Below are 144,179 nucleotides of genomic sequence, written 5' to 3' on the forward strand. Positions count from 1 at the left end.
TAAAAGGATTCTACATGTTGCATACATTGAGCTCTAGGAGCTCTGGGGGCTTGGGGTACTTCTTGGAGCGACATGTGACCACAGGGCGACTCACCATCCCCTAGTGGTGCACTATGTACATGGTAAGAGGTTCAACCTTTTCCCTGCGGTACCCCATGGCGACTGTGGAACAAGATGATTCGTTTTTCTGTGGGCCAGGATGATTCGTTCTCTGTGGCGACTGTGCAATAGGATGATTCGTTCTCCGTGGCGACTATGGAACAGGATGATTCGTTCTCCTGTGAGCCAGGATGATTCTTTCTTCATGGCCACTGTCGAACAAGATGATTCGTTCTCCTGTGGGCCAAGATGATTCGTTCTCCATAGCGACTGTGGAACAGGATGATTCGTTCTCCTGTGGCCCAGGATGATTCGTTCTTTGTGGTGACTGTGGAACAGGATGATTCATTCTCCCGTAGGCCAGGATGATTCATTCTCCATGGCGACTTTGGAACAGGATGATTTGTTTTCCTGTGGTCCAGGATGATTCGTTCTCCGTGGCATCCACTGATAAGATGATTCGTTCTCCTGTCGAGGCATCCTTACCCATGCAATCTGGGACTCATGGGAAGTACCTATCATCTGATCAATGAGTAGGGAAATGAGTGTTGGCATTATGAGACAAGGGTTGTCCTTGATGGCAAATCACACAGATGACAGATCATAGTGCAGCAGGTCAGTAGCAAGGAATTGATGATCAGACTACAAGAATGAAGAGAGAAAAGTATATACGCAGGTTCACTAATGCAAAGCCGCGTATACACGCGGGTTATACATTCCAAAGACGGGTATGCATATACACGCACTTTCACGCAAGGAAAAGCGCGTACATGTGGGAGAACTTATTTTTGGACCGTGATATTTAGTCCTTGGTACTTGAACCTATGGTTTTGGACCATGGTATCTCGTCAGAAGTGTTGATCCCAAGTATTGGGTCCATGGTATTGATTTGTTATGGTTTTGGACTATGGTATTGAGTAAGGCGTAAGACTATAAAAGGAGAAGAAGATCATTAGGCAAGGGGATGGAAAAAGTCTTGAATATCTGATGAAGAATGAGATCCAATATGCAGGTTATGGGTTTATGATGCATTACTTGATCTAAGCTAAGGAGGAATCTCAACAGTTGATGGAGAACAAGATCTAAGGATAGATCGGGATCTAATGGCTTGTAATGAATCATCTCTACACGGTTTGATCTTGTTTAGTCTAGATCTGTATACTGATGCATGTAATGTTTTGTAAAGGTTATGATTTGGGTATGACTGATGTCTGGAATAGCTGCAAAGCTCTGAGTTAATATTTGCAGATGTGTACGCGGGTTAGCTTTGGTAAAAGCGCGTATGTACGCGGGTTTGGTTCATCGTAGTAGCGTATACATTATGAAGTATGATATTTGAAGTTGCAGTTGGGTCTGATTGTTATTGCAGAGTTCTATTGTCTGCTCTGTGTTCTGGTGACTGTGTTGTTGATAGGGTTTTAGTGTTTCAGTGATTCAGAGATTGATGATGCTAGTATTGATTGATTTTGTGCTTCAATGATATTGATGGGTCCAGTATGAAAATTGGATGAAACGTGGCCTTCAGATTATTGTGTTGTGCTTCAAGAGTATCCAGTCTGAAAATGTATGAAACGTGGTACCTGGAGGAAGAAAGAGAAGGTGGTAGCCTTCTGTAGGTCGGCACCTACGTACTAGTACATCAGCTAGTACAAGAGCAAAGGGGGTGGTAGCTCCCTTCCAGTAGCAGCTGGAGAACGAGTAAAGGTTGGAGCATTTCAGTACGCTGTCACCTACGTACTAGTAAATGGATCGGCTAGTACAAGAGCAAAGGGGGTTGTAGCTCCCTTCCAGGAGAGTCTGGAGAACGAGAGAAGGTTGTAGCCTTCTGCAGGTAGAAGCTTGTGTACTGGTATAAGACTGCACCAGTACAAAATATTGTAAAATGAAGTTTCTTATTAAAAGAAGATAGAGACGACTTGCAGCAGGTGGTTTTCACCCACATTGGGTTTCCACCTTATATCATGGTGTTCATGTGTGGTTCTTGTGTGTGATGATCTATTTTTTTTTTACTGCACTCGCTTACTGTTCATATGGTTAATTAAGTTAAACATTTAATGGATTAACTGAATCATAAGTATTCTGGATATATGCTAGTTGCATTAGACACAGTTGCGTATACACGCAGGTTCTATTAACTGAAGTAGCGTATATGTATCTAAGTATGGAGGTGAAAAAGTTTTATTGATTTCATAATACTGATTCACCCCCCTCTCAGTATTATTTCCAACAATTAATATCGAAGCAGGTCCTTTGGTTGAAGCTTGATCGCTTGAAGGAAATCCGTAGAACAATGGGAAAGAAGCTCAAGAAGAAAGCACCTAAGAAGAAGAAGACATCTCAGAAAGACTATGAGAGTGGGAGGATTGATTGGGGAATATGTGGAAGAAGCACTTCAGATTCAGAATGAAGATGAACAAGAACTATCAGGTATGAATTTGTTATCCTCTGGTGATACAGTTATCTATCCATTTGAAGATGATGAAAGTGATAACGAAACAACTGAATTTGATCTTATGGGTGAGCAAGAAAGATATAAAATAGAGGCAGAATTTAAAAGGCTTACAGACAAAATTAAAGATCAACAAGATTTGTTGAATAAAAGCGAAGGTGCCTTCAAAGAAGAATCTACCAAACTAAAAGCGCAACTAGAGGAAGGAAACAAAGTAAGGAACTTATTCAAGGAAAAATGTCAAAAATTGCAGGATGAAGTAACATCATTAAGAAATGAAGTAAATGAAAAGAGCACAACAATCAAGAAACTCAGAGAAAGATCCAGTTACTATGAAAGTCTTGAAGCTACGATCCTCTCGCTAAAGAAAGATCTTGAAGAATCAAAGAAGCATAATAAAGAACTACTCCAAGCTCATGAAAAACAAGAAAATGAAGTTCTTGATCTAAGACATCTGTTGGAAGAGGGAAGAAATATTGAAGAAGCAGTATCTTGAAAAGGAAGAGCAACATCAGGTTGAGGTAAATATTCTAAAAGATAAATTAGAAGAAAAAGATAAGCTCTTACGATTTCAAGATAGTACTAAGATCTTGGATGATATTCTTAGTAGTCAAAGGTCTCCTGCTATCAAAGCTGGTCTTGGTTTTCATGAATCTGTTGAAGAAGAATCTAGTTCACAAAGTAAGACAAGGGAATGTAATGCAAAATCTGAATTCTCAACAAGGAGATGAGAGGTCAAACCCATCAACAGCCAAGGAAAGAAATTCTTCAAAGAAAATCTTTTACTCCTCCAATGAATAATGTTGAATGTTATGTGTGTCATAATCATGGACATGTTACAGCTAGATGCAAAAGTGGAATGGTTCAAGACCATCATAGAAAAATAACATCACATTCCGGCTACTTTAAGGGATATTGTTTTTTTTGCAATATGTTTGGTCACAAAGCTATTGATTGCTACAGAAGGAATATGAAACATATGAGATGTTATGCATGTAACAAGCTTGGAAATATATCAAAAGAATGTAGGAACAAGGTACATGCACCACACCAAAAGGAGAAAACATCATCACACTTGAAGATATGAAAGAAGAAGGAAGTACAGTCAGAAAGATGTGGCACAGCACCATATACAGACATAATAGTCTCAGGGGCGCTGAACGTATAAAACTTCAGTGTCATAAATCTCACACACAAGTTTCATAAAGGGAAGTGGTTTTCACCCACATTAGGTTTCCACCTTATATCATGGTGTTCATGTGTGCTTCTTGTGTGTGATGATCTATTTTTTTTTACTGCACCTGCTTACTGTTCATATGGTTAATTAAGTTCAACATTTAATGAATTAATTGAATCATAAGTATTTTGGATATATGCTAGTTGCATTAGACACAGTTGCGTATACACGCGGGTTCTATTAACTGAAGTAGCGTATATGTATCTAAGTATGGAAATGAAAAAGTTTTATTGATTTGATAATACTGATTCACCCCCCCTCTCAGTATTATTTCCAACAATGAGGATAGGAACCATAGTAGTTCTATCGATGGACACGTCGTTGAGTTGTCGTTGTATCTACCGTACTCCCTATGCTAGGACGACCTCCATTGATCTAAGATCAATGAAACTGACTTCGGGTCAGTAAGAGTGATGTGACACACTCCCTTTAGATGACACTGACTTCGATCAATAGAGAATGGTAAGAGACATTCTCAATCAATTCTTCTTCTTCATGGTTGAGCATAACAGCGCAGATCAGAGTAGCGTAGAGTAGTGCAGGGCACTGATGGCAGAGAGGGAGTGTTAAAATTGGATCAGCGGATGGAGTTCTCCCTAGTTGAGAGGGAGTGTTAAAATTGGAAACTAAGGACAAACTCCATGTGGGTCATCTTATTTATGGTCGCTGATATTTTTCTTGGATCCATCTCATCGAGAGGTGTAAGATTGATCTAAAGATCATCCGATTCCGATAAGTATTCATGGAGTTATGAATTTATTTGTGTTATAAGACAATTTGTTGAGATCGGCTAGCAACCAAATAAACCCCACATGTGCTCAACGTTTTAGTATAAATAGAGGTGGCCTTCAAGTCATTTCAACACACACTTGGGATTTCAACACACACTTTGGGTTTTAGTAGAAGGAGAGATCCTAAGGGATAATGTTGCCCTGATCTAGAGGGCAGAAAGTCAGAACTGTCGAAACTGCCAGAAAAGCCGAAACTGTCGGAAAAACCGAAACTGTCGGAAAATCCGGAATTGTCGAAAAAGCCAGAAAAGTCGAAACTACCGGAAATGCCAGAAAAGTAGGAGCTGTCGGAACTGCCGGAAAAGTCGGAACTACCGAAAAAGTCGGAACTGCCAGAAAAGTTTGAAAAGTCGAAACTGTCGAAAAAGCTGAAACTGCTAAAACTACTGAAAAAGTCGGAACTGCGAGAAAAGCTGAAAAAAGCCGAAAAATCCGGAAAAATCGGCACTGCCTTAAAAGCCTGAAAACCCGGAAAAGTCGGAAAAGTCGGAACAGTCGGAAAAGCTGGAACTACTGAAATTGCTGGAAAATCTGGAACTGTTGGAAAAACTGGGACTACCGGAAAAGCCGAAAAATTTGGAACAGTCGGAACTGTCGGAACTCCTGGAACCACCGAAACTGTCGGGAACAGCCGGAACTGCCAGAACTGTCGGTAACTGCCAGAACAGCCGGAGCATCTGTCTCCGAAGGAGAGCAACGTGCAAGGGATAGCTAACTAACATTGGGACAGTTGTATGGTACTTAGCAGCAAATACACCAAGTATGCAATGTTACAGCTAACATGCAAGGGACAACTAGCATGCAACAACAAGCATTCTAGGGACAACAAGCAAGAAAGGCGCAGACAACACATAGGTCAAGATGGCAACATGGTGCAGCAATGGCACATAATGCAGTACAGTGATGGGTACAGTCATGATTAATGAAGTGTGATGAGATGCAGCATAGTGATGATGGGTGCAGCATGGTGCAGCGCGGTGAGGTGCAGCATGATGACAAAATGCAGCATAACGATAGGTGAAGGAGTCACCTTGGAGAATCAGTTGAAGCAGCATGTCTTCAACTGATCTCATGTATCATCTTCTTAGAGATGATCTAAGCTCTTATGTAGATAAGTGAAAATTGTTGACTTCTGTTGTAAACGTACTATCTCTCTCTCTCTCTTTGCTGAACTATTGAAGAACATATAAGAAGAATTGATCAAAGGTTCCCCACATTGGGGTTTGTCCCTACCTAGAGCCACATATTGTGGCCTCTTGTCTTGTCTTGTCTTCTGTGATTTATATTTATGTTCTATCTGCAGTTTACTTTAATGCTGATGTGATTGCTGATTTGGAAAAGATATTGAGCTAACTGTGAAAATTGAAATAAATTGCTCTAGCATAGAACATACCTAAAATTAACAACTTAATACATGAACCTTTATTGTAGTTTTTGGTTCTCTTTATTAAAAATATCCCAAAATATACAAAGCACATTAGTTTCTTCAACAAAAATTGAACCCTTCTTCATTCTAAAGTGTTTGTCATTATAGAAAAATTACAAACTAAAAGCGGGTTTCTAGCATTTACTTAATCACAAATTACTAAATATAAAGAGTGGATATCTTATACATGAATACAATACATAATCTCGTAATTATCTATATCTAAAAATATAACAATGTACTAAAATCTCAACTAGAAATTGGGGTCAAAATCATTGATTGATATCTTGCCTATCATCCTAGAACTTGTGCCTCGTCCTCATGCTAAAAATGGTATATGTTTATGTCGCTCCTCCTTTTGAGACTACCTAATCCGCCAGCACTGACCAATCCATTGATACTCGGGATAAGGACCAGGATCTCTGACAAGCTAGTCGTCAACACTTTTACAAAAATCGATACAAAATTGCGCAGACATTGAAACTATCAGCGCTCATCAAAATTGACAGTGCAAATCGTTGACATGCTAGTTATCGGCCTTCAGTCAAAACTCCATCTGAACAGTTGATAATCAAAATTGTGTTGTCAAAATAACTAGCTAAGTGTGCTAGTTGCTTCCAATAGGATGTCAACATTAGTTTTTCTTTGTTTCTTAGTCCTCTAGGCCTCTGTGTTAACTTTTCTCCTTGAGCCTTCAGTCTTCTTGGGTTTCTTTGAGCTTGTGGACTCCTCCCTGTTTATAATTAAGTATTTCTTAAGGGTTTTGTCTACATCAATGACCTCCTTTGCCAACTCAGAGTTTTTCTTCAACTTAACGTTCAATCTTAGTTTATTTCCCAATCTTGTATGAGGCCTTTTTCCACCTCTGAACATTTCAGCTAAGGTGGGTCCCTTATTAGTTTGTGTTTGCTCGGTCTCAGGCTCAATCATTTTTCCCTTGCCCTTCTCTATTTGTTTATTGACTTCTATTTTTGCAGGTACAGGTGAACTGGGAGAAGGTGCATCTTTTGTTTTCCTCAACCTCTCACTCTTCCTTTGTATAAACCTTTGGTAACTCAAGAACTAAAGGAGGAACTAGTTCTACTTTTTGTCAACTCCTGGTTTGCACTGATTAGGTCCCTTGTTCTAGGTTTTGGGGTTGTTTGATTTTCTTTTTGCTTCCTTTCTTTCTGCCCCTTTTTGGTTTTACAGTTTCTTCAAACTCTCCCCAAAATAGAAAAAAGGTTCCCAAGTCCTACCTACCATCCTCAAGTAGCTCTCAATCAATACCTTAATCAAACCTTTATGATATATGAATTGAGAAGAGACACTGGGTCTTGCCCTAACCCTAACAGACATGTATTTCAACTCATCAACAGAAAATAGGGATTGTTCATCCTAACCTGACCTACGGCGTGTGCAAGAAACCAGAAATGGTACAAACTCACCCAGTTGAAGCATCCCTCGCATGTGAAGTAAGACTATGTGATACGCAAAATCCCATGCCATTCATCCTTCAACCAAGACCTCTCGATTTTTGAATGCCAGCACCTATCCCTATACTCGTCCTTCAGGGAAAATGGCACATCAATTCTGGCCAAAACATTACTCTTGAAGCTTCTTTCTCCATCTGCAAGGAGGCCCATGACTTCTACAATTACCTCCTCAGTAACAGGAAAAGAGATTCCCCCAACATTAACTTCTTGACCATCAAAATCCTTTGCAAAAGCCCTGGCAACTCAATCGTGATAACTTGTACAGCGCAAGAAGAATTGTTCCCACCCTGCTTCACCAAAACGTTGATGAATCTTTGGGTAGATTTCAAGCAAGTCAAGTCCTTTAGGCTTGCCTCTGTGTATTTTTCCACTATTTCCCATAGCTTTCAGCATCAAACACTAGCACCGAAAGCAAGAGTGGGATCCGATCAGGGGTTTTCAGGATAACTAACCATTTGTCCTCTTTTGGCGTAAAGCATACAACAAGTTAATCATGCGTTATACGGGTTTTACCATTTGAAGTAAATGATTTCACAACATGGCAACTGGTAAATCATATAACGAACCTGGCAAGCGATTACAAAAAATATTTACATTCAATCATGACTTTTTAATCGAAATCTACCTCTCGACGGCAAAACCCGAAAACCCATCACGTCACATTATCAGTGCTCACTTGATAGATTATTGTTCATTTGCTGACGTGTGATCCATCGGCGAATTATTTTGGACATAAGACGAAATTTGAATTTTTCATCTGGCATTGATACTCCAGTTGTTAGCATTTAACTGGCCATTTTTACAAATATGTGTTTCTACTTTGAATGTTAGCACATTTTTATTTCCAAAACTTACAATAACGATGATATTCTATCTATCAATGATTTAACCCAGTTTTTTACAAATCGGTGTTGACACTAAAACTGTCAGCGCTTTAAAATTATTTTTTACAAATCGACACTGGCACTGAAATTGTCAATGCATTAAAACTATTGACTAACATTGTGATAATGGCATCAACACAACTTCATGTAAATTGGGAAATCCAAATGTTGTATTGTGGGTTGAATTTGTGGTGGAAATCATTGCAAAGGAGATAATGGGTGAGGGTTTGAAATTATGGGTGCCAAATCAGAGGATTGAGAAGAGATTTGAGTGCATGTGCAAGGGTATAGGCAAGAGAGGGTGTGTCAAGGTTAGGTGCAGAGAGGATCAAGAGTAATTGCGTATTGGGAGATATAAGTGCTCATGAGGAGGGTAATCAAATCGATTAGATGCCCAGCAAATGAGACAAACAATGATAATGACATGTGAGGGAGTCACAGTTTAAAAGTATGACTTGGCTTTGTCGCATGCGATGGGGAAAAGCTTGGTTGCAAATCACATTTGCAAAAGTCAATCATACGCCACTAGGCTCTAGAAGTGTGACTTATGCCTTAAGAGGATGAGCTTCATGGTGTAAGTTGCAAATCGCACTTCCAGAGGCTAGGAAGACTAGCACTGCAAGTTTTGTAACTTACGACAAAGGAAGAAAATACAAGTCTTTCAAGGTTTAAGGCAAAGTCTGCAAGGATGAAATGCAATCATAGTTAGGTCAAAGGAGGGATTAAGTCTTAGGAAATCAGGAAAAGGAGCCTGAGGAAATTTCAATGGAGGGGAGTCCAAACTCATTGTTGCCTATGAACTCAAATATGAATGAAGTTGGGTTCATCCTTGCAACAATACATCGACATTGAAGCAGAAATGGATGATGAGGCATATTATAATCTTTTTGACCTAATAGTATCTACTTCTCATTAAGCACTACTCCTAGTGGAAGCAAGCCTCCTAGTCTAATTGCAACCTTATCCCAACCTTGAACATACGAAAGGCACACATAAGTACAGAAACAAAATACCTTTCACCTAGATAAACAAAAAAGGGAGAACAATGTTGCAAGATCCTTTGCAAAATGAATGAATGAAAATGCCATAAGCCCTAATGATGATGATGAAGCAAAACAGGCACACATAGGCAATGTGCTTTATGCACATACAAGCAATTGTAGTTTCAATTATAGCTGAGTTATTTAAGGATTTTGACCAGTTCAAGCCACAAGGATACTCGTTATGACCTTGAAAAGCACGGGGAGGCCCAAAATTTAGATATACATGCTAAAAAATTTGGGTGTTGTTGGAACAGCTACAACACCTTAGAATAAAAAACTGCAAAAAATAAGGATATTTCACCCAAACATGAAATATCACATTAAAAAGTCTTATTTAGCCTGTCATTAACTTTGGCATAATCATTACCATGGAAATATCTTACTCTAAATGTGGCACATATTTACTGCAGTGTAGCACATGTTTTCTGTGAGATTTGCCTCTAGATAGTGTAGCACTTATTTTCTATAAATCTAGATAATCTACCATTTCAATGGCTGTCCAAAGCTAAGAAAAGGGAAGTCTCCTTGATGAAATGGAGTTTACGAGATGCCTTAGTAGTGTATGATTTTCATTTCTTTTCAAAGCTCTAAAATAGACCATGCTGAACATAGCATATGAATGCACATTACTCACAAGACTTGAGATTTTTGTTCGTTTCCAAAAAAGACATAAGACTTCATATTTTTGTTCCTTTCCAAAAAAACAATAAAATAGACCATACAATGCTAAAGTTTAACATAACATAGCAATGCAAACTATTCCAAAATAAACAATAAAATAGACCATACCATGCTGAAGTTTAAACATAACATATGAATGCAAACTACTCAGAAGACTAGATATTTTTGTTCCCTTCCCAAACTAGGGGACGGACTAGCTGTTTTCAAAAAAGATTATAAAATAGACCAGACCGTGCTCAAGCTTAAACATAACATATGAATGCAACCTATTGACAAAACTAGAGAATTTGTTCCTCCCAAACTAGGAGACAGACCAAGATGAACATAACGTGAATAAAAAGAAAAACTACCCATACGACTTGCTTTTATGATTTGACATATAATTGTGTATTTTGGGGTTGAGACTTTCATGGTGTAGTGAAGAGAAATTATGTTGAAATAAGAGTGTCATAATAACATGATTTGATATATAATTGTGTATTTTATTATTGGGATTTTCATGGCCCAGTGAAGAGCAATTACGCTGGAATAATATAATCATAAAATAACTTAGAACGAAAACCTTAACAAGGAATATGTTACTTTGTTTTTTTTAAGATTTCAACACACAATGTACACAAGCACCTCTAAGCCATGTTAGTACTGGGTTCCAAAGGATACTATCACATCAACCCAAGGACTTGCACCTCATAGCAAGCTGGCTTCCAGATTGGCAAGTCTTTTGGTGCATGTAATGCTTCATAAACCATCCTTCTCTCACAATTATTGCCAGCGTGGAATTTATACACTCACATACTCTTCTTTCCAATTTTTTTACATAATAAGATTAAAATAGTATGTTACAATGCACCAATGGTACCAATCTTATAGAGAGAAAGTAGCATGGTACCAATGAGAGAAAGTAGATATGAAGCACTATGAAGAAAGGAAAAAGTAGGATTTTTGTAGCTTATACATGACCTTAATGACCTCCTAAAATTTTAGGATTGCTTTTGAATTAATTATAATTTTCAAGTCAATAAAACAATTCAATGTGGATAAACTTTCTTCGTAGTAATGATAATGCTTGAAACCAGAGAATCTTTTTCAATAAATATTTATATTAAGATACCTTTAATTTTCTTCAATCGTTTTTGGAACAAAAATTTCAAAATTAGATAATGGAAAAATATATTCAAGATTCTCAAAGTTTCAGATAGTACGGCGGCAGACAGATTAGTAAATCTGAATGCTAGTGCCCATGGCAGTATACAAGTTGTTGAAGAACTGGCCCTGACAAATTCTTGAGAATATTAGTCTCAGAGACACAGAATATTAGTCTCAGAGAAAATTTAATTGATCTGATAGTAATGACAAAAATATATCTTCAATTTTGTTATTTGTACCATTAGGTGTGAATATTCTCTATTTGTGTAGGAATTTACAGGGTAAGTTCCTCAGACAGAACACCAAAAGGACACCGCTCACAACCAGATCACAGATCAATACACCAGTATCGTGGTTAAAACCCTCAAAGAGGGAAACAGTCCACGGCCTGCGCCAACGTGGCTACTACAGGCAATTTATTAATCAAAGAATGAAAATTTACATAAGCTTCTCTCATTCACGGATTACTCGAACAATGACCCTCCATGCGCTTTAAATAGAACTCATGGACCAATCGGGTGTCAAGCCACGGATCAAGTGTCGGTAATACCGAGGAGAGAGTGAACCGTCGGATCACTACATATCGTGACCATCGGATTGTAAGTTACAAAATGTACAACGGTAAAGAAACACACTTTACCTAACTCTATACCTAACTCTACACTAGACCAAGTTGAACTTAACTATATCCTAACATCCCCCCTTAAGAACAACTTGGGATAGGATTGAAGGATTTACAAATATGACACAATAGGAGAAGGAAGGAGGCACTAGAGCCTATCCCCCCTTAGTGACAACTTCCTGAACTCCAAGCATATATCGAAGTTTAGTGAACTTCGCCTCTGTGAGAGCCTTTGTAAAGATGTCTGCAACCTGATCATCTGTTGAACAATATTGCACTTCAAGAACATGGTCATGAATGAACTTTCTGATGAAGTGCATGTGTAGTTCAATGTGTTTGCTGCGCTGATGCTGGACTGGATCTTTGCATAGCTGAATGGCACTTTGATTATCACACCAAAGTGTGGTTGGATGTTGCTGCTCAAAGCCAAACTCTGATAGGATCTGACGAAGCCACAAGGCTTCCTTACTAGCTTCCACAGCACCACGATACTCTGCTTCTGCGGACGAAAGAGAAATGGCAGCCTGTTTCTTACAAGCCCATGTAATAGGTCCTGAACCAAGAGTGAAGACATAACCGGCAGTAGACTTCCGATCATCAGGGTCACCAGCCCAATCAGAATCAGTGAAACCAACTAATAGAGGAGCTGCTTTGGCACTGTAATGAATCCCAAACTGTACTGTACCTCAAACATAACGAAGTATTCTTTTAGCTGCTTTCCAATGACTTTCACGGGGGTTTTGCATAAAACGAGCAACAAGGCCAACAGCAAAGGAAAGGTCAGGACGAGTATGGGTTAAATACAAGAGTTTTCCTACAAGTTGACGGTATAAGGTAGCATCAACTTCAGGAGAAGTACAACAGACTGAAAGTTTGACTCCAGACTGAAAGGGAGAAGGGGCTGGCTTACAGTCTTCCATGTGAAAATGACGAAGAATATCACAAGCATACTTGGACTGGGAAAGGAAAATACCCTCCTTGGATTGCAAGACTTGAAGACCGAGAAAATAGTGTAAGTGTCCTAAGTCTGTCATTTCAAATTTCTTTTTAAGGCTGGACTTCACATGGTTTATAAGGTTGGGATCACTACCAGTAAGAATAAGATCATCAACATAAAGAACAAGGATGATAAGAGAGTTTCCCACTTTCTTGGTGTAGACAGTATTGTCAGAATAACACCTAGAAAAGCCAGATTCTAAAAGAAAGCTATCCATTTTGGCATACCAAGCCCAAGGAGCTTGCTTGAGACCATAAAGGGATTTCTTAAGTCGACAAACAAGGCTGGAGTCTGTTTGTATGAAGCCAATGGGTTGTTCCATATAGATTTCTTCCTGCAAGTCCCCATGCAAGAAGGCAGATTTAACATCCATCTGATGGACTTCCCATTTTAAAGAGGCAGCAAGGGAAAGAACAAGGCGGATAGAGTTCATTTTGGCAACAGGAGAGAAGGTTTCAGTGTAGTCAATGCCTTCAACTTGTGAAAAGCCCTTAGCAACAAGACGAGCTTTATGTTTATCAACTTTCCCATCTGGTCCATACTTGGTTCTGTAAACCCATTTACATCTAACAAGTTTGCGTCCCTTTGGTAGAGGAACAAGATCCCATGTATCATTTGCCAACAATGAATGATATTCTTCATTCATAGCTGCTTCCCAATGTGGATGGCCTGAAGCTTCTGCAAAAGTGTCAGGATCATGATTTACTGGAGCTTGAGCCAGTAAAGAAGAGCCTCTTTCAAACTGAGAACGTGTACGTCGCTGATCTGTAGGATCACCGGCAAGATCACCTGCTGCATCCCGAGTAGCACGGACCCATCTTGGAAGTTGAGGATCCTGAGAAGGTGGGGGAGGATTATCATCCTCACTTTCATCATCTGAAGAAGAAATGTTTTCAAAAGTAGAAGAGATAGGAAGAGGTGGCACATCCGCCAGACTAGGCTCGCAGGCCGATTTATTTTCATCAAATTTTACATCTCTTCTAATGATAACATTTTTGGACTTAAATGGAATAAGTCTATAACCTTTTACATCTTCAGAATATCCAACAAAAGTACATTTCTCACTCTTAGGTTCTAAAGCTTTATGCTTTTCATCTGGAATATGGGCCCATGCTTCACTTCCAAAAACACGAAAGTGACTTACATCTGGTTTAATGGAACTCCAAGCTTCTTCTGGAGTGATATTCTCTAGAACCTTAGTAGGAGTGCGATTGATTATATAATTTGCACAATTAATTGCTTCGGCCCAAAAAGTAAGACTGAGTCCTTTAGATTGCAGCATACAATTAGCCATTTCCTTTAAGGTGCGATTTTTCCTTTCAGCTACACCATTTTGTTGTGGAGTGTATGGAACAGTATGTTGCATTTGAATTCCATTTTCGGTGCAAAAGTTGATGAATGTGTTTTTAACATATTCTCCACCATTATCAGTTCTTAGCTTAAGAATTTGATGTCCAGATTGTTTTTCAACAAAGGCTTTGAAGGCCAAAAAAGTGTTAAATACTTCGCTCTTGAGTTTTAATAAGTATACCCAAGTGCGTCTGGAGAAATCATCAATGAAAGTTAAGAAATACTTGCAGCCAGAGAATGAAGCAACAAGGAGTGGACCACATAAATCACTGTGCACAAGCTGTAAAGGGGCTGAGGCGTGCCAAGAGGCACGTTTTTCAAAACTGTCCCGATGATGTTTTCCGAGTACACATCCGGAACAAACACCATCTCTGCAAGATACCATAGGAAGACCTGTCACCATATTTTCTTTACATAGATGCTGAAGGGAGCGATAGTTTAAGTGACCAAATCGCTCATGCCAAAGTTTGCTCACTTCATCATTATGAGCAACAAATACTGAGGAAAGATTTGATGACCCAAAGTTGTGAAACTTATACAACCTTGTGGAATCATCAACAAGACCAGTAGCTAGAATCTGTTTAGGATCTTTTAGATCCTTGATTACAACATCATGAGGTGAAAATTCAACAATTTTACCTTCACCTGAATGAGTTATCTGATATACAGATAGAAGGTTGCAGGATAAGGTTGGAACACATAATACATCATTAAACTGACCATTGTCTAGATGAACAGTTCCAGTCCCTACAACATTAAGAGATCTATCATCACCAACATATATATTTTTGGTGTTACAATCATTTAAAGAAGAAAACATGGCTTGGTTTTTGGCCATGTGATAAGAGGCTCCAGAATCAATGAGCCACTCATGAGAATGAGAAGAAGAAGATACATTTAATGCATAACCAGACTGAGATGATTGACAACGACATGCAGAAAGTGCCATTCCTGAAGATGAAGTTGAAGTTGAAGTTGAAGAATGCTCCACATGGATGTTATGTTTCTTCATTGCGGCTTCCAAGGCTTCCATCTTCTTAAAGCATTTAGATTCTAAGTGGCCATCTCGATTACAAAAGTTACAATGTCTATCAGTCTTCTTCCATTTGTTTTTATTGGTCTTATCATTTTGCTGAAATGATCTTTCATTTTGAGGCTGAGTTGGTTTGGGACCATTCTTTTGAGGATATGACTTCTTAGGATTCTTTGAATTTGGTTGCTGCTGGGCGGCTAACGCTTTCGTGGAAGAGTTTCCAAGATTAAGAAGACCAAGGTGTAAGGGTTTTTCTTGTTCTCTTATTAAAGAATCACAAAAAGAGTCAAAGGAAGGGGCCTTGTAGTCTTTTCCTTGACAAATGAAAGCTTCCCTTGTAGAATGAAAGGTGGAAACAAATACAGAGTAGGCTGGTCCCAACTTAGTAAGGATGGAATAAATAAGGTTACTATCTTCTTTCTTAACCTTAACACCTTCCAAAAGATATCTAAGGGTCTTGAATTTGGACAAGAAATCTTCAATGCCAGAAAAATTATTAGGATCCAATGTAAGCAACTCATTTTCAAGTTGATGGGCTCTAATTTCATTTTTAATCCCAAAAACTTTAGTGAGTTTTTCCAATGCTTCATGAGGAGTCTCAAGCTCTGCAATATGGAATCTAAGATCAGGAGAAATAGACATCCCTATCAAACCACGTGCTTGATCTTGTCTATTTTCCCATTTTGCAGCCTTGTCTTCATCTTTTGGTTTCTTCTCTTGGTCTGTGGCTATTCTGTAGAGACCTTTACTTCTAAGTAAATATTTCATGTAGGCTATCCATTGGAAGTAGTTAGTGTTGTCAAGAATGACTTGGCATGGACTTTCCATTTTTTTTTTTTTAAAACTGAAGCTGAAGATGCTGAAAGTAAGTGTTCCAATGGATAGATCTCGAAAAAATAGGCTGTTTTAAAAATAACAGCTCTGAAAAAGGCTTCCGGATGAAGAAGTTATGGCTTTTTGAAAAAAATTGTTGAAGTTGCCGGCAAAGTGCGCGAATCTGCGGGAATGAAAAAAAATCCGCCCCCACAAAATGGAGACTTGAACCCAAGACCTCTACTCTCTTAAAATAGCTTTGAACCAATTGATCTATACAAAAAATTTGAGAGAGAGAGAGAGGGGGGGGGGCCTTGGTTTGCGTGCTTGCCTTGAGAAAGCTCTTTTTCCCTACAAAACACAAAACCCAACACGAGTATGCAAAGAAAAACGAACCTTGCGGCTCGAAGTTAGCTTTAGCCAAAAAACTAGATATTTTTTTAAAAAAAATCTCAAAGTTAGCTTTAGCCGAAAAACTAAATATTTTTCTCAATGTTTCTGATTTTCCGAGATCACACTAAGGTGCAGGGAAAAGAGCATACGCATGAGAAAAATCCTTCCTTTCTGTTTCTGATTTGCCCAGATCGCACAGAGTCGCAGGGCAAAGAGCATACGCAGAGATGAAAGGTATAGATCCGGTTAAAAAAAAGGGCTAAATAAACCGAAACCGAAATAAGCAGAGAGAAAATAACAGTAAACTGCAAAAACACTGTATACCTCCCGATCTGAAAAATGACGCAGCTAGGGCTATCGGAAACCTTTTCGCGTGAAACGAAAGGGGTTCCTCACTAGAACAGATGCTCCGAACGCAACAGAGCAGTCCTCTCGGCCCGAAAGCAGTCAGAAACAGCATATCTAGGAAACGACAGCCGCATGCAGTTCTACCGGCTTCAGATTTGGATCACCAACGGACGCGGCCCTCAAATAGCTCTGATACCATGTAGGAATTTACAGGGTAAGTTCCTCAGAAAGAACACCAAAAGGACACCGCTCACAACCAGATCACAGATCAATACACCAGTGTTTTTGACGTGGTTAAAACCCTCAAAGAGGGAAACAGTCCACGGCCTGCGCCAACGTGGCTACTACAGGCAATTTATTAATCAAAGAATGAAAATTTACATAAGCTTCTCTCATGCACGGATTACCCGAACAATGACCCTGCATGCGCTTTAAATAGAACTCATGGACCAATCGGGTGTCAAGCCACGGATCAAGTGTCGGTAATACCGAGGAGAGAGTGAACCATCGAATCACTACATATCGTGACCGTCGGATTGTAAGTTACAAAATGTACAACGGTAAAGAAACACACTTTACCTAACTCTATACCTAACTCTACACTAGACCAAGTTGAACTTAACTATATCCCATGTGTCGGAATATCCTAACAATTTGTTATTATCATGTATAGCAATCCAACTTCACATCTGATTCAGAGCTTTCTAGAGTACCAGGTTCAACAGCACATCCGTCATGCAGAGGGGTGCTGTTTTGAAATACTGTGTACCAAGTTATCTTCGGTTTTGCAATGGCCAATTTTATGTGCAGATGAGATTCAATTATAACAGGAATTTGATATTTAAGTTCTCAGACAAGCCAATCTTTTGTAAACAATATAGCATAAGTGACAAGTCTTTGCTATTTCTGTATCTCACGTCTTGTGACGTGTCTTGCTGTGATTACCTGCAATGCATGCCTGACGCAATTATGTTCTACTCTATTTTTCAAGTTAATATAAATTCCTTTCCTTGCACATTAAAAAAAGGCACAAGGCCAAGAAATGCCCATTATGCACTACCGAATGTTATTGAAAAATAAATGTGGCATATTGTAGCAAATGAAATATTTGCACCCTCCGAAATGTCAAAATGTCATTTCAAAAGATTTCCTGCCCCACAAGTTGCATGTATCCTGATTGCAATGTAATGCTGCAAAAGCCATTGACTAAATATTGGCAATTGCCGGTTAAATTAGAAGTTTCAGGACATAAGTATATCTACAAGTCATCTTACAGAATTAATAACTTCATGGTAATTCTAGTAAGCAATATATTCTCATCGGTCAATAATTTATACTTGATAGAACAATTTAAAACTCAAAAGAAAATCAGTATGAAGTGATGTAGCTATTAATGGATTGTGAATATTAGCCACCATACAGACTTTCTAATTGGAACATTTAAGTGACTGGTATTCTTCCCAGAACCTCGAAAATATCATGGTTCCCACCAGGCCTACCTGTCAATTCAAGGTTCCCTACCTGTCATTGCAAGGTTCTGGCAGAAAATCTGCATGGTGCTTAACTTTCGGCATTAATGGACATGTTTTCCTTGGGTGAGTGATGTGTTGGGAAGACATTTGGGATGTAAGATTACATCAAGATTAAACATCAATATCTACGGGGCACTACTTTCAAATGACCATTGATACAGGACCATACCTTGAACTGAGATAGTAGCAAAAGCTAAAAACCCAGATGCCGTCCTGGACACTTAATAGCCCACAGATTCCCAACCTTTCTTCTCCAAAGATAACCGTAAAGCCTGAATAGTCACAAAACCCTTGATATGTTACAATAAAATTACAAATGCAAGAGAAATTTAAAAAACTATAACCATCAGTGATAGCAACTACCACCTTGATTCTCTTTCGGTTGATATCAAAGTCATAGTTTCCTAATCGGGAACCAGATCGATATTCAACAATAGGACGGTTGCCAGGAGGGAACCAAAATTCTACATCATCGACAAACTGCAAATATAACATGATTTGAAGGTTTTTATTAACGGACGAACAGAAATTAAATTCTATTTAAACTCCATATATACTCAATCAAAAGGTAAATTACTACCAAAGGCCATCTTACCCCCAATATAGGGCTTTCATACTCCACACGAATGTAGTCATCAGTCTTTTCTACTATATGCGGTGTAAAGTTATCAGGCTTTATAGATTGAATCTGAACATTAAGATGTCCATATTAAATTTAAAAAATAAAAATAAAACGTGGTATCTATTGTGAAGATAGACACCTAAAACGCAGGCAACACTTCTAACAACAGCTCTGCTTTAGCCTGTATTTTACTATATTTATTCTGACCAAGCCTTCTTTCCTTCATGATTTTTTAAGCAACATAGGAAGAAAAAGAAACAGGTAAGAATCTGCCCACATGTTAGAAGTCACGCGCAGCCTCACAAAAAATATATGCAAGCAAGCACTAGCTAATGTATGTTGCATCTCAATGTCATGCTTCTGAAGTATTTAAATCACTGAATTGCCTAAGCCAATACCACTTCTAGTAGCTCTGACATGGCCTGCTTCTTTGATGCAGGTTTTGTCCTTCCACGTCCATCTTCTGGATTGTAATTCCTACAAAACAGCAGCATGTTGACCATCATTCAAATATTTTAAAAGTTTCCAGGTATAGAAATAGAGTTGGTGGAAAGCTAAAAGGATCCACCAAATTTCCGGGATGGAGGAGCAAGGGAGCAGGGAAATGGACATGGGGGACATAGGGAGCCACCCCAATTTAGGGAAATTCATGGGGATGTGGGGACATCTGGGTTCCATTTCTAAAATTATAAAAATAACAGAAAATTAATAAAATCCCAACAATAACAATTCATCCCATGCAAATTCATTATTGTGCAATGTAAATACTAAATAGTAAACAGTAAAATACTAAATTCAAATTTGTAAATGACATAAACCCAATTCAGATTCAGTTTAGAAATGAAACACTGTATACGTTGATTTCAATTCATCATTCTAGAATATAATTAGTACTAAGCAAAATAGTAGACACTGAAGTCTGGAATAGTAATTTGAAATTACTCAAAGTCAAAAAATTTAAATAGGAAAGTGTGATGAGACAAAGGCTAGTTTGTCATCAACATCTAATCTAGAGTCCAGGCTAAAAATTTAAAATTGATAATTAACAATGGAGAAATAACACTGAAAATAAAATGAGCATCAAGGAGTCAATCCCATTGACTGTCTCTGTACATCCATCTATTGCATGAAGTCATCAAGTCAATCACTGGGAGTATCAGTACCTTGAGTAACCAATGGCACACAAACCAAACCACACTGCAGCTCATCCAGTCCATCCTCCTCATCTATCAATGCACCATCCTCCAATTCCACCTCCCATCATGTCATTGGTCCTGTTGCCACAAAATCTAACAGGCCTTGGAGAGGGGTACCCTAAAAGGCAAGCACTAGACTAAGTGACAAGAATGGGGTGATGGTCCACTATCACAACAGCCAAACCCCCTACTCTTTATGGATTTTCACCAATGGGAGGAGTCTCTATATATAATAAGTCACCTAATAGGTCTTCTAAGCTTAAGGTGCAAGGTGAAAAAGAGGCCTTCAAGGGAAAGGCACAATTTAGGTAAAAGGCACCAAGAGGAAGCAATTCGCTTTCCTTGAAAATGCCAAATTAGGGCAACAAAGACCTAGGGTTTGATTGATAGGTTGAGAATTGGGATGGCCAAAGGTCAAGCTGCCAAGAAAGGGTTTCCTACAATGTATTCCAACAAGGTTAAGGCACATGAAATCCTCAAGAAACCCCCAAGTTGAAGATATAACCAAACTAGGGTTACCTTAGGGAAAACAACTAGGCAAGGGAAGTGCTAAAGAGTTCGAGCGAGAGTTGGAGAGCTGCAGTGGTGACTGGCATCTGTCCATTCAGCGAAGTGCCCGGCATGACTCATGGACAGATTGGAAGAGGGCACACACTTGAGTTTGATGATACTTGGGTGGACTTCTCATGTCCGAGACCAAGAGATAGCCTTGGTGGAACCTTTAGTGGGGGAGCTATGATGGAAGGGACTCGTGATGATGATATGGTTGGGTGACTGAGTTCACTAGACCGGATTTGCAGGCTTGGATGGGGATGACCGATTGTTGTGATGGGACTACTTAGTTGGGCACATGGGCAACTTGTGTCATGGACATCAGGTTGAAGACATGGAGCAGGGCAGTCATATGTAGGGACATTATGCAAGAGCACTTGTAGAGGTGTCACTTATGGACATCCAATGAGGAGTGCCAAAGCAAGGATGTTGTGCGGGTGGATTTGCTGGTGTGACATGGATATGTTTTACTTATGAGCCGATGGAGAGGTTGTGCACTCTTGTACAACAAGGCCATGGACTTGGATGGAATTGTGAGCAGACTATGGAGCATTCCTACTACATGGAGAGTTGAGGCATCTTGCAGAGACCTTTGGGCCGAGACATGTATGCTTGCTGTGATGTTGGTTGGAGACGATTCATGGAGCTCATGATGACATGAGGTTGTGACTTTTGAGGACTTCATATATGGTGGACTTGGAGGATCTGATACATTGAGGAGCTAAGGTTAGGGACTTTGATGCAAGATGGGGTGCATACTTTCGAGTACATGTGTGGGTGTGGCTTGAAAGAGTGACTTGATGTGGAGGATCGATATGAGACACTTTGGAGTAATGGAGTTACGACGATGATGATGCCTTGGTGGCAACACTTGGGCATGGATTCAGCCGAGACTTAACCACTTTTGAGGCATGGGAGCTTATTGATCTATGATCATGGCAGCACATGGACCACATGTTGCAGATGAGACGGAGACTACTTCATGGACCTGGGCATGGCTTGTTTATATGGAGATGGATTCTTGATCGATTTGATGATGTGACAAGATGTTCTGAGAAACGACTAATGATGGCATGAGGATGTGCATTCTCATGATTTGAGGGCGACAGTTGGATTGATCACCCGACTAGTTCAAGCCATGGGGGCTTATAGCGTGTACAGAGGTGTGTTAGCATTATGTTGAAGTATCATGGCAGTAGTTCACACGATGACAACACATGATGAGGTCGACACGATATGTTGCAGTGGGCATGTAGCTTGAGATGGAGGGGCCAGCTTTCCATGATGAGAGCAGCATGTGCAGATTGCGACGAGGTGGTTGATGATCATGGATTGAGGAGACATTCCGATGTATGACATACCGATGGAGTGTATACCTTGGTATGGATATCTTGGTGACAGATGGTTGCCGGGATGAGAGATTGTCAAGGGCGACAATGATTTCAAGTGGGGGAGAATGTGAGGACCACGAGCTGCAGGGCACGCGGATGGGCAAGTTGTAGCCACGATGGAAGTCACGCGAAGTGAGAAAAGACTTGTGCGAAGTGTTTTGGACGAGTTATGTTTACACATGTTTAGGCAGTCCCGGGTGCCCCGCACGATGGGCGGGCCGACGGGTGGACTGGCTGAACGATGGGGCAGCCAACCATGGAGATGGGCAGGCCGACGTGCTGTGGAAAGGGTGAAGCCAACGGGAGGAGCGTGTTATGGCAGGTCAGCTGGGCACATGAACATGGCGTGTGGTGAGTATAAGTATGGACGAGTTGGACTGTGGAGAATCATTCCAACACACGCATTCAATAAGAAGGAGCTCACACTTGGACGAGTTCGGAGTTTGGACAGTTCTGTGGTAGAGCGTGCGGATGAGCCCGCACGACGGGCGGAGCGTGTGGAGGTAACAAGGCAGTGTGCACAAAGGTTGGTCGGGCGAACCGCAGAGGGCGTCCGCTTAACGGTGCGTGTAGCGCCCGGGTAGGCGTGCACGACGGGCAACTGAGTTGGGCGTCTGTGCAGAGCTGCACGACGGGCAACCCGAGTAGGGCGTCCGTGCAGAGCTGCATGACGGGCAACCCGAGTAGGGCGTCCATGCAGAGCTGAACGACAGGCAACCAGGTAGGGCGTCCATGCAAGGTTGAACGAAGGTTGAAACTTCGTGCAGGACGACACAGTGTGAGCGTTAGCCGAATGAAGGGCGGTTGAACCAGAGGTCGTGAATGGGAGTCTGTGTAGGCAGTATTACGTGCGGCCCACCGAACGAAGGGAGGTTGAAACCATGAACGAGAGTTTGGGCGAGTGGCAACACGGGTGCGTGTGCGCCCATCGAACGAAGGAACGGTTGGACTGAACGAGAATGTCGGGCAGGGTAACACAGTTTGGGCGTTTGCTAAACAAACAGTGAACGAGCCGGGTGGAAACGTGCAACGGGTGAACGAAGTGTTGGGCGAGTCGTGTGGCGACCATGCGGAGGTGCCGACGAGCTAGGCAACCAAGTTTGCAAAAGTTGTGAAAAATTGGCTAAGTGTAAATTTGGGGTTTCCTCCAAGATTTAGCTTATGTTATGAAAGTTGAAAATTATATATATATTGATTCAGGCGGACTCATATTGCAGGGAGTTGCCCCTCCCTTTATATTGTTGTGTATTTACATGTGTTAATGTTGTTCTGATGAATGTTAATGGTTTTCATCATGTATAAAGGATAAAACTAATACTTGGTAACGAAAAATAAACTAAGTATGAATGTTAGGCATAGTCCACAGTCATAAGTATTAGTGAAAAGAAATTGGTTAAGTCCGCAGTCATTCGGTATGAAGGATAACCAAATGCTGACAAGGAGGTCACCTCCCGATGAAGAGAAGGATAACATGACTATTGGTTCAACACTATGTTTTGTTGAAGGGAAGTGATGGAGAAGATGTTGATGCCCTATGAAGAAGTTTTAGAAGAAAATGGCTCCATGATGAAGAATTTGAAGTTCATCGATGACATGATGATGCAGAAAAGAGGAGCTCGACAAGAAACTGATGGTACCATGATCTCCACGGAAGAAAAGATAGTTGTTGTTGTAAACAAGTCCCTAGTTAAGAGGGAACCTGGGTATATTTCTTTTATAGGAATGAGTAGATCCTCCCTAGTTGAGAGGGAGAGATAGACACATCATTCTTGTCTTCTTTATGAAGAAAGAATGGAGGATTAGGTAAGCATCTCAGACTAATATCGATACTCTTTAAGGATGAGGTAGGGCATCCAATAGGTAAGAGTAGTCGAATAGGAAATTCGATGAGGATGTGTAAATCCAAGATGGGAATGGTCCTAGAAGGACATACCTTGTGAACATCTGGATGGGGTACGTGCCTTGAGAGACAATGATGAAGGTGTCTATAAAACATTTGTCTCCCCAACATTGTGCTCTAACCTTGTGGAGAGATAGAGTTGTTAGTCAAGGCTTTGCTATGTGACAATGTTGGGTTGATATGATGAGCTACACAGATATAAGTTGAGAAGATAGCTTATGAGACGACTTACCATTCTGACTCTTCTTATGAGAATTCTTCAATATGAGAATGTCCAAATACCTTGTATGTATTATGAATACCTCCCTAGTTAAGAGGGAGTGTTGGAAAATGTAACTAGGTTCGGTCTTCATAATGTCTCATGTAATCATGATTTTATGTATTTGATGTAAAGAGAAAAGAAAGATATTATTGTTATTGTTGGAATTTCTAAATCTAACTATTAGAAACCCTTCATGTACTTTCTGATTATTTATGCCTACTTGTTATGTTTAATTAACAAATTATTTACCATGTAATACTGAAAATAAATACAAGTACATGTTCAACACATTACAGATCATCAACTAAAGGAAAAACAAGCACACAAGTGACACCATTGTTTTTGAACCAATGTCCCCGGAAAAACCCAATGCGAAAAAACCGGTGCAGCTATCTGAGGGTTTTATTATTAAGCAGTTTCGTAATACAATCTGGGTGCCAAACCAGCTCACCCTACAGAAAATGATCTCGGTAGTAGTACCTCTCAGTCTGAGATAGATATTCCGGCTAAAACCCCAGATAAACAATCCCATAGCTCCCAGCTCCTAATCTGCCCCACGAAATCTCCAGCGTCTGCCTCTAGGGACTGCGCCAGCCTCTATGGCCCAGCGTCACCCCAACTTGCCCTGCGTTAGCCTCTGGAGGCACTGCGTTAGCCACGCTGGCTCTCTCTGGGAATGCGCAACTCCTGGTTGCCTTTGCATGGGCCCAGACTGGCTCTACACGGCCTCTAGATGGCTCTGCGTCCCTCTCTCCCAACTTCTGCGCTGATGCTCCCGGCTTACTATTTTTGGAATGTCATATTAGAATTGTTAGAAAAGAAATTTTATTATAGGTGGTTCAAATAGAACTGAAAGATATGATTTCTTCTAGGAGAAATTCATCCCTGAGTTGTCAAATTTTAACATCAAGCATCCATTGAGTGCTTCTAGGGCTATGTCATACAATCAAAGAATTCAAAGAGTCATTGTAAAATGTAAAAGACCCTATTGGGCATCATGTATCAAGTCAAAAGCATTTAATTGAATCAAAATCATGTCTAAAGCCTCTCCAAGATCAAGTTGGCCTAGCCATCAACAAGTCAACCTACAAGAGAGGACAACTCGGCCTCATGATGACAATTCGGTTCTAAGGACAGCCTATATATAAGCCATTGACCTCATTTGTAGAACACACATTCGATGAAACAAGAAACAAGTTTGATCACCAAGGAAAGAAGCCTAATAGCTAGCGAGAAGCGGGGAAACAAACAAAGGAAAAGCGAAGTGTTGAAAGGATTGTTTTAGGGCTGCGTCTTCCCACACGTGCAAGGAAGTTATGGCATCCTACTATTGCAGAAAGACTGAAAATTGCATTCATCCTAAAGGTTAAATTTTAGGCTCAAAACAATCAGATTTTATGGTCGAGTTATCAAGAAAGAAGTAGTTCCCTAAGTGAAGGAATAAAGAGACCTAATCTACCACATTCCACCCACAAGTGTAAGCTAGGGTTTCTGCAAGAAGGCTGAGAATTACAATCAAAAATTGCAAGTTAATATTTGTGGTCAAAGGAGAAGTTTCAGCAAGTTTGAAGCAACTTTGATTAACAAGTGTGAAAATTTCTAAATCTACACATCATAAATCCTACTGCAATCATTGATTTATCATCTCCTACTTGTTTTTAACTTTTTACATTTAACAAGTTATTTAATTATTTAAACACTGATGAAAAACACTATTGCATACTACACTAACATACAGATCATAAACTGAAATAGATATGAGACAAACACACAAGGGACACTGTTATTTTTGGACAAAGGTTCCCAGAAAAACCCAATGTCGGAAAACTGTTGCAGCAGCTCTGAGGGTTTTCTATTATTAACCAATAGTTTTAAATACAACTCTGGATGCCCTCTCGGCTATCCAGTTACAGAGATAAAATATAATGGCAGAAACCTAAGTGAGATTACCTCACTTCACCCGGAAAAATCCCTCCGATCCAGCAACTGAACTGACTATCCCCAGCTACAACTGTGTTGCCCCTTCGCAGTAGCTGTGTGGGCCTACGTGGAGCACTCTGAGACTCTGCGTCAGCTCTATGCTGGCCTCACTGCCTCCTGGAGCTCTGACGTCAGCCTTCTCGGTTGATCCTGCTGCTCCCCGGCTGATTTCGGACTTCTACAGGAGGTCACTGATCCTCTGCACTGGCACTGCGTGGGCCCTCCTGGCCCAGCGTCAGTCCTCCTTGGTCTACGCTGCCTCTGGTGTATCTCTGCCTCTCTCTATTGAGTATTCGAGGTTCCAGAGAAGATCCTCCACCCCAACTATCCCTGCCCCTCTGCTGCAACTCAGATCACCTGTTCGACTTTCTCAGCAAACCTCGCCCCAGAAAAATCGAACTGACTGATCAACTTGGTGTATCTCCAACTAACCCTCAAGCCTCCTCTTATACTTTTCCTATTGATGAATCAACGGTCGAGATTAAGTCCCTAATCAACAGCTAAGATTAAAACAGACTTGATCCTCGTCATTTAGAAGTTTCACACCCATATTCTTATTAATACCCATTAATATTTTTATTTTCCTATGTTTAGACTTCGGAACCCATTAAAAATATTAATTATTTTAATAACTCCTCATCCGGGTGGAATTTCTCCAAATGATTTCTGGGTCTTGGAGATCTCATGTGTTCTAGCCCCTCCACAAAATTTTGCAACTAGAGCTTATCCGATGCTACCCAAAATCAACAATGAGAAGTTCATCAAAGGAGAAGTCGACTTGGTTTTGGAGGGGTCTTTATCAAGGGCCTTAGGTCTTAGAATTCATCATTTGAAGATTCTATAAGAAGAGAATAATTCTTGTGGGTTTTCATCTCAATAAGAGAGGTTTTGGCCCTGGCTAGCAGCGTATATTTTGTGTCCTCGTCTCATTGATATTCATAGTTTGGTAGTTGTTTAATGATAAGAACATAATAATAATCAAGTAAAAGAATAAGCTAACTAAAAGTACATCAAGTTAATTAAAAGAACATCACAAGCAGTGATCAAAGTAAGAGAAATCACCCTCATCTAGTTGTCCTTGATTTCTCAACAGAAATGACCATTGTCTACTTGAACTGTTCTAGACCCTACAACACTAAGAGATTTATCATCACGAACACATTTATTTGGTGTCATAATCATTAAGAGCTAAAAAAATGAATTTATCCTTAGCCATATGATAAGATGTTCCAGAATCAATAAGCAATTCATCAAAAGAAGTAGTGGTTGGATTGAAGGAGAAACCAAAAGCAAAAAGTGCATATCCATGAGAAGAAGTGTTAGAAGAAGAATCAAAATTGATGTTGTGCTTCTTCATTGTTGCTTCCAAGCAAAAAGTGCATGTCCATGAGAAGAAGTGTTAGAAGAAGAATCAAAGTTGACGTTGTTCTTCTTCATTGTTGTTTCCAAGGCCTCCATCTTTTTAAAACATTTGGACTCTAGACGACCATCTTTTCCACAATAGTTGCAATGTATGTTAGTCTTCCTACTCTTTGATTTTGGTCTTGTGAAAATTCCTAGATCTAACAATCTCAGGAATCCTACTGCAACCAACTGAATCTACTTCACCTAGACTGTAAATTACATTACAAGCTTATTTTAGATTTCTTCTTGAAACATTGAAGTAAATTACTGAAGCAGCCTACACCAAATTAAATATGATTCTGAAACATAGAAACTGAGCAAGGAAAATCAAACACATAGGACACTGTTATTTTTGGACAAATGTCCTCGGAAAAACCCAATGCAGGAAAACCGATGTAGCAGTTCTGAGAATTTATTATTATTAAGCAATAGCAAATTTTGAATACATCCTTGAATACCTCATAGGGTTATTTAGTTATAGAGAGAAATATTGGCAGAAAGAATTGTGAGGTTACCTCACACTATCCTTAGAAATCCTAGTTGATCCAGCCCCAAATTGATTGCCTCCCTGGCTTTTCTGGTTGCCTTTGTGTTGCCTCTGCGCAGTGTCTGCATTAGCCCAATGTTGAGCTCTCTAGGGACTGCGTCACTCCTCTAGTTGGTCGATTTGTTGTCCAGGAGATTCGATTTCTACCTCCCGGTCTCACACCTCGGCTCCCGACTTTTGAAACTCGAATTCCCTCTGCAAATTTCGGACTCCTCTTTGGCTTCTGCGTCAGCCCCTCTGGCTCAGTGTTGCCAATGGTGGATTACTCTCTGCCTCTCTCTGTTGATGATTCTCTGGCTGAGAAAATCACTTTCTCTCCAAAAGCTATCCCTACCCCTCTGCTGCAAGAAATCTCCTCAATCGAATTTTCCTCCTGAGAACTTCTCACTTTAGAAAATCACTTTCTTGATCTCTCTTGGTGTGTTTTCCAAATGACCCTCAAGCCCCTTCTTATATCTTCATGTTGGACAACCAATGGCATAGATTAACTCCTAATCAAAGGCTTAGATCGTTTTGACTTGATCTCCATCTTTTTCTAGAAGATTCACCCACAATTAGATTAATACCCATTAATATTTTAATTTCCCTAAGTTTAGAATTTGGAACCCCATTAAAAATATTAATTATTTTAATATAATCGTCTCTGGGTGGAATTTCCCAAAACGGTTTCTGGGTTTTTTGGAATGCATGTGCCCAAGCCTCCTTGCAAAATTTGAGGCCTAGAGCACATCTGATGCTATCCCAAATCAACATGTCCTTTGTCACCATTAGGAGTAGATGTTGGTTGAGAGGGTTTGAAACCCTTATTTTGCTTATTTTTGTGAGGATATCACTTCTTTGGATGTTTGGTTTTATCTTTTTGTCTGGCCATTATATGCTTTGTTAGATGTATCAGCAGTGCTAATCACTCCAATGAATGCATGTGCCCAAGCCTCCCTGCAAAATTTGAGACCTAGAGCACATCCGATGCTACCCCAAATCAACATGTCCTTTGTCACCATTAGGAGTAGATGTTGGTTGAGAGGGTTTGGAACCCTTATTTTGCTTGTTTTTGTGAGGATATCGCTTCTTTGGATGTTTGGTTTTATCTTTTTGTTCGGCCATTATATGCTTTGTTAGATGTATCAGTAGTGCTAATCACTCCAATATACAAGAGCTTGTCTTGTTCTCTAATCGAAGTCACAAAAAGGTTCAAGAGAAGGTTATTTATATAGGCAACCCCCAAAGCTACTCTACTGGCATAAAATGTAGATTCAAAACCTGAATTATGTAGAACCAAGCTTTGAAAGAATAATATATTCAACATTCCTCATCAAAATCAACCTGACATTCATTAAGCAAATGTCTAAGTGTTTTAAACTTAGCTAAGTAATCTTCAATGTAAAAGAAATCATTAGGACTTAAAGTCAAGGTCTAATTTTCAAGTTGATGAGATCTAATAATATTAGCTTCACCAAATCTCTTTTTCAACTTTTCCCAGGCTTGATTCGAATCATTGATTCCTTGAATATGAAATCGAAAATCAAGAGAACTGGAAAGTTTGATTAATCCAGGTGCTTCGTCATTCCTCTTATCCCATTTGGCTTTATTATCAACATTAGTGGAGGTCTTTTCTTGTCCAAAGTCATCTGATACAATCCTTTACTTCTTAGTACATCTGTGTTGATTTGGGGTAGCATCGAATGTGCTCTAGCCATGAAAATTGGTGGAGAGGCTAAAGCACATGAGATCTCCAAGACCCAGAAATGATTTGGGGAAATTCCACCTGGTTAGAGAGATATTAAAATAACTAGTATTTTTAATGGAGTTCCTAAGTCTAAACTTAGGAAAATTAAAATATTAATGGGTATTAATATAAAACTGGGTGAGAATGTTCTAAATGACATGGATCAAACCAAATCTAATCTTAGCCATTGATTAGAGACTTAATCTCGGCCGTTGAAGACTCAACAGAAAAAGTATAAGAGGAGGCTTGAGGGTCAGTTGGAGACACACCAAGATTGATCAGTCAATTCAATTTTTTGGAGCATAGTTCGCTGAGAAAATTCGAACAAGTGATCTGAGTTGGAGCGAGGGGCAGTGAGTACATAGCAAAGAGGCAGAGATAGTGCCAGAGAGCCAGTGCAGTGATTGAGGAGGCTACACAGAGCCAGCAGGAGCCATGTATAGGGACAGAGAGACTGCGTGGGTGATGCAGAGGGCCAGAGAGTTGATGCAGAGAGGCAGAGGGTTGATGCAGGGGGGTCCAGAGCTACGCAGAGGCTAGCAAGGCTGACACAAAGCCTTGGAGAAGCACTGGAAGGATTTTCATGGAGCAGACATGCTGAATATCTACTTCCAAAGAGAGGTATTACTGCCATATAGAAATCTCCATCAGGTGAGCCAGTTTGGTATCCTAGTTGTACTCAAGAAAGTTGCTTAATACTAAAACCCTCAAAACTGTACTAGTTTTCCGAAGTTGGGTTTTCCCGAGGACAATTGTCCAAAAATAACGATGTCCCTTGTGTGTTTGTCTATTATTTCAGTTGATGATTTGTATATGAGTTGAGACTGCATTTGTGTTTATTTTCAGTGTTTATATGGTTAAATAACTTGTTAAGGAATAAACAAGTAGATGAAATAAACCAGATACTGCAGTAGGAATTTCTGATGTGTTAGATTCATAAATTTCAACACATAGTCCATGTGAGATTTCTATGAGAAGTAACAGGTACTAGTGAGCAAAAGTTCACTTGGAATGGCCATATTTAAAAATGTAGATAAAATGGCTTCAAAAGCCGAAACTAGCTACTTAGATGGAAAGCTCTTGAAAAAATAGGTTGTTTCAAAAAATAGGGCATTGAAAATGAACTACAAATGTGAAAGTTATGCCCTTTCAAAAAAAGGCATTAACAATAACAAAGAACCATGTGGCAAGTAGAAGTTGGCCCACGTGATGGATATTTATAAAATAAAATAAAAATATATTTTCTCACTAGCTTTTCCTATAACCTCACTTTTACAAATAGATTACTTTATGTAGTGACCCACTTTTATAAAACAAGTGAGAAGCATTTTTACAATGAAGTTACTTTATAGATGAAGGTTGCATATATATATATATATATATATATATCTTAAAAAAGATTAAAGTTATTTTATATTGATTCACTTTTATATGACAAGTGAAATACACTTTACAATAAAATTATGAAATAACTTAAGTTTGCATGAACTTTTTCAAAAGTAACTTCAAAGAAAGAGATTTGAACTCAAGACCTCTTACTAAAGAAAATAACTTGTAACCAAGGGAGCTAGTGAGAACAAACATTATAGTAATGAAGGAGGGTGGGGGTGTTGTTGTTATTGGAACTTTACCTTGAACTACGTGCTTTCCAGGAATGTGCTCATCCAAAAACAAACAACAATTCGGAAAAAAAAAATCCAAAAATAAACAACAACAGGGTTAGATCTTGGTTAGCTTACCTAGAAAATGCAATTTTTCTCACTATTTTTGAATTGTCAAGATCATACAAAGTGCATGGCAAAGAGTGTTATCACAAAAAATTGATCATCTAGCCATAATGTACTAGATGGATCGAAGTACACCATGTAGGGCCAATTTGCTTTCACTATAAGAAATTACTTAATAAACTACATTTATTAAGTCATTTATAATTAAACCTGTTGACCACTACATGTCAACGACCCATAGCAGTACACCCCCTTTTTTTCGCAAAAGGAATAGCGCATGATCGATGTGTTCGTGTCGTACAACTATCATCATCAGCTTCACTTCCAAGATGTTATGTAAACCCTTTATGCATGTGTATAATGTAAATAATCTCAGCAGACCCGTGTCATGTATGTAATTACCCAGGTAAACCTATTTTTATGGTGGCGATCTACATTCTGGGAGGTTTTTTGTCTCACCAATCCGTTCTCAGATGGTCGGCAAGGTTTTCTTTCAGTCTTACCCCAAAGCCAGAATGAATTTTGTCACTAGGATCTTAGGTGAATCCTAGTGTTCTAGATCGGGTCTATGTAAAAGTGATTTGGGAATAATCCTAACTATTTGGTTAGGTTATTTTATTACAAATTGCTTGGTCTGTTGTATTATATTTGTGTCACAAAAATGGGTACTCTGTGATGGTCTATTACAAATGGGTTTTTCCCCCTTCTGATGTAAAAAAAATATATGAAAATCATGATGTAAAGAGTCTTGAGGGTTGGAAAAATAATTTATCCCCTCATAGGTTAATTAATTAAATTTTCTGGCCAAAAAATTAATTAAAATCCTAAGCCAAAAATTTAATTAATTCTAGGTCTTAGGTAAATTTAAATTCTCCAAGGCAAAATTTGTTTGTCCTTAAAAATTAAATTTTAAGAGGCCCAGGGACTAAGGTAAATTAATTATTTTGACAAATTTTAAACCTTTGATCCCTGGGCTTAAGTCAAAGTCAAAATTTTGGGGAAATTAACTCAAAAATTTAATTTTTGAGTTAATTAAAATGCATTTAATTGAAAAATTCAAATTTCCTCAAATATTTAAATATTTTGACGGATGAGATTAAAAGGAATTTTAATCTTCATCAGCGGTCGAGATTTCTTTGATGAGGATCACTCGAACTAGCCGTTGGAGGATTTATCTTTAAATAAGAAGTCATTTGTCAGTGAATCCATCCGACCTTTCAGTGGTGTGCTTAACGAAAAGCTTTCACATAATTTTTTTCAAATAATAAAGAACGACTTTGGGGTTAAATTTCGTTGGTGTTACTCTTCATGGAAATACTATAAGATGTGTTGTTTTCATACATAAAAAAAATTTAGCCATTGATGATAGTTTCTGAAGAGTAATTTGAGTACAGGTATCTTGCTCAGTCGGTGGGGTTTAAGTGATAATATAAATTTTGAATGTAATAGCAGGTATCTCTATTTATCTTAATTTTATTATCATTTTCTCGCTCTGTTTTAATGGCTAGATTAAGTTTTGCAGATTTTTAAATCCTCAGGTGTTAGAGGCAGTTTTCAGTTGGACCAGCCAACTCCTAATCCGTGTTTTCTGAGAAGCCCAGTAAAATTAATCTCGGGCTTATAAGATTTTTTTTGTTGGTGATGCACGAAGGGTTTCAAGTTAGCGGCTCCTTAAAATTTAAAAATTTAAAATTTTTTGTGTGGGAAATTAATAGATCTAGTTGTTGAGAGCCTTGGATTATCAGATCTGGGAGCAGAGTTGGACTCATACTCCTCAGATCTGATAGATCTACTATTCTTATGCATAGATCTGTAAATTATTTTTGGTTTCCTGACTTGGGATTTTCTGGATTTTAGTTTTTTATCATTGTACATATAGTTTGGGTGTTTTCTTGTTGTTGTGCAGCTACAGATCTAAGATGGAAATTTGTGTAGAGTCCAAATCTAGGCCCTGGAAGTTAAGATCTGGATCTTTGGGTTTATCAACATAATTTTGCAGGGATATTATTCAATTTTATTACAGTCCAGGGGTTTAAAATTCTTAGATCTAAAAATTTTCATGAGGGTTTCAAGGCTAAATCTGAAGCATAAAAAATATGTTAACGTGGAATTCGATTTTCTGGGTTTATTTTAGGTTTCTTGAGGCTACTGTTGGATGCCTAGAAATTCTCCCTAGGTTCTTCCTTTATTTCTTCTTACTGCAAAAATTTCAAAAAAAAAAAATTAGGGAAGGCTCACAGCGTTTTTCTGTTGCCTGCATTCTCCATTAAATCTGCAAACCTTCTACTCTATTCGCTGCTCCACTTCCCATCTCTCTTGTCCACAAACCCACGGCCTCTCCTCTTTACCTGCATTTCTCACCATGTCCATAACCCTCAGTCGTCTCTCTTCCCTCTGCGTGTTACCAAGCCAGCCCTCTCACAGCCTTACCCAAGCTCTCTCTTCCATTTGCTGCAGCAAACCCTCTTCGACCTGCATCATTGTTTCTCCTCTGCGTGAGCTCCATTTTCCTTGTGTCCCTCATCCACATCCAAATGTTGTGTCCTCCCCCAAGTTCACGCGTTCACCTTTCGTCCAACCCGCAGCCCTCAAATCCGCGTCCCTTTCCGCTGCCATCCACAGCTCATGTTCTCACGTATACCCATCAAACCTTCGTGTCATTTCCTCCTCTCCAAAGCTCCCTTCAAAGCTGCCTCCCACTCCCTCTCTGTCGCTGCTCCATCTCCATTACCTCTCTGCTACCTGACCTGCATTCACAAAAAGAAACATTTTATTTTTATTTCATTTTTATGTATGTGTTAGGTTAGGTTAGGTCTTAGTTTTATTTAGTTTAGTTAGTTCATTTTTCATTTAATTTTTAATTTGTATATGTGTTAGGGGTTTGGGTTTATGTATCTTTCATTTTTTGAAATTCGACCTTGTCTTGATTTTTTTTATTTTTCATTTGGAATTGTTTTAATTTGATTTTTCGATTTTTATTTGTGTTTTATTTTTTTTATTTTTTTATTTTAATTTATGGTTTTAATTTCTTTTATTTTTTTATTTTCATTTGAAAAGCATTATATATATATATATATATATATATATATTCTAAAAATTGAAAATGAAACAAATTAAAAGTGTATTTGCGCTTTCACATTAAATATTTTTATTGTGGCCTATGGCCCATTAAAAATTTATTTTATTGACCCTTTGATTTTTTATTTTTTTTCTGTGTGGTTCACGGGGCACCAGAGGTGGGCCGCTACGTCCACGTAGATAATCGGGGCAGCTCCACCCGAAGGGAACTGCCGTTCGGCCAGATCAGGCCTAACCCCGAGGGCGTCGAGGAGATTTGACCCCGTGACCTCCCAAACCGGGAGAGTACTATCAACGGGAACTCGACCATTTGAGCTATCCCTCGGGGCTTTTTTGACCCTTTGATTTGTTTTACTTATTTTTCACATTTAAGAAATTGCCTAAGGAATAATTAAAATACTAATTTAAAGTTCCTTAGTGTTTTTGGTGTTATGTGCAAAATCCTAAATTTTCGTGGTTTCTCTATTGTCAAGGTGTATTAAATGTTTAAAAATCATATTGACTGTCGAAGAAAGATTATTTTGCTATATTATCCTGTATGCTAAAGTTTTGGGCGTTTACATTGATCATTCATGATTGTCATTATTCGTCACATATACAAATTACTTGGGATATCTTGTTTCTTCTCAATCTGTGGTTAATTGAATATAAAGCACTGGTCTATAAGCATTTGTTTCATCTTGTGGTTGTGTCTTATTTATATTAATTGTCTAATTTATCCATCTCAATTGACCAAGCCTTGCTTTAAATTTATCAGGGTGTCCATCTTCAAGTCTCCTAGAGCCTATGTTTCACAGGCTATTCTCATTCATTCACCTTAGAAATTACCCCCCTTGACTTGTCTAGGAGAGAGTCTAAACAGAGTAAAGATTAGAGTGACAACCCTTACTCTGAGCGTTGTCGCGGTGCCTAGACACTTTGTGCAACAACAAAACCCATTAAGAATAATTAAATAAATCACTATTTATTTAATTATCTTCTAGGAATAATTAATTAAACCATTGTTTAATTAATATTCCTAGTCACATTTGACCCAATTATAAGAACTAAATAGATAAATCATTAATTATCTTATTTTTCTCTAGGAATAATTAATTAATCACTAATTAGTTATGATTCATTGTCAAATTTGACCAAATCCCTTAGGAATAATTAAATAAATCATTATTTGTTTATTATTCCTTAACCATATTTCTTGAGATGATAAAGAAATGATTTATTTATTTATTATTTCTAAATAAAAGTTTAAATACTTGTTCCCTCTAACCAAATATAATAAAATATTCCAAATGGTTAATTCTAAAATGGGATTAATAATATTTTATTATTGCTCATTATTCGAGAATGACCTAATATTTTTTTATAGATAGAAGGGTTTTTCATTCATTTTTCACTTTCAATTATTTTCATTGGTCCACTCACTGTTGCAGCTTTGATTATTATCACTGTCACACACCATCTTCTTTTTCTTGAGTTCTCATTGAGCTCAAACATTTCATTTGTTGGGTTTTACACATTATAGCAGAGAGAAACTCTACAAAAGTTGAATACATTGAGGATAGCCAAGGACCCATCCCATAGAAGGGGACCGGTAGCATTATTTTTTCCCTTCACAGGTGTTGTTTAATAAAATATATTCTTTATATATCTAGTTTCCATTGGATTATTAGAGTTACTTGCGCTTATTTGATTTTGTTGTTTAACTAGTTTTGTTGCATAGATCAGGGCTTTGCCAAGTTTTGTTTATATCATTTGTTGTAGATCCACACTGTTTAATAGCCATTTCTATTGTTAGGGTTGTTTGTCATCCACAACCTAAAGTAGTTTTTTTTCGTACACATTCAAGAAGAATTCTACATAACAAAGAGCATACATAGTCAAGAAAACACTTTCCACTATGTTTCTGATTTCCCAAGATTGCAAAAAGCACAAGGCAAAGAGGATACACAGAAGAGAATGTAGAAAATCGGGAATATAAACAAAAAAACAAAATATGAACTCTATAAATAAATAAATAAATCAAAAGACCATATTTGGACTGTATACCTCCAGATCTAATGAGAAATGTTGTATCCCGGGCAAATAGACACCTTTTCGGATGAAATGAAAGGCATTCTTAGCTTAAAACAGCTTTTCAACGCAATGGAACAGTCTATCTAGCCAAAATGGTACAGAAACAGTTGATGTCAAAAATGTGGCAACACAAGCTTCAAGATCGCAATCACCAACAAGAACAGTTCTTCAAACGAACTATGATACCATGTTCGGGTAAACAAGGTAATCCATACAAGACGAACACCTTCAATAACAACTCACACAACTAGATCAACGATCACAACACCAATATTTTATGTGGTTAAAACCCTCTAAGAGGGGATAGTCCACAACCCCAGCCAACACAACCACCCGAGGCAATTTAATTAATGCAAATATATATATATATATATAGATATATTACATAAAAGAGCTCTCACAATCGATCATCAGCCATGACTCTCCATGCCCTTTAAATAGAGATCATGGACCAATCTAGTGTTAAGCCATTAATCAATAGTCATTAGTATCAAGGATAATATGAGTCGTCAGATCACTCTGTATAGAACATATCGTGACAGTGGGATTACAATGCAACTAATGCTTACTAAAGAAACACACTTTTACCTAATAGACACATTAAAACGAGTTGAATATAACTAACTCCTAAGTGTCTAAATATCTTAACATTTGGCAGTGGAATCATCAGTTCAAGATGCAGAGGCTTAACCAAGGAACTATCACACAAATGTCTAGCCCATCTTGTTGTCCCATGTCACTGATAGAATGGTAATCCCATTGCCAGCAGCCATTCATTAGAAAATTGGATCATCTTACAGCCCAAACATCTCAATAATGGCAAGTTGTGGCATCTTCAAAGTTATCGTTTTAAAAAATGACCAGAATGAACCAGAAACCAGTCAAACCGGTCGGTTCATTAGGCAACTGGGTCGAACAGGGAAAAAACCCGGTTTAAGGGCTGACTTCGCTAGAAAATCACAAAAATCAGTCAAACCTGCTGGTTTATGACGAAACCAGTTGGTTTATAGTCAAACCAACCGGTTTTGTCATAAACCGGTCGGTTCATTGCCAACGCTGCGGCGGACGATGACAGACCGACACAGACTCTTTTTGGAAGCTTCCTAGGTGTTTTGGAGGGAAAGTAAGGGTTGTTTCCCTCCAAAAACACCCTCTCCAAGCCTTTAAAAGGAGCTCACCCCCCTCATTTGCCTCACACATCTCGTTTGTATTTTTTGTGAGTTTCATTGGGAGCTTGAAGAGTGTTGAATTTTTGTTGGAGTAGTGGAACAACAGAGAGTTTGAGCTAAGTAGTAGCCACCATGCCTCCAAAATCCAAGGATACTGCATGGATTCATTGTTATATGATTGATGGCAAAATGATCTGCAAATATTGCCAAAAATATATTGAAGGAGGGGGTATTAACAAGTTCAAACTTCAAGCAACACTAGGCTAGGATAAGAGGCCATGTAAAGCCATGTGGAGCACCAAATGAAGTAATAGGGCATATTAGGGCAGAATACCTTCAAAAGTTTGAGACTCAAGTCACTGAACCAACAAAGAAGTTTGTGACTCAAGCAATTGCAAAGTTTGGGAGTCGAGACTCAACCAAGTTCGATCATGATGAGAAGTTTCACCTTTCAAAGTTTCGAGTGATAATGTTGATTACTAATATCATATATGTAGGCTTGTAGTAGGCCAGTGGCCCCATAGCTTGTAGGCTTTGTTTTTGGACTCTAGAGGCCATTTAGAGCCTCATTGATTATATAATTTCTTGTTGATATGTATTGCACTTGGTGCCATTTTGATATTTTCACCTTTACATGGTATATATATGAGCAAACTTTGCATATTTTGTATCTATTGGTTTTAAATCTTCAAAACAGTTTTTTTCTTTAAAATTAATTATTTCATGTGTTTTTTTGAAACCGGTTCATTGAGATCTAACCAGTCCCGATTTGACCGGTTCCAGTTTGAAGCCCATTTATTAGGTGGACCGGTCCGGTCACCGGTTCCAGTTTATAAAACTATGGTTAGAACCACTATATCCATGCTAGAGGCTTACCACAAGCCAAAACCATGCTAAGTATTGGTTGTTCACTTATCAGTTTACGCTTGTAGGTAAGTCATGTCATATTTAACCAGGTATTTGTAGTTGTAAAGGTATTGATGCTAAATGCTTCATTTGCAACCTTTTCATCGAAGAAGGATATCCAAAATGGAAATGCTATGAAGATAGATGGAAAACATTTCTTAGATGTTTTTCAACAATTTCCTACATGGAAACGCTCTTTCCCTACCATTTTGCTTTCTTTAGTTTGCTACTGAAATGTGGGTTGGCCACATGACTTGAAAAACAAATACTTTGATATTTCATTTATATGGTTTGCATCTACATTTGCAGAGTGGAACTCATCATATGATATGTTCTTGGAGGACATTTCAACTATATCGCAAGTATATAACACAAAACCTATATAGGATTGTTCCAGAAATAAATAACAATACATTTGGAGCTAAAAAAGGAATCAAATTGCCTTAAATATGTTCCAATTCTAATACCCTTAACTTACAGATACATATTCAGAGTACAGACACAATGAGAAGCAATGCCAGTTTGAAAGGAAAAGAAGTGTGTAGAAGGTATATCAAATAACACTGATAGCTTTTATTTCTCATGTAGAAAATAGCGGTTACCATGTGTTCAACCCAGCTACCTTTCACATCAGAATTCTGTGAAACAAAGACTACAAAATGTGAAATCTCTGTATGAAAAGAGAATGAGCAGAATGCTCACTCTTACACTAGTACGCAGCACCTCAAGCTTCTGTATACTATACATAAATACACCTATAATCATAATAAACAATATTATATAACTGCAGGTCACATGTCTAAATGCATATGTATTCAAAATGCCACCATTCAACATATACACAATGTCACATGCTATAGTAATCTCTCGTGTTCTCATTCGAAAGTTAATTCTATCTGCATGGATTCCTTTCTGGTATACTATTATTTTGGATATTCAGTTGACAAACCAGTTTATTCATTACATGCAGTCAGTAAAAAGTCATACATTCTTGTTTTTGACTTGTACATGTTTCTAGATTGAATTTTCCCTTTCAAATTGTGGGACTGAAAATAAATAAAAGAATAAGCACTTCTTGAATATATTGAAATGCATACCAAGGTGGAACATAATGACTAAGATCATTCAGTTCTTCAGCGGTTGTGATACAATTTGAAGTCGCTGGGCATAATGCCAAAGATGGGGGATTCTTCTGTACACCAAGGTACTTGGGCTTTGTCCCACTGCCACAACACATAAGTAAAGCATGCTGAGCATCCTACCATCCATACATCAGTTTTCAATCCTGTCCACTAGTTATTTTTATAGGTTGCAAAAGACAAGCACCCAAGGCATAATCCACAAAATTATGTATATTCAGCAGCACCTGAAGTGGAAGATAGCTGCTAAGATGGCAATTTCACTGCTCCGCAAAATAACCTGCCTACAATTCCATCAAGCATTAAAAATCTTCAGCTTTATTACGGCATTTGTTATAAATAGATTAAAAAAATAATGCTGACAAGCCATCTCATAAAACATTAACAAAAAAATAAGAGCTACACCTTCTCGCAACCTTGGAAGAGTTATTTGAACACTCTTCTGAAGATTCCATTGCCCTTATAGACACATTGTGTGAATCTTTTTGCTGGCAAACAACAGAGCACAGAATGGGCATGCGTCTTAAACTGAAACAGTTCTCATCCTTTAACTGTAAAGGAAGTGTCCAAGAGCGCCTGATCAAGAAAAGTGGAAACCAAAAAGATAAGAATTTCATTATTCACCAACTAATGCAGTCTCATTGTCTCAATAAAAATTTCATGCAAAGTAGTAACAGGAAGATATTAAAGTAACATATCACTCTTATCAATCAATTCAGCAAATGTAATTTTGCTTAAGTTTGCGGCACAGAAACTTTCCTTCTGAAAATAATAAAGACATAAGACAAAACAGAAATTTGGTGCATAAAGGGGGGATGAATTGGTATAAGACAATTTTTATTTATTTAAACATTCATGAACCATAAAAAAACAATCACATATGAGATCTATCAGCTGCAGAACATGGAACACAAGATTTATGAGGAAACTCTTTCTGGAGAATGTTGATTTGGGGTAGCATCGGATGTGCTCTAAAGCCTCAAATTTTGTAGGGAGGCTTGGGCACATGTATTCCAAATAACCCAAAAAGATTTTTGGGAAGTTCCACCCAGAAGTGATTTGATTAAAATAATTAATATTTTTAATGGGGTTCCTAAGTCTAAACTCAGGAAAATTAAAATATTAATGGGTATTAATCTAATCATGGGTGAAACTTATAGAAAAAGACACGGATCAAGCCAAACGATCTGAGCCTTTGATTATGATTTAAGAAGATATAAGAAGGGGTTTGAGGGACATTTGGAAAATATACTAAGAGATCAAGGAAATCAATTTTTCTAAAATGAGAAGTTCTTGGGAGGGAAAATCGATTGAGGTGATTTCTTGCAGCAGAGGGGCAGTGAGAATCCGAGAGAAGGAATTTCCGGAGAGTACGAGGCAGAGGGAGAACAAAAAGACATCCAGAGGAAGGCTGACACTAGCCTACACAGTGTTGACGCAAAGGCAGCGCAACCCTTGAGGGGAAGTCGAGTTTCTTGCTGAGGGAAGTTGAAATTCAGTTGTCGGAAGCCAGGGTATGAGTCTAGGAGGCAAAAGGTCTATTTCTCAGCCAACAGAGGATCCAAAGGAGAGACAAGGTAATACCCAAGAGGGGTGACGTAGTGCTGCGCAGAGGCCACGCAGAGCCTCCAGAGCAAAAGGATCAGTCATTGATTATCCAGTGACAAGGTAAGATCATTTCACCAGTCTTTTGTTCAGCATTCTCTCTGTATCAGAGTGCTAGTTGAGCATCCTAGAATTGTACTCGGAATTTCTCCTGCATAATAATAAAACCCTCAGAGTTACTGCACCATTTTTCCCACATTGGGTTTTTCCAGGGACTTTTAAATAACGGTGTCCTATGCGTTTGTATTTCCTTGCTCGGTTTCTATGTTTCAGAATCATAATTAATTTGGTGTAGGCTGCTTCAGTAATTTACTTCAATGTTTCATGAAGAAATCTGAAATAAGCTTGTAATGTAACTCACAATCTAGGTGAAGTAGATTCAGTTGGTTGCAGTAGGATTCATGAGATTGTTAGATCTAGGAATTTTCACATGGTATTTGAGTTGTTGATGTGAAACACAGAAGAGCAGATCTAGCACTAAACCAAGGGCCAACTTGCTGCAGCAAGCAAAAGTTCGAATCCCCTGAGGGATAGCGCAGTTCTAGCCAGGAGGGCTATATTTTCGTGGGTGTTTCTGTGAGTGAGCCGATAGAGAGGTAAGATTGTCGGATCAAAAACTTGCCAAGTCAGAGGGAGCTACACAGAGCCACGCAGAGCTAGAGGGATGTCATTTCTGCAAGCTGATCGATGCGCAGAAAAGTCGTCAAAAGAAAGAAGTTGATCGCATAGTGAGGGAATACTTCCTCAATGATTTCTTGCCGAGGAAATCAATATTTATCATTGGTTGAGCAACAGAGGAGCAGCAACTTACCAGCTCCATCATGGAGTGCATAAGGCAGCCTAGGAATTACGCAGTAGGGAGAAAGAGGGAGTTGTTCGACATTTTTCGGATGATATGGCAACCAATGGCTTGAGGGATCAAGACAGGTTGGACGGGGCTTCCAACTACGTCATCTAGAAGGCTAGAATGTATTTCCTTCTAGATGAGAATGCCCTCAAGACGTATGTTGATAATGTGGTAGCTAAACCTGCGGATGCAGATACTCTAAAGAAGTACAAGGCTAAGATGTCAAGGACCAAGAGGATGATCCTGGATGGAGTCAAGGATCACGTGGTATGCCACGTTGCTAGCAGAGCAACTGCTAAGGAGATGTGGGATGCCTTGGCCACTTTGTATTAGGGATCTTCGACCAACAGAAGATGTACTTGGAACAGAAGTTGAGATATGCACATATGCAAAAGGGAGAACGTGTGGATCCATTCCTCACGAAACTAAAGGAGACACGTGATGAGTTGTCAGCTGCGAAGCACACTCAGGATTCGGAGTTAGTGAGACTGGCTGTAAATTCTGTCTCGAATGAATGGCAAGTCTTTGTCCAGAGTATCCTGGGCAGAGCAGCATTGCCAAATTGGGACGAAATGTGGGCAGCTCTGAAACAAGAAGAGCTTAGGAGAGACCTGCTCAAGGTCAAACTTGACGGGAGCAACAATAGCAGTGGGTCGAATCCCAAAGTAGAGGAGGAGGATAACGCAGCCCTTGCATCAAAGGGACAACAGGAGCAACAAAGACAAAAGAAAGACGTCTCCAAGATGAAATGTTTCAGATGTGGCAAGATGGGCCACTATGCATCCCAGTGTCCTTTGAAGAAAAAGGGCAAGGATGAGAACCATGATCCTAAGGGTGCAGCCGCAAAGATTGAACAAGAGGAGTTCGCCATGACAACGAAGATGCCTCCAGGAGGTAGGTGGGCTGATATAGAACTGTAGTTCGATACAACTACAGATGGGCAGGATCCTTGAGGAGCCCACCTCTTGGATCATCACCTTGCTGCGAGAGCCCATGATCAGTAGTAGCAAGATGGAGGAGTTTTCAGTTGGTGCCATGGAGTGTTGATTCGACAGATGAAGTAGTTAGTAGCGCGAGAATGTGAGCAGCGCAGAGCAGAGAGGCAGCAGTGAGTGGAGGCACAGTGCAGAGCTTCAACATTGCAGTGGCTTCAGAGAACGGAGTAGGACTAGCAGTAGTAAGGATTTCAACACCGAGGTGTATCCACTAGATACTTGTCCAGTTTTGGGTGTTTTCAGTTGCTTCTCTCAGCAACTGAGTTGCAGTACAGATGCAGTGTTAGCAGTGGCAGTGCTAGCAGCATAGCAGATGCAGCGTTTGAGAGGGAGTTGCAATACAGATGTAGCATTGGCAATGGCAGTGTCAAAGGCAGCAGTACAGTAGCAGCAGCAGCGCAATAATTGGTGGACAGCATGTCAGACATCAGCAACGCAAAGAACGATGCTTCAAAGTCAGAGCAATATGCAGTAGCAGTGTATTGCTAGAGCACATTCCTTGATAAGAGGGAATTTTGATTTGGGTAGCATTGGATGTGCTCTAAAGCCTCAAATTTTGCAAGGAGGCTTGGGCACGTGTATTCCAAAAAACCCAGAAAGTGCTTTTGGAAATTCCACCCAGAAGTGATTTTACTAAAATAATTAATATTTTTAATGGGGTTCCTAACTCTAAACTTAGGAAAATTAAAATATTAATGGGTATTAATCTAATCATGGGTGAAACTTCTAGAAATGACACGGATCAAGCCAAAACAATCTAAGCCTTTGATTATGATTTAATCTAGGTCATTGGTTGTCCAACACGAAGATATAAGAAGGGGCTTGAGGGACATTTGGAAAATACACTGAGAGATCAAGGAAATCGATTTTTCTTAAGTGAGAAGTTCTCAGGAGGGAAAATCAATTGAGGGGATTTCTTGTAGTAGAGGGGCAGTGAGAATCCGGGAGAAGGAATTACCGAAGATTGCAGAGGGAGAACAGAAAGACATCCAGAGGAAGGTTGACACTATCCCACGCAGTACTGAGGCAAAGGCAGCGCAATCCTTGGGGGGAAGTCGAGTTTCCTGCTGAGGGAAGTCAAAATTCAATTGTTGGAAGCTAAGGTGTGAGTCTGGGAGGCAAAAGGTGGATTTCTCAGCCAGCAAAGGATCCAGAGGAGAGGCAGAGTAATACTCAGGGGGGTGACACAGTTCTGTGCAGAGGCCACGCAGAGGGTGACGCAAAGCCTCCAGATCAAAAGGATCAGTCACCGATTCTCCAGTGACAGGGTGAGATCATTTCACTAGTCTTTTGTTCAGTGTTCTCTATGTATCGGATTGCTAGTTGAGCATCCTTGAATTGTACTCAGGATTTCTCCTGCATAATAAAAAAACGCTCAGAGACGCTGCACCGGTTTTCCCGCATTGGGTTTTTCCAAGGACTTTTGTCCAAAAATAGCGGTGTCCTATGTGTTTGTATTTCCTTGCTCAATTTCTATGTTTCAGAATCGTATTTAATTTGGTGTAGGCTGCTTCAATAATTTACTTCAATGTTTCATGAAGAAATCTAAAATAAGCTTGTAATGTAACTTACAATCTAGGTGAAGTAGATTCAGTTGGTTGCAGTAGGATTCTTGAGATTGCTAGATCTAGGAATTTTCACAGAGAAAACCAAAAAACTTCTTTTTATAATTCTTTCTAGGCACCAACCCACTGGAGACATCGATCCCCACTGCTGCAAATATTCGTAGGCACTGTGATGCAAAATTTGGGAGGTCCAAAGCTCTTAGGGTTAGCTCATTTGGTCGAGTCCCCATTGTTAAAGCACCTTTGCTAGTGAGAAGTCACAAGTTCAATTCTCTCAACACCCTTGGGGTTAGGCTCTGTGGTTGAGCCGACAGGAAGTGATCCCTTCGGGTGGATCTGCCTAGTACAAATATTTCATGGATGTAATGGTCACCATTCTCCAGGGTCCATGAAACACATAGAACAAATTTTTAAATAAACAAAACAAAAAAATCTAGGAGGCTCAATGAAAAGTCTCACTGGATGGGGGCAGACTTAATGGCAACAAGAGAAAGGGTTTCCATGTTGGAAATATTGGGAGGAAGGGTGAAACAGTATTTCAGGAAATATTTTCAGTTTCATTCACCATTCAATTATATATGCATCATCAAAAAACAAGTCATAGACATCATACACAAGAACATAGATCACACAGAGTTTTTTAAGGTGGAAACCCATAAAGGAATAAAACCACCATAATTATTCTTCTCTTCTTAAACGTTTCTTTACATATGTTCACTAGCACCAACCAATAGGAAGCACCCACTCCCTTGCAATGTTTCATTGGCACCCATTAGTAGGATGCACCCACTCCCTTCATTGTTTCGCTGGCACCCACCAGCAAGAAGCACTGACTCCCTTCTCTAATTCACTAGCACCCACCAGCAAGAAGCACCCACTCCCTTCTCTATTTCGCTGGCACCCACCAACAAAAAGCACCCACTCCCTTTGATTAGTTTGCTAACACCAACCAACTGGAGGCACTGACACCCAAAACATCGTGGACCTCCCCTTCATCCATCTTCAAATGGGATCCACTCCCTGTAACTTCAAAATTAACAATCGATTTTTCTCAGCTCAACAACACGTTCACTCCTCTGTCATCAACAACACATCATCAGTAACAACATATTTGTTATTAGTAAGCTTTGGACAATAAAGATCGCAACCTATCTTGTATCAGTAATATTCCAATTCTCAAACCCTGGCAGAAGCAATGAACCAATTTTGAACCTCAACTAACAGCTCGAATACAATCTTCATTGGCAAGTAATCTCCCTGTAATAGGCCTTTGCAACACAAACTCTAGATTTCAAACATAACCTCTGACTTATGGACAATGGAGAGCTCAATATAAACATACACCTACAACCTTTGCAGCAATAATACTCAAACCCTTTATCAGATTACAATTATGATCATCAACAACAAATTACTTCAATCATTAACAATTTCATCAGGTCAGTAGCTCCAAACCCTAGCAACAACAATAATCCAATCTGACTCCAAATAGCAGTCCACATGGTATTCATCAACATAATAATATATTTTGTCAGCGATAATGTACAACTTTCTTAACACAATAGTAGCACAGCATCAGGAATCATCATACCAAACAGCTGAAAAACGAACCCTGGACAACAAATAGCTCAACAAGTAATTCAATCAACCAGCAACACAAACCCTAGATTTCTTGAACTTTTGGGCAATCAATCAAGCATCAGTGACTACACCCTCAAACAGCGATGGTTACAAATCAACACCAACAACTCTAACCCTGGATTTCAACCCACAAATTTTGATAAGTCATAAGCCTTGGTAACATAGACAAACCATACTACATACTTTGAAGCACTAATCTCTTTATTATAGTCATTGAGCAACTCCGGTTATGTCAGTGGCCATTCCTTCGACAAGGATCTGATTTATGATACTGATGATGATGTTGATAGCAGCCTTGTCTTGACTTATATTCCATGTCATCAAGAAGAGATGATCCTTGATATTTTTTAGCCATCCTTGGACCATAGTCTTGAGAGTGATGGGCCTATGTTGGTTGCCCCTTTTCAGTATGATCCTTGTAATGAACAACCTAGTTATTGTGATCCTCCATACTAGCCATCTCCTCATCCCTCCCATTGTATCCCTAAGGACACCATGGAGCATTGCATCACTAATGAGGCTTTTGAGGAGTGCTTGAGCTTGATTGTTCACTTCTTTATATTCAAACTTGAGGGAATGATTCAATGGTGTGGGTATGATTCCCCTTTTTCCCTTGCATCCATGACTCCTATTTATAAAGTGTGGTCCTCTTGTCCTCCCTCCTCCCACCTTTGTGGTCTTGCATATGAATGTCATGATTATTATCTTTGTCCTTGGATTTATCTCATAATTAATGGGTAGGAAGTAAAGTGTTGATATGATGATATGTTGGTTACATTGGATGTATGATTATACTTAGCTCATATATTGTATAACATTGTTGCATCGTAGTGTAGGTGCATTAGATATTCCTTTTTGCATAACTAACATCATCTTATCATTTTCCCATGATAGATTAGATTGCATGTAGATTAGAATTGCAGTTAGTATAGATTTACTTTCCTATATGGATTATTTCTTTCATGAGAAATACCCTATGCCCAGTGCACATGCTCCCAAACAGTTGCATTGTAGTGTGTAGGTTCTAGGTCTACGACCCCAAGAGATTGTTGAAATTCTCATGAACTCCACATTTTAGTACATAGATTATTTTCTCTACGGTGAGTTCATGTCCCAATTGGAGCCAGATGTTACCCAGCAAAAGTGAGTGACCCCTAGGAGAAATTTGAGAAATTTTCTCCTATTCATCTCTTCCAGCCAACAGCCAGCAGCCCCTAAAAGCCACCTTGTGGTCGATGTGACGTGACACTCATATCACCACCACCTACATCAGTCACACGTCTCCTCACCCATTTGTCAAGAGCACATGTTGGGAGGTGGGCTTCTAATCAAAAGGTACTTTATCCATTTTGCAATTGGGTGCTTATGCTTGTTTGTACTTGGGCGTTTTGGCATGGTTTATGGGTAACTTGGAAGAAAGAAGGGTCTTGGTCGTGATCTTGTTCCATCACTTTAAATGGGGGGTTAATTTTCAATCCTAGTCCAATAGGACCTACCCTAATGGTAAATGGCTTTATGAAGGGGTACCACTTGAGAAGCCATGATTGAGAGAGTGTGGCCCCATCTCTCCCTTTTCCATACTACCACTTTCCACATGCATCACTCCCCTCCGCTCATTATAACCTATTTTCACATATTTCCCATCCAGATCCACGTTTTTCCGTTGGGTCCACAAGTAGTTAGCCCCCCTCCCCTTGTCCACACTTTGGGTCGGGCCTACAACATTGCCCTGGAATTTGATGTAGCTAAAAAGAAAGTTGAAAGCATAATTTGGCCACTTAAAACAGGAAATGTACCATAAAATGCAAAAGATGGTCGGGACTCGGAACATAAAACTTTAGCACGTGGGCAAAAGCCAAACATGAGCTCTACCCCTTATCATGGCCATCATCCTGGTTCCTAGGGCCCCTATGTAAGCCCCTTAAATCATTAAGGAACCCATGATTATCCAAACCCCTAGTGGGTGATGAACTGCCCAACTTTAAGGGGGTATTTGTAGAAATTTTGAATAATTTAACACATATTCAACAGAGATTATCCTGATCATGTACTATTGCGAAATACATACACAATACATAAGCTCCTCTACGTTGATCATCAATATAGCAGCATCAATAACAATAAAACATCAAGAGCATTCACACATTAACACAGTATGTATCCCGGGAAAACATCTCGCTAAAAACCCCAACTATCTGTATATTAATGATTGAGTCATGTAACATTACACAGCATAATACTTCTCACAAGTATCTCCACCTATGTTACACACAATACAGCTCAGATCTGATCTCCAAATCTCTTCCACTGCTTGCCTGCGTCCACTGCTCAATACCTGCTCAAGAACTGATGAGAATGGCTCACCAAACTCGTTTTTCACCTGCAAAATAGTCACTCACTCTTTGTTGGACGTGAGCACAAGCTATAATGTGGGCAAATACGTGAGCAAACTCATTGGCATACTCAATCCCTTGATTGTGCAAGATCTGGTGCACAACTATAGTCACAACTGATAGCAATCTGATTCTCTACCACCTGTCCCTGTTGAACTGAACATGCAACTGAGTTAACTGATGTATTCATTAGTTGTATTATGAGTTAATAACTTGTGAATTAATTAATAACTAATTCACCCAACTCATCTCTAGTCTATCTGCTAGTTAGACTAAATACAACCAGTTTAACAAAGCTAAACTAAACACAACTCCATCAACTCCACAATCAACTCCACCAAACTCAACTGATTGAGTTCTAACTGAAGTCATGCATGCAACAACTCAACTGACTCATAAGAAAAGCGTATTTCCTTCTGACAGCTACATGTGCCACCTCTGTAGCTCAAACTGAAGTGCTCCAAGAGAATAAGATTAAGTTTATAGTCCAAATATTATTGTGAGATAATAATATTTGACTTTTCTATTTTTGATAGCCAGTCTAAAAATAGACTTTGATCACTCACACTTTCATCAAAAATATAAGTCCATCTATTTTTTCCCAACTTGATCAATCATCCATAAACAGCAACCTGCAATCCATAGACATGATCCATATGTCTAAAAATAGACTTGCGCCAAAAATAGCCTGCGGGCCCACTTAGTGAAGGCGACTCTTTTCACTAAGCTCCATCATCTTGTTGCAATCTCAACAGTATTCACTACTATATCATTCACATCACGCTCTCATTCCCCGGAGCCCCGAGCAATTATAAAAGAAAAATCAATAAAAGGCAAAATGCATAGGAAGAAGGGTGGAAAAACAAAGGTTGGGATAACTCATGTACCATGATTGTTACCTCCTACTTCTATACACCCATGTATGGCCTTCCCTTGCTATAGCTACCCTTGTACCATGGCATGTGGCTTGGAGCCTTCCCTATTACCCCACTCCATTCCATCATTCTTTCATGTGACCCCTGCAATCAAATGGATGTACCATGGCCCTGTCATTCTCGTAGAGGTTGAAACCACCTTATAGGGTCCTTGATTAACCTCCCTCTTGAACCTAGGGACACCTATACATTTTAAAGCCCATTATGGAAAGGCATGCCACTATGAAGTGCCCACTTGGTTCCATAATTTGTAAGCTCAGTTGCTTAATTGCACTGATGAATTGTTGTACTGGAAGGCGAGGAGATGCATTGGATCTTATATAGGATTGCAGATGGGTCTTCATCTTGGGGTTTGGTCTCCCTATACAGGGTCCAAGCCCTCTAGAGGGTCTTAATGGCATTTATAGGGTGAGCGTTGAGAGCCATGGGCCTCCACTATAACAGAGAGCAGATAGCCACACCATGGGATCCCCTAACACTACTTATTGCTTCCTTGTGTACCACTTGTTTGATGATGATGATGCACCTGGACCACCTAGCCCAGTGAGCGACACACTTACACCACACACTTGGCAATTGATCCAAGGCATAGATGGTGTTTTGTCTCTCATAAGGAGACAAGGGAGGGCTTGCATCATTATTCCAGCCCTTACAAATGGAGCACATGCTTGATCAATTCAGTTGGAGACCCATGAGTGTTGATTTCTAGTAGCATCCGATGTGCTCTAAGTCTCAAATTTTGCAAGGAGGTTTGGGCACATGTATTCCAAAGCAGTGTTGATAATATCGCCGATTTTTCGGCGATATTCGTAAATATCGCGCGATTTTCATAAAAACGAAATTTCGGGGAGCAAAAATCGCGATATTTTCTCATCTCGAAAATCTCGCGAGAAATCCGAGATTTCGGCGATATTTCTATAAAAATCGCGCGACGATGGTTAATATCGCCGGCATAGTTTATAAATTAGGTTTTTGTTAACCGTAAGGGCGTCATTTGATTTTCCGTTTCGTGAGCTGGAGAGTCGGACGCTGCGAGTGCGAACAGAGTGCTGAGGGTTTGAAGTTGAACAGTGCGGAGGGTTTACAGCGGCCAGCCTACAGGTATGCACGTCATTCTTTCTTACAGGCCTCAGAAATGTATGTTGGTAATAGGTATCATGCGATGTCTTGGGTTATCTAACAGAGATGCCACTAGTGACTATACAATAATACGATACCACACAAAGCTAACGATGTTAATACATAGTGAGCTAGGGTATATAATATATATGATCCGTTATTTAAATTTTACAACATAGTGAACTTGTCAAGTAATGCGAATATTCAATATACCATATGCAAAAGATTAATCATTAAACAGTCCACCTACATGAATCTTAATAGTACGTATTATATATATATATATATATATATATATGGCCATTTGTTTTGTTCTGTTTGAAAAGTGGGTTCTACAGCACCAAAAAAAATTTGGAATTAGTAACTTGGTGCTGCTGCATATCTCCACAACAAACTCTGATTTTTGCCCAAGAATGTTCTCAGTTTCCAGCACCTATTGTAGAGCCTTTTTCCCATGAAATCACAACTTGGAAGTGAAGGAGAGGCCTTCTTTTATAGCCTTTATCCATAACCCAACAAAATAATAATAAAGTAATGAGCTAGAAGCTTTCTCCATATGGGTTGTTAGCTTGCTTGTGATTGGTGTAGCGGCTAGCCTATTAGGATTGAATAGGTATTATCAATTTATCATTTTGTTTGAGAAGAGTGTTTTGAGATATTGATGTTTTAATTTGTTTATTTCATTTAAACATAAGACAATACGTTTTCTGATTTCTTTGCTTAATAATGATGTTTTCTTCCCTTTCTTTCTGCCCACCATTGTTATATGAAATCACGGTAAAAATTAGTTTTTAAATAGTGATTCTGTTTGATTGAAAATATTTGTGCACACAGAGAAGCGAGGTGCTCTACAACTCAGGTGGAAATAGTTATTTGTGTCCATCTTCATGTGTGTGTGATGCTTAGAAAAGGGCAGCATACAAAGGTCGCTGTGTGTGTGTGTATCTTCTCAATTGGTTTGAACTTTGGTCTACATCCCCAGGGCTGTCATAGATGACCTGCTGATAGCCAGGGGGCAGTGAGGGAAAAGTGGGGGTGCATTACACTTGTACCCCTCACTCAACCTGGAATTTATAACACTGTCACAAATTACAATACAGCAGCCAGCTAACCAGACCTCCAGTGACAGCATGACCTCCTGGGGTCATAACTTATAACTTTATAAGTACTAGAGGAAGCCAATGTTATCCAGTGAGCTTTGGGTAGAGCCCATACGTGTGTGTTTGTGTTTGTATGTGCTGGCACAGATTGTCTTAACCCTGGATTTATGGAGGAGGGATTTGAACCTAGAGCTTTTTGATTGCTGTCAGAGCTTTTCTTCAGAATTTTATAAATTTATATATTAAAAAAACAAGGGTTATATATTACTTAATAAGTTATTAAGTTACTAATTCCAAATTTTTTTGGTGCTGTAGGTTTCCTTTTGAGTTAGCGGCTAACAGCAATACAAAAATACAAATATGCCAAAAAACTTGGACCCATTTTGGGAGTATGGGATCCCTGATGGTGGGACAAATCGTGCATATCTTTCATGCAAATTGTGTGGGGACAAGATGACAGGTGGGGTTACACGACTGAAATACCATCTTGCTAGACTCCCTGGACATGATGTTGGCATTTGTAAAGTTTCTAGTCCGGAGCTTATACGAAAAGCTCTTGAGGCAATTGAAGAAAAGGACAGAAAGAAGGAAGAGGCGGAAAGAAACAAAGCTGAACGTGCAGGTAGATCTTTTGGGATATCTTCTCCTGATTTTGATGTTCAGGGTAGTGGCCCTACTGGCCCTAGTGGGAGGGGCTCCACAACTGGCACACCATCACATGCTAGCGCTACTGCTAGTGTGAATGCGAGGTCATCATTTTTTGTTCCACGAACAGGAGCTGGAGCACAACCTGGCATAAAATCGCTTGTCAAAAAAAAGGAGAAGGAAGAAGCAGATAGAGTCATGGGGAGGTGTATTTATTGGAGCGACTTACCTCTCAGCATCACAAAAACCAATCCATTTTGGCAACCAATGTGTGATGCTATTGCTGTTGTGGGCCCAGGGTACAAAAGTGCCACATATGAGGAGTTGCGGGGGCCAATTCTTCAAGCAGAAAAAGAGGACATCAACTCTAGATTGGCGGAGTTGAAACAGACATGGGAAGTCACTGGATGCACAGTGATGTCTGATGGTTGGACAGATAGGAAGGGTAGGACCCTTCTAAATTTCTTGGTACATTGTCCTAAAGGTACCATGTTTATTAAATCGTTGGATGCATCAGAACATATCAAAGATGCAGCAACGATATGTGAGTTGTTAGATGGGTTCATTCAAGAGATTGGTGTGCAGAATGTGGTGCAAGTCGTAACAGAAAATGCAGCTAATTATGTGTCTGCCGGCAGAATGCTTATGGAGAGGCATCCCACATTGTTCTGGACTCCATGTGCAGCGCATTGTCTTGATTTGTTGCTTGAGGATATGGGGAAACTCTCCTTCATCAAGGAGGCAGTTGATATGGCTAGGAGCATCCCCAAGTTTATTTATAACCATGCTTTTGTTCTTAGCCTTATGAGGAGGTTCACTAGAAACAAGGAGTTGCGGCGTCCTGCCATCACACGTTTTGCCACAACCTTTATTACTCTTCAGTCTTTGCTTCGATGTCAGTACGAGTTGAAGCAAATGTTTGTGTCTAATGATTGGCGTGGTTGTAGATACAGCAGGAGACCTGATGGGAGAGCCATTGAAAAAATGGTGTACTCTGAGACATTTTGGCGTGGAGTAGAAGAAGCATGTGCAGTTAGCGAACCTATAGTAAAGGTTCTTAGATTGGTGGATGGAGAGAAGCCTGCAATGCCTTATTTGTATGAGGGCATGGATAGGGCCAAGGAGGCCATTCGTTCCTATTATGCAGACAAGGGTTCTGCTGGCCTTAATAGGCAGATGATGTTATGGGATGTGATCGATAGTCGGTGGACAGGGATGCTTCATCAACCCATTCATGCAGCAGCACTCTTCCTCAACCCTGCATTTGCATACAAATGCAATTTTCGTTTTGATGGCGAGGTGATGGAAGGGCTCCATTCCTGTATTGAGAGGATGGTACCTGATTCTGAGCTTCGTCGCAAAATCAGCCGCGAGATACATAATTATCAGGATTGTGTTGGCTTATTTGGCTTTGATGATGCCATTAAGGAAAGGGCCCTCTTCATGCCACGTAAGTGACAAGTCATCACTCATTAGAAATTAGAAATTTGAATTTAATTATGTTTTAACTTTTAAGTTTTTGAATTTTTTATTTCATTATTTTGTTGTAGATCTTTGGTGGCGAAGCTATGGTGCAAGGGTACCAAATTTGCAAAATTTGGCTATACGAATCTTGAGTCAAACATGTAGCTCTTCAGGGTGTGAGCGCAATTGGAGTGTATTTGAGAAAATACACGCCAAAAAGCGCAACAGGTATAACTTTGAACTCAAGCCTTCAGTTGAGCAATTACACTTATTGTAATTTTTAATTTTTAATTTATGACCTTCAAGTGTCAAGACTCAAGAGTCAAGAGTCAAGACTCATTACTTTTTTTGACACTCTTACAGGTTGGAGTTCGCACGCCTCAACGATTTGGTGTATGTGCATTACAACATCCGACTTCGAGTGAGGCAAATAGAATCACCAGTGGATCCAGATGCCATTTCCTTAGACAATATTGATGTATTGTCTCCGTGGAGGGTGGAGTCTCAGGAGCCCATATTGGAGGAGTCACCTTCATGGTTGGAGGAGCCAGTGGCAGATGATCCATTAGAGCAGGGGCAGCAAGAGGAGGACTCGGAGTCAGAGGAGCAGCAGCACTTAGAGGAGGAGCAGGAGGAGCTGGAGGAGGACACTGCGGGAGCATCAGCATCAACACCATCTGCTATAGATATAGGAGAGCATAGCTCCATGCCTATCACTCATTATTTGACATTAGGTGCAGAGGCAGTGTCAGGGCCTTCTACTACTAGGGGCAGGCCTGACAAACAGCCCATCATGTTTTCCCGTAAAAGGGGGAGAGGGCAGTAGATAGATAGCTGCTAGTTTTATTTGTTATGCTACATGTAACTCATGATGATGAGATACTTTTATTATTATATGTGATGTTATTTTGTATTGGTTCTCCACATTTGAGTCCTTGAATGGACAATTATCAGGGATTAGCACGATTTGGTATCGCCTTTGATATATCATTTCTATTTGACATCATATATATCAGTGTTTTCTTCATATTTATGTGCCAATGTGTTTAAACTTTATTTCATGTTGTTATTGCTTTATATGTTTAAAAATCTGAAAAAAATGAATATATTATGCATTTTTTATGCTTGCTTTTGTTGTTTAAATTCTGAACATGAAGATGTTGCTTTAAAAATTAAAATAGTTTCTTGAGTGTTTGCTGGGCACTGTATAGTTATACTCATTTAATGCCAATTTTTTGTTTTTTTTGTGCCCTAGGTTTGAATTAGTTCACTACAAATGTCAAATATGCCAAAAGCCTTGGACCCATTTTGGGAGTATGGGGAGGCTGTTGGTGGGGCAAATCAGGCATATATATCATGCAACTTGTGTGGGACCAAGATGTCAGGAGGGATTACACGATTGAAATACCATCTGGCTAAACTCTCTGCATATGATGCAGCAGATGTGATGCCTTGTATGGTTTCTAGTGCAGAGGTTATACAAAAAGCTCGTGAAGCAATTGCTGAACAAGACAGAAAGAAAGCTGCTAGGGAGAGGCCAATGGTCTCAGATAGATAGCTGCTAGTTTTATTTGTTTTGCAACTTTTGCTACATATAAGTTTATAACTCATGATGATGAAATACTTTTAAACTTTTATATATGTGATGTTGTTTTGTTTGAGTCCTTGATTGGACAATTATCACTATCAGGGATCAGCAGGATATGTGATGTTATTTTAATTTTTGTTTGAGTCCTTGATTGGACAATTATCAATTTATCACTATCAGGGATCAGCAGGATTTGGTATCGCCTTTGAAGTTTGATGTATCATTTCTATTTGACATCATATATATCAGTGTTTTCTTCATATTTATGTGCCAATGTGTTTAGTTCATGTTGTTATTGCTTTATATGTTTAGAAATCTGAAAAAAAATGAATATATTATGCATTTTTTATGCTTGCCGATATTTGCCGATATTTTCGCCGATATTTCCGATAAGATATTTTCCGGACCCTCGCCGATATTTTCCCGATACCGATATTATCAACACTGTTCCAAAGAACCCACAAAGCATTTTGGGAAATTCCACCCAGAAACAGTTTTATTAAAATAATCAGTGTTGATAATATCGCCGAAATATCGGCGATATTCGGAAATATCGCGATATTTTCGGCGAGCCGAAATATCGCCGCCAAAATATCGCGATATTTTCCGGTTTTCAAAATCTCGCGCGATTTCCGATATTTCGGCGATATCTCGTAAAATATCGCGCGACGACTGAAAATATCGCCGGCGAGGTTAAAAACTTAAAATCAGTCCGCGCGGCCTGTATAAATTGATGTTTGGGTTTTTTCACGTCATTGTTTTTCTGAGAGCTGGAGCCGGAACGTGGTCGCTGCGAAGGAGGGTTTGGTCGCTGCAAGTGCCAAGAACAAGTATGAATCATGATCTCATCTTCGATATGAGGGTATGAGGGTTTTTACGGTTGATAGACTATTGACCACCAATCAATTTTCTTTATAAAAAATTGGTTGGCATGATTTTCTCTATTTTAATGAGACAACCTTGCAAATAATTGAAGCTTGGGTTGCTTTTCTTTCCGATTTTTCTAGCTGCATAGAAGATTCTAGCTGGTTGATTTATTGTGGATTTCAAATTATGTATATGCTATATATAAAATTAAATCATATCATCAAGGGAATGCCAAGGAAAGCGTATATCACTGTATATATAAATTCTTTTCCACTGTTCTAACTCAACACAGCATATTGCTTCATAACCATTCAATGCTATTATGTTATATCCCTGAACAGTGAAATGTCTACAATGTAAGCATACAGCGAGGCCGAGCACTGATGTTATCACAATTGATAAACCGGGTGCCGCCATGGGACATATGTCATAAACCATTCAGAAAAACTCTTGCGGGTGCCGCCATGGGACATAAACCATTCAGAAAAACAGAGACAGAAATATTATAACTTTTCACTGACCTGGCAAACCTATGTTGACAGTAACATTTCTAAGCCATATTTCAACTTTGATGGAGCATGTCTTTTCATAGTGAATAATGTCTCTTATACGTTTGAGTCATTTGTAAATTTAAACTGTTTTGGAGACTTGTTCATATGAATTTTACCTCCAGTATAACATAATGCCAAAAGTTTTAATTTTAAAGGTAAATTAGTACTTATTGATCAATTAAGAGATTTTTATGATATCTTTCATTTAAGGTTTTGATTTCAGTTATGTACTAATTCAGTTATTAAGGCCATTATCTGTTTCTAATATTTATATAAAAATAAATATTATAGCAAATTATACCACCTATAAAACCTTATAATGAACACAATTACAGGTTGCTAATGCTGCAATCGGAGAGCACAAATATTTAAAAACAAAAGTATATGACACAGTTGGCATGTCTCGATGCCATATTAAACATGTTGCCGCCTTGTGGAAGGTTTTGACTCTTGAGGACTGTTTGACTTTGTGCTGCTTCTTGAAGACCATTCATTGCCAATTATCCCAGGGCCAAGTCTGTTGTCTCTTTAAGCTAAACAAAAAAAGTTCTTTCCTTTTTTTGCTACATTATCAGAAATAAAATTTCTTTCCTCCACTGATCTAAGAGATAAGGATGTTGTTTTGTAAAATGATGTGGTTATTAACTTATTTGTAATTTCGTATTACTTATTAAGTTACTAATTCCAAAAAAAAATTGGTGTTGTAGGTTTCTTTTTGAGTTAGCCCACTACAAAATACAAATATGCCAAAAAACTTGGACCCATTTTGGGAGTATGGGATCCCTGATGGTGGGACAAATCGTGCATATCTTGCATGCAAATTGTGTGGGACCAAGATGACAGGTGGGGTTACACGACTGAAATACCATCTTGCTAGACTCACTGGACATGATGTTGGCATTTGTACAGTTTCTAGTCCGGAACTTATACAAAAAGCTCTTGAGGCAATTGAAGAAAAGGACAAAAAGAAGGAAGAGGCGGAAAGAAACAAAGCTGAACGTGCAGGTAGATCTTTCGGGATATCTTCTGCTGATTTTGATGTTGAGGGTAGTGGCCCTACTGGCCCTAGTGGGAGGGGCTCCACAACTGGCACACCATCACATGCTAGCGCTACTGCTAGTGTGAATGCGAGGTCATCATTTTTTGTTCCACGAACAGGAGCTGGAGCACAACCTGGCATAAAATCGCTTGTTAAAAAAAAGGAGAAGCAAGAAGTAGATAGAGTCATGGGGAGGTGTATTTTTTGGAGCGACTTACCTCTCAGCATCACAAAAACCAATCCATTTTTGCAACCAATGTGTGATGCTATTGCTGTTGTGGGCCCAGGGTACAAAAGTGCCACATATGAGGAGTTGCGGGGGCCAATTCTTCAAGCAGAAAAACATGACATCAACTCTAGATTGGCGGAGTTGAAAAAGACATGGGAAGTCACTGGATGCACAGTGATGTCTGATGGTTGGACAGATAGGAAGGGTAGGACCCTTCTAAATTTCTTGGTACATTTTCCTAAAGGTACCATGTTTATTAAATCGTTGGATGCATCAGAACATATCAAAGATGCAGCAACGATATGTGAGTTGTTAGATGGGTTCATTCGGGAGATTGGTGTGCAGAATGTGGTGCAAGTCATAACAGACAATGCAGCTAATTATGTGTCTGCCGGCAGAATGCTTATGGAGAGGCATCCCACATTGTTTTGGACTCCATGTGCAGCGCATTGTCTTGATTTGTTGCTTGAGGATATGGGGAAACTCTCCTTCATCAAGGAGGCAGTTGATATGGCTAGGAGCATCCCCAAGTTTATTTATAACCATGCTTTTGTTCTTAGCCTTATGAGGAGGTTCACTAGAAACAAGGAGTTGCGGCGTCCTGCCATCACACGTTTTGCCACAACCTTTATTACTCTTCAGTCTTTGCTTCGATGTCAGTTCAAGTTTAAGCAAATGTTTGTGTCTGATGATTGGCGTAATTGTAGATACAGCAGGAGACCTGATGGGAGAGCCATTGCAAAAATGGTGTACTCTGAGACATTTTGGCGTGGAGTACAAGAAGCATGTGCAGTTAGCGAACCTATAGTAAAGGTTCTTAGATTGGTGGATGGAGAGAAGCCTGCAATGCCTTATTTGTATGAGGGCATGGATAGGGCCAAGGAGGCCATTCGTTCCTATTATGCAGACAAGGGTTCTGCTGGCCTTGATAGGCAGATGATGTTATGGGATGTGATCGATAGTCGGTGGACAGGGATGCTTCATCGACCCATTCATGCAGCAGCACTCTTCCTCAACCCTGCATTTTCATACAAATGCAACTTTGATTTTGATGGCGAGGTGATGGAAGGGCTCCATTCCTGTATTCAGAGGATGGTACCTGATTCTGAGCTTCGTAGCAAAATCAAGCGCGAGGTACAGTGTTATCAGGATTGTGTTGGCCTATTTGGCTTTGATGATGCCATTAGGGAAAGGGCCCTCTTCATGCCACGTAAGTGACAAGTCATCACTCATTAGAAATTAGAAATTTGAATTTAATTATGTTTTAACTTTTAACTTTTAAGTTTTTGAATTTTTTATTTCATTATTTTGTTGTAGATATTTGGTGGCGAAGCTATGGTGCAAGGGCACCAAATTTGCAAAAATTGGCTATACGAATCTTGAGTCAAACATGTAGCTCTTCAGGGTGTGAGCGCAATTGGAGTGTATTTGAGAAAATACACGCCAAAAAGCGCAACAAGTATAACTTTGAACTCAAGCCTTCAGTTGAGCAATTACACTTATTGTAATTTTTAATTTTTAATTTATGACGTTCAAGTGTCAAGAGTCAAGAGTCAAGACTCATTACTTTTTTTGACACTCTTACAGGTTGGAGTTCGCACGCCTCAACGATTTGGTGTATGTGCATTACAACATCCGACTTCGAGTGAGGCAAATAGAATCACCAGTGGATCCAGATGCCATTTCCTTAGACAATATTGATGTATTGTCTCCGTGGAGGGTGGAGTCTCAGGAGCCCATATTGGAGGAGTCACCTTCATGGTTAGAGCCAGTGGCAGATGATCCATTAGAGCAGGGGCAACAAGAGGAGGACTCGGAGTCAGAGGAGCAGCAGAACTTAGAGGAGGAGCAGGAGGAGCAGGAGGAGGAGGACACTGCGGGAGCATCAGCATCAACACCATCTGCTATAGATATAGGAGAGCATAGCTCCATGCCTAGCACTCATTATTTGACATTAGGTGCAGAGGCAGTGTCAGGGCCTTCTACTACTAGGGGCAGGCCTGGCAAACAGCCCATCATGTTTTCCCGTAAAAGGGGGAGAGGGCAGTAGATAGATAGCTGCTAGTTTTATTTGTTATGCTACATGTAACTCATGATGATGAGATACTTTTATTATTATATGTGATGTTATTTTGTATTGGTTCTCCACATTTGAGTCCTTGAATGGACAATTATCAGGGATTAGCACGATTTGGTATCGCCTTTGATATATTATTTCTATTTGACATCATATATATCAGTGTTTTCATCATATTTATGTGCCAATGTGTTTATTTCATGTTGTTATTGCTTTATATCTTTAAAAATCTGAAAAAAAATGAATATATTATGCATTTTTTATGCTTGCCGATATTTTCGCCGATATTGCCGATAAGATATTTTCTGGACCCTCGCCGATATTTTCCCGATACCGATATTATCAACACTGAAAATAATTAATTATTTTTAATGGGACCCTAAGTCTAAACTTAGCAAAATAAAATAATTAATGGGTATTAATCTAACTATGGGTGTGACTTCTAGAAGAATACGATGATCAAGCAAAAATGATCTTAGCCATTGATTAGCTTCTAATCTGGGCCATTAAATGTCAACGAGGAGATTATTTAAGGAGGCTTGAGGGTCATTTGGAGAGAGACACAGAGTGGGTTCAGAAGTTCGATTTTCTGAAGCAGAACAGCAGCTGGGAGAATATTTATAGTGAGCTTGTGCAAAGAGGGGCAGAGGGAGTTTTGGTTGGAGGATCTTCTCCGAAGCCAAGAATAATCAACAGAGAGACCCACAGAGGAGGCAGCACAGAGGGCAGAGAGGGTGACACATAGCCAGGGAAGGCTCACGCAGGCCCCACGCAGAGCAGCGCAGAGGTCCGAATTTTCTAAGGGAGCTGACATTTCTAAGTCGGGAGGGCTGGAAAAGGCTTCTGAACGCAGATCGATTCTTAGTTGAGCTGACACAGTGACTTAGAGGTTGACGAAGGGATCACATAGGGGCAATGCAGAAGTAGTTGGGGAACTCGGAGTTCAGTTGCCGGATCAACTGGGACTTGCAGTGTAGAGTGAGGTAATCTCACTAATTTCTTCTGCCGAGTGATATTCTTTGTAATTGGATTGTCGGGAAGACATCCAGAAGTTGTATTCAGAAATACCTCAGCTTAATAATAAAAACCCCCAGATCTGTTGCACCAGTTTTCCCGCATTGGGTTTTTTCAGGGACATTTGTCCAAAAACAACTGTCACTTGTGTGTATTTTTCTCTATTGTTCAGTGTCTTGTTTCGGCATATAATTTATTTGGTGTAGGCTGCAGTGTATGTATTTTGATGTATGTCGTAGGAAACTGCAAATAACTTGTTCATGTAAATCTAACAAGTAGAAGAAATATCATCAATGTTGCAATAGGAATTTCCGGGTTTCAGGAATTTTCACAATGAGGATGTTCTTTGTGCCCCCACAGCCACATGAGAGCACCACAAGTCATTTGCTTGGAGATCAAGGGAGCACCCCCTTCATCACTATTATTGACGCCCTCCTACTCATTATGGTACATGAGGGAATTCATTTGGCCTTCCAATGGCCCTTCTAACTATCTTCATATCATTTCAGCCCTCTTGAGAGGCTAATTATTCATATTATGGAGCTATTTGGTGGGCTTGTCACCAAAAGTATTGTTATTTTGTACATTATTTTATTATAGGGGCATCATTAGGCTAAATTAGGCTATTCGAACCCCTTAAGAGGATTGTATAAATATAAGAGAGATGTTTTCTCTCATGCATCATCACTTGGATTTGATATATATCTTTCTAAAGATTTAGGATCTGCAATTTGTGAAATGATTTGGATGATTAAATGCATTTTGATGTGTGGAATAATTTCGCTATCTCTCTTGGAGCTTCTATTTGCCAAGTTTATGGATGGATATACTCTTTTTGTCATGTAAGTGTTTTTTCATGTGAATTTCATAATGTTTCATGTCTAATGTATGTAATGCTATGTCATGATTTTACTTGTGCCTTAAAAATTAATGTGAATTTATGAAACACTTGTAATCTTGGCTCGTTGCATATGTTATTCATCTAGGCAAGAAGAACAAATTTTCCTAGGGGTATGTTGCACACCTTTTACCTTGAAACTCCATCAAATATTGCATATCGAAGTATAAATGTCTAAAGTTGTTGTGAAGCTCCATCCACAAACAGCATAGTTGCTTCTTTAGGCCTTCTTGAAGAGCGAAGTTCCCAAATATTAATCATTTTGACTCCAATCTTCCCAATAGCCAGGCACTAGTCCTAGATCCTTGTTGATCACATTAACTTAACGAAATATCATTCTTTTGTTCCTCTCTTTTTCGTCCCCCAAGGATAAGGAGATTTTGTAGGGCTTGGTGTGGAATTTTAGGATTCCTTCTGGACGTGCTTCTTCATTTATGTCATCTCTAGGCATCCTCAGTTTTGAATTAATTATGACAATATAATTTCAAATAAATTGATGCCCTAGCTATCACACCAAGAGGGAACTCTTGAAGTTGCTTTGACTTGGGGATTTCTTGAAGGTTTGCTCTTTGTAGTTCATCATTCAAAACCTTTTCAATTAACTATAGGTGATCATTAGATGAGCCTTTACCACGGTATATCTCTCAACCCTTCGTCTCTTATAATATTTCTCTCAAGGGGTTTTTTGTGAAAAGTCACCCTAGCTTCTCCCAAAGCTCCTTTAATTGAATGAGCCATCCTTGCATAACTTTGAACCCTAGTATAAACACATCAATCACAATTGAGGGATCTCGGAAGTTTTGATCTTAGGCATTCATCATTATTGAATATTCCTTAGCCCGAGGTCATCCTTCATAAGTCTTTCTTGGGGAGCCTTTCAGCTTTTCTTTAAGCATTTGAACTATTAATTGAGCCTCTCCTTTGATTAGGCCTTGGAAATTACATTATACCTTGCCATTGATCCTATCATTCAAGTGATTTCCTCCATACCGGGACTCCTCCCATTGGTGGAAGTCTGTAAATAGCAAGGGGCATCAACTGAGGTGATAGTGGCTCCTTGTCCCGTTGTTTCCATTTGGTCTAGTAGTTGTCCATTAGGTACTCCTCCTAGGGACCTTACTAGATTGAGCGGTAACGCTTTTGGCATCGTTGTCAGGGACATGAGACGTGTGTCTTTTTCCCCATACGACAAAATTGACATATCATTCTTGGTGACTCCATTGGAAGAACAAAGCCCCAGTTCTTCACTAAACTTCAAATTCAATGCTTGTAGGGTGAAGCAAGCATCTCTCAAGGCACTTCAAGTTCACCTTGGCGGCTCCATATCGAAAATTTTATGAAGATTTGCATAAATGGATCATTGGAGACCCCTATTTTATATGTTACAAGATGATAACCCTCAGTCCAATGATCATGATAGCCAAGGGGAGTTTTATACCTCTCTTTATGGATCTCTTGGGACCCATAAGTGTTAGGCCCCTATAATACTAGTGATTCCCCCATTACTATTGTCATTGTATCCCTTATTGTTATTATTGTGCCCCTATTGTCCCCATTGATATTAGTATGCCCCATAGAAACCCACTATTGTTATTTTTGTGCCCTTATGTTATTACTGTTATGTTGGCTTGATTATATTGTGACCCCTTAGACTCCTATATATAGAAGGGAGGTTTAATCATTTGTATCATCCAAGAATTGTTCATTTGTGTAATGTAAAGGAGGTTGCCCCCTCGAAGGGGCTTAATTCTAAGGTGTTGATCTATCTTTACTATCATTTTGTGAGCTGGTTCCTAACATTTAGTATTAGAGCTTTGGATTCTAGGGTTTCACTACTCCAAACAGGTCATTGTGGCATTTTCGCTCTAACTTTTTTCTGCGATATTTCAGAAGATAAAAAAAACTCATTTGAGATAAAATCGTTCTGACCTTGGGTCCGAATTTCAGAGCTTTTCTCACTATATTTACAGAGATATAATCTGCGGAAGTTAAGGTTTTTAAAGCCTCCCGAATTACATTCAAAACAAGTGACCTAGAGAAAATCGTCATAACTTTTGTTTGGAGAATCAGATTGAAATTTCGTAAGAAGTTTCATAGAGAGAATGGCCTGTAGCTTTCTGCGTATCAGTTTCAGGTACTAAGGTCGAAACAGTGACACGTGACATGTCGTACAAGTTTGCTCTACTGAACTAGTCTATAATCAGGTCACCGTGGGAGATTTGGCATAACTCTTCCTTGGAGAATCCAATCATGATTAGACTTGTTGGGTTATGACTTTGAAATCATCTACAAAAGCAAAATGTTGTGGCAGATGCACTCTCAAGAAAGGATGAGGATGTGGAAGCATTGTTGTGCGCCATTTCTATTATCCAACCAAATTGGATAAATGAAGCAAGGGAGGAATGGAAGAATGACAAAGAAGTATGGGCACTCATTCGAAAGTTGCAACAAGATCCCAGTACATCTGATACATTTAGCTGGAAAAATGATTCGTTATGGTACAAAGATCGCTTATACCTATGTAAGAATTCCCAACTCAAACAAAATATTCTTATGGAATTGCACACTTCTCCGTTAGGAGGGCACTCAAGATTTTTAAAAACTTACCACCGGGTTAAGAAGGAATTTTTTTGGGATGGCCTTAAATCGGATATTCAAAAGTTTGTGGCGGAATGCTTGGTTTGCCAACAAAATAAAGTTGAAACAATTAAGACCCCGGATCTATTACAACCTTTATCCATTCCAAGCCAACGTTGAGAGGAGGTTTCAATGGATTTTATCACAGGTTTACCCAAGTCCAAAGGAAAGAGTGTCATCATGGTGGTAGTTCACAAACTTACCAAGTATGCACACTTTTGCACATTATCACATCCATTTAAAGCCAGTACAGTTTCTACTGCATTTATGGAAACAATTCAAAAGCTACACGGAAACCCAAAGATTATTGTAAGCGACAGAGATCCCATTTTCACTGGAAATTTTTGGACAGAATTATTTTCTTGTCTCGGTACTCAGTTAGCTCATAGTTCATCTTATCATCCTCAATCTGATGGGGAAACTGAGATAGTAAACAAATGTTTGGAAGGATATCTTCGTTGCTTTGTATCTGATAAACAAACACAATGGGTCAAATGGTTGCCTTTGGCTGAATGGTGGTATAACACTTCCTTCCATACTGCAGCAAACATGACCCCATTTATGGCACTTTATGGACATCATCCACCATCCATCACATCATATTTAAGAGAAAATTCTAAGGCTCATGATCTGATAATCACCCTATGAGTGTTCTCAGTGAAGATTTATTACATAAAGGTAATACAGACTCATATGCTGGTGTGTGTCTATGTTATTTAGGCAACAGATCGATCAGATTGTGAATACACAGACACTTGAAATGGAAAACAGCAGAGAAATACAGTGAGCAACTATAAGAACACAAGAATTTAACAAAGAGTTCACCCTATCGTCCAGGGCTACATCTCCGGTCCAGCTCTCAGTGGTGGCCTTCTTTTATTGTGTCTTAAAGCAGAGAATTACAATAGAGGAGCTCAATATGAGTTTCCTGAAACAGAATTTTGCTTGGCAGGGTGGTTCCTGGGTTCCCCAAGCCACTAGAGTGCACAAACTCTTTTCCTCACCAACTCTTTGACCTCTCTGGACTTTGATGGAAAGAGCCTCGTGTGGTGCTCAGCCCTGACAAATCCTCTCAGGGATGGCTTGAATCCCTCAAGCTCTCTGGTGCTCGACGCTGCCTTTTGTCAGTTTGGCTCTCTGTCTTCTTTCTGCTTCTTTTGATTCACTGTATTTCTTTGCTTTCTCTGTCTTCTTCCCTTTCATCTCCGTCTCCCTCTCGATGTTCGGTGTCTTCTGCTTCGTCTGTACATGGCTTTAAAGCCATTCGACCCCGTGGCTATTCAATTCCCCTTCCACTTCCCATCGGACCGCCTGCTACAGCTACGTTTGGAGTTCCCTATCTCGGGGTCATCATCGGCTCACAGGGAGTGGCCACTTGTCCTCCTGCAACCGTGCCAGCTTGCTTCGTCGGTTCAGTTTTTTCGTTACATCGTGGAGTGAGTCATCTGCCACCTTGGCAGTCAAATCGAACGTCAAATTCTTATAGATCGTGGCTTAATCCCCTGTCAATTCCGGCTTTCCCATCAGGCGTGATCTCAATCGTTAGATGTGGGGCCTCCAGATCCGACGCCATTCGCACATTTCGCATGGTTGACTTGCTCGACCGTTAGCGCACGATAAGCGGCGGTTTCCTCTCTCCTCCGCTTGCCACATGTCGGCTGCTAAGTGGAAACGCTCTGTTTTCGCCAAAACTGCTTACCGCCCAAGGGTGCCCCCGATAAATACCGCCGGTTTTTGGAGCACAGGTCCCGCCTTTGCCTTTAGCCTTTTCCCCCACAGTTTTCCCAACTCTCATGCGACCAAGCGCTCGGGGCCTCTCCTTCTCGAGGGGTTTTGCCTAGCGATGTGCGATTAGCGCTTAGCGCTAAAAACTACCTCCTTTTCCCGATCCGCGCCTCCCAGGGGCTAGTTTCACCTCCTGCGCAGTCTCCATGGGCCTCACTCAACGCGCTTTGACCGAGGTCCTCGTCATTCCACACTGGCTACTAACTGCCACTGTTCAGAGGTGCTTTTGATCACTGCTCTTACTTCTTTGATGTCTGTCCCAATCTGATACAGTCACGATTCTCTCATAATTCTTCATGGATCCAATTCGGATCACGGCCTTCCCACTGAAGAGCTTTTGGACCACCAAAAGTTGGTTTTAAGCATCGACTAAGTGATGGTATTGTTTTCTCACTTGCCCAATCTCAACCCACTTTGCACTGCTCGGCTTTGAACCTTTGAGCCCTACTCTGAGGTACTCAACATCTCCTTTGCGCGTCGTCCTCACCTTCCTGTCCAGCACTGTTTCTTCCTGCAATTCATTAAGATATTCAGGTAGCAGGTCATCAATAGAAGGCAATTGACTCTGCTCTCCAGGGTCCTCAATCATTGAAGGTTCAAACAATCTCAAGCAATCTGCATTTACGACTAAGTAGATGTGCATGTAAGCTGATACATCAAGGCGAAAAGCATTCTCACCAATCTTCTCAAGTATTTTGAAAGGTCCACCTGATAGGCTTTAGCTTTTTACCATCACCTTGCACCCTGTCCTTGCTGATATACAGCCAGACCTAGTCATCAACTTGAAAACTATGCTCCATCCGATGCTTGTCATGCCTAGCCTTGTATTTGGCTTGGCTCTTTTCCACCTGTTCCTGTACTGCCTGGTGGACCTCCTGGATCTGTTCAATGAACCTAGTTGCCCTGTCCACATCACTGTGTCCATCAATTGTGGTATCTTTACCAAAGACAAAATCAAAAGGAGACCTTGGTGTGAAACCAAAACAGGTCTCAAAAGGAGATCTCTGTGTAGAAGAATGTTTTGCTATGTTGTAAGCATGTTGCACATAACACAAATGTTCATCCCAAAGCTTAGGATGTTTGCTGCAATTTCCTCTGAGTAACTGGATCACTGTCCTGTTAACTATTATGTCTGACCATCAGTTTGTGGATGAAAAGCTGTGCTTTTATTTAGTTTGGTGTCCATCAACTCCCACAGACTTGACCAAAACGTCCCCACAAATCGGGTGTCTCGATCAGATATAATGGAAGTGGGTAACCCAAAATGAACCCATACATGTTCAAAGAACAATTTTGCAGTCTGTTCAGTTGTAATCTGTTTATCACAATGTATCAAAATACACATTTTGTTGGACCTATCCACAACAACATATAGATAATCATGATCTTTTCTAGATTTAGGCAGTCCCCCAACAAAATCCATGGAAACACTTTCCCAAGGGTGAGAAGGTACTGGTAATGGAGTGTACAAGCCTAGTTTTCTGTTGTTGGGCTTGCTTTTAGCACACATAGTACACCCTCTTACATATCTAGAAACTGTCTCGTTCATTTTTTGCCAATAGCAAAATCTTTGCAGCTATGCAACTGTATTATTTATCCCAAAGTGACCTGATATCAAAGAAGTGTGTGCTTCCCTAATTATCTTTATTCTCTCAGTTTGTGGGATGCAAAGTTTCCCAAAATAGTATAAGAGTCGGTCCTTTACATGATAATCCAATTCTTCTACTCTTTTGCCTTTACTCAAAGTTGCATATACATCTTTAAAGTCTATATCTTGAGCATATTGTTCAATGTAGCTTTCATGTAGCACAGAATTATGCTTAAGCATAGTAGATGCATTTACAATGGGTCTAGATAACATGTCTGCAACTTTGTTATGTATGCCCTTTTTATATCTGATGACTAAATGAAACTGTTATAGAAAACCCATCCATATGTAATGTCTGGATTGCTGCAACTTAGTTTGGGAGTGTAGATATTGAAGTGGTTGATGATCAGTATGTATTACTGTCTCTTTGCCCATTAAGTAATGTTTCCACTTTTTCACACTCTGAACTAATGCATATAATTCTTTATCATATGTAAGATAGTTAACTACTGCAGGATAAAAAGTCTCAGAATGATAACATATGGGTTTACCGTGCTGTGTCAACACTGCTCCCATGGCATAGTCACTGGCATCAGTTTGGATCTCAAATGGTCTTTGCAGATCAGGCAGTGCTAGCACAGGTGTTGTACTAATCTTTTTTTTCAAAGTGTCGAAGGCTTTCTGATGTTTGCCTCCCCACTAAAACACCTTGTTCAACCCTGTTAAATAATGTAAGGGAGCTACAATTGAGGAAAAGTTAGAAATGAACTTTCTCCAATCTTGTGTTGCTCCTAAGAAGCTTCTCATTTCTGTAGCAGACTTGGGTTTAGGCCAGTTTACGATGATTGCCACTTTAGAGAGATATATCTTCAATTCACCACCCCCTACTATATGACTCAAATAATTTAGAAATGTTTTGCCAAATTCACATTTTGAGAGTTTAACATAAAGTCTTTCTCTTTTCAAAACATCTAGTGTCTGCTTAACATGCTTTAAGTGTTCTTCTCGTGTTCTACTAAAAATCAGAATGTCATTCAGATACACAATAACAAAATCATCAAGAAAAGGTCTGAGTACATCATTCATTAATCTCATGAAAGTAGCAGAAGCATTAGTTAAGCCAAAAGGCATAACCAGCCACTCATACAATCCCTGCTTTGTTTTGAAAGCAGTCTTCCATGCATCTTGTTCTAAAACTCTGACCCGATGGTATCCACTGTGCAAGTCTAGCTTGGTGAAATAAACAGATTCCTTCAATTGATCTAAAAGATCATCTATGCATGGAAGGGGATAACGATTTTTAATCGTTATCTTATTCAGTGCTTGGTAATCAATGCACATTCTCCACGAGCCATCTTTATTTCTCACCAAAACGACTGGTGACCCACATGGTGATGTGCTAGGCCTGATGAACCCCTTCTCGAACAACTCCTGCACCTACTTCCTGATTTCAGCATTCTCTAAAGCTGACAACCTGTACATTCCAATGTTAGGCAATGGAACATCTTGTTGCAAAATAATATCATGTACTATTTCCTTTTTGGGTGGCAGACCTTTCGGTTCTTGAAACAAGATATCATACTCTGAAACAACCTTTTCTATATCAGCTTGGTGTTTAGCATTACAGCCCTCAAATACATTGGTTTTATCAGGTTTCTTTTCCTTTACAACCATCAGTAAAAATCATTTGCATGAACTTATCATTCTTTTCATCTATCCTGAGTTTATGAGAGTATAATTATTCTTGAGCTTATGAGCTCTTACAAAGTATTCGATTCCATCTTTAACAAGTAGATACTTGTTCTCAGCTCTATAGAAAATAGCCTTTCTATCATACAAGTAAGGACTTCCTAAAACAGTTCCACATATATCCAAAGGAATTATATCTAACTCCACCTCATCTACAAATGTTGACCCAAAAGAAAATTTGAGTTTGCACTGTCTAGTCACTTGTAGTTGTGCTTTATCATTCAACCATCCTAATGTGTATGGTTTCTTGTGAGGTGTAGTTGCTAATCTCAATTTCTTTACAATTGCTTCAGAAATTAAATTTACTTGTGAGCCAGTATCAAACAAAGTATCAATTTTTTTATATTTGGAAACAACTCGAATATGGAGAAGCTCATGCCTTTTTCTCTCATTCTCTTCATCAATAACAGATTGAGCAGAAATACTAGTAGATTCTTTAGAATTCTTACCTTTGATACCTGTGGCTGCAATGGTTGTTTCATCTCCCGAGTCTGACCCCAAATCTTTCTGAATAGCTGCAGCAGTCTTCATCTTCTTGCCCTCGAACTTCTTAGGCCTCAGCGCTGGATGCAGAATCCAACAATGCTCATCATCATGCCCATCTTTTTTACAGTGAATGCATGAAGCTTTGCTTTTCTGTGCAGTGTTAGTCTTCCTTTCTTTCCACTTCTGCTTTCTTTTCTCCTTGCTCTTGCTTGCAGTGAGTTGGGATGGTCCCCCAACTTCTGGATTTCCATTCTTTCCTCTAGCTTCTAGATGAGTAGCTTGGACAAATACCTCATCTATACTAGTGGGATTAAACATGAGGATGGTATGCCTCATGTAGCTGTGTAGACCACCAATGTACTTCAACAGAGTTTCTGGTGAGTCTAATGAAATTCCTAGGATCAATGCTCTCTTTCTAAATTCTTGAGTGTACCCTTGCACACTTTGCCCTTTCAACTGCCGAAGAGTTTGCCAACTCATCATGGTTTGTTGCATGTAGGCCAATGGGTAGAACTGTTTTTTTATTGCAGAAACAAATTCATTCTAGATAGAGATAGTCTTACCATGTCTTTTCATATCAGTTTGGGTTCTGCCTTCCCACCAAACCAAGGCAGTGCCTCCTAGGCGTAGGCTTGCCAGCTAAATCTTGCTCTTGTCTGAGTCGATGTTCTGTACTCTGCAATAAACATCAATTTGTCTAATCCAATTGTCCAACTTTTCCACATTTAACTCTCCATCATATATAGGCAAATCAAATTTAACATCTAGTTTAATTAAGAATGCTTTCTTGTTATGCACAGGGTTATTAGGAGGTGTGAGAAAGCTTTCCTCTTTCCCTTTTCCTTTGGAGTGGTCATAGAAGTGAGACTCTTCTTCTTTGTCTTGTTTAGAGCCTGATGAGTCTTCATCCTTATGTTTTCTAAAGTCCCTATACATTTCTAGGAAACTTTCTATGAATTGAGGGTCTAGCCCCACAGAACCTTCTTCTGACATTATCTTCCGAGGATAGACTCTCCCAATTTCAGGATTAGTTTCCACCAACTCTCCTTCTCCTAATTTGAGCTTTGATCTAGTGAGCATTCACAGCTAAACGAACACAAGCTTGTCAATCCTTTACAGCCTAGAGCTCTGATACCACTTGATCTAATAATCACCCTATGAGTGTTCTCAGTGAAGATTTATTACCTAAAGGTATTACAGACTCGTGCTAGTGTGTGTCTATGTTATTTAGGCAACAAATCGATCAGATTACGAATACACAAACACTTGAAATGGAAAACAGCAGAGAAATACAGTAAGCAAATATAAGAACACAAGAATTTAACAAGGAGTTCACCCTATCCTCCAGGGCTACATCTCCGGTCCAACTCTCAGTGGTGGCCTTCTTTTCTTGTGTCTTAAAGCAAAGAATTACAATAGAGGAGCTCAATATGAGTTTCCTGAAACAGAATTTTACTTGGCAGGGTGGTTCCTAGGTTCCCCAAGCCACTAGAGTGCACAAACTCATTTCCTCACCAGCTCCTTGACCTCTCTGGTCTTTGATGGAAAGAGCCCAGTGTGGTGCTCAATCCTAACAAATCCTCTCAGGGATGGCTTGAATCCCTCAAGCTCTCTGGTGCTCGACGTTGCCTTTTTTCAGCTCGGCCCTCTGTCTTCTTTCTACTTCTTTTGCTTCACTGTCTTTCTTCGCTTTCTCTGTCTTCTTCCTTTTCCTCTCCGTCTCCCTCTCGGTGTTCGGTGTCTTCTGCTTCGTCTATACATGGCTTTAAAGCCATTCGATCCCATGGCTGTTCGATTCCCCTTCCACTTCCCATCGGATCGCCTACTACAGCTACGTTTGGAGTTCCCTGTCTCGGCATCATCATCAGCTCACAATGAGTGGCCACTTGTCCTCCTGCAACTGTGCCAGCTTGCTTCGTCGATTCGGTTTTTCCATTACGTCATGGAATGAGTCATCTGCCACCTTGGTGGTCAAATCGGACGTCAAATTCTTATAGATCGTGGCTTAATCCCCTGTCGATTCCGGCTTTCCCATCAGGCGCAATCTCAGCCATTAGATGTGGGGCCTCCAGATCCGACGCCATTCGCACATTTTGCACGGTTGACTTGCTCGACCGTTAGTGCGCGATGAGCGACGGTTTTCTCTCTCCTCCGCTTGCCACGTGTTGGCCACTGAGTGGAATCGCTCCGTTTTCGCCAAAACTGCTTACCGCCCAAGGGTGCCCCCGATAAATACCGTCGGTTTTTGGAGCATGGGTCCTGCCTTTGCCTTTAGCCTTTTCCCCACGGTTTTCCCGGCTCTCATGCGACCGAGTGCTCGAGGCCTCTCCTTCTCGAGGGATTTTGCCCAGCGATGCGCGATTAGCGCTTAAAACTACCTCCTTTTCCCGATTCGGGCCTCCCAGGGGCTAGTTTCGCCTCCTGCGCAGTCTCCATGGGCCTTAGTCAGCGCACTTTGACCGAGGTCCTCATCGTTCCACACTGGCTGCTAACTGCCACTATTCAGAGGTGCTTTTGATCGCTGCTCTTACTTCTTTGATGTTTGTCCCGATCTGATACAGTCACGGTTCTCTGATAATTCTTCATGGATCCAATTCGGATCAGTTCAAACAGTGGAACATCACATCGAACATCAACAACAAGTTCTCCAACTCTTAAAGAATAACCTCACGTTGGTGCAAAATAGAATGAAACAACAGGCATATCAACATCGCAGCGAAAGAAGTTTTGATGTAGGTGACTACGTATTCCTACCGCTACAACCATATAAACAAATGTCCCTCAAGCAAGCTAAGAAGGATAATAAATTATCACCAAAGTTTTATGGTCTGTACAAGGTATTGCAAAAGATTGGTACTATGGCATACAAACTGGAGCTTCCTGCAGCTTCCCGAGTGCACCCAGTTTTCCATGTTTCATGTTTAAATAAGGTTATAGGTGACAAGTTCTCAGTTCAAACAATATTTCCAGAACTTGACGAGGAAGGAAAAATCTTATTGGAACCAGAAACAGTCACAGAAACAAGAACTCGACAGCTACGAAATCAATCAATTTCGGAGTATCTCATCAAGTGGAAGAACTTATCTGCTGAAAATTCCACATGGGAGGATGAGAAATTTATACAAAAGCATTCAAAACTACTCAAGCATTGAGCACAACGCTTTTCGGAAGGAGGGGCATGTTAGGCCCCTATAATACTAGTGATTCCCCCATTACTATTGTCATTGTATCCCTTATTGTTATTATTGTGCCCCTATTGTCCCCATATTGTTATTAGTATGCCCCATAGAAACCCACTATTGTTATTTTTGTGCCTTTATGTTATCACTGTTATGTCGGCTTGATTATATTGTGACCCCTTGGACTCCTATATATAGAAGGGGGGTTTAGTCATTTGTATCATCCAAGAATTGTTCATTTGTGTAATGTAAAGGAGGTTTCCCCCTCGAAGAGGCTGAATTCTAAGGCATTGATCTATCTTTTCTATCTTTTTGTGAGCTGGTTCCTAACAATAAGATTAAGGAGCATTCTCAATGCCCTGAAAGATGGGGTTGTGGTTCTTCCCAAGATACAATGATTGTACTCCACCTTGTTCTTTCCACGATAATCAGGATAATGTGATTGTGGATGTGCCTGAGCAATCTATCTCTTTATGCCATGAGGAGGATACGTCTGAGCTTGCTATTCATAGAAAGACTATGAGCTGAGTCGTTGAATACTCAATATTCTCGTTGCAAGAAAGATCGCACAAGTTGGATTCCTCCTTTCCCTCCTCATCCATGACCCTTGATGCATGGTCCTCAAATGTTCCCGCCCCCCACCCTTACCATTCATCGAGCAAATCTTACAATGGGAAACGTAATGTTTAGGTCCCCTGCCTCATAATGGTTCATAAGGGAAAGTTTTTTTACATTGAATTAGTCATATGTTGGTTGTGTTACCACTCGAACTAGCAGGGGTCCTAAAAGGGGATCCTTCAAGGGCTAATATTAAGCTAAGGGCAACAATGGAGTGATAGCCCACTGTCACCTCGGCTAAGGCTCCCTACTCTTTACAAACTTTCGCCGATGGGAGGAGACCCATTATGATAAGAATCACAAAATGGATGGACCAATGATAGGGCAAGGGGTGATCCTGGAAGACTATTCACAAGAGGGGCTCAAATATGTAGCTTGCTTGTTTTGGAAGACAAGATGGAAGGTTCTCAAGGAAGGGCTTGGGGAGAATATCAAGGGTTAGGTTTTGAGTGTGTGTCTTATAAAGGAAATCCCTAAGCCCTAGAATTCTTGTGGAAACTGTAGAAATTTCTGTTTTCCCACCCCGATTTTCAGTTTCTCCTTATTTCTCCCATGTAGTTAAATGCCCATTCCCATAACCATACATTTAACAGACTGAAAAAAATAAATATTGCTGAAAACACAAATTCTGGAAATTTTTCAGAATGCTGAAAATTGCAGAATTAAAAATCAGCAATCAAAAACAGCCATTAAAACACTGATATTTTTGGTCAACTTGACCCTGGAAAAACCCCCTACAACTCTTGGGGAAAACCAGTTTGAGAGCTCTTCTTTATTTCTGAAAATTGCCTTTTTACAATGAGAATTATTCAGCAAAAAATCAGCAAGCAAATTTACAACTTATCTCCTTTCCCGTGCCTCACAGCAATCTGGAAATTACAGCAAACAGGACAGCAATAAATGTTGTATGGCCTTCGTTTTGTGTGCAGAAAAATCAGCAAACTGCTCCTCGATTTTTGTGTAAAAATCTGTCTTTCACTATGTGCTGAATCAGCTGTACAAATCTGCTCAACTGCTACCTTGGAATGTGTGCCAAGCTGCTGTCTCCTTCTCCTCCCTGCTCAGAAATCTCTCTTGCTCTCTTGCTCTCCTTCTCCCAATCTGCTCATGAAAGAATGAATGACCTTTTCCTCATTTTCCTCCTTTAATATAACTCCAAGTGACTTTTGGGTGATCCAAGTGACTTTTGGGTGATCTCTAAATCCAATGGCTGAAATAGATTTAGATCAATGGCTGAGATTAAATGCTCATTTAAATCTCACTTTCTATTTTTTTAATTCACCCCACTTTAATAAAGACCCACTTAGTCATTTATTTCCAAAGTCACTTTTCCTTTCTAATTTTTCATTTACTTTATAAAAGTTACTTTAAAATTAGACTTAGTAACTTTATCACTTAAAGTCGCTTTTAAATTAGATTTAACTTTATAAAATTATAAAGTCACTTTAGGAGAAAAATTAAATTCTTTTGGACACTTTTCCCTAGGCCAAAGATCAAAGCCTAAGGGAACCACCTGTCCTCCGGTACCAAATTTCAACACTCCCTCTTACCGAGGAAGGTGTTCCTCACCACACCCATCTTGTCTCTGAAGTAGACATGCTTGCCCCGTGGTAAGGCTTTGGTAAGAATATCTGCAACCTGCTCATCAGTGGAAATATACTCAAGTTTCACAACTCCCTTCTGAACATAGTCTCTGATGAAATGATATCTGATCCCGATATGCTTTGACCTGTCATGAAATACTGGATTCTCCGTGAGTTTAATGCAACTCTGATTATCACAGTAAATCACTGAAGGTCTCAATGGCTGACCAAATAAGCCAAACAACATCTTGCGAAGCCAGATGGCCTCACAACTAGCTAGACTGGCTGCCATATACTCTGCTTCCGCTGAACTCAGTGCTACTGACTGCTGCTTCCGGCTGAACCATGACACTACTGCTGAACCCAACCCAAAACAACACCCTGAAGTGCTCTTCCTATCAGAAGCACAACCTGCCCAATCAGAATCAGTGTATCCTGCCAATCTCACTCCATCTCCCTGCCTGTAGTCCAGACCATAATCCACTGTCCCCTGCAAGTACCGCAAAATGTGTTTTGCAGCCACCCAGTGAACCTTCCTAGGTTCACACATAAACTGACTCATCGTGTTGACTGCAAAACAAATATCTGGTCTAGTGTTGACCAAATACATCAAGGAACCAATCAGCTGCCTGTACAATGTGGGATCCACCAACTCGGAATCCGAAGCATGAAGCTTCTTCCAGTTGGTGATCATCGGTGTCGACATGGGTCTACAATCCTCCATGTGGAATCTGCTAAGGATGTCCACAATATACTTCCCCTGCCCCAGGAAGAAATGCCCCTCCTCCTGCCACACCTCCAAACCCAAAAATTAATGCATCAAGCCGATGTCCTTCATCTCAAACTCCGCCGCAAGATCTCTCTTGCAGTGCTCTATGAGTCTCTCTGCACCTGTAATGATCAAGTCATCCACATACAACACCAGAATGAGAGGCTCCTCACCAATCACAATAAAGTAAAGGTTCGGATCTGCCTCACTCTTTGTGAAACCCATCCCCTGCAAGTATGCATCTATCCTGGAGTACCAAGCTCTGGGAGCTTGCTTCAGGCCATAAAGGGCCTTCTTCAATCTGCACACATGGGACTCCTTCCCATGCACCTCAAAGCCCTGTGGCTGCTCAATGTACACCTCCTCCTGTATGAAGCCATTGAGAAATGCGGTCTTCACATCCATCTGGTGGATCTTCCAACCCATCTCTGCTGCTATCGATATAATGGAGCGGATCAAAGTATATCGAGCCATGGGAGCGAAGGTCTCCTCATAATCAACTCCCTCTACCTGGGAGAACCCTCTAGCCACAAACCTTGCTTTGAATTTCTCAATGCCGCCATCTGCAGCATGCTTTACCTTGTAAAGCCATCTAGAAGTAACCACGGATTTGCCCTCAGGCCTCGGCACCACCTCCCAAACATCATTCTTCATGATAGAAGAATACTCCTCCTGCATGGCCTCTCTCCAGACCTGCTGGCTAGCTGCCTCCTCATAGCTAGAAGGCTCAGAGTCAAGGATGCTGGTAACCATCGCCATATAGCTACAAAACCTCTCAGGTGGTCTACTCTCTCTGACCGGCCTCTTCGGCTCAGCAACAGATGTGGCATCTCTCAAGGTGTCCTGAAGCCACTTGGGCTTCCTCTTCCCTGAGCGCACTTCTCCCACCGGAGAATGAAACTCCTCCTCCTCATCATCATCAGTAGCCTGAACTCCTGACTGTCTGTCTTTTGTCCTCGTGCCTGCACCTGAACCTGTAGAAGCTGAGGTACCGTGTGAACTGTCCATCAGTGGACTCCCTAGTGAACTGCTCTGTGAACTGCTCTGCATGCTGCCCGGAGCACCACCCCTTTGGCTCGGCGAGCCACTGCTCACTGATGGACCTGACATCCTCATGGATGTACCTCCGGATCCTCCTGATCCCTGCCCACTGGATCCCTGTGACTGACTCAACTGCTGCTGAGGGTCTGGCTGATCCAGATACTCTAACTCCCGTGACCTCAAGGCCCTGTCCTCCTCGAACTTCACATCCCGTCTGACAACAACTCTCCTCTGTGCAGGAATGTAAATCCGAAAGGCCTTTGAGGTCTCACTGTAGCCCACAAAGATACCCTTCTCTGCGGTGGGCTCTAGTTTGGTCCTCTTCTCCTTGGGTATATAGGAGTATGTTATGCATCCAAAGATATGAAGATGACCAATATCAGGCTTCTTCCGAGAGAAAGCCTCCTCCGGAGTCATGTGCCCCAAGGCACGATGCGGAATCCTGTTCTGCAAGTAAACAGCTGTGTTGCAGGCTTCTGCCCACAAGAACAATGGCAACCCCTGATCATGTAACATGGCTTTGGCAGCCCCTATGATGGATCTGTTCTTCCTCTCTGCAACTCCGTTCTGCTGGGGGTTGTAAGGAATAGTGAACTCCCTCCTAATGCCTGCCTCCGCACAATAGTCAACAAACTCTCCAAGGGTGTACTCTCCTCCATTGTCCGACCTCAAGGACTTGATCTTTCGACCTGTCTGAGTCTCCACAAGAGCTCTGAACTCCTGAAACCGCTTGAAGACCTCACTCTTGGTCTTCAAAAAATAAATCTAGGTCCTCCTAGAGTGATCATCAATGAATAACACATAGTACTCATATCCACTCAAGGAAACATGAGACATCCGACCGCTCACATCGGAATGAATCAAATCAAGTATCCCCGTCGCTTTGTTGTCACTGCTGGGAAAAGGGGATTTGGCAAACTTGCCCATCGCACAACCTCTGCAAGTATCAAAGTGATCAGTACTGAAATCTGGCACACCTGTAGTGATCTCCCGCAATGTCCTCAAGGCTCCATGATACATATGTCCCATCCTGCGGTGCCAAATCTCACACAGCTCAGAACTGCTAGCTCTGCTGTCGGTACTACTGCTCATTGCCAAAAGGGGCTGAAATGCAAACTTGTACACCTTTGCATGGCGTACACCTATCACTCTAGCTGAATCAGCTGGAGTGCCCCTGGGATACATCAACACCTGTCCTCCCCTGAACAGTACCTCATATCCTCTGTCCTCCAAAGCTGAGACGGATATGAGGTTCTTCCTCATCCCTGGCACATAAAGAACCTCTGACACCTTCAAGGGAGGTTTGGACTCCCTCTGAAATGTCACTGTCCCCACCCCGACTTCTCTAACAACTCTGTCATCACCGAGTACTACCTCAATATCAGTGCCACTCTCTGAAAGCTCTGAGAAGTACTCACGGACTCCTGTCATGTGACGTGAAGCCCCACTGTTCACATACCAGATACCTGTAGATGCTCCGCTAATCGAGGGAAAAGCATGCTCCCTCTGAACCTGTGTGGCAGGTGATCCTGCACTAGAGGACTCACACATAGTGAACGCAAACTCTCGGTCAAAACGACCAGCAAAGTCCTCAATCTCTGCTGAAGCTGCCACGTCCTGGTTCTTCCCCTTCTTCTTCTTTTTCTCCGGACACACAACTGCATAGTGTCCCATCTTTTGACAATTCCAACACTTCACCTTGGAATAGTCCTTCTGTGTGTTCCCCTGTTTACCTTTGCCTTTGCCTTTGCCCCCACCACCGCTTGTGGAAGCCTGCTTCTTCCCTTTGCCTTTCTTGCCTCTTGCCACCAGTGCTACGTCCTCATCCTGCTCGACTGGCTTGGCTGCCCCAAGCTGTCCTTTCCTGATCTCTGTCTGAATGCAATCATCCCAAAACCTCTCCCATGTGGGAAGGGTCTCACGTGCACAAACCCCATCAGCAAAGTTCAACCATGAACGGGGGAGGCCATTCACTGCAATCCGCACCAACTCAATGGGTGGAATGGCCTCTCCAATCGCTGCCAACTCATCTCTCACATTAGTAATCTTTGTGAGATATCCAGCTGCACTATCATTACCCATCTTAATGTTCTTCAGCTTCTCCTTCAGGACCATCTTCCGGTTCTCATTGGTACTCTGGTAGAGATTGGACAATGCTGTCCACATCTCATGGGCATTGCTATTTCCTCTCACATGAGGAATGCAATGGTCTTTGATTCCGTCTAGAATCAGCCTCTTACCCTTATTGTTCTTCTTTTTATACTCAGCCAACTGAGTAACATCAGTGGGCACAACAACAGGGTTCTGTGCGGTATGCACCACGATATCCCAGACTTCTGCATCCTCAAAGATACTCTGCATTCTCTGCTTCTAAACGCTGTAATTTGTATGCCCATCCAACCTATCCTCCACCCTCAATCCCAATGACATCCTGCTGTCCTAAAACTGAAAAATAGCACTGTTGTAGTAAAGATAAAACTGTTGTTTATGAAAAAATCAGCTTGCTGGAATTTTCTGAGTGAAAAATTAGCAACTGTAATTTTTCCTTTTGCTGTCCCAAACTGCCCTTCAGCACTCAAGCTCTGATACCATGTAAAAATTTCTGTTTTCCCACCCCGGTTTTCAGTTTCTCCTTATTTCTCCCATGTAGTTAAATGTCCATTCCCATAACCATACATTTAACAGACTGAAAAAAATAAATATTGCTGAAAACACAAATTCTGGAAATTTTTCAAAATGCTGGAAATTGCAGAATTAAAAATCAGCAATCAAAAACAGCCATTAAAACACTGATATTTTTGGTCAACTTGACCCTGGAAAAACCCCCTACAACTCTTGGGGAAAACCAGCTTGAGAGCTCTTCTTTATTTCTGAAAATTGCCTTTTTACAATGAGAATTATTCAGCAAAAAATCAGCAAGCAAATTTACAACTTATCTCCTTTCCCGTGCCTCACAGCAATCTGGAAATTACAGCAAACAGGACAGCAATAAATGTTGTACGGCCTCCGTTTTGTGTGCAGAAAAATCAGCAAACTGCTCCTCGATTTTTGTGCAAAAATCTGTCTTTCACTATGTGCTGAATCAGCTGTACAAATCTGCTCAACTGCTGCCTTGGAATGTGTGCCAAGCTGCTGTCTCCTTCTCCTCCCTGCTCAGAAATCTCTCTTTCTCTCTTGCTCTCCTTCTCCCAATCTGCTCATGAAAGAATGAATGACCTTTTCCTCATTTTCCTCCTTTAATATAACTCCAAGTGACTTTTGGGTGATCCAAGTGACTTTTGGGTGATCTCTAAATCCAATGGCTGAAATAGATTTAGATCAATGGCTGAGATTAAATGCTCATTTAAATCTCACTTTCTATTTTTTTAATTCACCCCACTTTAATAAAGACCCACTTAGTCATTTATTTCCAAAGTCATTTTTCTTTTCTAATTTTTCATTTACTTTATAAAAGTTACTTTAAAATTAGACTTAGTAACTTTATCACTTAAAGTCACTTTTAAATTAGATTTAACTTTATAAAATTATAAAGTCACTTTAGGAGAAAAATTAAATTCTTTTGGACACTTTTCCCTAGGCCAAAGATCAAAGCCTAAGGGAACCACCTGTCCTCCGGTACCAAATTTCAACAGAAACTTGGGTTCCAGGTGATCTTTGAAAAATTAACCTTGATAGTGCATGGAACCACACAAGACCAAATGGACTCGAGCTTAGGTCAAGGGGATAGGATTTAGCAACCAATGATATACTTGACCTAATTAGGAGGGGAAAGGGATCAAGAAATGAATTTTCAATGAAAGGCAATGCAAGGATCCCAATGAGGTTTCTAGCCTAAGGGAAACCAAAGGCAAGAATTTCTCTTCGCGTTAAGGCTTGCGATATCTCAAGATCCCACCGTCGGAATCTCATGAAATTTGGAGGACTTCTTGAGGACACATCAGCACATTTGTGGACGAAAAATCAAAATATTTGGATGGCTAGATTGTGAGATAATTGTTGCCCTAGGTGACCTAGAGGACCAGACCTAGAGAAGAGGAGAGGGGAGAAAGAAAATAGGTTTAAGGTGATCACCTTCTGGTGGACCAGTTCCTAATCCTTTGGGGAGATTTGGAGTCGAGTAATTATGACTATGAACATTGAATTTTCTATGTCAAGGAGGCCTCAAAGACAACTTCGCATAGCATTAGGGCAGTAACAAAAGCACCTTCAAGAACTTTATACTTCGTTTTGCAAGATTAATGGCTTATCAAGATGAATTTCAATGAAGAAGCATCTCTAGCAACATTCATTCATAATACATGGCCCATACATGAAGCATCACTATCTAGAAACTGAATTTCCACAACTTCCCATAAATGGATGCAGTAAATTAGCCCTAGTATTGCGAAATCCCAACAATAATGTATGTGACAAGAATAAAAAAGAAAACATCATTAAATTGTACTTACATGTATTAAGAGTGTATCCAACCATCAAGAATTTGCCAACCAAGAAGCTCCAAGACAAGAGAAACTAATCCAAACATCAAAATTCATTCCATGCTCCAAAATTCGTCTTCCAAGAAGGATGGCGAAATTCCCAAGAGAGGTACAAGTCCAATCCAAGTGATGATGTTAAAATGAATCCTCATCACTTCTATTTATACACCTCTAAAGAGTTTGATTTAGCTAATTAGGCCTACTAAAATAAAATAATGTGCAATATAACTAACTTTTGATGACAAGCCCACCAAACTAGCTCATAAACAAAAGAATAAGCCTCTTAAAAGGTCGAATGATCAATAATACATGTCGTTAAGCCTTCTAAGAAGCCCGATGAAGTCCATAAGTTCCATAATGATGAATAAGACTCCCAAAAGTAGTGGACAAGGGGTTGGCCCCTTATTCTCCAAATAATAAACATGTGGTGCTCCCAATGGGTGTGGAGGCACACAAGTAACCTCATGGGTCTCCAAGTAGGTCGAAGATGCCTATAGACCATTTTTGAGGGCTCAGATGATGGTGTAAGTGATGCCACATCAACATACAAGTCCTGGACCATCTGCCAAATGCATGGTACAACTATGGGGTCGGCTAGGCATGGTGAACTAGGTGCGTCTTCCTCGTCCAATAAGTGAATCTCGAGCAATCTTTGAACACCTCTAGGGATCAATGGGGTGTTGTCCACTGTTGTGGAGGCCCATGGCTCTCTACACACACTCTACATGTGCCAATGTAGCCCTCTAGAGGGTTAGGACCCCGTATAGGCAGACCAAACCCAAAATGGAGACCATGTGCAACCTTGCATAAGATCCAATGCATCCCCTAGCCTTCCAGCACAACAAATCATTTAAAGTAGTCGAATTAAAGGGCTTACAAAACATGGACAATAGGTGGGTACTTCATAATGGCATGCCCTTCCATAGTGGCCTTTTTGAGATGGCCACTACCAGACTACGAGATCAAGATAGGAAGGACGGTGCTTCCAACTATGTCATCTGGGAGGCAAGGATGTCCTTTCTGGATGAATATGGCCTGAAGCCATATATTGATACAGTGGTAGCTATTCCCCAAGATGAAGATCAGTTGAAGGAATACCGAAAGGAGATGGCGAGGGTGAAGAATTGATCCTAGATGGTGTCCGAGATCATGTTATATCACACATAGCAGCCAAGGGAACAGACAAAGGAGATGTGGGATATATAAACATTTCTTAATCGAACAAGTCAGAAATCCTACTGCAGTATACTGATTTGCATTACCTATTTGTGTTCTTCATTTAACAAGTTATTTTCAGAAATATTCGGAAAATATTAATGTAAATACACTGCATCCTACACCACTATACAAATCAAGCACTAAAAAATAAATGAAACAACCACACAAAGGACACACTTATTTTTGGACTAAACGTCCCCGAAAAACCCCAATGCGGGAAAACCGGCGCAGAGGCTCTAAGGGTTTTCTATTATTAAGAAGTTATGAAATACAAATGTTAGTTGCCCTCTCGGCAAACCAGTGACAGAGAAATACAATGGCGGAAAACCTGAGTGAATTTTACCTCACTCCACCCGGCAGATTTTGGTTTGATCCGGTAGCAAAATTGGTTGACCCCTGCTACAACTGTGTTGCCCCTTTGCAGTAACTGTGTGGGCTTGCATGGATCTCTCTGAGGCTCTGCGTCATCACTTCTGCCCACTGCATCAACTTTCCTGGTAGTTCCGGTAGTTCCCTGTTTTTCTGCGTGGAAGGCAGCTCTTCCCTTCTAGCTATGCGTCAAGGCTGTGTGGACCCAGACTGGCCCAGCGTCAACTCTCTCGACTACTGCGCTGCCTCCTTAAGCTTCTCTCAGCCTCTCCCCTGTATTACCGAACTATCACTGCCCCTCAGCTGCAAGATCTCCCTAATCGATTTCCCTCCTGAGAACTTCTCACTTCAGAAAATCGATTTTCTCAATCTCTCTATGTGTATTCTCCAACTGACCCCAAGCCTTCCTTTATACTTTTCCTGTTGAGAAATCAACAGCTACGATTAAATTAGACTTGGTCCTCGTCTTTTAGAAGCTTCTCGCCCGTTGATGCCCGGCCTACTGCCCTCATCCACTGCATTGCTGCAACCTGTATTGATGCCCGTGACACTACCACTATCACTGCTACATGTTGAAATTTCTAAGTATTACCCATTAAAAATTTAATCTGTATTCTCTGGTTTATTTCGCCTACTTGTTTAGTTACTAGCAAGTATATGAGTCAACCTAGTGTCTAGACCAGCCCTCCAAGACAGGTACAATCCTCTTGATGAAGTCAGCCTCAAAATAATATAAAAAGGAGTCATGTCGGCTCATATAGGGTGACACAGTCGTTCACTTTCAGGTCAGGTTAATAGGTGGGTCGAACCACTATATATAGGCGTGAAAATAATCTGCATTACAAGCAAAACAAAATCTCAGACATCTCTGAAGTCTTCGATGGTAATCACAGTGAGTAAGGACAGTCCTAAGACCTCGCAATCTCAGAAGGTCTCTGTTCTTCGGATGGGTAATATAATGAGGATCTTGGTGCAGGCAGAGAACACACTCACTCTCAGCATACTAAACACAGTCTCTGATCTAAGTGATCTCGCAATGCACTCTCGACATGCTATCTAGTCACAGCTACTGTCTCAGCTTATTTGCAATAAAGAAGATCGAGGTAATATACTCTCGGCATACCCTGTCTCGGCATTCTTTCTAAACGCATAATTGTGACTACTGTCTCGACATAATCTCTATCTCGACTTAACTGCGATGAAAAGAATCTTGATGATCTCACAGAAGCATACTCAGTCTTGGTATATTCATGATGAATAGATCTCACAATAACACGCTTTGACACAACATACAATCTGGACGAAGTTATAATCTTGGTCTCTGTTTTATGAAGACATAGTAACAAGTATTGATCATGAAAAGATCTCCGTGCAAGATCTCATTGTTATAGTGATGATTCAAGTGAAGGTATGATCTCAATAAAAGAACAATGAAGATCTCAGTGAAGATGTAACAATGGAGCAGCAATCATGATCTCGTTGTTATAATGAATATCTCAGTGAAGGTGCAGTAATGATGACCTCCATGAAGCAGCAGTGATGATGATGATCTCAGCAATAACGAAGAAGAGGATTGGTGTCTTGGTCTTGGAGTGGCTTACTAGGTCAAGGGTCCAGGTCTTGGTATTCGTCAATTAGAATCTCTATAAGAATAATTTTGTGTGGGTTTTCCTCTCAAAGAGTGAGAGGTTTTAGCCCTGGAAAAGGGCCAAAAAATCTTGTGTTCTCGTCTCTTTTGTTTTTGATAGCCATTTGATGAACTAAGCAAACACACTCTAATAATAAGGAAAGATTGTACTAATAATAAAAGTTGAAAGAACCTCACAAATAGTTATAGAGGCAAGAAGAATCTCATTAACTTCATTGGCCCTAGATTCTTCAACACATGTTGTAAGTGGATATCTATTGTGAACTCTCTATATTGGTGAATCATTGTGAAGAGCATCTTTCTTACACTTGAGCAATTGTATCATGGATATCGCTTGTTTATTGTTGGAATTTGTATCATTGAGCACATATTATTGTTGATGAGATTGTCTGTTACTTCCCATTGTTAAGTACTTGTAGGCATAACTCAAATAATAACTAAGTACTTAAAGGAATCTTAAACAATCTCACATCAAGATCTCTCACTCATAACCTTGCATATCATTCTAATGTTAGTCTTGAATTAATAACTTACCTCTAAGCATAATCTTGGTTGATAGAGATAGTAGGAACACTTTTCTCATCTAGCTTGAGGAGCCTAGCACCTCTTTAGTGGTTAACACGGTGACCTTGCAGTCATCAGAGCCACAGTCTCTGCAGCGCTGGAGGCACTGGGTGGTTAGTACCTAAAGGGAGGTATCGTTAATTAAGCCTTTGTTTGCTTCCCCTTCACCTCTTTCTCACAACCTACTATAGAGACTAGCTTCAAAATAGTTAAGAGAAAGGATACACCTAGAATAAGCATTTAATTAAAAGCAAACAAGATTTTCACATCAACCTAAGTCTTAGGATTTGCATAGCATATAGGATAGTTAAGCATTCAAGCAGCGGTTGTTCATTCGGTCACTGTTGGAAATACTGAGAGGTGGGTAAATCAATATTTCTTTTCAATTGTTACTTTTACCGTTAGATCATTTATATTTAAAACACAAAATGAACAATAAGAATAAATACTTTTATTAATTCCTTTTTCACAATAAATCAAGTACAATGTATATAGAGCTCCAACCCTAGATGAAGACACCGATCTTCAATCTCCCAGGCTCCCACCTGTTGCCAAGCACCAACTTGGACTTTTGTGAGGCTTCAACCTCTAGGGAACTGACCCTATCTTCTTAAGGCATCAACCTTGCGTTTAGAGGCTCCAACCCCTAGGGTAGCAACCCTTCTCTGGTACAAAATCCGATCCTCTAGGGCTCCAACCCTATCTTATCCAAGGACACCAATCTTATATTTGCCAAGCACCAACTTGGACTTTCCAAGGCACTAACCCCAAGGGCTCCAACCCTATAGCTTCACTTTGTCAAGGTATGTTTGGTTGTACTTCACGGCTCCCAAGGTCTTCTTCAATGAGCCCTGTCAGTGTTCAACTATCCATTCACTTAGTCTCCATGTCACATCATCAATGACAACCTTGTTCTTCACGTGAAGGTGTCTCCACTGTTCTTCATGGTACCCACACAAGTTTCTTCAAGCTTACTCCATGAGGGCTATAAGGTCAACAATGTCTCCAATATTATCTCCAAGATCCGCTTCTACAAGGGTCTTCAAGGGTTTTGACAAATCTTCAATGGTATACTAGTAGTTTTCCAACTATGCTTCAACAAAACTTCTTCACAAAGTATTTGCTTTAATATGCTTCAAGTGTGCTCAACAAGATGCCTACACCATATCTTCAAGATGCATCAACCACACTTTTGCTTCCTCAATGCCACATGATCAAAGGCACTTCAAGGATTCCTGCTTCAAAGGATTACTACTGGAATCTTCAAGGATCTTGCCTCAATATGTTTGAACCTTCAATAAAGTCTGCTTCACTGTAGTTCTTTAATAAGGATTGCTTCAATGAATGTTATCTAACTGTGGATAGTAGACCTTTTTAACCCTTGACCGGAACACAGAAAATAAGAAGGTTTGTTCTCTTCACAGGTGACAGGTTGAATTTCAAGGCTAATGTGCTATAACAGGTAGAAGCAACTAATGTCCTGGGCCTCTGCCATAGAGATTGCTCTGAGCTTCCTTTTGCAACTAGGCCGAGCCAGATAATAGATCCAAACTTCTGCAATCAAGACAGAGCCTTCGATACATCTGCAATAGGTCTGAGCTTCCTTGATTTAGTCTTCACCAAAAAGAATAAACTATATGCTTAAACAGACTCTGAGCTTCTGAGCCTTTTCACACTAATCCGAGGTCTGCACAAAACAGGTTTTTCCCTTAGACACAGATCCGAGAAGAGATGTATAGGACTGTTTTTAAGTTTAAGGATCTGTAATGATGACTTTAATCACTGTAAATACCCAAACAGAAATATTCGTTGTCCTTATCTTCAAGAATACTCCTCGCTGTCCTCTGCTTTCCTCCTTACTGTTTCCCGCCGAATTATGAACTTCAGACCAAAAATGATGGCTAAAGAATGAGCTCGAATCCCTAATAAATAGAGGTTTTCACACAGCAAAACAAAAAGAAAAGTCACTAAAGGTAGGCCGACTTGGGTAGGCTAGCACAGGTTGGCTTACTGTCATAAATAAATTTCTTAACTTCAAAAATCCATTTCTCCCAAACCGCTTGGAGTTTCGGGCCAAGTAATAGCTCGTTGGAAAGGCAAAAATGTGCTCTAAAAGATGGTGTAGGTGTCATAATGAAATGTTGCCTCTAAGGTAGTGAAAAAATTATTTTTTTAATGTGACTGGTCATTTATTAGTGCAGAATTTGAGGTAGGGCAGTTAGGCTTCTTCATGGTTTGGCTTCTTGTTAGGCTTCTTCATCATAGGCTTATAATGTCATCAAGATAGTGATATGCCATTAATCATATGCAGCATTGACTTTTCCATGTCATCATAAAGTCTTCCATCATCAAGATCATCTGAGGTAAGAACATCTAAGGTTATGGCTTCATCATCAAGATCATCAAAGGTACATGATTGGTACTTCTTCATTAGTGTCTTGATATCTTCAAGAGTTATGACATCATTTGGCATCTCAAGAATATTTGTCATCCCAACCAATACCATATTGACATCAATGACAACCTAGATTAACAGTTACTTGGTCTTTAATTCATATAAAGCAAGAAATTGACTCCATAAGGTACTGGACCACTGGTCTCACATATAAATCTAATCTAATCTATAAATCTTGCTAAATCAACCAAGTGGCTAGGCCATTCAACAGAGTCTCCCGGACTTGTTGGTTGCCAACAAGTCTTGCATTTCTATCTTCCATGGGGACTACCCCCCATAGCATGTTGTTGGGAGATAGCTAGAACGAAGTGGGCAGGGATCAGAATGACAGTGCCCACCCTGAGTCGTTGCCGCACCGTGCCTGTACAATCCGAGCGGCAACATTTTTTGTCACCATTGTCGGGGATAGATTTTTTTGTCCTTAGTCCTCACGACAATTTCTTAATCCTCCATAACTGATCTCTCATCTTTTCATTTAGCCCATCAAGGGGCACATTTTTTGGCATTGTTTATATCTCTTCATCTTTTTATAGCCTCATCCTTTTTCCTCTCACTAATCCTTTCGTTTTATGTGTCTGCACCTTTAGCACCTGGACATTCTGATTGGTCTCCTGTTTGGGTGGCGACTCCACTTATTCATCCATCTACAGGAGCTTACTCTAGAAGAAATCCTGGTAGCTTGGTTAACCCTATTCCCGATCCTGAAAAGGCTCTAAGAGCTCGGTTAAACAAATTACATTCTAGAGAGCATTTAATCTTTCTCGGACAGGAGGCCCTCCCTGATATCCACTTGCTTTCTTCTAATCCTATAAATCAAGCCTTCATAGATTATTTTAGCCCTTTCATCTTTGCCAATGTTGATCTAAAGATGATCTGAGGTTGTCATTGATGTCAGCCCAAGTAGCACCAGGGGCTACCCTGATCATGCAAGGGAATTTTGACTTGACAACTTACTCTATTTTGAGTCAAGGATCTTCTAGATGGATTCTACTCATCGAGATGTTTCCGTTGATATATGGCACGCCAAGTAATTCTTCACGGTTTGAGAGATATTCATGTTTGAAGTTAGTAACCCTAGTTAGTGGGCTAAAACCCTATGGGGTTGTGACATGGCACTCATAATTGGTTTTGGTCATTGAATAGTCATTAATTAATAATTTTTTAAGCTCCTAAAATTCCTCCAACATTCTCTATAGAAGCCCCTCTCAACTCTATAAAAAGAAATCTCATATATCCTCCAAATGTAGTGATCATGGAATTTTCGCTATAACTTCATTTCTGCAAAGTCTTAGATTCTGAAATGAAAACCCATTTGATTCGCAATCCTGATGAACATCGTGACCAAATTTCAGATCTTGGTTTGCTATATTTTCGGAGATATGATCTATGGAAGTTAGGGTTTTTGCAGGCTCCCGAATTTCATCTCAAAGAAGTGACCTTGGGAAAATCGTCATAACTCTCTCTCTGAGAAGAGGATTGGAATTCTGTAAAAAGTGGCGGATAGTGCACGGACTGTAGTTTTCTGTGTATCAATTTCAAAGCCGAAGGAGGAAACAGTGACACGTGGCACACCGTACAAGTTCACTCTACTGAACTAGTCCATAATTAGGTCATTGTGAGAGATTGGGCATAACTTTGTCTTGAAGAATCCAAATCAGGTCAGACCTATGGCATTGGAAAGAAGACTCAGAGGGCTTCTACAGGATCGAAGATCACATGTTGGGGATCTGAAATCGCAGAGATACATCAGATTAAATATCGTGCTCCTAGAAGGCAAGAAAAACTAGATCAAGTGTTGTCAAGGGGTGCAAAGGACCAGAATTTCTAGGGCAGCAAAGAGCAAGGTGCAGCAAAATGATAAGCAGAGGTAAGCTATAGGTAAGTATCTTTTGTATATGCATGTTCATTTCTTAATTGCATTAGGTTCTTTGTATTATAATTTGTTGCTTTTGTTTAGCACTGACATATGCTCTGCAAGATGAGGTAAGTTTTGCTATTATCGTGTCAGGGGTATTTCCTTGAAGACTTTTTGCAGGTATTATATATTCATCAAGAGAAGATTCAATGCATAATCTAATGTTCTGAAGAGTGAGAAAGGGTAGCTTGACAAGAGCAGCAAGAATTTCACCATATGAAGTCTCCAAGGCCCTAATCCTCCTCAAGAGCACTTCCTTTTGTCTTTTGAATGAATAAAATGAGTCCATATTGCCACTTGCCACTTTATATTTCATGAAATCCTTTTAAAGCATGAATTTAATATTCATCTAAGAGTTTGATTATGTCAACAACCACATGGTATCTTCTCATGCAAAGATCTTTCTTCCAAATGTGAAGAAAAGGCCTCAAACAATATGTACATTGAAAAGTGTAGCTCAAGCAAGGACTTCTTGCACAGGTTCCAAAAAAGCATAAATAAGAGACCTAATCTAAGGTCATCTATCCGCTGTCAAGAGGCCCTATTCATTGTCAAAAAGGAGGCCATAATTCCGTAGCAAGGAAAGGCCACATCTGCCACAAGAGGAAAGGTAGAAGAAGCCCTTAACTGCAGCTAAAGCAAGCCCTAGCCACAACAAGGGGAAGTCTGGACAGCGGGGTCATTTGAGGGCTATTTCAGGGGTCCGTTTAGAGGACATAGTGATTGTTCTTGGAGGTCGAGGCAAAGAGGGTTTGCTGGAGGGTGCAACAACTATTTTAGGGTGACAAGTCCATACGTTGGGCTTGGAACTGCCCTCAAGGAGCAGCGTGGAGGGCAGCATCCTATTTAAGGACAGCCGCAGCAAGAGGAAGCAATTATGGGTTAGCTTGCGAGTTGTTAAGGACTGTGGTTGGTTGCCCTAACCAGTCCAGAATTGCAACAGCCTAATTACCCTAGAACAGTGAGCTAGTGCACATCTTGGAATGAATCTTATATGTGTTGAGTTAGTTTGATGGTTGTAAAGTGTAGCCATAATCCGCAGCAAAGGGAGGGCTGATCAACAATGGAATATAAGCTTTATATACAGTTTGAAGGCAGCCCCAATCCATTGTTAAGAGAGGTCCATTATCAATCTTGTAAAGACTCTTATTCACTACCCAAAGAGACCTAGTTGCAGTCACTTTAACTGCTGTCATAATACCACATTGCTGTAGGTGACAGCATGGCCTAATTGTAGACTATTTGGGCATGTTGGTGTAGACTCTATAACTCAGTGTTGCTGGACATATTATGGGACAACAGCATAGTACATGGGACAGCTGCAATGACACTAGGACAGCTGCAACATGGGACAGCTGCAAGCATGAAGAATCATGGACAGCAGCAGCATGGTAAAGCATGGATAGCAGTAAGCATGGTGCAGTAGTGGCACTATGTACAGCAGTGCTAAACACTGGGATAGCAGCAACATGAGGTCCAACATTGTGATGATGGGTGCAGCATGGTGTAGCACAGTGAGGTGCAGCATGATGATGAGATGCAGCACTATGATAGGTGAAAGAGTCACCTTGGAGAATCAGTTGAAGCAGCACATCTTCAACTGATCTCATGTATCATCATCCTAGGAGATGATCTATGCTCTTATCTAGATAAGTCAAAGCTAAGTTGCAGGAAACGTGGCCCTAGGGGTCGTTTCCCCAGGGGAAACGAAACGAAACGCGTTTCCTCGTACCATACGGCTTGGAAACGCGTTTCCGGCCGTACATGGACCACGTTTCCAAACGCGTTTCCAGGCCGTATGGACCACGTTTCCCCAAAAAAACAGTTGTTTTTTAATTTATTTTTTTTTAATTTGTTTTTAAATTTTTTTAGGGTTTCCAAGATGTTCTAGAAACCTATTCTAAAGTTATAAAAGAGCAGTTTGTCTCATTCTCTCATCACACTATTCAGCAAGTCGTTTCTCTTGGAGACTGGCAGTTGTTTCAGCTAGGGTGTTTTGAGCAGTGAGCAAAGTAAATTTCAGCAGCAGGAGAAAGAGATTTCAGCAGCAAGAGAAAGAGATTTCAGCAGGAGATTTCAGTAGCAGCAGATTTGGCTCAGCTACAACCATATTTCTCTTCTCTTTTCTGGCATTTCGGGGTAGTCTCAGCCACAGATAATTAATTTGGGTAAGCCACATTCATTTTTTTAGTTTTTTCTTACTATTTCTTCAATTTTTCTAGGGTTTAGGCAGCCAAAAATATGAAAAACGTTTTCTATTGATAGATTTGTTTTTTAAATTTATTTTTGCAGCAGATTTGGCTCAGCTACAGCCATATTTCTCCTCTTTTCTGGCATTTTAGGGTAGATTCAGCCACAGAAAATTAATTTGGGTAAGCCACATTCATTTCTTAGTTTTTTCCTTACTATTTCTTTAATTTTTCTAGGGTTTATACAGCCAAAAATATGAAAAACGTTTTTATTATTTATAGATTTGTTTTTTTAATTTATTTTTGCAGCAATGGCTTCCAGCCAAAGTGCAGCTGCAACTTCAAGCCCTAGGGCCAACCCAAGGGCTCAATATTATCCTCTTTGGAGGCATGTGACGAAGCTTCAAAGATGTGGAGGTGGTGGCTCATGGGAATGGCGATGCAATCTTTGCAATCATACGTACAAGGGCTCCTACCCAAGAGTGAAGGCGCATCTATTGCATGGAGGAGGACAGGGGATTTCAGGTTGCACAAAAACATCAGATCCGTTGGTAAGGAGGGCATATCAAAGAGAGCAAGATGAGGCGGATGGTACTAAGAGAAGGCATGATGACCTTACTCAAGCTCCATCTAACATTGAGCCAAGGATTGTAGCTGAAGCAAGAAAGAGGAGAGCTGGTCACACTCAAGAACATGAACAACTAGCACCCAAAAATACCAGAGGCCCAGGGGCATCCCATTCAGTTCAGGATAGCAGAATTGCTAGATTGGTGAATGTGCAAGCAAGAGAAGAAGTTGATTCCAGAGTGGCTAGGTGCATTTATGCATGTGGTATCCCATTCAATGTTGTTCGCTCTCCTTACTGGCAAGATATGATAAGGGCAGTTAACAAAGCTCCTCAAGGGTACAAGGGGCCCAACTATGAGAAAGTCAGAACCCAGCTTCTCAAAAATGAGAAGGAACTTGTGGAGGACATTTTAGCTCCAATTCGTTCTTCTTGGAGTAGCTCTGGGGTTACCATAGTCTCAGATGGTTGGACAGATATGAGGCGCAGACCATTGATAAATATCATTGCCACTTCCTCCAGAGGAGCAATGTTTATCAAGGCAAAAGACTGCTCAGGAGAGGTGAAAGATGCACAGTTCATTGTTGATGTTATTATAAAAGCTATTGAACAAATAGGGCCTAACAGGGTGGTGCAAGTTATCACGGATAATGCACCAGTTTGCAAAGCTGCAGGTTTAATTATTGAGGGGAGGTATGACCACATCTTTTGGACACCATGCATTGTCCATAATCTGAATCTGATCTTAGAGGAGATCGACAATAAAGTTTCCTGGATAAAGGAAGTCACAGGGGAAGCAAGGGAGATTATCAAATTCATCGCCAACCACCACCAGTCTCAGGCCATATTTCGAGAGTACTCCAAATTGGAGTTGTTAAAAGTTGCTGAGACAAGATATGCCTCAAACTTCGTGATGTTGCGCCGCCTTGTTGAGGTTAAGCATGCATTAGTTTCTATGGTGGTGAGTCAACTTTGGATTGAGTGGAGACAAGCAGATTCAGAGCGGGGATCTATGGTGCATAGATTGTGCCTTGATGAGGATTGGTGGAGCAAGGTAGATTTCTTGCTAAAGTTCACAACCCCTGCATTTGAGCTTCTCCGGAGTGCTGACACTGACCAACCTTTCTTGGGAGAGGTATATGATGGCATGGATTCCATGGTTGAGAAAACTATGGAAATCATTTCGCAGGAGTCTCCACAACTTTTGTTTGTTGATGATCATTTTGCTAGTTTGATCAAGAAAATCATTGTTGACAGGTGGAACAATTTCAATACACCATTGCACACTTTAGCACATGCTTTGAACCCCAAATTTTATGATGAGTAGCTTATTGCTAAAAGCAATGGGAAGAGGAAGGCACCCCATAAGGATAGAGAGGTGGCTACTGGGGTGAAAAAAACACTTATGAGAATGTTTCCTTCTCATCTACATAGGGAGGTAAAGGAGGAATTTGCCAGTTTTGCTGCAGGAATAGATGATTATGCAGATATATCAGCTTTGGAGGAGAAAAGCACCATGAATCCAGTTAGGTGGTGGATTTGGCAAATGGTGTACATTTGCAAAGCCTTGCCATTCGTATTCTTTCACAAGTGGCAAGCTCTTCATCAGCAGAAAGGAATTGGAGCACTTATGGTTTTATTCATTCTGTGAAGCGCAATAGGTTGGGCTCACAGAAAGCAGAGGATCTTGTTTATGTGCACTCCAACCTTCGCCTTGCATCTCGTAGGGGTCCAGAATACAACAGTGGTCCTTCTAAAGAATGGGATGTGGATGCAGAAAATCCTGATTTGGATCTCTCTCTTGCTCCCCTGAATATTGAGGACGATTTTGGAAGTGGAATTGGTGCATCATCTTCTTCAGCACCACCATCCACTGTTGAGCATTCTGCTGCTTCTATTTTTGATGAGGATTGTTATGATGAGGATTAGTCTTTTGTGACTTGTCTCTATAGTTCTTGCAGCCTTATAGTCTTTATTGTACTTGCAGCCTCATATACTAATATAAATAAAGGCTGATTTTGGATTTTCCAGTTCCTATATTTTTATTTTCATTATGTGATTGTTCATGACTCATGAGTAAATGTGATGTAAATTTAATCTTAATGTTTAAATGTAATAAATTATAATCATCTAATGTAAATGTATCATTAATGCTTTATGATTGCACATATATATATTAATAATTTTTAAATATTTTTAATATATATATATATATATTCGCGTTTCCCCGTTTCCAAAATTTGGGGAGGTCACGTTTCGTATCACTTCCCGTTTCGGAAACTCGTTTCCGTTTCCCCGTTTCGTGCAACTTAGAGTCAAAGTGTTGACTTCTGTTATAAATGTACTATCTCTCTCTCTGCTGAACTATTGAAGAACATATAAGAAGAATTGGTCAAGGGTTTCCTCACATTGGGGTTTGTCCCTGGCTAGCGCCACATCGTGTCCTCTTGTCTTGGCTTGTCTTTTGCGATTTATATTTATGTTCTATCTATAGTTTACTTTAATGCTAATGTGATTGCTAATCTCGAAAAGATATTGAGCTAACTGTGAAAATTGAAATAAATTTCCCTAGCATAGAACATACCTAAACTTAACATGGTATCAGAGGTGAGGTGAAGGCAATGCCCAAGCAAGAGTGAAAGAGCAATAACCGAAGACAGTTGGGAAAGGGCAAAAGGATCAATGGATTCCTCATCCCTCTTCAAATTCGCCTAGGGTGAAATCAAAGCTGAGAACATTATCAGAATAGCATTGCAGCAGCTTATGACGGCCTACCTAAAGATCACTTCATTGGGAAGTCCGGATCTAAGGGTGGAAAGAAAGGCAGATGACTTGTTCGACCATTATGCGAAGGAGTGTCCGAATGGCAGGGAATCAGGGACACATCACTTGATGATGATAACAATCATTCCAGGGACATCTTCAATGATCAGAAGAATGACAGGTAATGCAGGTCATTAAGGAAATGGCCGACTCTTCAGAGAAAGCAAGGAGCCCCAGGTACGGAGCACCAAATGTTGTTTCTGATAAGATAAAGTTATCTTGTATTAGCCCTCTCCTTCAGATTCTGTGGGAATCTGGCCTATTGATTATAGTGCTTCAAGACACTTCATCGGATAGAAGGGTGCTCGCTCGAATTTGGTAAGAGATGGAAACAGTCGTGGGATTATACTTGGAGTCGATGCCACCTATCCCGAAAGGGTGTAGGAAATGCTACCCCTCAATTGAATGAGGGTACCTCGATTCATTTACAGAATCTCTTTTATGTACCTAATCGCAAGAAAAACCAGGTGTCCATTTCGGCAATGGAAGTCAAAGGTTTCAGGGTGGCATTCATCGATGGAAAGGTACGTATTTGAAAATAGAATTTTCAAAGATGCTTTTTGAGTTCAGGGTTGGCATTTGTATCAAGTTGCAGGATGGTCCATTGGGGACCATGTCAGTTGTCACATCTCATCTATAGCACCTGAGGTCTACTTATTATGGGGCGCTACCCGATGTGAGTTAGATTTTGACAGGGATGCCTGAATTCAAAAGGAGCATGAAGGCACATATCTGAGATGTACCAAAGGAAAATCTTACAAGGGGACCATTCCCCTCATATAGCAGGTCCACGGGTTTGGAACAACCTGAGGGGTTTGAGATTCATGATCGGGAATATCAAGTATGCAGGTGGAAGAAAGTCCTCTATGGCTTGAAACAAAACATCTCGAGCATAGTATGAGAGGATTGATAGCCATCTGATGAAGCTGAGATTCAATAGGAGTGAAGCCAGTCCAAACCTTTGCTTGAAGGTTGTGGATGATAGACCTCTCATACCAGCACCTTCTGAGGACGACCTCTTTCTGACAAGTGCAAACCCTCTCATTTGTAGAAGTAAGAGGGAGTTGGATTCCAGATTTGGAATAGTAAATTGCAAGCCCGTGACTACCTCGAGGATCTTAAATTTCAAAAGTTATTTGGTGATGATGCCAGACCAGATTTAGGAAATGCCTGAGTTTCATAAACTCATTCACATTGATGTTCTTGGTGAACTTCCGTTCGAACATATGTTTTGCAGTTAGCATGATGAACTCATATATGGTTGAGCCTCGCTAGATTGGTGCCAAGAATCTTCTAAGATATCTTTGGGGCACAATCTCTCATAAATTGAGATACACTGCCAGAAATATGAAGTTGCATGATTATTCGAATGTTGACTGGGCAGGCAATGTGGAGCATCGCAAGAGCACTTCTGAGTGTTGGTTCTCTTTGGATTCTACTTCAATATCATGGATGAACAAGAAGCGTAAGTCGGTTGCTATAAGCACCTCTAAGACCGTATACATAACTATGAGTATGATATCGTGTGAAGCTGCCTGGTTATGGAAGCTCTTCAGTGAGTTGTTTGTACACATGACGGATACCACCATGATCTTCTGTGTCAACCGGGGGGGATTAGATTGTTGAGGAATCTCGTATTCGATGATTGCTCCAGTAGATAGACATCAGATACTACCTCATCTAGGATATGGTATGTCGATGAGCAAGGAGGCTCCATCGCATTAAGACTGATGTACAGGTCACAGACATTTTGTCAAAGCCCCGAGGGAAAGGTCAAACCTATGACTTTCCCGAACGACTTGGACTCGTTGAGAGACCTTCTTAAAAGGGTCCTGCATGTTGCATGCATTGAGCTCTTGGCAACTTAGGGGGGCTTGGGGTACTTATTGGAGCAACACATGACCATAGGGCGACTCACCCTCTCCTAAGGGTGCACTGTGTACAGGGTGAATGGCTCAGCCTTACGCTGTGATACCCCGAGGCGACTTAGGAACAGGATGATTAGTTCTCCTGTGGGCCAGGATGATTAGTTCTTCCGTGGCAACTGTGGGACAGGATGATTCGTTCTCTTGTTGAGGCATCCTACCCATGTAGTCTGGGACTCATGGGAAGTACCTCTCATCTGATCAATGAGTATGGAAATGGGGTTAGGGACCATAGTAGTACTATCAATGGACGCATCATTGTATCTACCGTACTCCCTATGCTAGGATGACCTCCATTGATTTGGGATCAATGAAACTGATCTAGGATCAGTGTGAGTGGTTTAAGACACTCTCTTGTGATATTGATATCTAGGATCAATAAAACTAACTTCCGGTCAGTAAGAGTGGTATGACACACTCTCCTCATATGAAACTGACTTCAGGTCAGTAAAGAATGGTATGAGACATTTTCAATCAATTCCTCTTCTTCATGGTTCAGCAAAACAGAGCAGAGCAGAGCAACGCAAGGCACTGATGGCAGAGATAATACAATCGGACATATGGATCATCGGATGGAGTTCTCCCTAGTTGAGAGGGAGTGTTAAAATTGGCAACTAGGGCCAAACTCCATGTGGGTCATCTTATTTATGGCAACTGATACTTTTTTTGGATCCCTCTCATCGAAAGGTGTAGGATTGATATAAAGATCATCCAATTCCGATAACTATTCATAGAGATGAATTTATTTGTGTTATTGGACATATTGTCAAGGTCGGCTAGCAAACAAATAAACCCCACAAGTGCTCAACGTTTTAGTATAAAAGGAGATGACTTGAGATTCATTTCGCACAGTCATCTCTTGTGATCTCTCTCCACTCGTTTGGGTTTAGGTGGAAAGAGAGGTCTAGAGAGGAAAGAGCCCTAGCCGCAGTCCTAAAGGAAGGAGACCTAGCCGCAGATGAAGAGGAGGATCTGGCCGCAATCCTAGAGTGGAGATCTAGCCCTAGCCGCAGTCAAAGAAGGCAGCCCTAGCTGCAGTCAAAGGGAGCTCCAATTCGCAGCCAAAAGGAGCCCTAATCCGCTGTCTAAAGGAGGCCTAAAACGCAGTCTAGAGAGACCTAATCTAAGGTCATCTATCCGCTGTCAAGAGGCCCTATTCGCTGTCAAAAAGGAGGCCATAATTTCGTAGCAAGGAAAGGCCACATCTGCCGCAAGAGGAAAGGTAGAAGAAGCCCTTAACTGCAGCTAAAGCAAGCCCTAGCCACAGCAAGGAGAAGTCTGGACAGCGAGGTCATTTGAGGGCTATTTCAGGGGTCCGTTTAGAGGACAAAGTGACTGTTCTTGGAGGCCGAGGCAAGGAGGGTTTGCTGGAGGGTGCAACAACTATTTTAGGGTGACAAGTCCATACATTGGGCTTGGAACTACCCTCAAGGAGCAGCGTGGAGGGCAGCATCCTATTTAAGGACAGCTGCAGCAAGAGGAAGCAATTCTGGGTTAGCTTGCGGGTTGTTAAGGACTGTGGTTGGTTGCCCTAACCAGTCCAGAATTGCAGCAGCCTAATTACCCTAGAACAGTGAGCTAGTGCACACATCTTGGAATGAATCTTGTATGTATTGAGTTAGTTTGATGGCTGTAAAGTGCAGCCATAATCCGCAGCAAAGGGAGGGCTGATCAGCAGTGGAATAAGCTTTATATACAGTTTGAAGGCAGCCCCAATGCAATGATTGATAATGTTATTGTAAGAAATAAAAAGAAAAATAACTACTTATCATTATAGATGAAGTAGCAGAGGAGAAAAGAAGCCTCTGCTGCCCTCTCGATAACTGTGAAAGTGCCAATGCAATGCCTAACGACGTTCTCAGAAAAATACGAATGACTGAGAGAGCATAGCTGGGTAATACTAGGAGGAAAGTGGAAGCAGTCAATAGAAGTTCTCTTTACGGTCAACAAGAATCTAGCAGTAGAAGTCTGAGTGACAGATTAGAATTGGTCAGTGAATCCATGTTGAAAGCTTGTACTCATCCATGGCCTTCTGAAAGCAGGTCCTCCAGCCATTGAGATGAGACGACGTGCTTGGACTCCCTGATTTGTTACGATATGTATCCAAGACCAGTGAGTCTGCATGGCGCTTGCTGCAGGGAGCTGATATAAGCAGGAAAGAGGGAATCCACCTAATAAGGTCAGGCCTGCGTAAACCTCATAAGGTATACCGAGGTTCAAATTGCAACAGCGGACCAAATTGACAATAAAACCAAACTTTCTTATTAATTTGAACCAGCTTAACCCTGACCAAAGTTATAACGGTGATCTTCACAACAATAAAGCCAACCTTTGGTATCATTTTGAATGGAATTTGTGCATTCTGAATACATTGCTTGCAATGTCAAATATGAAATTGTTTCGCCTTTTAAAAGAAAACATGGGAACCCATCCACCACAAAAGTACACAGGGTAACACAATAAACTTGTGAAAGAATAGACAATAGAACCTATATAAATCAACGGAGCTACGAATGGAGATGAAAAGAGACGGTTACAGAGGGGAGAAAATGCAGAAATTCAAGCAAGAAAATGAAAAGGGAAGGGAAGAAGTAAAGTACCTGGAAGAAGATGATGATACTCGCACACCGATGAAAGAGGTGGCCGCCATCGAATGAATATCATATATTGAGATGAGACAGCGGAGTTATTTTCTACATCTATAGAGAGGTATGCCGAAAGATTTCGTGGACGTGTATATCTTCCGTTGCCATTGTTTTCTGAACAGACCATAGCCGTATATATGAATTGTTTTGTTATCGAGTATTAAACCGTGATATTATATCCTCAAAATGACGATTATGCGCAAAAGTACTAAATGTGTCCATAAATCTGCCCTGCTTGGGTGGTACATTCAACGTAATAGCATATGATATGAAGAATGAATACTTGTTTAGCGGGTGGTATTGGATACAATTTTATATTATTAAATTTTAATTTATATGGTTTTTTAAATTGTGTTATTGAATTAGCAGTAGTTTTTTTTTATTATTTTTTGAAATATTTATTTTTTATTTAAAATATATATATGTTTGACTATGGCATATAATAAGAATATACTTATTATGAGTTTAATAGAAAGTTGCTATGTTTTCTTGTCGTTAAATTAAAATATGATTAAATATGGAGTATTGTGTGTAAAATTGGAACATTCTTCTTTAAAAAGCTACATGTAGTCTATGGGATCAGCATTGTCCAATCCATCAAAATGGTTGTTTTGTTGGTTGACTTGTTTAATAAAAATTGAATATAAAAAACTACGAACATTTCCCAATCCATCAAAAGTTCTCTCCAAAATCAAGTAATTATTTCTTAATCTATATTCGCAATTGGTTTTACACAACGTATAAGCCATAACCCCATATAGAAATAAGTGTCAATTCCTTTAATATAATTATATCATAGAACATGACAAAGAACACACCATATCATATCATAGATATATGAATAATATACAATATTTAATGTAATTTAGATGTAAAAAAAAAATATTATTAAAATCATATTAATATAAATTTGTAGAAAATTTATAAAATAGAAATATTTATTGGCAAAATAAAACATTTACATCTAAAACCACAAAAATATTTACAATTATACTAATTATTATAAACAATTAAAAAATTTATGTTAAGGCTTCAATCAATATTCACTACTTAATTTATAATGATGGATATTCACTACTTAATTTATAACAATATCCATCATTGGTTTTAAAAAGTTGATTGGTCTCCTCGTTTTCATACATAGCTCACTGTTCGTCAACATTGTTAACAATATATCACTAGAAACATGACAATGTTAAATTCTTCTAAGGCAATTCTATTCTCTTGGCTCGTGTTCCACAATAAAAATCTAACATGGGAGAATCTGAAAAAGAGGAGTTGGCATGGCACAGGTCTCTGTTTAATATGCAAGTCCGAGGAGGAAAGCAATTTCCACATGTTCTTCAATTGCAAGTCCGAGGAGGAAAGCAATTTCCACATGTTCTTCAATTGCCGTATAGCTCAACAAATATGGATAGATCTGGCAAAGTTATATAAATTTCCTCATATCTCTCATGTTTCTACTAAAGAAGCTTTCCTATGGTGGAATGGGCAAAAGGAATCCTGGAGGCCTATTATTATCATTGCACTATCATGTATCTAGAAATGGAGAAGCAAAATTATCTTTATTGACAGTAAAGAGCCTTTTATGGGAACTCTTCAAAACATTATTGCTCTTTATGACTCTTTACCAAAAAAACCACAAAAGCAAAAAAAGTGTAATCAGAAGGTGCAGGCACAAAATCATTCAACGCTTCCAAGAGCGTATTTTGATGGTGCTGCTCAAAATGGCTCATGTACAAAATCATTCAACGCTTCCAAGAGCGTATTTTGATGGTGCTGCTCAAAATGGCTCATGTGGTTGTGGCATTCACATTATCATGAATGAAAATGATCAATATCTCATTCCCTGGAATGGAGGAAAGGGCACGAATAGTAAAGCCGAGGCGATGGCCCTTGTAGGGCTTTTATCCATTTGCCTTTTCTTTAACATTCAGTTTGTGACAATTTTTGGAGATTCAAAAGTCATGGTTGATTTTGTAGCAGATTCAAAAGTCATGGTTGATTTTGTAGCAGGGAAGAGCCACATCAGCGGCCCTCACCTTACAGGTTGGTTGGACAGAATCAGGTTCCTTTGGAGGAAATTGGAAGGATGCTCCATCCAGCACATTTTCAGATCACAGAATCATGAAGCAGATATCTTATCAAAGGAAGGTCTCCTTTTGGAGCAAGGTATATGGTACTCACAGAATCAGGAAGCAGATATCTTATCAAAGGAAGGTCTCCTTTCGGAGCAAGGTATATGGTACATGAAGGTAAAATCTGACGAGGAAATTTACATGAAGGTAAAATCTGACGAGGAAATTTTCTTTATCCATGACTTTAATTTCAAATCTTTTTGTTTTTTAGTCTTGCATCTGTCTTTAGTGTTTTGGTCTTTTCTTCCATACAGCTCTGATTATGGCTGAAGCAAATTTGGAATCTCTTGAACAAGTTTTCTGAATATTGTTTCTCTCTTTGGAGAGATCTTTATCCTCCTATCTTAGCAATGTATCTGATTATCATGCTTTTTTGACAACTTGTATCAGCTCAATGGGCTAATCAATTTTTGAAAAATGAAGATCTATCTGTAAAATATATCAGTTCATTATATATCTTATATAATACATCATTCTTTTTCTTTCTTAAAAAAATATAAATAAATTAAATTATTAATAAAAAAATAATGGCAAAACTAATTCAGTTCCAAAATTGTATTATTAAATAATAATAATAAGAGGTTATAAAATTGCATATTTTGTACCCATAAAATGTGAAATGAAGGGATCATTCATGCGAGGTCCCATCAAGCTTCCAATAAAAAAACATAAATCAATTATTAAAAAATAATATATTATTTAAAATCATGAACTGTTCCATGGATGTTAAAAACAAAGCAACAGACCACGATTAAGATAATATGAATATGCCTCCCATTGAGGGATATTGAAAAAAAGGGTACGCAAAGTATTTATGACCGGATTATATAGAGTCTATTAAAAATGATGAAAGACGTGAAAAGACGTGGCTCATGTGATTAATATTGGAAATCTCTTTGTTTGAAATGCTAATCAAATGTTGAGTAAAATTCTCAGTAGTGTTATATGAAGTCCAATATCTGTAAATTTATTATTGCAAAATAAGAAGGTAGCCTTATAAGCCAATCAAGTTTCAAATAAATAAAATAAAATAAAATATGATTTTATAAGGTTAACATTATACATGGTAATTTGATTTTTAAGTAAACTAATGTGTTATACCTTGGTCTGAAAGGATAATAAGATAATAATATTTTTATTAGGTATATTTCTTTTTTAGAAATACTATTTAAATTGTAATTAATTTTTTATTTTCAATAAAACCTAAAAGCCAGTTTTAATAAGTTGAAGAGTTTTACAGTAGTGGCATCCCACAGGAGTGGAAGTCTACCCACTCATAAACCAAGAGTTTTAGAGTTATAGATGTCCTCTGAGTTGATACGTTTTTTAAAAGAGTTTATTTGTCAAGTTGTTGTTCAATTTATGTTCTTGTTTAGTTGTCAAGTTGTTCAATTCAGAACTATGTTTTTATTTAGTTGACAAGTTTATGTTCTTGTTTAGTTGTCAAGTTGTTCAATTCAGAACTATGTTTTTATTTAGTTGACAAGTTGTTCAATTTATGTTCTAAGTATAAAAAGAGTTGACTTGTCAAGTTGTTCAATTTATGTCTAAGTATCAGGCGTGGTTCATAGTAAGGAGAGCAACTTTATTAATGGTTCTTCTCGGAGTAACTCAAGTGTGTATCTTTTAGGGTAGTTAAGAGAAATGGCCTAATTCTATTCAGGTTATCAAAATTGCTAAAATGGTTAGTTTTGGATCTTATTAATGGTTTTTCTAGGAGTAACTCAAGTGTGTATCTTTTTGGGTAGTTAAGAGAAATGGCCTAATCCTATTGAGGTTATCAAAATTGCTAAAATGGTTAGTTTGGGAAGAAAAAAGATTTGATCAAAATAGAGAACAAGCCAACAGGATCAATTGAGCTTTCTTCCTCAAGTTGGCTCTAGTAGGGATTGGATTTTTGTAGAGGATGAGAGCTAGGAGGAAGGTTGTACTATTGACTTATTGAATTGATGCATCCTTTGAGAAACGCAAACTCATATTATGATATAGATGTATATATCGCTTAGGCAGATCGCCTTAAACTACATGATTTTTGGATGGCATATCACGTGGATAGGTGGCCAATAGACTTGGTTTCTCACTGGGCAAGTTGAAGCCACCCATCTAATCTATGTGGTGTAAACTTGTTTTTCATAACTAAAAAAACAAAAGGTCCTGCACCAAAAAAACAACAAAACAAACTATTTTTAATATGAATAAAAAATTTTGATTAATTGATTGATCAATTTTCTAAAAATTCCACATGAGCGGATCCTAGGAAAAAAAATCCACACTAGCTAATCCTAGAAAAAAAAAATCTTGATTGATTGAAATGTAAATGCTTTAAATCTAAAAATTGATTGATTGAAATGTAAATGCTTGAAATGTAAATAAGCTTGCAGGTCACCTTTCCAGCTTCTAGAAGAAAAAAGAATCTAAAAATTGACTGATTATAATGTGAATAAGCTTGCAGGTCACCTTTCCAGCTTATAGAAGAAAGAAAAATCTAAAAATTGACTGATTATAATGTCAATAAGCTTGCAGGTCACCTTTCCTACTTATTGTATTTGCTTGAATTACAAAATGCTTTTATATTTGAAAACCCCAATTTTCTATGATCCAAATGGAAAAAAATATTCAACATATTTTATTAACATTTATCAATGTCGGTTTGAAGAGACCATATAATTCCATGAATCATGTCAGATTCGAAACCATCGTGAAGATGTATGAAAAGATAACTTAGTATCTACAACAAATACTACATCAACAGTACAGAAAAAGATAGTTAAAAATGCCAAAATAAAATATAATATCATGATGCAACACATCGATGTTTGGGGTTTACAGTTACAAATATATTCATTGGATTAGATTTCAGGTTACAAATAAACATGCATTCCATATGTAAGATCCACAGATTAGATTTTGGACTTGAGGTGTGGATTTTGCATTTTAAGCTTTGATGAGACCATAGAATTGCAAAAATGTCAGAAGTAAAACCATCATGCACATGTGGAATCATATATTAATATTTACAATAAACACCACATCAACAGTATATAAAGGAATAGTCACAGTTGAGACCATGTTTATTTCTATGATCCATAACCATCAGATCAGATTTCAGGTTACAAACAACACATTCAGTATCTAAGAACCACATCCCAACAGATTAGATTTTAGGTTATATTGATCCTAGAGATGTGCATGAAATTACTTCTATGATCTATAAGACTATATATCATATCCATTAGATCATGTCTGATTACAAACTAGCATACAATCAATATACAAACTAACATACAATCAATATGTATGATTGACATCCCATAGATCAAATTTTAGGTTATAATGATCCTAAAGAGACGTGGAGTTATAGTTCACATGTGCATGAAATTACTGTTATAGTTCATATGTGCATGAAATTACTCACAAGGAATTATATATGGTTTTGCATTACTCACATGGAATTAGTTATGATTTTGCATTTGATATGAAAATAGTATGGCCGTACTTGCAATTTACGCTATGGAGCAAATTCAAAACCAAATCAACAAGTTGCTATGTAGCAATTTCAAAACCCCGTTATCGTACAGATGTGCATGAAATTTACTCACATGGGATTAGATATGATTTTGCATTTGATATGAAAATAGCATGGCCATGCTTGCAATTTCAGCTATGGAACAATTTCAAAACCAAATCAACAAGTTGCTATGTAGCAATTTCAAAACCCCGTTATCGTACACATGTGCATGAAATTTACTCACACGGGATTAGATATGATTTTGCATTTCATATGAAAATAACATGGCCATGCTTGCAATTTCAGCTATGGAACAATTTCAAAACCAAATCAACAAGTTGCTATGTAGCAATTTCAAAACCCCGGGACAAAAATTGAGAAGCAAATTTAAACCAACCCACGCTAACAATTGCAAATAATAATGATCCCCGAAACTGCTTCAAATATTCCACTAGTGTGACACCAAAAGAACACAAACGAGGATAAGAAATTATTGGAGTAATCTTTTTTATTAAGAAAGAGGTTACGAATCTTTTGATTAAGAAAACCGTTGCGAGTTATTTTTACTTTTGTGGCCGGAGAGTTTTGGGATTCCTAGAATTGGTTTAGTGGCCGGAGAGTTTTGGGATTCCTAGAATTGGTTTAGAATCGTAACAATTGAAGCTAAACTAAATAGCTATTGATCATTTTCCATCCTCTCCCTCAAAAACATTTGCTAATGCTTCGATGTTCAAACAACAACCAAGCAGATTTTCACCTTCAGGTATGGTCTCTTTTTTACTCTCGGGGTTATAGAAAATTGGTATGTACTTAAATATACTCTTACTTGGACAAGCTTAAGCATCTTCTTGACCACATCTTATGATGAAAAAAATTATTGAGAAGAAAACAGGCTAAGATAGCTGTAACTGTAGTATAATTTCAAGTCATACAAACAAAATAGCCAGAAGCACCAACATTAATGAAATTGTGGGTGATATTAACTATCAGCTGGTCCAAAAGAGAATGCTAACAGATCTCTCTTTGCTACAGTCAAACCGAAGGACGCATCAGTTTTTTAGGTGCCCCAAATTGTAACCTTTGAGAAGGTACAATAACGAAATGTTTCTAGGCAAGCCATCTCGTTTCTAGTATTGAGCATTCAACAAGAAAGGCATAACAATTGAAACTGAAATTCATCATATTCAAACAGTCCTGGAAATCACCAGCATCTACAATTTCTGAATATTTAAACAATTAACAAGAAATGCATGGCATTGCCAATATCACAGAAACTGAATACTGCACAAAACATCGATTCTAGTTAACACAAATCGATTATAAGTCAGACGTTTCTGTATCAAAATAAAACCTGAAGAATACAGGTATATAAATTCCAAACATAGAGAATCCATCAGTTGAATACTACTAGAATCCTAAACTATCCAATGCTAGAACCATTTTAAACCATGCACCTGCAATAACACCCCTTTAAAGGGAACCATCGTTCTACGTCCCCTGTACCTGCACAAATAATATAGCTCTAATTTTATAGGCAAAAGACCTATGCCTGCAAAAGATGGAACCTTAATCAGAGACATGTACAGCCTTATTTTCCCCCAGCATAAGGAAGACCATTGCAGTCTCCAAAACTCTCTTCCTGCATACACAGCTCTACCATCTCCAGAAATTTTGAAAAACTCCATACGCCAGTAACGCTTAAGCAGCAGCACATGCACCTGTACACAAATATCATGTAAGCTGCATACAAGTGAACTCCATCCTGAGAAGCAGGGATACCTGAACCTGCAAAACCTCATGCAAGACTGTAAGATCACATTTTACAAACAAGCAACCTAAACTAAAGAAGCATCTTGCAAGACAAATATTATGCAACATGGTGACGCACAAGAATTTTTACAAGACACAAGGTGTGTGACCTCAGTCAAGTTTAACTGACCCCAAATTGATCGAAAACATAATGCATAATGCATAATGCACACACATTTACCAACCCCAAAACCAAAACAAAAAACAAAATGGGAATACATTTATGACCAGTTTCAATATTAGTGATTGTTTCAGACCAGCTATATATGGACTTCAGATAACACATTCAACAAACACAATACATAATGCACAGATTTACAAACACATTCCCGCTACCACATGACCCTAAAAAATGGAAAGATTTTACTTTCGAGAGAACACATTCGTGAACCTGCACACCACCTGCACAATGTAAAATGATTTGTAAGCTAGGTTTACATGACAACTAAGAAATGCACCCGACAAGGCACAGTGGAGGGATTTAGAAGAAAGAGTGGAACAAACCAAAAGGACAGTAGTCATTCACAGCTAATAGCCATAACCAGGTTGATATGAATGTGCCCCTCCATTTTGCATGGACTGATTAGAATTGGAAGGTGCGGCTGCCTGTTCTCTTTCTCTATTCCACTGTTCAATTTTTGCTCTCCTCTCTGCACTGCCTTCTCGCACTGGACTTCTATTCCTCCTAGGGCTGCGGCTCCTGCTCCGACCTCGTCTGTGACCTGGACTGCGGCTCCGTGGCCTTCTACCATGTCTATCATCATGATAACCAGAATAATCCCTCTCATTTCTCTTACCAAAACCACGACCACCTTGGAGATGGTCATCATAACCACGACCACCATGGGGACGATCATCATAACCACGACCACCATAAGGATGATCATCATACCCACGGCCACCACGAGGACGATCATCATAACCACGGTGTTTTTCTACAGAATGTCGTGGGCTAAGACTTCGACTCCGGCTTCTACTGTAACCATGACCATATCGTCTGTACCTTCCAAATAATTGCCGCCTCAGCTCCCTGTGCAAAAGCAAAATCAGAAATAGAAACAAATAACTACAGTAAAAGATTTCTCCCTGTGCAAAAGCAAAATCAGAAATAGAAACAAATAACTACAGTAAAAGATTTCTTCAACCAAGAGTACCGAACTCGTATATATCACAGGAACTATAGAATCATAGACATATATCTGATAATCTTACCTGCTTATCTTCTTAAGGTGCATAAAGTTACAGTAGCCACCACGGTTGCATGTATTCTCTTCATATTGCCTACACGTTGCTTCACGGAAGTCAGTAACAGGAGAGAAATCCACTATGATTGCCCGTCCTGCCAGAAGAAAAGAGAAGTTGTTGGTGGTGACGAAAATACACAGCTAATTACACCAAAAAATTATTCATCGATGCAGGTCAAGGTAAGTCAGAAACATTAATTTGAAATATTAAAACAAGATATGCAAACGCCAAAAACACCAATAAACTGAAGCCACAAAACCAACTTACCAAGATAATAACATAAATAGAGATCAAATTTCCCAAATACGAGAATAATATTATGATTATTGTGAAGGGAATAAAATTACAAGCATCACCTATCTCTATCATTGAACTGGAATATTCAAACTCCTCCATTTAAGATTAATTGCTAAAAATATACGAAGTTAATCAGTTACAACTGCTTTCAATCAGAAGGAACTGATAATGACTGCAACATCATAAGCAACATTCAATAAGTAAAAGACCACATAGAGTTCATTACCTGCATAAAATCTACCAGTCAAAGCCCGCAACGCAGCAGCAGCATGTTCTTCCTCCCTGAACTGTACATAAACATTGCCAACCTGTACTAGAGGAAAAATATTAGGGAACACAGATAAAATCAGAAATAAAGAGCACCAAACTGTTTTCATAAATGATGATAAAATAGATCATAACAGTCACCATGTGATCAGCCAAGTTGTCACAAACATTCAAGCTTTCAATTTCTCCATACTTTCCAAGTTCCTCAAATAGATCTTCATAGAAATCCTGCAGCCAATCAACACCAGAATTTCTTGAGGAAATTAACGTAAAAACAATATGTAGCTGTCAAGTTTCAGGTGATGCAAAAGAAGACACCCCAAACAGTTTTCAGACAGATACAACCACAACAAAGATGCCCAGACTCCAGTCTACAAAGCTGTAAATATAAAAATAGTCAATAATATATGCCTCTTTATGCCTGTATTATGGTGGCTGGTGCCATTTGCCACTTTTTCTTTTGTAAAATGCTATATGTAGTATGTCCATATTGTTCTAATTCTTGGACTGTTAAAAGAAGCATTTCTATTAAAAAAATAAAAAATAAAGTTATAATATACACATTAATAGATCTCTACCTCAAAATGTTCCTGTATCCTTCGAGGATCCAGGGCATGACCCTGAGGATCCATCCCTGGTGTAATCATATCTGGCCTCTGATACATGTTAGATAGAAGAAGAGTGGGGCTGATGCTAGGCCTTGTGTGCAGTCGGGAACAGCGATCTCCATGCCTGCAAGCCCCAATTTTAAAGTAGAAAGGGCAGTTTACTCTATCTTTCTCAGTACCAAAGATGGAAGCTAAGTGCTCTGCCATAGCTTCAAACAACTACAGAATAGTGAAGCCTTCTGAATCCAACTATCAGCTTCAAACTTTAACAGATTATCAGCACTTTCCCTGTCTGAATAAAACTACAACTGCCATTGCAAAACAAATCCTAGGTTAGGTTTACCCATAAATTATAGTCAAAATTGACTAAAAAATTTAGATTGTAATGTATACTTTCACACACTACCAAATATGTGGGCATTGAAGCATTGAACAGAATATTTTAATGATAATAAAAAAATTCAATCTTAATCTGTGCAGCGATGCAAATCACATATGTGCTACAATGCAAATCATACGTCTTTACAATAAAAAAATTTCGAAGGATGGTACATGTGACATTTAAATATTCAAATAATCATTCTGCCTCAACTACTGGTATGAGAAACAAGTTCAGACGTTTTGGGTGTCTGACCTACCAAGCGTTCCAGTCAAGAATGACAAGCACTTTTCAACCATTCATTTTATTTTTGTTTTTTATCTTTTTACTTTTCAGAAAGAAAAATTGACCGAAAGAAAAGGGAAAGGAAATAGAAAATGGAACGTAGAATTAATAAACTTTTAACAGGGTGTACCCTACTGCGCCCCCAAAGAAACACCCCCTTTGAGTATCCATCTCCAAAGAGTGTGGAAATTGCACAAGATCGTGCACCATGTAAAACTGTTTTTAATAGTATCTGTTTTTCTTGCTCGTGCTGATAGCTTGTTTTGTGTCTTTTGTTTTCATGATTTCTGTTTATTATTCGTGTAGGCGGAGGCTGTGTACAGTTCACCCATTATACTAAACCCATGCACATATTTTTAATGTTCCAAAACAAACTCATGCACATATTTTAGTTAATAGTCAAATGAAGCTTTAATGTTCCAAAACAAACATATAAATCTGGTGCTTTAAGTTCTCAGATCAGTTCTCGAATAGAATTTGAAAGAAAAATTTGGAAAGGGACAAAAAATACCCAAAATTTCCCGTGGGCTGATTAATTATGGGATGCATAAAATAAGAACGTTATAAACAAACAAAAAATGCAAAATTGTTATGCATAAATCACGGTCATGTCATATAAGAGTGTTACACCCCTGCAGATTTCAAAGAAAGAAAACAAGATAAAAATAAAAATAAATAAAATAACCTAAATAGCACAGAATATAACAAGGCTTAATTGGTAGAAAGAAAAATTTAATAGCACTCATTGACACTAAGCCCCAAACCCTAATCTATATCACTAAAACTATCTGTTACTGGTTGAAGTCGTAAAACCCTAAAAACTAGAGCAAAAAGAACAGGGGGCCTCCACAATTTCAATCGATCTGCTTTGGCTAGATAAATAAACTACAGCTTTCACAAAGGCGAAGAGATAATCTTTAAAACAATCAACCTGCCGAAAAATATAAATAAAATATAAAAACAACTGCAAAGAAAACGGGAAAACTCGCGGAATAAATAAAATATAAAAACAACTGCAAAGAAAACGGGAAAACTCGCGGATTCACCTGTAGCGGTACCAACAACGATTGAAATTCCTTCAAACTTGTGGAACGAACACTTTCGGCGTCCCTTACTGTTACTCGGGCAGCAGACGCCCGATTGCACCACCGTAAACACAAAGGTGAGATCTCGCAAACACTGTGTTTGGTTAATTATAATGGAACAGGTAGTGTGGTTTGAAAAACTTGGAAGGAGATTAAAAACCCCTCAGATCAGTATGTGGCACGGAAGTGTTCGGTACTAATCATTGAAAAACTTGGGAGGAGATTAAAAACCCTTAGATCAGTACGTGGCACGTAAGTGTTAGGTACTAATCAATAGAGGACGCTATGGAAGACACATCCTAGAGGGCGACTTTAATGTGCCAAAGGAATAGTAGAATGCCTTTAGGCACAATAGTCGGGCCATTGCATTTTCATATTTTTATATATATCTAATTTAACCACTATTCATTGTTTTGTTTTTTCAACCATCTCTTTTTAACTAGGGGAAGGAAGGGTATATCATGTTGGCATGTTGTCGTTGGGAAATTTTTTTATTTTTTCTTATTCGTTGAAAAAGGGTTATATGATATTGGAACATGTTGTTTTGGGATTTTTTTTATTTTATTTTTTTGGCTCCATAAACACTCGTGAAGAAGGGGTATCATGGTGGCACATGTTGTTGTTAGGAAATTTTTTAATTTTTTCTTATTCGTTGAAAAGGGGTATATGATGTTGGAACATGTTGTCTTGGGATTATTTTGGCCGAAACACTGATTTTGGGATTTTTTTGGCCCCATAGAGATGTATTTTATTAATTTATTAAGGTAGTTATTTAAATTAAATATTTGGTAGATATGGAAAATTATCTATTTATAATAATTAAATATTTATTTTATAATTTATTTTACATTATCAAAAATAAATAAAATTATTAAAATCAATTAAATTATAATTTTATTTTAAATTTTATTATTATTACTAAATATTATAAAATAATTAAATAGGTGTACATTTAAAAAAACATGTAACCAGATGTTTAACCATGTGGATTGACCTCATCTTACTATGGAGATTCTTAGTATATAAATGGGCTTTATTACAATATCAGGGGCTAATACCATAACTTATCAATATCACATGCTCAAAAAAACATAATCCATTTCATGGTCAAAATATTTTTTATATATTTTTATTTTTTATTATTTTTTAATCAAATTAAAAAGGTCATAACTACTTTTCAGATAAACTCAACCCTCTATCCTTACTACTACTACAGGTTAAATCCTTATAGTCCACCTATTAATTATTGATAATTAAATTAAAATTCTCGAAACCCTATTCCAAAATAGTTTGATGAAAATGGTTTTTCATTGAAAAACCATTTTCATCAAATAAAATTAGATCGTGTTCAACTAAATACATATCACGATATCTAGAAAAACCTCCAACAATGAACCATAACACTAAATAATCATCACTAAGAAATAGCTCAAGTAACAGACACTAAAAAATCATTAACACTAAATGACTTGAAATAAGAAGTTTAAGCACTCATTAGCTCTTTGACACTCTAGAGCCACCACAGCCGCAAAAGGTGACACCTCATCGTCATTTCACTTTGAGGGCTAGATCACAACACTCAAGGTGTCAACTCAGCATTATTTCACTTCAAACACTAGCACATAACACTCGAAGGCTTAGATATAATTAAGCTCTTGTCATGCACCTCTTATATCATATTATGGCCCCTCACCTTCCAATATATCCAATATGGAGAGCATAATGTAATGACTCATTGCTATTCGGTAGGTGTTGTAATTCAATGCGGTGACTTCTCAGCATGCTCAATTTCCTTATGGTTAGATGGAACCATGTATGAATTATTATGATTGGGTTATAAAGGGATTTGGAAACATTTATCTCATGGTACATGAAGCTCCACAAAATTCTAATAATTAGTGAAGATGATCAAGATCCATGATAACCTTATTGATCTGTAACTAGAAGTTTGTTATATGTTGCAAGTTGTAAAAACCCATAAAGAAAATTATGATCGCTTCATTTTTGTGAAACAAGATGTAATTACAAAATTTTCAGATACTAAGCAAAATTTGGATTCTTGGCATTCACTCAACATTATTGAAATTAATGATCCACCATCATTAATCACCAAGGGCGCCAAGTTTGTAGGAAAATGGAATTGGGGAGAGGTGATTATAGAAAGACTTGGTCCATTTCCAAGCCACTTTGAACTTCTATCATCATTAAAGAATATGGTTTAAGGTGCCTGACCTTGCAGTAAAGACACATTTAAGAAGAGTGACTCTTAGATATATTATTTACCAATCAATAGACTAGTTGTTGTGCAATGGGGATTGGGTAAATGTAGCTTTTTTAGCTCAAGGGAAGATGGAATATTCTAGATGGTATTAATTTTGAATGGTTGGTTGATTGTTTTAATAAACCTTGACTCAATGTCTAAACTAGTCATGTATCAATGTGATGTTTTCCGTTGCACCATTTACAAACATCGACCTCTTATATTTGACAAAGTGTTGTTTGTAGTTGTAACTCTAGATCATCCACCAAATCTTGCATAGGGTTTTTGTAACATCCTTGACCCCCCATTGGTCATTCGTGGAGTAAAAAACATTTAAGAATTTATACATAAAGATTTATCTACACTCTTTTATCTATATCCGACACTTAGTTGATGTTTCAATGTGTGGAACCATTGCACACACATTCTCCGCACAACCCAATCCTCCACACAACATCCATACTTAACCATTCTTGAGGATGTAAGGGAGGTTTTTCATGCCACGTCCTTCGCACAACCTAGTCCTCCACACAATATCAATACTTAACTATTCTCAAGGATGTGCGAAAGATTTTGCATTCCACATCCTTCACATAACCCAATCCTCCACAAAATATCCATACTTAACCATTCCTGAGGATGTTCAGAAGGTTTAGCATACCACATCCTTTGCATAACCCAGTGCTCTGCACTATCCTTTTAATAATTTTAAATATCATTAATGCCTCCAGTCACCAACTCGGGTATATCTATGTGCTTGATAGCTCTTGTAACCTACTTTCTAGAAAATTCCCCTTCTCATTTCATTTCTCGCATCACATTATGTATGATTGGATGGATGTTAAATGCAAAAACTCATGCACTGATGTATATTTGTACAATTTTCAACCTTAAATTATGATTCATATGCAGTTCACAAAAGGACACGAATTATTGCAGTAAAAAAATGAATAATAACAAAAAAAATAAACACGTATTTTATTTTCACAAACTGGCTACAAACTTCCAACGTTCCTTCCAGCTATAAACCACGTTGTTCATTTTTTGTCAACAATGGGTCACTCCCAAACTAGGGCTTTGACTCCATGGGGCAATTGCTTGCCCAAATCTAGGTACATGTCCATTACCATAAATCAACTAGCCAAGGTACCAGACCCTAGTAGCCTCCAACCTACAAGTTTGTATCCCACATTAGCCCACACCCAAGTATTGCACCCACTTCTCTGCACCTATAGTCCCTGAGGTTGTGCAACTACCTCCAAGGTGCCTAACTTGGTCGAACAGGGGTGCCCAGAGCACTACGACTCCAAGAGTTCTTGTTGTTATATGGGGTTTCCAGGCACCCTCTAGGTCCTCATATCAACCCTAGTAACCTCTAACTTCCAAGCTCATGTCCTCCATCAACCCACACACAAGTAGTGCACCCTCTTCTTTGAACTTGTAGTCCCTCAGGCTATGTCATTACCTCAAGGGTTCCTAACTCGGTTGGACAAGGATTTCCAAAGCACTGTGGTTCCAAAAGTTCCTACTACCATCCTCCCTTCATAGTACCAAATTCTTTCCTTTTTTTGTGCATGTCTTTTTCATTGACACTTGGTGTTCCATTATGTGCATGTCTTTTCACTGGAACTTTGCATTCCATAAATTCACTTAATGGAATTTGATTATAAGCATGTGTACTTTAATAATTATTAAATAATATGAGCCCTTATTTATATCTTGGAGTATTGCCCCCCCATAATCTTTTTGTTTAACTCAGCATACAACCATAGTGTGTTTAATTAATATGCATGAGATATCATATTTACAACACTAGGTTTATTGCCTCAAAAATTATAAAAACATGCATGCACACCAACATATTGGCCCCAAAAGAAATCCTCGACTCACCAGCCTAAGTTTCACATGTATATGTTATTTACAATCTAGGGTTCAAGTAAGGTTGTTACATTCCCCTCCCCTTTATTTATGCATTGTCCTCAGTGGATTATATATACACATATATACAATAATATTATCCAAAAATATGAGGGTACTCTTCGCTCTTTACATCTTCATGCTCCCATGCAACATCTCTAAGACTGAAATGGGTCCATTGCACCTTTACCAAGGTGATGGCTTGATTTCGAAGCACCTTGTCTTTCTTGCCTAAAATTTGCACTAGATATTCCTAAAAGTCTCCCTCGGGCTCCACCTTAATCATATTCCAATCCACTACATGGTTAACATTAGGAACATACTTTTTAAGTAATGAAATATGAAAAAAATTCTAAATATGCATGGATGTTATTAAATGCAATCCTATATGCAACCGAACCAATCCTCTCTAGGATCTTAAATGGCTCACAATATCTAGCTGCCAACTTTGCACAACTACCCAGTTTTAATGAAATTTTCTTTGCCTTCACTTTCAAGAAGACATGATTGCCAACTTTAAAATCACTATTCATCTTGTTCTTATCTACATAGATTTTCTATCTATCTTAGGAAACCTTCAAATTTTATTTAATTTTCATTACTTTCTCTTCCATTTCCCTAAGTACGTCTACATTAGCAATGCCCCTGTCAACTAGATTATCCCAAGTTCATTGATGTGTTGCATTTTCTACTATATAAGGCTTCAAATGGGCTCATCTTCGAAGATGCTTGGTACCCATTATTATAACAAAACTCCACAAAAAGCAAATACTTCTCACATTTCAATGTATTCTTCATCACATAAATCATCATCATGTTTTCACTAGCCCGATTGACTCTTTATATTTGACCATCTGACTCTAGATGGCATGTTGTGATAAAATTTAAATCGATTCTAAATCTCTTGGATAAGCTTTTCGAAAAGTTGGACATAAACTTGGGATATTTGTCTGAAATAATTTTCCAGTGCACAACATGTACCCTGGAAACTTCATGTAGATCTCAGCAATATTGCCTACCTTGTGTGTTGATTTCTTTGGAATAAAGTGAGAAGTCTTAGTGAATTTATCCACCACAACCATGATGGAATCATGTTTCCTTGTAGTTGTGGGAAAATTTGTAATGAAATTGATAGAAACAATTTCCCATTTCCACTCAAGAATGGGTGTTGGTTGTAGTAATGTAGTTGACTGTCTATGTACAACTTTACCTTTTTGATGTTCTAAACATGTGGATATATAATCAACCACCTCTTTCTTCATACCTAGACAAAAGTATTGTTTCTTGACTACTGAGATTGTCTTTTGGCACCCTGGATGCCCAACATAAAGTACCCTATGCATCTCATTCAACACTAAATTTCTCAACCCCAAGGAGTTTGGCAGATAAATTATGCCTTTATACAAAAAGATTCCATCTTCTATAATTTTGTAATTCTTGTCATTGGGTTGCACTTTACCTTGTTGTAAATTGATTTTTAACTCCATGTATTGCTAATCTAAGTTTTCAGTCTCTAAAATTTTGATTTTCAAATCATATTTACATATAATTATGGTTGTGACGTGCATTGTATGCACCCTTCTGCCAAGTGCATCGACCACCTTATTTTCCTTACCTTTTATGTGCCTAATTTTAAGGTCATAATAAGCCAAAAATTTCCATCCATCTAATTTGTCTGGAATTTTAATTTGGCTAATCAAACAAATACTTCAACCCATTGTGGTTAGTTTGTAATTCAAACCTCTTTCCCATGAGATAATTCCTCCAGATTTTCAAGGCATGTATAATGGTTTCCAACTCCAAATCATGAGTGGCATAGTTCCTTTCATGATCTTTTAGCTTCTTGGATTCATAACATATCACATACCCATTGTTCATGAAAACTCCTCGAAGTCCCTTATGTTGATGGTGTTGGAAGTCCACTAACACAAGGGGTCTCCCTGGTATGAAATCCCAACTAGACCTCACACCATTTAGACTAAGAGCTCCAACCAGGACATAAGGTCGGTCATCATTATTCTTAGGAATTTTCCTTGGCTGCAATTATAAACATAAGAAATTATATAAATAATCTTTGAAACAAACAAGTTGACATTGTGAGGCATAAAATTGCAATGTATATAAAGTACTTTCATAGCAAGGAAAGAGAGAGTAAGCATCTAGAAGAAAAGTAATAGTACTATCCTAAAAGAGAAACACAAGAGCATGGAAAGAATCATTGATTAACTTGCAAATTAGTTCACGAGGTAACAACGATCATAAAATCAAGTAACAATGCACATTCAACAAGATGCATACAGAAACCAATGAAATAGTTCATTTTCATTAGTATGTGTTAACATCAACATATACCGCAAACAATGAAAAAATAGTCTTATAATCATTCACGACATATGCATGAAAGTGTGTTAGCTCTGAGAGCTTCATAGATTAAGTGAAAGTGCCAAGAAACACAATTACAATGCTGCCACACTAGCCCCAATAGTGGAACATTAAGTAACTACATTCTCCCCCAAAGAAAAATATTCTCTCCTATGCCAAGCAAGAAAATCCAAGGTGAAAAGTCCCAAGTCCCTTTACTTGAGCTATGAGAATGTATTTGTAACAAAAGAGGTGACCCTCCACCTCCCATGTGACTCTTGACCTTCCCTCATGAATCTTGAGCTCCTATGTGATTTTTAAAATTCCTATGTGACCTTTGAGCTTGTACATGAATTTAGAACTTTCTAGTAACTTTTCACATTCCATGTGGGGCCTTAGGCTTCCACATATTTTACATTTTCTCATTTTATAAATTTTCATAATAGCATTCCATAAGTGATGTGGAAAAATACATTCACACATATGACCTTGTAATGACACTTTGAGAATCCATGACTTGGCGATTGTGACATAAGACTCAATTTCATCAATGCCAAGATCTTCTCCTTAACGTTATGACTTTGACTTCTTCATGATGGATTTTTGCTTATTCTTCATCCTCACCCTCTCAAGGGGTCTATGTGAGTGTTAGAACATTTCAAGTCGGCATGAGTTGTTGTAACACCCTCCTCCCACATCTACCCAAGCAACCGGCCAGTAGGGGTAAACATGCGATGAGAGGCCACTATGATATGATTCGACCTCCTAAGTCACGTTAAGGAAGTGTAATAGATGGAAACACACCATACATACATTCAACATCAACATTAGGACCCTCAGAACCAATCCAACCTTTCTGCCAACCAACCCCTGGGTCCCACTCAACTTTTAGACCACTTGACCTCTGGACTCTCTCATGTTATGGGCATGCCAACGTCCAGAGACCTCTAGACGATCTCACCGGTCTGTAATCCAATGTCCATGTTACATAGTATTTTGTCACACTTCCCGTCTTGTATCCTGAAGCGTCAAAATGATGAAAGTTATCAGTGTATTCACCATGAATCATATACAGAAGCATCCCTGAAGAAAAAAATAAAAGTTGCCTTGAAAGAGTTTCTGAGAAAGCTTTTCAAAAACCTAGTTTTCAAGATCAACGCATTTTGCAATACTGAAGACTTGTGTTGGTAACTTGTTGCATTGTTCTGACCTAGCACTGCCAGCGGGACTTTTATAATGAAAACTCGCACTGAACCTCTTCAAGCTGTTTTTCCTAAAGTGGAGGAGAAGCTTCTCATACTAGAAGTCTTAAGAATGTCAAGCTGGTTATAGGTGAATAAGGGTTAGAGTGAGATCTCCCATTCTTGACCTCTGATCCTATTTTGAGTCAAATGCTACCAAATTATGATGTCGTTTCATTGATATGTTCAAGAGAAGTCCCATCTACAAATTCAAACCACTTATACCATGTTTGACTTTTCTACAACAATCCTGAATCACTCTTACAAACTCTGCTAAATCCTATGTTTCGTGTTGTTGATGTGGGAAGCATTACGGCCCTCCTTCGACAAATCATTTCCTGTCGACTCCAACTCATTATCCAGGAAGATTATCTAGACACTCCCTTTCAGTACCTTGGAGCTTGCATGCCTCAATGATAGGTTCTTCGTATTTGACAATAAGGTCACATCATTGGCCTTTGATCGAATGATTATGCGAGTCTTCGACTTCAGCTTCCTTGTTCACACTCGTGGATTGTGTTGTTGTACCTTGAGAGCAATTGTCATTATTAGTGGCTTCTCTCATACCTGTTAACACTTTACATCATTGACCAGTAATCATGTGGTTTTCTACCATGTTCAACTCCGACACATCTATTCACATGGTGGAATTTGTACTTTGGTTGGGTTGAGACAGAGATGAAGACCCTAGGTTTTGTCTGATAAATCCAGGTTGTGTGGAGTTATTAGCTATTCATGATTGTACACATGATTCCTTGTATACAGATAGATGCATCCGTACCGTGGGTCCATACATATGATCCTTTCTATTCGGATGGTTGCATCCATACTGTGGGTCCATACATATGATCCTTTCTATTTGGATGGTTGCGTCCATGTCGTGGATCCATACACATGATCCCTTTCATTCAAGTGGTTGCATCCATGCCATAGATTCATGTATTATTATATGCCTATTAAGAGATCTATTATTAGGCATATTTACATCAGAGTTGTCAAATATTTTGTATCATGCTTGATTTTCAGGTCTCCTGACAGTGGTTCTTTGGGTCCTTACCTTGACTTGTAAATCATTTCACCCATCACTCCCTGTTCTACCTTCATGCTTTAGGGGGCATCTATTACACAATATTTTGTCACACTTCTTGTCCCATATCCTGAAGTGTCAAAACGTCAAAATTTGTCAGTGTATTCACCATGAAACATATATTGTCAGTGTATTCAATGTGTTTTGCAATACTGAAGACTTGTGCTGGTAACTTGTTGCATTGTTCTAGCCTAGCGTTGTCAGCGCGACTTTTATAATGAAAAATCGTGTTGAACCTCTTCAGGCAGATTTTCCTAACGTGGAGGAGAAGCTTACTCTACTGTAAGTCTTGAGAATGACAAGTTGGTTATAGGTGAATAATTATTAGAGTGAGATCTCCCATTCTTGACCTCTGATCCTATTTTGTCGTCGATGTGTTCAAGAGAAGTCCCATGTGCAAATTCAAACCACTTATACCCAATTTGACTTTTCAGAAACAATCCTGTATCACTCTTACCAACTTTGTTAAATCCTATGTTCCTTGTCGATGATGTGGGAAACATTATGGCCCTCCTTCGACGGATCACTTCTCGTCAACTCCAGCTCATTATCCAGGAAGATGATCTAGAAACTCCCTTTCAATAACTTAGAGCTTGCATGCCTCAATGGCAGGTTCTTCGTATTCGGTGATAGGTTCACATTAATGGCCTTCAATTGAATAATTTGCGAATGTTTGACTTCAGCTTCCTTGTTCACACTCGTGGATTGTGTTGTTGTACCTTGAGAGCCATTGTCATTATTGGTGGTTTCTCTCGTACATGTTAACAATTTACATCATTGACCAGTAATTAGGTGGTTTTCTACCATGTTCAACTCCGACACGTGTATTCTACCATGGTGGGATTCGTTCTTTGTTTGGGTTGAGACAAAGATGAAGACCCTGGGTTCCGTCTGATAAATCCAGGCTGCATGGAGTTATTAGCTATTCATGACTGTACACATGATTCCTTCTATACGGATGGTTGCATCAATACCGTGGGTCCATACATATGATCCTTTCTATTCGGATGGTTGTGTCTATTATCATTCTATATTTTTGAGGTTGAGGGAGTAAACACATAGGACTACATCAAAACCACTTTGAAAACTGGGATCTAGACCTGCTAGCTTCAGAGAGGGATCTCTCTGTAAAATTTAGCTATGTTTTATCTAAAATTTAGGGTAGTTATTACTGTACTAATTGTTTTTTATTGGATTGTTTGTTTGATTAAATTGTTATAATTCCATTGGGCTATGGAGTCTAAAGATTAACGGGATCTGCATCAAATTTTGAAGGAGTTTCACAAGGCAAGCTAGGTTGCACTAGTTGGATCTTTAAGAATTTCAAATGGATTATGAAACAGAATAAATGTAGAATTTAGTAGAAATTAAGGAGTAATGAAGAATTCCTTAATTTGATTTCAGCAGAAAAAATATAAATTACTAACAACCAGAATAGGGTGTTTTGTATAACATATATTTTTCATCACAGCTTATGTTATGTAATTAAGCTTTTCAGAAATGACAAAGAAAAGAGACAATGATTAAACAAATGAACAGAAGAAAAACATCACCAATTTGTACACCACATGAATCCTGTGAAGAATGCCCTTGTATTATTGATGCTTCCAGTAACTTGAAAATTACAATTTGTATAGGAAAATTATATTCAACAATCAACCCTTAATACTTCAAATAGTGAAGTATTTATAAGAAATAATTACAAAATTTCTGTCTCAACTAACAGTGTATTATTAACATTATCGTAAACAATAAAATCGATCTTTTGCAAAATCATAGCAAGGTGGATAACTGCATCAAGAGGTGGCTCTGTTTTGGTGGATTCGGTCGCTGAATTAGCCTATAATAGTGTTGCGCTGGTTGTTGTGTTGGTTGATATGCTCGTTGATATTCTTACTGCATTCGAGTTTCTTTTTAATCCAGTAAATCACATAGTTCCTCCCACCTTTTTCCATTTGGAATGGTTAACTTAATTACCCTTCAGTAAATCTCATTAACCTCAATATACTTTGAAAATGTTGGCTTTATTGTGAAGATATGTTTTACCTCATGCTGGATAAAGAAGTCATTTTCCATTGTCTCTAAGAATGCTCTAGCTGTCATGTTGTCTTTTATATCGCTTAATTTAACACTGCTTCTAGCCACTTCCTTCATCTTTGTGACATAATCTTCTTAGGTAATTAGCTTGTCATTAATCACATATATGTTGGGAAATCCTTTATGAATCAATGCTCCAATCCTGTAGAAGAATCTGTTTACTCCCAACTCCAATGTTTCACATTTCTCTTCTAATTGATTAATAAGATTTCTTTTAGTCAAAACCTTCTTGACTACCAACATGGTGGAAATCATGTCACTAATTCCTATTTCTTCAAGCTCATACTTATTCTTTGAATTCAAGAATTGGATGATGTTGGAAGCTTCTGTAGGCATGTCTTCAAGCTTTTCCCTTACTTCAACAATGGTTTCAGTGGCCTTTTGTATCAGTTCTTTTTGTTCAAAAATGATTTGGATTGATGGCCAAATCTCATTCATGGAGTCTAGAATACCCATCCAAATGGTTTCCTTGGTTTGTGCCAAGGTTTGACCAATTGACGTATCCTTCTCTACCCTCTTTAAACTCTCTAGCAGCCATTTTGACTTATGTACTTCAACTAAATGAGAAGCTTCAGTTATAGTTTTTTGTTCTTGCAGAGCTTTGAGCTGCCTATGCAACTTATTAATTTCTTCTGACTCGATTGACATATTTTCCAGTGTCTTTGTCACTTGTTCAACACTTATAGTTTGAGTTGAAGAAGTTGTTGCAGTTGTTGTTCCTGTAGTTAGGAATTGAGTGATGGATATAGCATCCAGGGGGACTATGGCTACCCTTTGACTCTATTCTTTCTCTTTGATCATTTTCTCCACTTTTGCCTCCATCTGTCTAATATGAACATTCTGCTCTATGATTAGCTTCATCATGTCAGCCTTCTCTGTCTCATTTTCTTCAATATCTTTAGTCAAAGGGTCCTTTGTGGCTAACAGTTTCAGCTGCTTTCTCAATGCTGCAATGTCAAGATTTTTCTTCTTGATGATCTCCTCTACAACATTTATATCTTTAGGATCATATCCTATATTTACTACCAAATCTTCCAAATATTTGATCCTATTGTCCTTTGCTAAAGAATGTATCTTTTCCATTTTTAACTGGGACTGGATGTTTGCATATGAGACATGTAGTTTTGACAATGACATGGTAGTATTAGTTAAGGTAGAGGAAATCATCTCACTAGTCTGTTTATGCATCTTCATTTGATCAATGGGATGAATATCTTTGGTGCTGAATTCAAACGGTGTGCTTTTGTAATCTGTTGGTGTCTTTGGATGTGGAATTTGGGCCTCAAGGAAGGCTATCTGCATCTTTCCTTATTCTGTATCAAAAACTGATAATAATATGCTTTGTGAACTGGAAGTCTGCTTCCAAAATTGATTGTAGGTGTTGTTCTTAAGAATTTCACTCTTAAGTTTGATCTCTCGATACCTGTCAAAAACACCTTTTTCCTTTTCTCCTTGGACATCTTGTGAAGATAGCTTTTTTTCTTTTTGACCATGTGATATTGAAGGTCTAGGAGATGTAACAAACTTGTTGATTGTAGGTGGTGATTCTCCAATTATGATGGCAGCTTGGTCTTCTATCTCCTTTTCTGCATTTGTCCTAGGATTCGTCTTTGCTCTTTTCCTGTAACTGATTCTGAAATCCTTGGCCTCACTACCTGTTGTTGATGATGATCCCTCCTCTCTCTGCCTTTTACTTGTTTTCTCTTGAGGAGTGGGAGTTAGTAAATTTGAAGTAGAAAACAATTGTTCTTCAGCTTCTTGCAATGTATTCTTTGCCCATTCTGACTGGTTCACATATTTCTCTATCTTAGGCCTTGAGGTATGGATATATGGAGTAGTTTTGTTTTCTACTCTCGGCTTAGAAATGATACCCCAAGGGTCATAACACCATGTGAAAGTCAGGCTGAATTTCATCTCTTTAAGGATCTTATCTGCTTCTTCTCCTGCCGACCTAGCGTTGCATATGAAAGGGCCCACCTGTGTCTTTATCTGAAACTAGGACTTTGTCTTTGCCACCAAAACGTGAATAGCATCTGAATTTAACATTTATCTAATGTATTCCAGGGAAAAAATCCTCATGGGGAGGTATTTTGGGAGCTTGTATGGTTCTAACTCGCATCCATAAACTCTGATTTCAATGTAATTCTGGTATAAATACCAATCTCCAGTCCTAGCTTGTTATGTCAAATGTAAAATCCTTTTGATATCTTCACTGATTCTAGGTTGTTCTGAGCTATTTAGGATATTCATAGTTGGGTGAACAAACTCTTCAATGAACTATTTGTAGGAGAATTATTACTACTCTTTCATCAATAAAGAAGTCCAAAATATCATAGGTTGCTAGTTTTCCTCTTCATCTAGCTTCTGCATGGCAAAACTGAACATGTCCGCTTGATAATATAGAAACATATAAACTAAAATTGAAGTGTAATTAAACATTTGTTCTGTTGGAAATTTAAGAAACTGCTCATTGATGTTATCTACTAGGAATTGACTGAAATTAAACAAAATAAATGGTTGTCTATCTGTGGAAAAGATGGAAAGGAAGCCTAGAATGGGTTCATCTACCCACTGATCAGAATAATAACCCAAAATGTATGAAATTTTGGTTATGATTTGTTTAGCTTGATCAAGAAAGATTGAGGAAGGGTATAGAGGATTCTTCTTTGGCAATTGGGAACTTTTTGGTAAGAATATCTCAAAAATCGTGGCTCTTGTGGCAAAATCATGCTTCTGATAGAGTTGGGTGAGGGATTCTAGGGAAAATGGGGCATTGTTTTCCACAGGGGAAGCTAACATCATCTGGTTTATAGATTGGGCAGTGAGTGAAAAAGAGATCTCACTAGACGGGGTCATAATGGCTCTTTGGCTGGAAACATAGCAGGCTTGGAATTTCTTGGTGAATTCAGGGGCATGGAAGGTCAGAGGGAAAATATAGTGAGGAAGATTGGACTCCCATAGCCCAATTTCATCTGTTTTATCAGCATGTTTGTCCTCCGGCCAACAGTAAAGCTCCAAAAATTCACAGTCGCACTGTGTCTCACTAATCCTATAATCCCTATCATCAAATGGAATATGATCTAAGTTTATTGATGGAGGGATTAGTGGATTAACAAGGTTCTCATCGTTCTTTCTCTTTGATGGCATAATTAGATCAGTGAATGATAACAATGATGGAAGGAAAAGCTTACCGGGAACAATTTCGGGTTGTAAGAAGTGAGGGGAGGGGAAACAAAATGCTGACAATTTTAATTGCTTCAGCAAATCTTTTGAAATGGTCACTTTGCAGAGAAAACCCTGGGAATTACATAAAATAAACAAGTGAAAGGGACAATGAAGACGGTTTAGGGTTTTAAGGAAGGATTGGCAAGTTCTGTTGGAGGTTGGGGCAAGACCGTTGTAGTTGAACGGTTACTCGGGAAGGAAAAAATTGAATTTTCAACAGTAATTTGTCAGGAAGTCATTTAATTGGACAATGGTAATGAAACATGGCGCAATAGGAGTGGCGAAGGTGTCGGGTAGTGACACAGTAAAGCGATCGATGAGGGAAATTTTTTATATTTTTATTTTATATTTTTATTTATTTATTATTTTATTTTTTTTAATTTTTATTTTAATTTTTTAATTTTAATTTTAATTTTATTTTATTTTTAATTTTTAATTTTAATTTTAATTTTAATTTTTAATTTTTAATTTTTTAATTTTTTAATTTTTTCCGAGGGGGTAGAAGGCGATAAGTGGTATCGGTTGGGGGGGTGTGAAACATTGAGAGGAGGCCACGTGGTGATTGGTGGTGATGGGGCCCGATGAAGAATACCACCTTTTCGGACCCCCCGAGTAAAGTTAGGATGGAGAGGGGGGAAGAAAATAAGTGAGGGTTGTCGATTCGAAAGGTAGGAGGATCCCGATGCTTTGACTACAACCTCCTTTAACCATAAATGACAACAAACTTTTGTCCATATGTGCCTTTGATACTTGCTTTTAAAACTTAGGATAACACTTCGGATATAAAATATGTCATGAATGTATATTATCCCATCGTGCCTCTCTTTATAATGTATTAAGACTTAGGGTAAAGGGCACATAAATATATTTATAAAACCCAACTATTTATACCTACCCTTTAACTAAGCTAACATTTTTTATTTTTTCTAAAGGGGTGCATTTAGACTAGCAAACCCATATTATTTTCTTTTATGAAAAATGAAAAACTACTTAAATCCTATCACTTATTTCTCCTATTGATTCAGATTAAATAGTTGAATCAATGTCATTTTCTACCTAACTACTGATTTACCAAGATTAAACTGTTTGGCAAATCTTTATTCTCTAATCTAATTTATAAAAATTCAAACATGTTTAACCATGATTATATTGTATAATTAAACAAATAACTAGTCATTGTGGCATTTTTAAACAAGCTACACACAACCTTTATTTATCAATCATGAAGAGAACTATCTATTAGTAGTGGCATTTAGATTTGTAACACTTTCAGTATTATTTTCTTTTTGTTTTTCTTTCTTTTGATGGGGTTCTATCTTTTATTCTTTTTTCAATGTTTTTTGTTTTCATTTTTTTTATACCCTCTTTTCATTTTTATTCTATTTTCTTTTGGAAATCATTTGCAGATTGACAATTATTTACAATATGAGATTTCTGAGATAAAATACTCAATCACCTTGAGATCCTATAAATTATAGGACCCTAACAGTGGCTCCAGCTGGGGATGGCACTCTCCATGTGAGGTGCCAAGAACATTTGATCAGTAGCCTTGAGTGTTCCATTTCAGCAATATTTGCACCTGATTTCTTTTGTTGTTGGAGTAATTATGGTAACATATCAATTGAAGCTTAGGGCCTTCTCTGCGGGCTTCAACTTCTATCAATAGGTCACCCAATCAAAATAAAAAAAAAACAATTTTATTTACAATGGTTCGATGTAAGAAAACTTCTATTGTTAAGAGAAATAATGCTTCAACATTCTGCCATTCACAGGTCCACCAAGCATTTCTGTCCCATGTGGATGTTTGAGGAAAAATGCATTGTGTCCTCTGAAAGCATCAATGATATAAGGTCATGTCCACAGATTGTCAAGTTTTCCATGCTTTCCTTTGTCCTCTCTTTTGGAATCCCATTTTAAAACTCTTTCACCCAAGGTGAAATCATATGCTTTAGTTCTTCTATCAAAACTCTTTTTGATATTTCTCCCAGATGACTTGGGTTTTATTGTAGACTTCTTCCCTGGATTGCTACCATTGAACAGTTTAATTAATCCTCGTCTAGATGTCATTAGGCTCAACCTGCAATTCTTGAATTATCTTCATAACTGGAACTCCTAAAGAAGATGGAAAAACAACATCAATCTCATAAACCAATTGGTATGGTGACATGCCAATTGATTTCTTTGTTGTGATTTTATCAGCCCAAATTGCATTTATTAACTTGTTGTGACATGACTTTTTGTTATCTTCCAACAACTTTTTAATAATTTTTACCATACTCATATTTGAGGATTCAGCCAACCCATTACCTTGTGGGTAATAAGCAGTTGAATGTCCCAAAGTAATATGATATTTGTTGCATAAGTCTATCATTTTCTTGGATTTAAAAGCTACAGCATTATCTGTAATAAGCTTTTTGGGACAACCAAATCTAGACAAGATATTGGTTTCCAGAAATTTGATAATAACAACATCAATAGCCAATCTGGAAGGTGTGGCCTCAATCCATTTAGTGAAGTAATTGGTAGCTGTGAGGATCCATTTGTGTTGGGTAGAGGATGGTGGGTGTATCTCTCCAGTGAAATCCAATCCCCATTGTTGGAAAGGACTTTCAATATAGATAGGTTTTAAAGGCAGAGGCAATAGTTTTCTTTTCCCCTCAAATATTTGGCATTTGTGGCAAGAGGTTACCTTCTTATGAACATCAGGGAAAAGGGTAGGCCAGTAGAAACCAGCTCTAAGGATCTTGTTAGTAGTGGCTTTCTAGTATAGATTTCCATTGCAATCACCTTCATGGAATTCCTACATTGTTCTTTCTACATCATATTTCAATAAACACTTTAGTAAAATACCACCAACATATTTCCAATATAAAACATTATCTATGATGCAAAATTTCACTGCTTTTAATTTTAGAAATCTAGCCTTTGTCTTAGTTAAACCAGGAGGAGAATTTAAATTGAATAAAACAAAAATGAGGTTTGCATACCAGGGTGAGGTCATAAAAGCCTCATCTAATTGTGGAGTCGCCTGCTCCTCTTGATCATCTAGTGTAGCTACAAAGTTGATATCCAATGCATTAAAGTTAGACTTAGCCATCAATTTGGCTAATCCTTGTCCTTTAATAAGCTTGGTGGGCTCCCCGGATGCAGGTGGTAGATAAGTCATTAATGCGCATGGGCCGCCGGACAAGAAGGTGGCTAATTCGTATGGAAACCTGCACCTTCCCCTGTGGGGAATTATGGCAAGTCCTGGCTCTTAGGCCGACGCCATTAACCAATTTGGAAAATCGAGAAATTCTATGCAAATTCAGAAATATGGAGAAAATCCCCTCGCAATCTCCTATTCAGAAACTCAATTGCTCTTGCCATCCCTCTGCAACAGAGCTGAGCCTTCACGCTGCCACGGGAAGACGTTGTAGACTCTTCTGATGCGTCGACTTGGGCAATGGTCACCATTTTTCTCAGTCCTTACTTTGCCACCTGCGTTTTGAGGTCTCGACCCCTTCCTCTGGTTCGGATTTAAATTCCCCTGCTCCCCACAACATCCCTTCTGTCACTCTTGGCCCGCCTCCTGACCCTGCAATTCACTGCTCGCTGCAGCTTTCTAATCAAAGAATCATGCGCCATCATCATAGAATGAGGAGCAGGCGTGGTGGTAGTCGGGGAGGCGCCACTCGCCCTACGTCCCTACCCCCTTCTGTCTCTACTTCCCCATCTGTCTCCCCTCCCCCAAGCCCCTCCAATTCCCGCTTCCTTGGCAGGTACCCAGACACTCGCAGCGGCCGAGGAAGATTGGGCACCAGTGAGGTTTGGCGTTCAGGGGGATTCACCTAGCACACCGCTACCACTGCTCCCTCCCAGCAAGCGCAATTCCAATTTTGTTGCTCCATGGACAAGCCGCTCATAATTGCCACCGTCACAGTGGATTTCAGAGAGGTCCCTGCCTCCTGTCCCGAACCAACGATCAACCGAGAGATTAACCAGGATCCTCCTACGTTCGACATCTTTCAAGGGGAGCCGAGCTCTATCCACCCACCAAGAGACATGGACAACCCATCTAGCAACAAATAGAAGACTCTGGGAGGTGAAGCCACCCGTAAGGACAAAGGAATTCAAACAGAGGACATTGCAGGTGGCGGGCATGCAGAGGATACTGGTTTTGAGGAATTTGGCTGGTGTCCGATCATGGAGGAAGAGCCAACAAAAGCCACCTTGCAGCTGCATGCCAGGTCACGTGTCGGGCCCTGAGTCTGATTTTGATTATTTTTGTTTCCAACTCAATTTTGAACTTCGTTTCATGTCGGGTCAATTTTTGAATTTTGTTTCCAACTTGGGTTACAAGCATTGGTTCATATGAGCTGTTTTACTGTGGAAAATTTTGAGTCAAACTGTGGATGTATTACTGAAATTTACAGTCTTTTGGTTACAATTTTTGAATTTTGGAATTGTAGCCCCTGCGAGGGTAGAATGAACTTTCCTTATCTCATTCTCGGACTGGTTTCCCCAACTGGGGAAGTCGCGATATCAAGGCTTGATGTTCAAAATGGTCACACAACTGACCCAGTACCGTTGAGGCCTGAGCCTCTTTGTACATTATGTCTTTATTAATAGATCAGTTTTACTTAGAAAAAAAAAAGCTTGGTGGGCTTTATTTCTATGTCATACTCAAGAATGATGGCAATCCATTTTCCTCTTTTACCATTCGGTCCATTTTGGGTTAAAATATCCTTAACCGCAACATTTGGTACATAAGCAATTATGTGAGAATGGAGGATATACACCCTCAAAATCTTTGATTGCTTTTATTAATGCAAAGGCTTGTTTTTCCATTATGTTGTATTTTAATGCAACATCCGTTAAAGCCTTGTTGAAGAAAGCAATAGGTTGTTCAAATCCATCATTTTTTTTCTATAAAAGAACAACAACATCAACGTGTTCAGATGCAAATGAAAAGATTGTAAAATCCTTGGTGGAATCTGGACTGATTAGGACTGGTGCTTTTCTTAATGCTTGTTTAACTTGATCAAATGATTGCCTAGCCTCAATGTTCCATCTTATTTTTGAATCTCTTTTCAGCACATTTGTTATGTTTCTTAGGAGTTCTGCAAGGTTGGGGATGAATCTCCCTAGGAAGTTTATCTTGCCAATAAATGATTGAAGTTTCTTAATGTTTCTAGGATGGTTTATTTACAAAATGGCTTCAATCCTTTTGGGATCAATTCTAATACCTTCCTTAGAGATGATATGACCAAGAAGTTTTCCCTCTTCAAGGCCAAAAAGTGTTTTCTTAGGATTTAGTGAAATTCCAAACCTTCTGCATTTCTCAAATACTCTTCTCAGATGTAACAAATGTTCTTCATTAGTTTTAGAATAAACAGTAAGTTCATCTAAATAGATCACAATAAACATGACAATTTCATCAGCAAAGGCAATATCCATTGCTCTTTGAAAAGTGGCTCCAGCATTCATTAATCCAAAAGGCATCTTCACATACATGAAGGTACCCCATGGAGTAGTAAAAGTTGTTTTATCTTGATCATCAGGGTGAACTAAAACCTGATTGTAGCCTGAGAAACCATCTAATAAAGAAATCCTAGAAGATCCAACTACCTTCTGTAAGATATGATCCATTTTTGGTAAAGGGTAGTTGTCTTTTAGAGAAACTTTATTAAGGTTTCTAAAATCTATGCATAATCTGATTTCACATGTTTTCTTCCTAGTTGGTACTATGTTGGAAACCCATTTAGAATACCTAAGAGGGACTATGATTTTAGAGTCATACATTCTTTTAATTTCTTTCTCAATTAGAGGCATCAGTACTGGATTTATTCTTCGAAGTTTTTGTTTAAATGGTTTCTAATCCTCTTTAATTGGAATTTTATGTTGTATAATCTCTGTATCATAAGTTTTTAGATCTTCATAGCTCCAAGAAAAAACATCACTGAATTCTTTGAATAAAGCAATGCATTTTTGTTTTTCAGCAATTGGTAGTGATTTGGGCAGTTTTACGATTTTAGGATCTTTTTCACTACCTATGTTGCACTCTTCTACTGATGCCCATGTGGGCTCAATCTTAGGCTTCTTAGCTACATCATTGAAATCAAATAATTCTTCCAATGGAACTAAACCTCTAGGTAAAATGTTATCCTTTAACTAAAGTGTTTCAAACTATTCTTTCTCTCGATCTATCTCAAGCAATTATAATTTATTTACAACCTTATTTATATGTATATTTACATCTGAGTTTTCTAATTTCCTTTCTACATTAGAATGTACAACTATTTGATTTTCTAATTCACACTCTAAGTCTATACTATCATCTTCATATTCATCCTTAGACTACAGAAAGATTTCAATTTGTTTATCATTGCCAAACACTTGCCAATACTTCATATTATCTGGTACAACTGGTCAATGTTTCACTTCCATTGTATATTGTCGATTAGGGTAAGGCATTTTACAGGAGCTGGCTGAAAAAGCTAGACTATTTGCAAGGATATTTTGATTTCTAGGAATTGCAGAAAGGTCATATTCCACAAAACTCTCTAGAAAATCAAGCACAACATTTTTGTATGCTCTCAATCTAGGGTGTTTGGCCGAATACTCTCCTTTAATTTGTTTTATGATTAACTTAGCATCCCCTTGAATGGAGATTCTCTTGGCACCCATATTTTTCAACAATTGCAATCCTAATATAATAGCTTCATACTCAACTATGTTGTTTGTACATTGAAGTTGAGCTTGTATGAATGACCTTCAGCATGATTGTTTCATGTATTTGCAACCCACTCTCTTGCTCCAGAACCTCCTTTACTACAAAATCAATCAAAGCTCATGTTCCAAAGAGGGGGATGAAGAGTGTTTTGTTCTACTACTTGTGCTTGGTGTGTATCTATTTTAGAAATATCAGTTTCTTCTTTGGTAACCTGATTGTTGATGTCTCCATCATTATAAAAAAGAAAGAGTCTAAATCTAAGTGGACAGAGTAGAGAGGATATTTGTGAGGCTTCTCTTGACTACTCACCATGAATTTCATCAAATTTTCCCTATATAATCTTCTTTGTTGACCAAAAAATGGTATGGTGGCAAAGGTCATATCCATTTGTAGGGTCCCTTGTAGCTTTTCTCCCCATGAGCGTGACAACAACATACCATACTTAGGGGGTATATCTGCAACCACTATGTCCATTACCAGACTTGTGGCCCGGATTTGAGCTAAAGTAACACACAGGTATTTGATAAGACGTAGACATCTTACTTTGCTGGAATTAAAGGAATATAAATCTTTATAAGGTCTGGTAATGTCAAGTCCTAGCTTTTCCATAACAACTTTAGGCATTAAATTGTGGGAAGCACCTTAATCTAACATAGCATTACGGAGTATCTTATCATGAATATTTAAGCTAACATAAAATGGAGGAGCACCCCCTTCCCGAGGCTTGCCTTCAACTTTTGACCCAAATAAGAGTTCAGGCTGGTCATCATTCAAATTAACGGAGTTTATATTTTCCCCTATGTTTAGAGCTTTCATCACTTTAGGATCGTACATATTCTTGTTCATTAAATCTATTAGAGGAATGGGAATTTTTATTTTTGCTAATTCATTCTCAATGTTGAACAATGTTTGAATCTTAATCAGGTTGGTAAAATCAGATTGATCAGTAATTTCTTTTGATATAGGTTATTTTCATTGACTTGTGGTTGGGATATCAGTTTGAGTAGTTGTGGAAACATTATCAACTATCTTTTTGACAGGAGTTTCTACTTTCTTTTTGCCAGAATTATCAACAGTTTTCTTAGGAGAATTATCTGTGGTTTTCCTAGCATCAGTGTCAGAGGATTTCTTAGCAGGATTCTCAGAGTTCTTACTGTTGAGAGTGTCTGAAGTCTTTTTTCTCCTAAGGTTATACTGCCTATGGACTTCCATAATGGCATTCTCAAAACCTTGTTTATATTCATCTGATTCCTTAGAGTCAAGTTCGGTTTGAGTTAGGAGGAAAATTTCTTGCTCATCTTGAGTGAGAAAAACAGTTTCATTGTCATTTATTCCCATCAGATTTATTTGACTGTCATCTAAATCTTCAATAATATTACCCTCATCATTAGTATAGTTTTCCTGAAAAGGAGGTCGGACTTGCTGCTCCGGACCCTCTTGTTCTCGTTGTTTGATTTGGGGAATATTCCTTCTGAACTTTTGGTTCCTATTTTGAGGAGTAGTTTTATTTTCTCTCATTTGAGCTTGATCATTTATGTTTACTCTTTGCATCATTTTTTCCACTACCCTCACTAGGTTATCAATTTTGTGATTAGAAGTAGAAGTGGATGGCTCTTCTTTAATGGTGACCCTGCGTTCAGATTTTTGTTTGGTCTTCTTAGCTAAGATGTTAGCTTCAACTTTTATAGCATTGGCTTGCATTTATTCTAAAGTGGAAGAGTCTCTCTCTCTAAGTTGATACTCCATGTCTACACCCAAACCATCAGGACAATCAATTAAAGCTAAGCCAGGGGAGGGTTTGATGTCTGTAGGAATTACATTGTAAACAATGTTAAACCGTTCAGAGTATTCCTCCACATTTTCATTGGGTTTCCTTTTAAGTCTTTTGTATTCATTCAGGAGTTGAAGAGGATTTTTCTTAATTTCCCATCTAGCTAAGAAAGTTTGATGGAATTCATCAAGGTTGGCTATACTTCCTGCAGGTAAACTCCTAAACCTTTTTTTGACATCACCTCCTAAACTTTGAGAAAACAATCTCATCTTCACATCAACCTCATCTACTTCTTGAAGGTCAAAAACATCATTAATTCTATCTACGTGTTGCTAAGCAATATGAGAACCAGTGTTATCAAATGTTAGAATTTTGTATTGATAGTCTGCAGGCATAACATTTAGCTGGCTGGGTAACACCAAAGGTGCATACCTAGTTGCCATAGCTAGTCTAAGAATTTGACTAGAAGATGGACATGTGGAAGGTGTAGTTGTAGTAACAACAGGGATAGTATAAACAATAATCCGAGTTGTTATGGGAGAAAAAGTAGAGACTATAGAATGAGTAGGACTAGGGGGTTGTAGATTCACAGACTAGGAAGACTGGGTGGACAAAGAAGCTACTACAATTTTTAAAGCTTTTTATTCAACATATTGTTGAATATAAGCTTCTTTAGTGGCTTGCTCCAAAACCGAGACTAGACCCTGTAATTTATCAAATTGTTGTAGGTATTCTAGATCAGGATCTAATTCAAGAGGCTGAGTTTGGGGTATATATGGTCGCAGTAAAGCTTCATCAATGACAATCTGATCTACAAAAATCTCAGATTTTGTCCTAAACAAATTATGCTGGAAAGGAAAATCAAACTCTATGTCTTGAATAGTTTCAAACTTCTCAGGAAGAGAGTTAGACCTAGGCAAAGGACTGTTATTACCCTGGCTCTCTGTAAGACTTCTCTTTCTCACTAATTTCTCCGCATTATCTAAAAATTTAGTAGGGTTTGGATCTGTGTGCTCTAGTGAAAATTCTTTTAGGAGCATGATCTATTGAAAACTTATCACTCAGCTAATAAAATTAAAACTAATAACACACTCAAATATATATAAAGATTACAACCTCAGATCATGTATTTCATTGTGATATAACAATTTTGATTTATCTGAAATATTGGTTGACTACTAAGGAAATAATTATTTTTCAATTTAAAAAGTATTCGATCCCCAGTATGGTCGCCACTATATTGTCGTTCTGTATTTTTGAGGTTGAGGGAGTAAACACACAGGACAACATCAAAACCTCTTTGGAAACTGGGATCTAACCCTGCCAACTTTAGAGAGGGATCTCTCTGTAAAATTTAGTTATGTTTTATGTAAATTTTAGGCTAGTTATTACTGTATTAATTGTTTTTTATTGGATTGTTTGGTTGATTAAATTGTTATACTTCCATTGGGCTATAGATTCTAAAAATTAACTGGATCTGCATCAAATTTTGAAGGAGTTTCACAGGGCAAGCTAGGTTGCACTAGTTGGATCTTTCAGAATTTCAAATGGATTATAAAATAGAAGAAATGTAGGATTCAGTAGAAACTAAGGAGCACTGGGAATTCCTTAGTTTGACTTCAAAAAAAAAAAAAAAAAAAACATATAAATTATTAACAACCAGAGTAGGCTTTTCTGTATAACATATCCTATTTATCACAGTTTCTATTATGTAATTAATATGTTCAGAAGTGACATAGAAAAGAGACAATGATTAAACACATTAACATAAGAAAAGCATCACCAATTCGTACACCACATGAATCCTGTGAAGAATGTCCTTGTATTATTGATGCTTCCAACAAATTGAAATTACAATTTGCAGAGGAAAATTATATTCAACAATCAACCCGTAATACTTCAAACAGTGAAGTTTTTGTAAGAAATAATTACAAAATCGTTGTCTCAACTAATAGTGTATTAATAGCATTATCCTAAACAATAAAATCGATCTTTTGCAGAATCATAGGCAACGTGGACAACTGCATCAAGAGGTGGCTCTGTTTTGGTGGATTCGGTTGTTGAATCAACCTATAATTGTGTTGCACTAGCTGATATGTTGGCTGGTATTCTTACTACATTCGAGTTGCTTTTTAATCTAGTAAATCACATAGTTCCTCCCACCTTTTTCCATCTGGAATGGTTAACTTAATTACCCTTCGGTAAATCTCATCAACCTCAGTATACTTTCCAATTCTTGGCTTTATTGTGAAGATATGTTTTACCTCATGTTGGATAAAGAAGTCATTTTCCATTATCCCTAAGAATTCTCTAGTTGTCATGCTGCCATTTATACCACTGAATTTAACACTGCTTCTAGCCACTTCCTTCATCTTCATAACATAATCTTCTTGGGTAATCTTCAGTGACCGCATTACACAATTTTCTTGGCCAGCAAGCACTGTCCCTCAGGATTGCTCAGAGCAGGCCTGGGAAACAAGTGCTGGGTAGAAATGCACATTTCTGGGGAGGAAGGCAAATCCTTCCCTCTCAGGATTGCACAATGTTGTCTTGGTAGGCTCTTGGTGAAGTAGAGTCCGGGCTGAGGTTGGCCAGACTCGTCGACGGCAAATGAAAGTGAATGTGAGTGCAAATGCATGCTAATATTGAGTGTAAGCCTAAGTGAATGATCATGCATGCAAATGGTTAATTACAGATTCAAAAAATGGAACAACATGCATGTGGGTGAGGCGACTCGCCGAATCGGTGACCGTTCGCAGAAAATAGTTTCATGCATGCGACAACAATGAGATGTCGATGAAAATTAAAATGGTGCTAGGACAAGCTAATATACATGTAAACGATAGCAAGCATTCAACGAAATCAAGAAAACAATACTCATACAAGTGAAAACACAAAAAGCGACAAAAATGCAACACAAGGCATGGGAAACAGGCTTACCCAAAAACAACTGAGCTGAATGTGTCGACTACTCCTAGATGTGATGTGGGATTTTAGAGCTGCAAGGTTGATGTGAGGAATGAGCTCTGCAACGTCCGGTTGATGATTTTTGATAACATCAAGGTTGTGATGCGCATGCCACAAATCTAGGGAAAGTGACACTTGGTGGGGGGTTTCTGAAATGATCCTTGCATGTAACCTCCAACTGCTAAACATAAATCCCTGAAGCAAGGGATGCCTTTGCATGTTGCCTTAGGAGAAACAACTCATGCATGCAAGTCTGTTTTGCTTGGTCCTAGAGGGAACCGGTCAACTCAACTACACATGCAAGAGGCTGTTCGTATGCTTAAAGGAAGTGTGCTTTTCTAGTTGGGATTTGGGTTGATTGCCCAGGAGATTTGTGCAATTTATGGGTAGATCAGTTGACTCCTGCCCAGATTTGCACAAATTCTGGGCTGAGCAGCCCTGCTAGGGAAAATTACGCAATTCCTGCTAGGAGTGTTGACTGGCAGAATTGCGCAATCTTAGAGCCTAGTAGGCTACCAGACAAGATTGCGCAATTTCTGGAGGGAAGGTTGGTTGCCCTCCAGAAATGCGCAATTTTCTTGGGAAGCTGTTTAGCCTGCAGATGGACCAAGTCTGGGTGAACAGCTTGTGAGGTAATTGCATCAAGTTGTGATCGATAGACTGCCTTTGTGCAAGAAAAACACTAAAGCTTATGAACTTGACGAAGCAAGGCAAGTTGTTGTGAAGGTTGGAAGGGAGGCTCCAAAATGAAGCTAAGGAAAAATTTTGGAGGGTGGTTGTAGCTGCTACAACAAATAGCTTTGAAAGTTCATCTTCATCATTGAGCTACTTGGATTGAGTTAATAGTTCATGAATCTAGAATTTCTCGAAGTCCCTTGCAGCAAAATAGTTGTAATTTTGTGCTATTTTTAGAACGGGTTAATGAGTTTCATTTGAGTTTATTCCACTTATATTAGATCATAAAAATATTCAAGTTAATAGATTTTTTTTATCCTATATCATTTTCACTTGATTAGGTTAGGCATTTGGTAGGTTAACTAGTTCACTAGTTCTTGAATTTCCATTTTTTAGAGTAGTAATTTTTTGCTATTTTTTAGCTTGTGTTAACAAGGGTAGTTTGGAGTGATTCCACTTGGAATGGAGACCTAAGACATCCTACTTAATAATTATTTTTTTCCATCCCATTCGAATTTGATTTACTTGGGAATTTAAAAATATTCTCGCTCCTGTAGGATTATAGGCCTCCTGTAGCAATCACCTGTAACAAACTTGTAGCATCGCTTTCCTTCACTAATTTTGATCTCCACTACAACTTTGACTTAGTCTAGATGACTAATGACCCCTAAGCTCTAAATCCACGATTAGGGAGACTATTAGGTCCCTATACTACTAGTGTAACCCCTTATTATTATTAGTGCAACCCCCTTATTATATTGTTATGCCCATGTAGTACCCATATTATTATTATTGTGCCCCATAGAATCCCACTATTGTTATTGTTGTGCCCTTACATTATTATTGTTATGTCGACTCTGATTATATTATGACCCCTTAGACTCCTATATATAGAAAGGAGGTCTTGTCATTTGTATCATGCAAGAATTGTTCATTTGTGTAATGTAAAGGAGGTTTCCCCCTCGAAGAGGTTGATTTCTGATGCAGGAGCATTTGAGCACTCATAATTAAAGGAGGAATCCAAAGCGGAGAACGAGAGGATGTGGACCATCGGAGCTGAACAGGGGACAAATCTGTTTAAAACAGAGTAAATGATGGAATGGATAAAGTCTCTCGAAGACTTTATTAAATGTAATCTGCCACATATGTATGCATGTAGAGAGAATTAGGGATAATTGAGTGATTCATGGAGAATATTTGATCGGATCCTTTCAGTGATCCGATCCAATATTCCTGTAACGATGAACCTGCGTGTTCTATATATATCATGAGACAGATAGGAGAGACAAAGCGACATAGATAGATAATAGACAGAAGAGATAAGATACAATGTAGTCGAGAGAGTGATTTGTAACTAAGGTTGGAATGCCTTAGCCTGTAATCAAGTTCTGTGTATAAAATGGGAATATATGTGTTATTGTAAATCTGCGTATTGTCAAAGTTGTGTGTCTATGGTTTACATATACGACCTGTACTATAAGTTATTCTGTGTGTTGGAGTGTTGATCGACCATCAATCACTGTATGGACCAATGGTGATCTAAAATGTAAATTATGGAGTTATGTTGTGTGTGAAGCGGAGTGTGGCAGAGGAGAACTTGATAAAGGTGTAAATCCATCAAAATAAGTGAGATTAAGTTAAGGAGGAAATCAACGAGTATGCACAGGATCCTTGGATCTAAGATATCAACGGTCCAGATCAAAATACAGAGGAACCCTAAGGAACCATCAAAACCATTCGATGGAATAGCTCGATGGTCATCGTATGGTGGAAGAGCGTGGAAGTTAATTCTCGAGAGAAGTGGTTTCACAATAGTGGAAGTGGTATTTCGGGTGGAACAAAGTGGTAAGCGGTATTTCGAGGAAGGTCTCCGATTCCACTCATCAAGCGACACGTAGCAGCGCTGAGGAAAGAGGAAACCGCTTTTCGGGTAGTTAATCCTCGTGCTACTTGTCCACCTGAAATCGTTGTGGACCGTCAGATTCACTAAGCGCAAATCAACGACGGAGGAGTGTCGTGCAAGTTGGATCGAGTGGGAAAAGATGATAGTCGTTAGATCCAAGAAAGTAATGGACGATGGAGATTGGTGATTAGAGAGTGCAACGAAAAGGCGATGGACTAAGAGAGTGGACTCGTAGATAATTATGAACGCGGGTGTAATGTTTTTGAAGTCCGACTAAGTGTTTCGGGTCAGAGTTTTCTGTGTATTTCCCATGTATCCTGTGTATCCCGATAGAGTTGAAGTCCACGGGTTTAAAGGCTTAAGGCCTCAATAACTCTTCCGATAGGGTTTGTGGGTCATAACCCATAGGCCTCAGGATCGAATTTTATAAAGAAAGGGGAAATTTACTATACCCCAAAATCTCCTTTCATCATTTGGTATCAGAGCAGGGAAAGGTTAAGGGAAAGTTTTCCTACGAGAAGGAAGAAAGAGTGCAAGCAGAAGGAGAATAGGTATAGTTGTGTTGGAGACTGGAGAGTTATGGTCTTTACTGTCATGCAACGAATGACAGTGGAAGGTGAGAAGACTCACAACAACCTAGAGCAAGGAGTGCTCAATAGGTTCCAAAGGAGAGAACCAGAATGATGCCAAAAGACTAAGCTCAGAGGAGAAATATTGGTGAGGTATCGTGTAGCAGAGGAAGACTATTACTGTAGAGGTTGGTTGCAGCTCACAGAAGATCATGAAGGCAGTTCCACTGAGATGTGGGTAGAATTGCTAAGGACAAGGAGAAGCATATGACCAGGAGGTCATAAATTTTTGTGCCTCGGGAGTCTGATGTAGGAGCATCAGAGCACTCATAATTAAAGGAGGAATCCAAAGCGGAGAATGAGAGGACGTGGACCATTGGAGCTGAACAGGGGACAAATATGTTTAAAACAGAGTAAATGATGGAATGGATAAAGTCTCTCGAAGACTTTATTAAATGTAATCTAGCACATATGTATGCATGTAGAGAGAATTAGGGATAGTTGAGTTAGGATCCTTTCAGTGATTCGATCCGATATCCCTATAACGATGAACTTGTGTGTTCTATATATATATCGTGAGACAGATAGGAGAGACAGAGTGATATATATAGATAATAGATAGAAGAGATAAGATACAATGTAGTCGAGAGAGTTATTTGTAACTAAGGTTGGAATGCCTTAGCCTGTAATCAAGTTCTGTGTATATAATGGGAATATATGTGTTATTGTAAATCTGTGTATTGTCAGAGTTGTGCATCTGTGGTTTACATATACGACATGTACTGTAAGTTATTCTGGGTGTTGGAGTGTTGATCGACCTTCGATCACTGTATGGATCGATGGCGATCTAAAATATCAATTATGGAGTTATGTCTTGTGTTAAGCGGAGTGTGGCAGAGGAGAACCTGAGAAAGGCGTAAATCCATCAAAATAAGCAAGATTAAGTTAAGGAGGAAATGGATGAGTATGCATAGGATCCGTTTGATCTCAGAGATCAATGGTCCAGATCAAAATACAGAGGAACTCGAAGGAACCATCAAAACTGTTCGATGGAATAGATCGATGGTCATTGTATGGCGGAAGAGCGCGGAAGTTAATTCGCGAGAGAAGTGGTTTCACAACAATGGAAGTGGTATTTCGGGCAGAACAAAAGTGGTAAGCGGTATTTCGAGGAAGGCCTCCGATTCCACTCATCAAGTGACACATAACAACACCAAGGAGAGAGGAAACCGCTTTTTAGGTAGTTAATCCTTGTGCTACTTGTCCACTTGAAATCGGTGTGGACCGTTGGATCTACTGAGCACAAATCAATGACAGAAGAGTGTCATGCAAGTTGGATTGAGCTGGAAAAGATGATAGCCGTTGGATCCGGGAAAGTAATGGATGGCGGAGATCGGCCGATCAGAGATCGATGATCGGAGAGTGCAGCGAAAAGGCGATGGACCGAGAGAGTAGACCCGCCAATAATTATGAACGCGGGTGTAATGTTTTTGAAGTCCGACTAAGTGTTTCGGGTCGGAGTTTTGCGTGTATTTCCCGTGTATCCTGTGTATCCTGATAGAGTTGAATTCCATGGGTTTAAAGGTTTAAGGCCTCAACAACGCTTTCGATAGGGTTTGTGGGTCATAACCCACAGGCCTCAGGATCAAATTTTATAAAGAAAGGGGAAATTGACTATACCCCATACTCTCCTTTCATCAATTTCTAAGGCTGATCTTTCTTTTCTATCTTTTTGTGAGTTGGTTTCATAACATTTGGTATCAGAGCTTTTCGCTGCTCCAAACAGGTCATCATGGAATTTTCGCTATAACTTTTTTATGCAATGTTTCAAAAGCTAAAAGAAAACCCACTTGAGAAGAAATCTCATTGAACCTCAGGTCTGATTTTCAGATCCTGTCTCACTATATTTGCGAAGATATGATTTGCTCCAAAATTTCATCTAAACCAGGTCATCGTGGAATTTTCACTATAACTTTTTCACTACAAAGTTTCAGAAGCTAAAAAAAAATCCCATTTGAGAAGAAATCAGTCTGAACCTCAAATCTAAATTTCATATCTTGTCTCGCTATATTTTCAGATATATGATCTGAGGAAGTTAGGGTTTTTGTAGACTCCTGAATTACATCCTAAACAGGTGACCTTGGGAAAATCGTCATAACTTGCTCTCTGAGCATCAGATTGAAATTTCGTAAGAATTTACAGAAAGAGGGTAGACCGTATTTTGTTTGGGTATAATTTTCAAAACCTAAGGTTGAAATAGGGACACTTGGAACGTCGTACAAGTTCAATCTACTGAACTAGTCTATAATTTGGTCATCGCGGGAGATTAGGAATAAATATTTCTTCGGGAATCCAATTGTGATAGGACTTCTAGAGTTAGAAAGAGGACTTAGAGGGCTATTATAGGCAGAAATTTCAGAACTTAAAGATCGAAAATTATAGAGTTACATTCGTTTCAAGATCGAGCTCCTAAAATCAAGAAAAAGCGAGATAAGGAAGTTTGATGGCAAGGATCTAGTAAATTGGATACTACAGATGGAGAAATATTTCAATCTACATGGTGTACCACTGTTACAAAAGATATGTATTGCATCTAATTATTTAGAACCGAATCAATTTTTATGGTATAAAGGGATTTTTTCTTGTAAACCACTTGTCACATGGTCAATTTTCACGGAGGAAATGATAGCACATTATGAGGATACAAAGAGCAACACCTTCTTTAGCCAATTGATAAATCTCAAACAAAAGGGTTCAATGGCAGAGCACATTGAGGACTTTCAAAAATTGAATATAAGGGTAAATGATATTCTAGAGAAGAAAAAGATAAATAGTTTTATCTATGCCAGGGAAGCTGATATCAATGGTATGAAAACATATTGGAGGAAAGGCATGGAATATTTGAAGAACGACATGGAAGGTTTGAAGGAAGGTGGGACAAAGTTGCTACAAGAAAGGCCTCCTAATGACGAAAAGGA

At 39.0% G+C, this 144,179-nt stretch overlaps 4 protein-coding genes across 6 annotated transcripts; 2 read left to right on the plus strand and 2 right to left on the minus strand.

The window, feature by feature from the left end:
- Window positions 1–18,483: 18,483 nt before the first annotated feature.
- On the minus strand, window positions 18,484–100,943 carry LOC149198978 (DUF1499 family protein). Of its 2 annotated transcripts, XM_089399346.1 has the most exons (8): window positions 100,748–100,941; window positions 40,397–40,567; window positions 40,219–40,275; window positions 39,950–40,075; window positions 19,340–19,418; window positions 18,915–19,007; window positions 18,686–18,799; window positions 18,484–18,591 (listed from the first exon to the last, which is right to left on the minus strand). In XM_089399346.1, the coding sequence occupies exons 1-8, from the start codon at window positions 100,795–100,797 to the stop codon at window positions 18,541–18,543; spliced, it is 741 nt and encodes a 246-aa protein (XP_089255472.1). In that variant the 5' UTR covers window positions 100,798–100,941; the 3' UTR covers window positions 18,484–18,540. The 2 variants fall into 2 exon arrangements, with proteins under 2 accessions (XP_089255472.1, XP_089255473.1); XM_089399347.1 differs by lacking the exon at window positions 18,915–19,007 and having other exon boundaries at window positions 100,748–100,943.
- On the plus strand, window positions 54,169–56,162 carry LOC149198979 (uncharacterized). Its single transcript, XM_089403653.1, has 3 exons — window positions 54,169–54,286; window positions 54,387–54,528; window positions 54,664–56,162. Exons 1-3 carry the CDS (start codon window positions 54,169–54,171, stop codon window positions 55,124–55,126), a joined length of 723 nt encoding a protein of 240 aa, XP_089259779.1. The 3' UTR covers window positions 55,127–56,162.
- Window positions 59,258–60,116, plus strand: LOC149198980 (uncharacterized). The gene is made up of 2 exons (XM_089399345.1): window positions 59,258–59,784; window positions 59,892–60,116. Exons 1-2 carry the CDS (start codon window positions 59,319–59,321, stop codon window positions 60,080–60,082), a joined length of 657 nt encoding a protein of 218 aa, XP_089255471.1. The 5' UTR covers window positions 59,258–59,318; the 3' UTR covers window positions 60,083–60,116.
- A 6,792-nt stretch (window positions 100,944–107,735) lies between the features above and the next one.
- Window positions 107,736–112,703, minus strand: LOC149198981 (splicing factor U2af small subunit B-like). Of its 2 annotated transcripts, none has more exons than XM_089402237.1 (7): window positions 112,375–112,703; window positions 110,635–110,972; window positions 110,198–110,284; window positions 110,016–110,097; window positions 109,460–109,586; window positions 108,752–109,277; window positions 107,736–108,649 (listed from the first exon to the last, which is right to left on the minus strand). In XM_089402237.1, the coding sequence occupies exons 2-6, from the start codon at window positions 110,869–110,871 to the stop codon at window positions 108,776–108,778; spliced, it is 1,035 nt and encodes a 344-aa protein (XP_089258363.1). In that variant the 5' UTR covers window positions 110,872–110,972; window positions 112,375–112,703; the 3' UTR covers window positions 107,736–108,649; window positions 108,752–108,775. The 2 variants fall into 2 exon arrangements, with proteins under 2 accessions (XP_089258363.1, XP_089258362.1); XM_089402236.1 differs by having other exon boundaries at window positions 107,736–108,156; window positions 112,375–112,701.
- Between the last annotated feature and the right edge of the window lie 31,476 nt (window positions 112,704–144,179).

This window comes from Pinus tabuliformis, chromosome 2_1 (assembly GCF_031772625.1).
Source record: "Pinus tabuliformis cultivar Carrire ecotype Pingquan chromosome 2_1, CPIR1, whole genome shotgun sequence".
Lineage (NCBI taxonomy): Eukaryota > Viridiplantae > Streptophyta > Pinopsida > Pinales > Pinaceae > Pinus > Pinus tabuliformis.

Excerpts from the sequence above, each read along its gene's own strand:
- LOC149198978 (XM_089399346.1), bottom strand. The coding sequence starts at position 100,797 with ATGGCGGCCACCTCTTTCATCGGTGTGCGAGTATCATCATCTTCTTCC. Across the intron at positions 40,568-100,747 it reads GTATCATCATCTTCTTCCAG|GCGCTCTTGGACACTTCCTT; the intron begins GTACTTTACTTC and ends TTTCTTGATCAG. Across the intron at positions 18,592-18,685 it reads TCAACCGAAAGAGAATCAAG|GCTTTACGGTTATCTTTGGA; the intron begins GTGGTAGTTGCT and ends GTGACTATTCAG.
- LOC149198981 (XM_089402237.1), bottom strand. The coding sequence starts at position 110,871 with ATGGCAGAGCACTTAGCTTCCATCTTTGGTACTGAGAAAGATAGAGTA. Across the intron at positions 110,098-110,197 it reads ACAACTTGGCTGATCACATG|GTTGGCAATGTTTATGTACA; the intron begins GTGACTGTTATG and ends CCTCTAGTACAG. Across the intron at positions 109,278-109,459 it reads CACCTTAAGAAGATAAGCAG|GGAGCTGAGGCGGCAATTAT; the intron begins GTAAGATTATCA and ends GCTTTTGCACAG.
- LOC149198980 (XM_089399345.1), top strand. The coding sequence starts at position 59,319 with ATGGTGTACTCTGAGACATTTTGGCGTGGAGTACAAGAAGCATGTGCA. Across the intron at positions 59,785-59,891 it reads AAGGGCCCTCTTCATGCCAC|ATATTTGGTGGCGAAGCTAT; the intron begins GTAAGTGACAAG and ends ATTTTGTTGTAG.
- LOC149198979 (XM_089403653.1), top strand. The coding sequence starts at position 54,169 with ATGGTACCTGATTCTGAGCTTCGTCGCAAAATCAGCCGCGAGATACAT. Across the intron at positions 54,287-54,386 it reads AAGGGCCCTCTTCATGCCAC|ATCTTTGGTGGCGAAGCTAT; the intron begins GTAAGTGACAAG and ends ATTTTGTTGTAG. Across the intron at positions 54,529-54,663 it reads CACGCCAAAAAGCGCAACAG|GTTGGAGTTCGCACGCCTCA; the intron begins GTATAACTTTGA and ends ACACTCTTACAG.